The following is a 144,179-nucleotide window of genomic DNA, read 5'->3' on the forward strand; positions in this document are numbered from 1 at the left end:
ATGCTTCTGGCTAGCTTTGTTTTCTTTAAAGGTAAGCACTCCAGGGTTCGCGTTCACATGATTCATCTTTACCAACAGCCCTAATGTCAGCTGCCTCACTTCAAAGCTGGTCTGGGGAGAATTTCAAATGATCTTTGCTGGGCCAGAAGATCCCCTCATGGCATAGTGGAGGTGGTGGAGAGGTGGCAGGATCCTGCTCGGCATGGGGAGGGAGCTGTGGGCCTGTGTGGCTTGGTTGTCTTTGTGACAGCTCCAGAAGCTCTGCTCTGAGCCACAGCTGCCCGTGTGTGGAGCTTGAGCGCGTGTTCGTGGGTTTAACCGTAACTCCTATTGCCCCATGTTCTTCTGATTTTCAGTAAAGGCACTGAGACTCATGCATGACCTAATCTTTTTAATACTTCTTTTTAAAAGTGTGCATGATTCAATGGCCTAATTTACTACATACTCCTTTTTTTCCCCTATCAGAGTCCTTTATATATACATTAATATTTATATATGGAAAAAGCTGGTAATGAATAGGGAAGAACATTTTAAGGAAAAAAGTGGAAACACTGTGCATTTCTGGTGTGGGTTAGATGATGTGCTCTTAAGCCTGATATAACACATCTACAAATTGAGGCTTATGATTAAAGTCAATAGAAATTAAATGCATGCAGTACATGAGTACATAGATTATGTTTACAGAAAGGCCACTTTAGATCACCTGAACAGAAAAGAAGTGGTAGACACAAAGAAAATGCCTAATTATTTCATTACTGGCATCTGAAACACAAAGTGAAACTGGAATCCAATGCATTCTTTTGACCAGGTAAAAAGATTCTTGCCTTACTGTGATACACATTTTAAAGTGTTATGTTTGAAACTTCTGTATTTAACACATGGAGGAATAGGTGAATATTATTATGAGCTATATAAAATTTAATCTATGATGGGATAGAACATGGGATATTCAGTTAAATTCTCCTTCTTTGTATCAGGCAACTGGGAAAAGCCTTTTAAACCAGAGGATACCGAAGAAAGGGAGTTCTTTGTGGATGCTGAAACTACTGTGAAAGTCCCTATGATGTACCAAACGGGCAGATTTGACTTCTATTTTGATGAGGAGCTGTCATGCACTGTGGTACGGCTGCATTTTAATGGCAGTGCTACTGCATTTCTGGTTCTGCCAGCAAAAGGGAAAATGAAGCAGTTAGAGCAAACTCTGGACAAGGAAACCATCCAGAAATGGTCAGATCATCTCTTCCAGAGGTAATCTTCTGCCAGTCAGCTGCAGCAGCACCTATATTTATAGTATTTCACTCTTTTGGGAATGCAAAGACTATGAACTTGGTGATTCTGGGAAGCGAGTGGGTTATTTTTGGCTTGTGTGTCCTACCTGTAAAAATCTTGCAGCTGGTTTGTATTTAACTATTCTTTTGTTGATGCTTGAGTGATTTGCTGCTCTCCTAACCAGACTATCCTGATGGGCTTCCAGGAGTTCCGAATAGCAAGCCTAGATTGGTGTTTCTAAAATACTCCATCAAGTCAGTGGAATAGTGGCAATTTTTAGACAAATCTTCTATACCAAGATTTCAACTAATGTGTTTTACCTCTCATATATCACCGATACACCATGATTCAGGCCCATGTCTAAACCTCAAATGAACCATAACTTTTACAGTTTGTAGTATTGCATCCATACATAGTACATCCTACACAAACATCTTCCTTACAGAAACCCTTGCATCACTCAGCAATTGTTAGAACGGGCAAGTGATTAATTGTGAATGTCCCGATTTTCTGGCATTTTGTTTTGAAACTATAAAAATCTAATGAGGTTCAGTTAGCTTCAACCATTGACACTAACATCAGCTAACATGTTTTACAACCTTGTTTGTCTGGGAGAGATCTTAGCAACAGCAGATGAGTAATATCAGGTTAATACATGCTTAATTTACCAAGCTCTGCCCTGATTCACAACTAATAAGGCTGTGCAGTTCACACCCATGTATCTCAGTGCATCGTCATAGAAATACCAGCACAGTTTGTAAAAACATACTGGGTAGCAAATTGGATATAAGCTAATAATGTGATACCTCAAATATCAAAAATAAAAATGTGTCATTCTCAGCTGTAATATCAGGATAATCCTTCTCTAAATTAATTTGTGGTGCACGTTCATTCGAGACAAACACAGGAATAACTACTTCATGGGAGAAACTGTGAGAACCAAATGGCAATTTCCGTTCTGCTGTTGAGGCCAGTGCTAGAGGTCCCATCCTCTTCTAATGCACAGGGCAGTATCACACAAAGGTTACAGAAATGCAGTTTGGATCCTGTCTGTTTTGCTATTCAACCCAAGCTGCCTCTGGGCAAGAGAGCAAAAGGCTTGAACTACCTAAAGGGTAATCACTGCTGCAGGTGACTTGGATGCTCTGAGCATCCCTGAACAGTGCGTGAAAAGAAATCCAGCAGAAAGCATACTAAGCAGGAGCTGTCTACAAATAGCTCACAGTCAAAGGCAAACTTGATCATGACCAGTCCACAGGAGGACATGGCCATGTCCAATTAGAGGACATGGCATCCAAAAATGCAGACAGCAGGGCCAAGACCTTTCCTGAGCCATACTGAATGCCACAGTTATGCCAGAAATACTTCTTTGCTTTGAAGTGCTGGGGTTTGCCACACTTCTCCCCAAGCAGACTTTGTCAGGACTTAACTTCAGCTCTTCATCTTCTTGAGCGACATGAGCTGTCACCTCAGCCCTCATCTTCTCTGACTGTAAAGCAGGGGCCTTGTTACTGTCCTACTTAGCAGAGTGCTCTCTGATTTCCTAAAGCAAAATACCAGATAAATACTATTATGATTACTATTATTATTATGATTAAGAATGATAGTGCTTCTATCAGCATGAAAAGCATCAGCAATTGAATTAGTGCCCACTGCACATTCAGAGTCCAAATCCCTGGGGTTTGACACTCATGGGAATTGCACAGCTTTCTCACCATCATTTATATTGGTGAAAAATTCTTCTCATCACCCACTATGTTTCTCTTCTACCTAACAGCTTTATGGATCTCTACTTCCCCAAATTTTCTATTTCTGGGAGCTATGAAATAAGTAACACCCTTAGGAAGATGGGAATTGTGGATGTGTTCACCAACCAGGCAGATCTCTCTGGCATCACTGGCACCCCAGAGCTGAAGGTTTCCAAAGTAAGTCTGTGGCTGCTTTTTTCTTTCACAAACACAGAGGAAAACCCCTCAGTGACAGCATCCTGAAACACCAGCTAAATACAGCTCCCAGCTTCCCAATTTGCCTGCAACAGGGCTCACTTAGGCCTCAGCCCGCAAGCTTACAAGAGGAGTTTGGTCCCTGGTGACACTGGAGATCAGACTAGGTCACTGCATGTCTGTTTTTTCAAAGACCGGTATTGGCCAAGATTTTTTGGGCAGTAACTAAAACATGAGAGGAATATCAACCCTTGGCTCCTTGACAGGAACTGCTAATGCTTCCAGGCACACCACAGCCTGTCCTCCCCGCCTTGGAGACTCAGTTTTGGAGGTGCAGACAAACACTCACAGGTGGAGCCTCCATTCTTCATCCAATCTTTTGGACTTCTTTTTTTTTTTTTAGGGGATTTATGTAGCTCCATCCTGGTCCTCATTAAAGCAGCCATGACTACAACAATGCAGCTCTTCTGCCTCTACTCACTCCTCAGTAGATGCCTCAAAGTAGGGCTGCTTTAAAAGGAGGCTGATTCATCCTTCAGGTGGCTGTTGACTGCCCAGAATGACTGTATTTTCTTTTTTCCTAGGTTGTTCATGAGGCTTCTCTGGATGTTGATGAGAGAGGTACTGAGGCAGCAGCAGCAACTGCTGCTGAAATAGTGCCAATGTCTCTTCCTCCTACCATTGAATTCAACCATCCCTTCCTCATGCTGATTTTTGACAGAGATACAAACAGTACACTCTTCATAGGAAAAATAGTTAACCCAACTATCACTAGCTGAAGTGAAATATGACTTTTGTTTGCTATTACCAATTAAAGATGTGAAAATGCATGACATGATTCATTTCCATTTGTACCAGAGTGTATATTGTTCTTTTTCAGCAACAGTTTTGATTTTTATGCCATCGTCAAAAATTATTGGTATTGACCATGACAATTGCTGAAGAGGAAAGAAGGAAAATGTTTTAAATTCAGCTAGTAAAGAATGCCTTTTTTACTTTACTGAAGGTCAAGGAAAGACCCAAGATTTGCCAGCATTCAGAGAGAAACATATATATTTCAATGGAAGACTCCTGCTTAATATGTGATTGTCAGCCAGAATAGCAGACAAAATTATGAACATTTTTGCAAATAAAGCAGAAGTGGCTGTAATTTACCACATGTAAGCAAACAAGAGATAGGAATAGTTGGATCAACATTGCAGGATCACAGGAAAAGGAAGCTTCTAATGGAGACAGCACTGGGAATATGAAAAGCTGCTTTCACCAAAAATTCTGCTTTCTGCCCCAGAACCATTTTATCATTCTTAGTATTAATCTAGTAACAAATCTTCCTGAGTTTCTTGAAGCTCAAAACAGAACTGGAGGATCAAATTCTGCTCTTGAACCTGAAGATTTTCAACCATGTATTGCCAATTTGACAGACTTAGATGGAGTAGCTTGCTTTTCATACATGTATCCATCATTGGTGAGAAGGAGGATGTAGATGAATGGGAAAGTGAGGTATTTGGATGGCAAGTATCCAAGCTGAGATTCGTGGAAAACCTATAATGGGGCTCTAAAAAATGGTAGATGTTTCAAATACTATCCTTTTACAGCCAAAAAAGTAGGTAGGGAGCACTCAATAAGCACATCACCTGACCCACGGAGTGGTGACAGGCACCTAGGTAGATCACAGGGCAGTTTGAAGGCTGACTGGTAACCATTTTCAATGGGCCTGCCTTGGCAACAGGTACCAGAAAGAGTACAATTGCCCCTTCTTTACCTAAAGTTGTGGAGTTTGGAAAGAGATGAAATGGTGTCCTGGCATTGGGAATGATGCTGGGAGCAGTCAAATGGCTTGGGAAGCTAACATAGCCAAAGCCAGGACTTGTGTGCCCTCCATGAAATTAAGAGCAAGTGTGATTTTATTAGTCTGCTGCAAAGCACTGTCTCCCCTATTGCAATCAAAAGGAAAGCCCTCTTTCTGCTCTTGTTCCCAGTAAATACCCCCCGTTAACTCTCATACATAGTACTTGGTGGTGTTTTTTGACTAAACACAGTACATTTCTGGTGCCTTCTTGAACTCTCCTCCATTTGTTTGGGTGGCTTTGTGGCCCAGTGCCCAAAAGTGGCAAATAATAAGGCACCCTACCTGTGGAGGATTCTTGTCTCCCTGACATACAACTGCAGGGTGCAGCCTACATGGGATCAGTCTCAGCTGTTACCACAGCTACTGTTAACTTCTGTTAAGGAATAGGCATTCAGCAAAGCAACAGTGAAACCTCTAGGGAGGAGAGAGCTCAGAGGTGAGATCTTCAGCTATGTATTGAATTCCCTAGAGTTGTCGGACATAATTGATTTTAGTAGAGTGATTCTCAGGTTACATCAAGAAATGATAAAGGAATGAAGGCTGCAAATGCACAGTTACCTGTACAAGACTAAATATTGCTCACTCCCTTGTAAACCACTTCACAGTGGATGAAGACATAAACACAGAAATACAGCATAGTAGGAGGAAAGTTGTCCCCATGTGTTTCTGGGAGAGATGTGAAGACAAAGAGAATCTCTCACATCAGCTAAATCAGCTTTTGCAGGCTGTTAATCCATAACTCTGGAAGGGGATTCCTTCCTTTCCTACTCTTAGTACCTGTGCTCTCACAGACATGTGCCCCCTTCAGAAGCAGGATGAAGGAATTCTGTTTTCCTCACATGTTCCAGGAAAAACAGCCCACAGGGCAGTAGGAGGGAGGTACAGGAGCAGACAGGCTGCTGCGAAGAACCAGCACTCCACAGACTGGGCTTCTCCTCTCACTGCATCTCCTGTATGATTTGTGTTTGTAAAATGTGTTGGGGAGGGTACAGGGACAGCGAGTGGTGTGGTATATGTGTGCCAGCCACAGGAGAACAGAGTGGTGGTGATGAGGGGAGTCTGCCGTTCCCACAGGGGATTTCCTGTCAATGTCAAGATCGGTGTCCAGGAGCCGTCTGCCAGACTTGTTTCATCAGGCAATAGCTCCTGGTGTACTGACATCATGCTGTGATTTTCCACTGTAGGATTTGCCAGAGACAGTGTTAAGAAGAGGCAGGCGCCACACTTAGCACAAAAGAGCAGCAGACAGCTTGCTCCCTGCCTACATCCATGCTGCGCTGCGCTGTTTGTTGTGTGGCCCGTTCTCATCTCTCCCCCCCATCCACCAAGTCCTACTCTCCTAATCCTGCTCTTGTTGCTGCAAGCAACAAAAGAGGTTTTCCCTATTACACTCACTCTTCTCGTTTCCTCTCTGCACCAGCTCTTTTTCACAGCCTCCCACTCTCCCTCCCGCAGACTAACATTTTATCCCTCCCACCTGATGGCACCATTTGTTCACGCAGGAGGTGAACGCTGCCGGCTCAGCTGTGGTGCCTTCTCCAACAGCAAGTCCTCCTCTCTTTCCCTAAAAATGGGAGGCGTGAGGCAATGAGGCTCCCTGCCTTCAACAAACCACCTTGAGCAGAGCCAGAAAGGCTGGGCAGAAAGACAGGGCTTCAGGTCACTGTGCTATTGCTATTTGGTGTGATGGGCAATTGGGGATATAAATGAGCCAGAGATGCATCTTGGGAGCAATTAACAACCAGGTTCATTAGCCATTGACAAAGCTGACACAACTACAGTGTGAGGATGGAACTTACAGCTGTGCTGGTACTGATCCCAGGTTTGGGTAACCTGTTTGTCTCTTGGCCAGATGCCAAGCTCTGTTTCACTGATTGCACCAGGGCAATGCCATTGGCTGTAGCCCAGCAGCCTCCAAGTCCTCCAAGTACCACATCCCAAGACTGCAACAGCCTCCTGGGCTCACACACTGTTTGTGGAAGGAGGCATTTGGGGTTTTGTTCTTTTCTCACCATTATCCAAGACTGTACCTGGAGAAGGAGAACCAAAAGTCACCCCATTTCCCACCCCACATCCTTTAGCCCCCCTACAAAGATGAGTCAATGAAGAAACTCACACTTCAGGCAGGTGTGATCTGAAAGCTCTTGCTTAGCAGAAAGACAGACATGGGTCAGTGTAACCTCTAACTTTGCAAATGCAGCAGTCTTGTTGCTTATAACACAGTGACCTGCTTTGCGTCAAACTAACAGCACAGGCCTTGGGTCTCTGCACTTGTCAGGCTTTGCTTGAACCTGTCCTCACCTGCTTGGAGTTTTGTTTTTGCTTCTTTATTTGTAACAGTAACTATCCAGCAATCAGGTGCTATTATCTAATTTGCTTAAATGTTTCCATACCTTCATATGATTGTATGGTATAACATTTACAAATCAATACACATACAGATGTATCTGTAACCAGGAGATATTAAGAACACGTAGTTGTTCTGCACTGAATGGTGTATGGCCATAGAATGAAAAGTGAAGGAGTACAGACATGGTGGGATGATAGCAGAGGACTGGAGAATACTGAACACCTTAGAGCTAGAGCTATAACATCTTGCCAGTGCTCGGTTACTGGTCATCAAAGGATTGCAGACTTGGGAGCTGAGTGAAACCAGTTTAGGGCATAACTAGGAGAATGGAGATCGAGAACACAGTGTATGTAAAACACAGCACAGGTAGTAAGTTCAGGTGCACTGTCAACCTGTGAACAAATGAGGGAAAAGCAATGGGAAGAGCATGCAAGCAAATGTGTAACAATGATCCTAAACAGATCCCAGAGAACAAAGATTGCATCCACCACCCTTGTACTCCTCCCAGCAAGGATGCAGTAAGTGGCCATCCTGCCACGCCTTTGCTTAGGGCTGAAGCCATCAACCTGAGGAAGGAGTGGGGCAGAGAAAGGGTGAGCATAAAACAAGGGTGAGCACAAAACAAGGGAACGGGGAAAGAACTAAAGAGTTTGTTTGTATAAATTTTAACTATGCATAATCTGAACAGTAAGTCTTAGTATTGTGATCAAGCTATTTATTGATTCTTGGGTGAAACTGTTAAGGTTTTAAATACATTACTGAAAAATTCTCATCTTTGCATACAAGGCATGTTTTTCCGTCATAACATGATTTTCAGTATATGGTGGGTATCCAAGCCACCTACTTGGATGCAAAATAATTGTTATTATCAGTGAGTCCCCCGTACACCTTGATAGAGCCAAAGGACCAAACAGCCCTATGTTTTTCTTGCTTCCTATATGCAACATGAAAATACCTCATAGAGTGCAAGATAACACAGCACTCCGGCTACAGGAGGATGTTCCCAGAGGTTACTGAGAAGGAAAGGGGGGCAGAAGCTCATGAAATATATGAGACTCACATGTAGCCACATGTTGGGTCCAGAAAAGAAATGGTAAAGCTTCCCTGGATGTCAGCTTTTGAGGTATTTGGAGCAGAAATATATCATGGGTATACTCCAAAAGCAGTTTTTTAGCACAAGATCATCTTGACAGGGTGATACCAGTGGTCCCTTCTCCCAGTGCCTGGTTGATGGGGGCACATGAAGAACTGATGTTTTGGAAAGAAAACAACCCCCTCAAAACACCCTTTTGTAGTCAATCAGTGAGCTCTGCCAGCTACCAAGTGGCTAAAACCTTGTGGACCAATGTGGGAGAAAAGGCAAAAGTTGGTGCAATGGGAAGAAGAGGAATTAGAGGCAAGGAGGCAGCCCTAAGTGGCACTCAGATCCCCATCCTCCTCCAAAGACCTCGATGCCCTCTTGTCAAGCCTGCTGGTGTGTGTTGGACCACAGGGCATTCAGCTCTTCCCCACAGCTGGGCAGCAAGACCATGAGGAAGGCTGGTACAGGGCCAGCCACATCCAGGAGGGGCAAGATCTGGAGACTGTGAGCGCAAAGAGACACCCTCAGGCAGGAGGCTGTGATCCACAGCCCAGGGACCATCCGGGTGCCTACTTTGGGGCTAACAGGCTCCCTTCTGCTCTGTTCCCATGGACAGAATTTCACACCACTTTGTTAGTCCAGAAACTGAAAAAGGCAGTACAATGGGCATCAGTATGATTCCTTTTCTGTGCCTCCTTATCTTATCTGATATACTGATACTCTGTTATTCAGTCACTAGATGTTTAGCAACTTGATCAAAAGCACTTTTTTACACACACCACCACCCCACAGCTATAAGAAATAAGATTTCATCATTATTTATTCTGTCTTATCTTCACTAGCTGAGCCAGTCAGCTACTGGTTAGTAGAAGGCATCAGCATGCCTCTACTCACTGACAAAGGACAGCAGCTCACTGAGAGGAGATAAAATCACAGCTAAAAACACTTGTAGGTTGCTTTCTTCATGGTTACATGGAAAGTCTATTTTAAAACAAATCTTCCCAGCTGTAAATGACTGTTTGTCCTGTGACAGTTGCTGTGGCAAAACCACTGTGTGCTCATTCATATGTGTCAGAGCGCCCAGCCTCTGACCAGAATTGCCACTGAAACATACGGTGGTGTTGGTGCTGGGACACCGACAACAGCCAGCATTTTTAAGGACAACTTGTTGCAGGCCAGGTGTGAATGTTGTGTGTGGGTTATTCGTTGCAGGAGACCAGCATGAGAATCTGGTTGTATACGTGATCACTCTCCAGCCAATCGAAGTATAATCTGAAGCACTTGTATTACAGCTTGATCTAGTTCTATCCATTATTTTATATCCCTGGGTTTGCTATGGTTTTTTACACAGAGAAGCTTTTTGCCTGTTAAATGGTGCAGCTGAGAGATTATCAGACTACCTGATGTGTTGAAATAGCTGGCCTCAAAGCACGGGAAATAACTGTTTAACTAATGTAATGTCTCACCACAGGTAAAAGTCTAGTGTGACTTAATACTTGTATAGCATCCAAAACTTTAACGAAAGCTTTAACAATACATACCTAAGGGATTTATTTCTCAATATTCTCAAAATATATCCTGAGTTCCTCATATAATAGTGGGAAAACAACACATTTTTGGACATGCTTTACAGTGTAAATGAGCTCAGCATGCTGGGCAGTGGGAGTGATGCCATCCCATGTAGCCCACTGGCACCAGTCAGGGAAACCCGGCTGACTGAGCAGTCTTCCCAAACAGGCAGATCTTGTATGCATTTTTCTTTGTCAAGGTGGCATCCTTTGGTCACAGAAGAAAAACTTTCTAATGATTCCAGACTTTAGTAAAATATAAAAGCAAGGTTCAAGAACGAAAGGGTGTGTCTAAGCTGTGGCTGCAGAAAAGCTCAGCCTCCATGGTTAGCACAGGAGGTCAGCCCACTCTGCTTCTGCTGACGGCCACCAGGACTGGCAGTGCTGGGGCCGAGCCTGGCCACACGTGAGGCCACTTGGGCTGAGAAAACAGGGATATTCCTGCAGTGAGGGCTGAATATAACGAGAGTTCAGGTGGAAGGAGTCATGGGGTTGCAGCTCTCAGCCTCACTGCCAAGTGGTGAGCCACTGACCGTGATGCAAAAGTTCCATTGTCATCCACTTGGTGTCCCTGAGTGTGCTGTCCTTCTCCGGGTAGCACAAATGGGGACAGCAGGGAAAAGAAGAGACTTCCATGAAGCTGGAAGTCTGAAGTCAGGAGTATAAGTGGGTTTGCTGCCATATTGGTAGGCAAGATCTCCCCTGCAAAAAATATACCAATTTCCAAATGTCCCCTTTAACCTGATATGAGCAAAACACACAATTTTTAGAATATGACAGCTGATATAACCACAGACACTTGAAGACAGCCAGCACATTTTCTTTCAGCTCCGCTCTGCCTACCATGTATATAATTTTGTAACCAATAGAGGTGACATTGACCCACACAGCGTCTATTTTCACAGCTCTTGAAGTGCTTCAAGAGGAGGTGAGTCTCACACCCCATGCACAAAACCATACATCAAGGTAGCACGAAATCATAACATTTTTGAGATTACTGGGAGACTGTGATAATAGGACTTAATAACATACATTTCTCCTTAGCTCAAATGCATCACTGTTGAGACTGCAAAAGGGATTTTAGGACTCCGCTCCCTCCTGTCTGTTTCCCCACACCACTGAGCAGTGCTGGTGCTGCTTGACATGCCAGCAGGGCTCCCTAAGTGGGCTGTATTCCACCAAGGCATGCTGTCTTCTCAGATTCCTTCCCGAAATCTGCTCTCAGGGTGACTGCAATTTGCCACCATTCCTGAGCAAACCTTGGCTAATGGGCAAAGGTGCACAGCCCAGGTCCTTCCAGTTCTGCATCAGTTCACTTAATGTCCTGGCACTTAGCTCAGATTCATTGTATTTCTGTCCTACAGACGCATTCACACACAGATACACTGGCACACACTGACTCATCTTTGTCTTATGGTTTGGGGACACAGAAGTGTTAACCCCTGTTAGTATAATTAAACCAAATTACTCTAAAGGAGATTGTGGACAAGACACTTTCAGTGAACAGAGGAGATTCTATGAGAAAATGCTTTGCTAGCTTATACCTTTGTTTTCCACTCTCTCAGGGCAAATTTAAGATAACGCTCATGTTTGCATTGCAGTGAGCATGCTGACTTTGCATACTTCTTCCACTCTCACTCCCTATCGCTTGATGTTAAACTAGGAGATAAAACTCTGGGCAAAGACTCCATTACACAGCTCATTTTTCTTTTCAGCAGAACTGAAAAAGAGATGAGGCATTTGCATTTCATGCATGCTTATGATCAAACTTCCAGCCTGGCTTCAGCTTCTGTTTTTGCAACCTCATCTGTTAGAGCTCGTTTGCTTGCAGGCTTTCAGTATCATGCTGTGGACTCTCCTCAACACTTGCATCTATCATATCTACTTGAACTAGACATACTGTTACCAACATAAACTGCAGCATGTGCATAATTAATTACTAAAACAGTCCTTGCCTGAGCAAGGACAGTTAAACCTCAGCCTGCTTAGTGAAGTAACACAGTTATGTCATTATACAACTGCTATACAGAGACTGTGCCACTTCCCCTGAGCAGCATGAGCTGTTATGGGCACAGCTGTGCTGATTCAATTGCTCCTATAGGGAATCTCTCACTGGCTCAGCTCTCAGTGAGAACTCAAAACCTATCACACTGTGGCACGTCTGGGTATGCCTAGAGTAAGAGCAGCTCTGTAAGTCAGCTAAGTATGGAAGTCACACAGCCACAGAAGGGCAAAAGACCTATTCTTGTCATGCTAGTTAGCATGACTCACAGTGGAAGCTGTGAGTTTTGCAAGGCTTCACATGTTGAATTTTGGTCAAAAGGCAGAAACAGCTTTATCAATTCCAAAAATTATATTCAATGATGTGCTGAATAATTCCACCTTCCATTACACTATATGCAGAAAAAAACAAGGTTCTGCTATGATCTAAAGGATTGGCTTAAAATAATATAGTTCTAGATTGAAAGTATTCTGTACAGAAACTTTTGTTCTTGCATAAGAAATCCTTTTTTGTCACCTGTTGAAGAGTTTAAGAGTTAGAGCTCAACCAAGAAGTCACTCATGCTGGAATGAAAGTCCGCACAAGGATTTAAGGTAGTAACACTTTCCCATCACTGTTCCACTGCATCATTTCTTCATGCAAATATCCTTATGTAAGTTAAATTTTACTGATATAACAGTAAAACACATCAACACTGAAAAGACTGCTCATTTTCCTCTCTTCATTGTTACAATGGTCTGTATCTTACAGGTTTCTTTCTTCAGATGAAAAACATCAGTTCTCTGTATTTCGTGTTCTCTTTAGCATGCCTGATCTTCTGTGCCCATTGTGTTATACATCACCTGGGATGAGCAATTTGATTTGGTACACAATAGCAGTAGGCTGAGCATCTGAGCACATTGCCACACCTGATCCACATTATGCATATACAAGTCTAAGAAGGAGCTGAAACCCGATATCTGGAGCATGTTAAAAGCAATGGTGTTTGCCAGTCCAACCTATATGGAGTACAGGTAAGGTGGATTATCAGTGGGTCTGACCCTCCACAAGTATCAAAATAGGTCCAATGACTGTGTTCTTCCTATAGAACGGGAACATCTTTGTGTCTGAAGTTAGATCTTCCAATGCATATTACGGATACGTGGTGCCTAAGCTATAAGATAACTATGATCAAGCTGAAGATATGGGTTTGAGTGGAAAGTGTATGATCCATGATGTTAAAGGCTAAAGTCTTTTCTCAAGCAGTCTCTTGATATAGAGTCCTCAATTCTGTGCTATTACTGCACTGTGCATTCACAAGAGCACTTGTTTGCCTGTTGGTCAGAGAGAGCAAAGTCTTGCTAAATATAGCTACCAGCTCAATAAAATGTAGTTGAAATATCATATTCACCCTACGCTTATCTTCTACTAAACAGAAATGTTGCCTGACAAGAAGTCTGACCACAGGAACTGGCTGTCCTTTAGGAGGATAGTGACTGGAACTTGAAGACACCACTGCTCACTGAAGAAGAATGGGTGGTGGCTTTTAATTTCAACCTCCTGTCAATGCAAATGCTTCCATGCTCATTACAATGCCAAAAAGAAAAATGAATACCTCCATCAAAAGCAAATTATATGATGCAGAAATCTCACATTCATTCTATAATCACATGCTGGCCAAGGTTACTATCATTTACTATAGAGTGACTTCAGTGGGATCCAAAAATTGTTTCATTATACAGGGAGCAAAATAGGTGCTTTCAATCAAAAATGACTGAGAAGGAACAAATGAAGATGGTAGATCAGGCCTTCTGGGAGGTAAGAAGGATGTCTTGGATGTGTTCAGTCACTTATTCTGATCTGGCCACAGCCCCAGGAAGTGTCTGAAGTAAGACTGCTCCCACACTGGAGACACCACTCTCCTTAAAGTAATATATAACACAGTGTATTATAGGCTTTTAAATACTTCAGTTTGGCACAAAATCCTGACTGTAGGAGGCTGGGAATCTTTCCAAGAAAAGGCACAGAGAAAAGTACTGATATTGTGCTTCTGGCTGTAGCACAGAAAAGCAAGACTAACCTACAGCTGAATCTCCACAGGGGCTCTCACAGTGAAGGTGCTTTGAGCTGACCCATGGTACATATCCTCTGGGAACACAGCTTTCCACTCCAAGTGATCCAGGGTCCAAAGAGACTGCATTTCCCACATGGGAAAATGCTGTTGCCAGCCAAGGAACAGACCTCAAATAGCCAATTGCATTTCATGGATTGATGGAATCTTGGGCCAGGTTTTGAGTGCCTCCAAGGTTACTTTTTCTGAGCTCTGTTCAGTAAAATCTCAGCTTTCTGCAGCCTTGACTGGCATCCTTCTCTTCTTCCAGCTGTCCTACCACCCTATAGGAATGGATACTTATATAAAAACTGCTCGTCATGAACATACCTCACTACTCTTTGTTATGCAGGAAGTTAATATTAAGGTTTCATTTACCTTCCACATGTTGATGGGCCTAACTTGGAAGCAAAAAGATAAATATTGCTCTTTTTTTGTATATATGAATAGTTATCTGGCCTACAGATACAGTGAAACCTGGTTTCCATAGCTTCTCTGGTGTGCATTACATGATGTCTAGCAAAGACAATCTCATCACCACATCCCACAGTGCAGGCTGTAAAAGTATCTGTCCTGGATCAGATCATTCAGCTTCATGAATTTGGCATGCTTCAGACCTTTATCATTTTGTCCCAACAGACGCAAAACCAGAATACTTTCAAAATATATAAAATGGATTTGAGAGAAGGTAAGAGAGAGAATGAGATAGAGAAAATGCAACCTAAATTTTCTCAAAAAATTCAAGCTGAAAATTCAGTGACTCCAAGTTGCAAAGTTGGATGGCACTTTAACCAGAAAAATCAGGAACTGAGAAAAGCAACCAAGTCCTGTAGTTGTCTAAAGGAAACCTCTCAAAAGAGCTATAAACTTAGCACCTGGTTTCCATCAGGAATGAAAGAGGTTCATGCATTTGCCCTTTTTCCCAAGTAATTTTCCTAATATAAATTATATTCTCACTAGCAATGCAAGTGCATCCTTAAGAAGTCTTATTTCAAAGATGTGTAAGGTTGCTAAGTGGTATTAGCACCTAAATCAAGGAAATGAAAAATTCACACCTCACATCTGGCACTGCCCACATATTAAATGCAATATTCTTATGAAACATAAAGCAAGCCATATTTGAGTCCCTACACAGCTCACAGACAGGGGTTGCTGTCCACTTAACTGTTGCTGTCCACTTAACTGTTTCACTGTCTAAATAATTTTCTTTATGGGAAAGAACCAATGGAAATATTGGCTACAAATTTTCAACTTATAGTGGGTTTTTGGTATGTCTTTTTCTTGAAAATTAATATTATATATACAATCAAGTTACAGACACAAGTATGTCAATGTCTCTGGCCTTACATTTGAGACTGATCGTTATGGATGCCATTTATTATCCTTTGAACTCAAATTCACAAGAACTGTGTTGTTGCCATATAACAGCTTCATATGTTATTTGAAGACAACACGAATGTCATCTTAAAGATTTGTTTATCTGCACTTGCTTCTCCACTTTAGTTTTACTGCTTTCAGGTAAACACAGATATTGTCTTTGAAAACCTCAAGAAGGGCCTGGTAACAAGAAATGGGTAGAAACACACAGACACTGACTTATCTCGTGGAAGAACAAGTAGTGTAAAGTGCTGAAGCAGTTTAAACAAAGACACCAAGTCCTATATGAAAACTAATGCCTGCTTCAATACTCCATGTAAGTGCAGCCAGTAGATAACACACTTTCTTGAGGAAAAAAAGTGGCTTTTGAATACCCACCACATGCAGCCTCGCACAGAAGTGTACGCTCAGTGCCAGACCTGTATGGATACCTCTGTTCAAATGGCAGAACCCCAAAGAAACACAAGTACCCAACCCCACAATGCAGAGCTCTTGGGCAGCCTCTCGGTGGGCAATGTGGGTAGCACTAACTTGCACCCATTTGGTACTTAGTAACCCTCAGCACATTTCCTAAGTGCCCAAAGGCACTTTTTGCTTGTCTGTTACAGAGGCCAAAGTGCAGACATTTCTTCATTACATCGGTAATTGCTTCAGGCCAGACAGCCAGACTGCAAGTCTCAGGAACACAACTTGATTATCACAGCAGTAAGGAGACAAATGTACAGTGCATGTAAACATAGAATTTGGATAAGAAATTGTGGGAAAATAGATCATATTTCAAGTTCAGGTCATCAGAAGTCACTGATTGTCAAATTTTCCGCCATTATGAAGGTGTAATAATAAAGGGGTTTCCCCCTTAGATATACTAACCTCTTAGACACGTTTTAACTCCTGCTTTTCAAGTTGAATTTTTTCCAGGAATTTAAAATAAAAATGCACTTGCCTTTTACATCTACTGGAGAAACTTTGACATGACTTCCCAAGAAAACAGATATATCTTCCAGTGCCATTTTTTTAAGTTTGTGTATCCTGCCTGCTTAAATCCTATCTCATGACACAAACTTAATAAGGCACAGAGAAGGACAGATGTCCAAACACGCAAAATTATCCTTCTTCCCATCTGAGAACTAAAGGTTCTGATGACACCTGCTGGCTCCATGAGGACTCAGCAAACACCAGCCGGTCCCTGCTGCACCACTTCAATTCTTCTGTGTAAAAATGCAGGATAAATAAATTATTGCAAATTAAACTTTTCCATTGCTGCAAGTCAGAAAGTCACAGGAAAACAAGGCTGGGACCTTTAAAAGGTCATTTATTTCCCCTGGAATAAAGCAGGGGTCCATGTTACTTTCATCAAACCTCATGGAGGATTGTTTCACCTCTTACTGAAAATTGCTAGTAGTTCTCTGGGCAAACTGCTACCCTGTTTCATCATTTTTGCACTTCCTATAAAAGATTCCGTAGTAAGATGTCTTATTAAAAGACAATTATAGTTTTATTTGACAGTTAAACAGTGCCTGACTATGAAGTTGAAAATAAAATGGAGATACTTCAGCCCTGTGTTATGAAATACTACAGCTTTACTGCTTTGTCCATATTGTACAGTAATGCACCCATCCCACCTCAGGTGAGATAAAGGAATATATGTACCTTCCAAAGATGCTATAGGAAACCTGTCACATGAACAGTGGCATAGGTCTAGTTCTCTACAGAAGGGCCAAGCTTATAAACAGAGTAGGCCTGGAGCCACAAGGCATTTGCATCCTGATTATTTCAATTATACTGTGTGTTATTTGAGTGGGAGAAGCAGCAACCTTGATGAATCAGATTGTTGACAAACTAAGCATGTTCAGGAGACCATAAAAAGAACTGTTTTATAACTGTTGGAGCATGTTAGTTTATGTGTTATGAGTAATTTCACAGTGAGACTTCAGAAGAAACACAGATCCCTGAAAATCATCCCTGTGTATCTCCTGAACTACTTGTGGTATAATGGTATTTTGTTTAGTCTAAAAAACATGGAAGATGTTAGATCACATTCAGCCAAAATACTTTCCTAAATTGACACTTTTTACCTTTATTCCTCTCATCAGACTCCAGCCTGGACAGTATTTCTGACTGATTTCAACTAGCTCCATCAAGACAGGTGTAAATATCCTGTGTCTGCCCTTGAGAAAGCAAATGGGTAGCCACTAGCTGGGGACAGAAATTTGCAGGGCCTTGAGTGAAATATATCTGTTTGGTTACTACCTTGTTTGAGCAAGGCAAGAAACTCAGTTCCAAAAAATCTCTTACCAGGAACCTGGTACAGACACAATTAATTAAACCACCTGTCTCCTTCCTGGAACCTGCTCTCAGTAGTGCAATAATGCCCATCATATCTCATAGCCCACTTTGAATCTCAGCTGTGGCTGAGTTACAAACTGCTAAAATGGGTCATCGCACGTGGAAGAGAGGCATTACTTAAGCAAGCACTATTGCTGTACCAAGGAGATTGTAACTGGAAGGAATCATGGTTAGCACAGGGAATCTAAGCCAAAAAAACCCCAAATATTAGGATGATTAGTTGCTTCATGGTCAGGGAAGGTTTCCTAAAATAGATTGAGGAAAGTAAGTAAAAGGAGAAGCAGCCACTGAAGCAGAAATGTTGCCAGCTCCACAGGAAAAACTACAAAAGGATGAAAGACTCATAACAAAAACCCTCTGAATATTTGGAACAAGCAGCTCAATCTGCCTCTGCAATATCTACCCCCAGGTACTCAAGAGTCACAGGGCTTTGTCAAACAGATTGGTGAGAACCTGGACTACATAATCACTGCCAAATTTTTCAGAGTTGCATATGCATCCACAAACAGTTGTTTATTAGAGAACAGACGGTCTTTAGCTCAACTGCTGACCTATCAGTTGCCTATTGCCCAGCCTCAGCACTGCTGGCACAAGGTCCCAGCAGAGACACATCGGGGTAGCAGTACACATGTATTGGCCTTGATTGTTCTGATCTCAGAGGTGGTTTTGTCCTAAACTGTGGAAAAGTGCAATTTTGCCAGAGGGACAAACTGGCAAATCCTCTCCCAGCAACTCACTCTGCGAATATGTATAGTTTGGCAAAGTGTTACCCATATGCTGTGTGGCGTTTCACTGCTCAGAAAGCTCTGTAGAAATCAAAGGGCAACTGACAATATAAATAGTAGTTGGTGGGAGGAATACGTTACTCCCGATAGTGTATGGAGAAAAACTAGCATGGGCTTTGTGAGTAACTAGAAAGGAAAATTCCCTCAGTTCTCTGTACACAGCCAATATGTCTTTCCTCCAGGTAAAAGAGGACTGATATGGGTTTTGTGGTCCAGAAAAGATTTAACTGAGGGATTCACAGACTTTAAGATTTCTTCAAACCCTTCTTTTCAGTATCATCTTTTGAATATTAAACATCAATATTGAGCATCTTAACTCATGCAGGGCTTCCAGCAGTGACCACACATGTCAGAGTCCTGGTGTAAGGAGGAAGAGGCTTGGTCGCTATTGTCATTGCAAATAACTGCTAATTTTGCTGAGCACAAAAACTGGCTTCTGTGCGCATCAGGTTTTCCTTGTATTTTCTTCTTGGGCCACAATCACAGTACCACAGTCTGCACATGACACACAGATTTGGAGGCACATCACAGTAATGCAGCTTTGTTCAACCATATCAGATGCAAATTTCTTCCATGCAATGAGGATACAAACCTGGTTAGACCATGGAGGGCCTGCATTCAGGTCTTAAGCCCTTCCTAATCAAATCTTGCACTTCAAAAGCAAAAACTGTTTTCCCCTTTATAGAAGCAATACTCATCAACAACAAACAGAAGCCTTTTTGCTTTGAGTCCTGGATGCCAAAGTCCATGACGGACTTTCTAAAATGTCCAATACTTCCACTTACACTGCACGTCGTATTTTTTTTCAGTTCAGCCAGAAATTAGAGAATAGACCCCTTATCTCACATTTTAGGGCCAAATTCTTTTTCTTTTACAATCCAAATCAAAATGAAGTGTTCTGTTTCATTTGGGAATATTTTCAAAAGTAATTTAGGAGCATGAGGGGAAGATAAGGAGTTCCATGTATATGTTCTATTTGGAATTAGGCCACTGATCAAAATAGTGAAGAGTTTAGATCATGCTCATGTATAAGGGTAGATGACCTTCCGGAAGAATTATGGTGAAGATATCAGAGCTTGTTTCACGTAAGAAAGCTTTCCTGCCTAGGAGAGGTATCTTTCCCCGGAGAGAGTTTCAGATGTTTTCTCCTCCTGCATTCCAGAGAAACACTCCCTGGCATGAGAAAAAGATAAGTCCACAGACACGTCGAAGGTTTCCCGCAGAGGGGGGCACAGAAATTATAAAAGCTCTGAGAAGAACAGGGGCGTGTCTTTCTCATGCCCACTGTTTGAAGTACTGTTAGGATAATCTTCTTTTAAGTCTAGTCTTCTCAACTTTGGAAATAAATTTACCTACAATCCTTCCACTGCCTGGAATTTCAGGGGTAACTGTGTGTTACATTACTTCACACCATGCTACAGAAACTGCTGAATAAACTGCCCTAAAGAATGTGTCTAACCCAAATAATAATGCTGAACAGCCAAAATCAGCCTGTCAAACCTGTCCAAGCAAGACCAACTGCAAATTCAAAAAGTTTATCCATACCTCCCATAGCTCTGTATAACTTTTGTGGGAATACCAGCTTCCCCTACCTTGTATTTTATAAGAGAAACATCCCTCAGCGCTTATCAGCTGGTTAATGTTGGCATACTGATATGTCACCAAATAGCTGGCATGCTCTTGAAAGAGGGAGGGAGTGGAGCCCTGGCCTCTCCTCCAAAAGCATGGCCAAATGGCAGGGCAAGGAAGCTGGTAACACCCCTACAAACGTTCTGTACGTTCTCCCTCCCTCCCAGTCTCCCTCCCTTGTGCTTCCCCTGCCTCAGTGAATTGTGACATAGCCTTTTATGTAAGGAGGTATTTAAAGCAGGATTGGATACTGCTTCCACCACTGAGTAGCTCAGAGCTTGCCTGTAATATAATTCTTATAGACAACTGGATCTGTGGGGCCACATCCTGACAGGGTGACGAAGGGCTAGATGCAAAGACTTTCTTGTTTTCTTGTTTCCTGTGAAAAATATAATATATTTACTGGAATATAACCCTCCCTCATTATGCCATTTATGGGAAACAAAATTCAGTGTTTATAAAGCAGTTAATTTATAACAGACAAAACCAGATTATCACTCTTTGGAAGGGCAAATATTTGTTCAAAAACTTCTACATGGGACAGACAACTTCTTCTCATTTTTAAACACAGCTGATTGAGAAAAGTAACAGAGGAGCTACCTAATAGGTAAGACAAGATTTATATGAAGCATTTAGATTGTAAAGGGAAGGATTATTATATTTTTCATACATATATATGCAATTTTACATATTTACCAGTGAGCCTCTAGGTGTGCAGTTTTAAATGCTCTAATGTCTTCAGAAGAAAAAGGCATTTGCACAAGTAACTTCTTTAATACTGATACTACTAGAAACAAATATTTCTTAAAATGGAAATAATGTTCACTTTGTTCTAACACAGTTTATTAATGAACTGTCTATGCATAAAGTGAGTTACCTAAAATTAGCAATAAGCTTTACTTGGGTCTAAAAATATGAGTCTATAATCTTCAAAAATTCCACCTTATTGTTCCCAGAACTGTTTTTTCCTGCTTCTAGAGGACATGCTTTATTTCTAACTGTTAGTAGAGGTGAATGATACAGCTGCTGTAATGTTAACTTTAAATTTTTGCAATCTCAGATTTGCAGGGAATATTTCGTGCAACTGCAAAGTTCTTATTCCTGTGATGTTCATTACACCCAAATAAGTAGCATTTGTTTATGTTACTGTTTGTGTATGCTGTTATCAATCTTTTGAGTGTTGAATGGTCTGGGATGTGCCTGTAAAGAAGAGCTTCCACATTTCCCCTGTCCTTTCAGTCTGAAACCTATTTGTGTTGGGATGGCAGAGCCCTCTGGAAGGCAGCTCATCACTTTCCCCATTCAGTCCCTTTACATCTCATGGAGGAGCTGGTGGCCCACTTGAACCAAGTACTGTCCCCACCTCTCAGAGAGACGCAACAGTGACATCTGCCAAACACAACACTGCCAGATGTTGCACCGGAATTGCACTATGCCTAGAAAAGATGAGGAAGTGCTGGCATTCTGCAATGCCTAATGAGCAGTTAGGCCTGATGTTCTTTTAGAGGGATGGATTGCAGCAGAAAACCCTTCCTCTGTGACTGAACGTGATCAAAAGCAATATTTTCCAATCCCTGCTTCTGTGCTAGAGCTGACTTGGCAATGTCCAAAGATCCTTCTTTGAAGTAGGGATGACTCCCAGAGGAAAGAACCTCCTTCTTTGCTGCCAGGGCAAGCACAGCATTGCAGCAGGAACAGGAACTCTGTGCCTATGTTACCTCCCACAGAAGTGGGTCACTACATAAGCAGCAGAAATGCCCAGAAGTTACTGCAATAGCTCTGAACTGCACTGCTTGCAGTCCATCAGTGGACAGTGAGTATCCCAACTGTCCAGAAATCACATGCACCATTTGAACAGCAAGGCAGGAGCTGAAGTGAAGTCATTCTCTTCTCTATTCCAGTCCTGCAAAATCCAGACACTGAGAATCAGATTGAAAATAAACCAGGAGTTAATGGGAAAGAAAAATAAAGAAAAAAATATTCACAAAATATTCGCTGCATATTTTACTCTGTTCTCTGTCTGCCATGTTATGCCTCGAGAGGAGGCATAACATTCAGGATTTCACTGCCTCCCGATTAAGTCATGACAGCCCATCTGTGTTGCACCAAGTACAGAACGTGACCTATTATCTCAAAAGAAAATAGCACACCACCTGACTGCCAAAAGCACCCTGTGACTTGGCACCTGAACATCTCAGTACTCACATCAACATACCTTTTCAGGACTAACTCCCACAGCCTAAATTAGCCAACTGTGAAATTCAGCTGAACTCTGAATAAATTGAATAAAAGCAGTTTTCCCATACACCAAATCACAAATTATACAATGACCATAATTTGCTGTACAGATCCTTAACTTAAAAGGAGTAGTTTACAGTGTCATGTGATTCTAGACTATTGAATCACTTACTACTTTAAAGATGGACCATATAATCCATCTTTTCATCTCATTTATCTCTCTGCATGCCACTGCTATAAAAAAGGAATCTGTGCAGGCTTGGTAATCTTGGACATCCTGCTTAATTTACAATGGGAAAATGCATCTCCAAAGACTGCAACCATTCAAAATTTTTCCAAAAGGTGCAATTCCACACTGCTGTATGGGAAAGAATTCATATATTGCTTTAATGGAAAGGTGGATGATAACCATATTTGCATTTCATGCTTGAAAAGTGTTTCATGTGCAAATTTACACCATTAATGTGTGATGCTAAAGTTTGCCTGAGGTCTCCTCTAAGATGTGTTCAGTTTTCTCCAAATGCTTCTTTGGTCAGATGAGAGACCTTGTATTAACTTTTCTCAGAAATCAAAACTTGTGTAAAATGCTGTATTTTTAAGCATAGAACAACTGCTTCATCCTTTTGCTATTTGACATTGAAACATGCTATTTTCAGGGAGGAAACAGCACCAATGGACCTATTTCAGCAGGGAATCCTATGGCATGTGATCAGGAGAACGATCTGAATGGAGTGATAAACAAACTAAAGCAGGAGGAAAAGTGAAATGAAATTATGAAGGCCAAGCATATTGTTTCCACCACATGCTGCCTAGAATTCTTGTGCTTACAGATGACATCAATTTCCCAGGATGAAAGTTGCAACACAGCTTTTCACTTTTCATCTTTCATTTTCCATTTTTCATCTTTGAGCTGCATATTGTGCTTGAAATCTGGGTTTCATTTTGTAAAAAAAATACAAGTGAGCAATGGAAAATCAGTGAACTACTCCTGACATGAATCACCAATACCAGAAAATCATGATATCTTTTCTGGATTAATTTAATTATGTTTGAAACTCCTCTCTTTCACTGATCCAAATTTGACTTATCAGACAGGAATGAGATCTTAGATTTAGAATATATACCCTGAACAGGCAGAAAGACCACTTCATTACATCTATGACCTTTTGCCTTGTGAAGAGAAGAACAAACTAAAAAGTCATTGTGTTGCCTTTCTTTTTTTCTAGAGAAAAAAAAGAGCTCATTACTGGATGTCGACATGAAAAACGGAATTTACCTACTCCTCTTAAGTGAAATATGTGTTGAATTCATCAAGGCTGGCATCAAACCTAACATTTCAAAGGAGGAAAAAGACAATAATTTCTTGGAAAGAAGTAAAAATGTCAGTATTTCTGAAGAGTGGTATCCTCACAAAAATATCTCTAAGCCATCTGAAGATCAAGGTCTTGAAGACTTCACTCTTTACAACTTCACTGAAAAGACTGCAAATTTTGGATTTAACCTCTACAGAAAAATTGCAATGACACATGATAACAATGTGATCATCTCTCCCCTTTCTGTATCAGCTCTCATGACTGTTTATATGCTGGCAGCCAAAGGGGAAACATACAGACAAATAGTAAAAGGTCTAAACCTCCATGCTTTGAAGGACAGCATGGATCACCAACATTTACCAGCTTTGTTTAAAGAACTGACAGATAAACTCACAATGAATCAAGAACTTCTCCTCATGCAAGGTACTCTTTCTTTTATCCAAAAGGACTTCAGACTCAAGGAGTCTTTCCTGAATTTATCTAAGCAGTACTTTGATATGGAATTCCTGAGAGTGGACTTTGAAAACTTTACTCAGGCAAAACTTCTCATAAATCAAAACATTTACAAGAGGACCAAAGGAAAAATCCCAGATCTTTTTGAAGAGCTTGACCGCCATAATAAATTGCTACTTGTGGACTACATTGTCTTTAAAGGTAATAGCTGGTCTTATATTGGAAAATTATTACTTATTAGAAGAATCAAAACTCTAACTTCAGCTACATTAAGAGGAGCTTAAATAAATTCAGATGTCCTGTTTCTCTGTGTCTCTATCTAGATTTACTTCCTTCCTTTAGGTTTATTTAATAGGAAATTGTTTTTTATGATAGGGAACCACAATTCTACGCTTTCTTCCATACAAAAGTCTCAAAGCAAAAAAAAACCCCTTACCTCAGTGCATCCCCAAATGATCTCTATGACTCAAAAGCATGTTTAATTTTCATTCATCCACCAAAATGAAAAAGCCTTGATCACAATACTCTTGAATGCTGGATACCGGGCATAAAATTATGGACGAATTTTACATAGTACACAAAATCATTGAAACAAAAATAATTTTTCTATTTCCATCAAGAATCCCTTTCCCCAGAGGAACCCAGCTACCCCATTATACTACCTATGAGGGGAGGGAAAGAAATAGTTGTGATGGGCACAACCACTCTGTGGAGAGGTCAGTGCATTACTGAATCCCCATTCGAAGGACTGTATAATTAAATTACATACAGGATATTGAAGAGCTGGTAGAGAATTTCAGAGAAGGTTACATGTCAATAAAGGTCAGATGTTCACCAGGCATTTAATAAACAAAGAGAGTATCAATTCTGAACCTGAGTGGAAACTAACCAACCTTAGAAAAATATTTCCCTTCTTTCTGTGTAAATGAAGGAGTTTGTGGATTACTTCCTTTTCCTTTTTCTGATGTAAAAAAATTCTATTAATAATTTCATGTACTGAAATTGTCATCCACTTTTCCCAGATACGACTGACAGACACTTCAACTAGATACAGAAAATATCCTATAGTTTTTTTAAGCTTTTCTGAACATTTTTCTAAACAAATCTAAATGCAAATAATGATTTAATTTCTTTCTTTCTTTCCTCAGGCAAGTGGGTCTACCCATTTAATTCCAAATTCACAGAAATGGAGACTTTCCACATAAATAAATACAGAAGTGTACAGGTACCCATGATGTTCAAGTCAGATAAAATTAATTCAACTTTTGATGAGAACTTAAGATGTACTGTGATAAAGATACCTTACAGAGGGAATGCCCACATGCTGATTGTTATCCCAGAAAAAGGGGGAGACTACATTTCACTTGAAGACCATTTGTCTACAGAGCTTGTGGAATCCTGGCTTGGAAACATGAAAATCAGGTACTGCTTTGACACCCATGGGCCCTAATGTCTTTGATGCCTACTGCAGCAAAGCAATAAAGCTCAACAAAGATTAGCAGGTCTTCCTAAGCCTTTTCACATGTTAGCATCTCTGTGGCATTAGGTATCTACAGAGCAGAGGTTCTTTAATGGCCTGTCCACAGCCCAAGTGTCACATGAAAGTTTCTACTCTGGGAGGACAAATCTTTGACTCCTCTCAGAAGTGTCTGTCTTTCTGAGGGCATAGTCAATGTAGTCTTTCCATATTCTTCCTTGGGTATTCTCTCCCCTTAAATACAGCACTGACAGGCAAAGTCCACAATAAATCTAAACATGAAGTACATTTATTACACATTTCTTACCAGGGCAAATCCAGAGTGACTGGTAAATTTGAATATGAAAATGTAAACCCAAATTATTCCTGTGGAATGTAATTCCTGAAGCGACAATTATTTTCACTAGTCAATAAATAAGTGTGTCATCCTGGTATCAGGGCACTTTTAAGTGCCACTGGAAGTATTTTATACAGAGAAGGAAATGATTTCTTGGATCACTGGGAGTTAACAGGTCAGAGACAATTTTCTGCCAAACTAAATGCCAGCAGAGACTCTTCAGTGTCTGTCCCTTCTTTCTCCGTATAAAGTTTAATTCCTGAGTAGTGTGCATTTCAGCAGCCAAGTGTTCTACTGCATAGTCCAAGTTTGCACTGAATTTTTTTTTTAACAGAACAGTGGATATTTCAGTTCCAAAGTTCAAACTACAGCAAAAATACAAGATGAAAAAACTGCTTCATGGTCTTGGAATTAAAAATCTCTTTACACGTACAGCAGATCTTAGTCATCTCACAGATCAAGAATATGCAGCAGTTTCACAGGTAAGCCTTCCAAAATTCTTGCTATTTGGATTGTAATAGTAGATAAATGGCCCAGCCAAGAGACTGTCATACACATTTATAGGGACACTAATACCAAAGTACCTCATCTGCAATCTAAACACCTTATTCAATATGGATCTCACTTCAAGTATGAGGTGTATAGAAGTAAGGGACAGTTATATGTCACAAATGCTCAACACCTCCCAAAGCTAATCCATCACAGGAGAAGAGCTCTGCCTCAAGAGGAATATGGTTGACAGAGAAGGAGCACAACTGCACAAAAACTGTGAACAAGAAAGACATTGTAAATTACTGTCAAATGGTAAAAGCCAGAGCACAGAAGGAAACCCAGAGGGAACTCATCATACACAGTCCAGAGACAGGTATAATTCTCAAAAAATAAAGAACTTTGGAAAGTTCAAATAATAAAATCTCAAAAAGGTAACAGTGAGAAAGAGAAATCAAAGCAGTCCTGCCTATTCTTCTGCATACCATGGAAAATTAAAACCAGAATCTCACAGCAAAGCACTGGCACAACATAGTTGTACTCCAACCAAACAGATGTTCCACTTCATATGCTGGAACTTTTAAAGATCTTTAAACAGGCAAATGCAAGAACAGTGAATGACCAAAAAGACAGAACACAGCCCCAAGGAAAAAAAGGAGGAGGAGCTACTTAGTACCACTACTTAAGGGAGAAGAAAGATGAATTTCAATAGATTGTTAGAAAACAGAGGCAGAATGAGAAGCAGAAGAAATGGAAGACAGAGGACTTGACAATCACATCAATATCAAGAAAGATCAGGTCTGTGTGACAAGAGATGCCTTATGAAAAAGAAACAGCTAGTCTATAGAAAAGACAACTTGCTGATGATAGAAAATTAAAAGGCATGATCAAAGAAAGGAGATAAAAGACATACTACACAGAGAAACTTGTACCTTTAGAATGGAGGTGGAACAAGATGAAATGCAATTAATGCTAAATACAAATTACATTAGAGTAGAAGTAACAAAATTTCTGAAACAAGATGAATTTATAAACAGTTGAGGAAAACAAGACCCAAATGATACTAATCTGACACAGGATTTGAAAACACAGCTTTATAAACTTATGTAAGGTGAAGACCCTGGTTCCATCTTCTTTGCATCCTTCCTTGAGGTATTTGTATCCTATGAGAAAGAAGTATCCAGATGCTGCTCTTACAAGTCTCCCTACACCAAATCCTTGTAGAAGCCTTTGGGACTGGCCAGTTAATAGGGTGGTATAATAAACACCTCTATATAAGTTTCAAAAACTCTAATGCCCGACCTACAGGTTTTCAAAATTGTGCTGGTTTAACAAAGCAACCTTTCTGGGAAAATGTAACATCCTAAGAATAAATACTTAATGGATGAGAATTGCAGTGATTTTCAGTTTGTTATAAACTATTTCACTGTTGGGAAATACAATGGCAATCTGCAGCACTTTCCCACCCTTCCTTGTGATCATATAGCTTTTGTACTGATTCTCAGCAGTTAACTCTATTGTGTTATGAAAAAAAAACACACTTTAAGAGTAGCTGCTAACTGGTATTAGAAGCAATATGTGCATCAGCTGCAAAGTGCCAAAGGAGCATCCTGTCCCTGTGAATCATGAAAGCCAAATTCATTATTTAAGAATGTTTAGCAGAGAGCTCAACACTGGTGAAGTCCTTTAACTGTCTCATATAAGTAATTCCTAGAATTAGGAGTATTGGAGTTGGAAATCCACTAGCTGACCAGGCAGTTCACCAAACATAGAGGAAGCACTCAAAAGTATATGCAGCCTGAAAGAACAAAATGGAAAAGAATCAGATTCTGCCAGCCTGCGATTTCAGTGGGAAGGTCCTCAAACCAAGCCAGCATTTATCTCATTGCTGCACACATTTAATCTGCGCTACCAAACGAACAAATTAGAAATATACAGGGAAAAAAAGCCAAGATTGATCCATTTCCCTAAGCTCTCACAAAATCAGCTGTGGATGACATACTCAGCCAGTGTTTGTGACTGCTGAAAACACTCCCTATTTTTGAGAAACTCTCCCTTGCACAGTTAGGTGTCAAAGAGGAGCACTATACAAATGCAATGGTTGCTTCATGCTACCAGCTGCAAGAACAAAAACCCCAATCTCTAAGTGAAGTCTATGCTCAGAAGCATGGAAAAGCACAATGACTCCTGAACTAACATCCACAATGTGAGTATTGTGGGCATGGTGGCTGCACTAATATCTTTGCTGCTGAAGTAGACAGCGCGTGGGTCTACCAGTCTAGCAAAGTTAGATTGCACTGACCCACTCACATTTTTAATCCTTAACAGAAGCCTACTTCGACTGAATGCCTCACTTGGAAAAATATTCTTCATGTTAATATTTATTTCTGTCACATATTTTATTTCTACCTTGTACTTCAGGTTGTCCAAAAGGCAGTAATTGAAGTGGATGAAGAAGGAACTGAGGCCGCAGCAGCCAGTGGGTCAGAAATAATTGCACTCACGGTGCCTCCTGTCATCAAAGTGAACCGACCCTTCCTTTTTATGATTTTTGAAGAAACTTTTAAAACATTACTGTTCATTGGCAGGGTGGTTGATCCAACAAAAATGTGAATAAAGGTAACAGTGTCTATTCTTTGGTACATAAGAGGTATTACTTTTATCTTATTAATTTCTATTAGAATAAAAAGACATTGAAATATGAAATGTGAAAACCTGTTTTGTCTCTCCAGCTAGCAGCAGGTCATCCTAGTAATTATTAATGCCAAGTAACAAGCTAAATTCACTAAGGCTCAAAGTGGCAAAAATGTGACTTTTAAAATCTGTCTGAAATTAAAAAAAACCAAAACAAAACCACAGAACTGAACTCTCAAAAATCAGTATTTTAGTGGTCTGAATAAAACCCCAGGTTCATATGCCAAAATATTCCCAAACACTGCAGTTTCCTCCATGTTATCCTCTGTTGCAGAGACTTAAGAGCCTAGTGACTTCAATGTTAGCATACTTTTGCTACTTACAAAAACAGAAGCAGTATCAAGCCCTAATACAGAATTTATAGCCTCTCTCTAGAGATCTTTATAACTGAAGAAATTGCCCTGAGTCTATCATGAAGTCTAATACATTGTCTGTGAGTGTGACCTCTTAAAGTGTTTATGCAGAGTATCAAATCACCTCATTCTCTCAGAGTACATGATGTGCCTGCTTTGAAAATATTCCCTGTATTAAAAACAAAATAATTCAGAAAAATAACAGATATTCTGAATGTGGAAAATCTGGCATGTACTATTTCATAACACCAAGCTGGGCCTCTCCTAAAACCAGAATTTCTGCCTGTAATATCATCTAGATACCAGGGTGAGCTACGTAACAGGACTTTATGACTGAACTATGACCGACTTTGGTAGGAAAAAAAATACCTCCATAAAATTGGAATAAATCTAATCATGGAGTTCATCCCAGAGTCCAAAATATGTTGCCAAAATGCTACAGAAAAATATTTCCATGATCTAGACACAATTTCCTTTATTCAAGTAGAGCAGTGATTTCAACAGAACTGCAAAATCTTAATATTCAGTAAATTTTAATTAGCAGAGTCCTATATATAAAGTACGGAACAACACAAAAATCTCCTTCTAGCTTTATATAGCTAACAGATCTAAGCCTTATTCTGCTTGCTCATACAACCTTCACAAAATAGGTGCCAAAAAGGGAGCAGAAGAGTGTTCAAAATCATTTGGCACGGAGCTTCAAAGACATCTTATCAGTAAACACACAAAGACAGATGCATCCACAAGAGAAGATACAAAAGATAAATTAGAGGATAAAGATGGCAAATCTCAAAAAATCACCTCAGTTACCATTAGATGTCTGCCCACAACAGCCCAGACACTGGGGTAAGACATTCACAAAAGGACTTAAGAGGCAGGCTCTGGTATCTGACTGGACTACGAAGGTACATCTAACCTAACTCCACAAGGCAGTATGAATGTACCCAGAAGGAGAATCACTCCTTCCTGCTGCTGGTGTATATGAGAACCAACCAATTACACTGTAAAGTTGACCTTCAGCTGTTATTCTAGACCCACAGGTGATTAGCAGGTAAAATCAATGCTTTGAAGGGTTCAAAAGCATTGGTGCCCTTTAACAGAACTAACCTAGAAGTGAGAGGCCCCAAAAAGGACTGCTTGGATGAAGGTCTGTATTGTGAAGGACTGATGAAAGTATGCACAAGACACCAAAGGTATTCCACAAGGAAGATGCCTAGTCCAAAAAACGTCTAAATAGAGCATTTAAAGATTACATAGCAAGAATTTATTACATAATAGGGTTATTGAGTGGAGCATGTGTTATCAGTATTAAATATATTAATCAGTTAAAAATTACAAACAAATGACAGCCAATATGAAACAAAAAGACAGACTGTATACAGAACTCATTACATGCTCTTAAGGGGAAAAAGAGCTTAGATAATTTCTGAACTTACTGGTTGTTTTGCATTGCTCTAATAAAGCCATTGAAAGGGCAAACACAGTTTTGTGTCCTGTTCTGCAGCTGGCTGCTGCTGGTCTCAGTTTGGTCCCTAGCAAAAGTCAGACTAAGAACAGATTGAGCAGTCTCCTGTGGCCCACGGGTGAGCAGCTGTAGCTGGCACAATGAGTTAGTTGTCCATGGGGAGCTGGGAGTATCTGTTTTCATCAATGAGACAAAAGCAGAACCCAGGAGAAGCCAGCACAGGTCATCTGTGTATCTATATCCATACTGAATGTTAAACATCATAATACTTGCAGAAGCTTTTAAAGAAATCTGTCATTTACAAGATCCTACACCAGGCTGCAGAACAAACTGAAAATTTGAGTGTTTCCACAGAACCTAGACAATGTCTGTGACTTAAGTCAGAATACAGGTAAATCCAACTGTGGTGTAAGAAGCTTAAGAATTCAGAGACTGAAATACTTCCAAATCCAAAGGCACATTTTCTACTTCACACAAGACAGCATACATCCAGCATTATTACCATTTTAAATAAATACCCTCTATGGGTAAATGCTTTTATTTATTTTAATTATAAAAGATGCCCTGAGAACTTTTTTTCAAGAACATGCATGTACAGCATTGTCCTAGGTTTTATTTTGAGTAAATCATTGTTCATGTTTTTACATTATAAAAAGTAACCACACGCGCATATGCATACACAGATCAGATCATCTTTATCATACACCAATAAATTTTAAAAACCACAGATTTCTGATATCAATATAGTAATGCTGCTTCGATTTTGGAATAGAGAAGCTGACAATAGCTTCATAGGCTCTCTCTCAAGTATTGGCATAAATAGCACTTTTTAAAATAGGATTGCATGTTTTTCCACAGAGAAATTTTGATAGAAACATTAGCATTAGTACAAACAAATGCAGATGACATCACTGAACCATGACAGCTTGCAATTACAGCTGATTAAAAACTGGATTCATTACTATAAATTATTCAAGTGAAAATACAATCTGAAATACTAAAAATCAAAACAAGTATTTATACAACAAAACTTATGAAATAAAACTTTTTTTTTACATCATCTGGAGACATTTGCTTTTAGATTGCTTTGAAATTTATACAGAATTTTTATGAACTGAGTACTTGGAAAAGCATTAACTCCAAATTCACAGCACAATGCTTCTAAGGTTTATGGTTTTTTTAATAGACTGATCAATGGTTCTGGACTTTGGTCTTAAATCAGATTCTTTAAAATGTGGGATTACTTTTTCATATTCATAACAATTCTTTCTATTACTTGCATAAAACATGGGTGCTAAGAGTTGCTAAAATTGTAGATAAGCCAATTAAGTAATGGGTATGTGCATTCTAAATCTAAGAATTTGAACTACAAAGGCATAATAGAAGAAAACAAAACCTTCTCTTTAGCTACAGCAGTAAAGAGTACATAGCTGAAGTTATATTCCATATCATTTCACAATTCTGCAACCATTACATTGTTTATCTGAACATATTTTGCAGCTTGGAATTTTATTTAAAAGATTTATTTAAGAGTTTTAACATCGCAGGATGTATTTTATTCATTCCAGGCATTAGAAAGTCCCATCTGCTGCTCCCAACTTATCTCACCAGAACGTTGCTTCCACCAGTTTCTGGTTCCCTCTTTTTTCTGTCAGATGATCTAGGAGTTTGATTTTCTGTTTTTTCTTCATACAAAAGAAGAAACATACATAATTTGTTGTTGCTATATTATTAAATAACATAACAAACTGTTATTGTGCGCAACATTTTAACATAATTATAAGCTGCTGTGCTTTAAAAATTACTAGTTGCTCTACTGCACCCACTAAAAAAGCCAAATGGACACATCCTGAGGGCATTCTTCACAACAAGGGTGAAGTTCTCCATTAAGTTGTCTGCAGAAGGTCCCACAGAGATCCATCTGAGATGGCTAAGCTATTACAACCAGTCTGCTCATGGCTACAAAAAGTGCCAGAGGTCTCCAGCCCAACCCACGATAAAATCTGGGGAAAGTGAAGATGGGGAGGAGAGAGAAACTTAGAGCTCATTACTGTGTGATTTCTAGGTCATCTGTTGACCACAATGTCCTCTGGGTAGTTTCTGGATTTTTCATGCCTTAATTTTTTAATCTTTAAATGTACTGGTTTTCAGCTTCACAGAGTCGTGGCTATGTCAATTAAAAACTGTTTGTATTGGTCAGAAATATTTCAAACAATGGGGCTTAATTTTTAGAACTCTGTGGAAATGTTAATTTGCATCAATATTTTACAGTATCATTTACATATAACACAATATATTGTTCTGTTTTGCCCTTTTAAAACTGCTGAATATTTAAAAACTGCATATATTGTATGATAATATATCAGTGTCAGGATACCTACCAGTTTCATCATAAAAATGTGATGCAAAACATATGCCATTCCCACTGGACCTCAGAACTCCTAGCATCTTAAGCATCAGCATGAAAACATGATTAGAAGCTGTAAGTAACCAACTCAAAGTGTTAGAGATCAGTGGCAGAACTATTTCGTTTTGTACTCAACTTCCTAAGCAATTATATGACTGGATGAAAGACAGTATATAAAATACTTACACATATAATTGCTATAATATGGCCATGCACCAAATTGGATGTCTAAAGGTTCAGCTGTGGACATCTTATAAAATACTGATATCAATTTATTATTAACAAATTAATTTCTATGCAACAATAAACTACTCCCACTTTTTAGAGGATGGAAAACCTGTACCACTCATTCTTGAAGAAAGTTTTAAATGAAAGGGAAATAATATCAGGCAATATCTGTATGTCTGTAGGCAAGATGCACGATTCTTAAGTGCTGTCTATAAGGTGGATATTTTTATTGATTAATCTATAAAGTTTCTAAATAGTTTTTCAGGCATTGGAATGGGCTGCCCAGAGAGGTGGTGGATTCACCATCCCTGGAGATTTTTAAACACAGATTGCACATGGCACTGAGTGCCATGATCTAGTAAATGGACTGGATTTGGACCAAGGGTTGGACTCGATGATCTCGGAGGTCTTTTCCAACCCAATGGATTCTATGATTCTATGATAAAAAACTGGATATTGAAATCAGTCATATTACAGCAATGTAAACTCAAGCTAAACAGATTATATCTATCCTAAGTTGAAAACATTCAAAAGAATATAATAAAGCTTCACAGCACAATGATACAAGATTGGACTACTTGACAGAACGCAGTGTTCATGAATCATGTCAATGTCTGCACTAGGATGATTCATGATCTAACTGGCAACTCTTCAAGCTAAAGTCAGAAAAGCACGTCTGCTCTGTAAAGTGATTGAAATAAGATCACTTGTGGGACGAAATACTCAACCAGTGCTCCTTGTGATTTTTTCCTATTCCATAAGGTACTTAAAGCAGATATTGATCTCTTTTGTGATTCCACCATTAAGTTACACAGGTGCATCTGAAGCATAATTCTTATATTTTCTATTGCTTTAGGATTACCTAAGGTCTAGCAAATTACAACAATGCTAATCGTCACTTTCTTGTCTTGTGAGCACTGGAACATGATTTACTGATTTTTTTTTCTTGCATCTACATTATTTTCACATATCTGAAATGGAACAAACCACATGTTTGAATTCACAAGTATGGTAAGTGAAGAACTCAGCTCTCCATCAAAGTCACTTTGAGTTTTGAAAAATTCCTGGAGCATCATCATATATAAAATCAGAAATTCTTCTTCCCTGCAAACTGCACTGTATTGTCAAAAGTGAACATTTGCCAATATTCAGTAGAGCAATTTTATGGAAAATATTATGCTTAAGCAATTAGACAATATGTTGTCCAAATATATATCACTTTGAACTAAGAATCATTCATTATATCTGATTATATTTTTATTATTAAACATGTTACAGCCCACATAACACACCTAATTACTTAGAAAAAGCAACATATTAGAAGTTATCATATTCAAATTGTAGAGCCAGCAAACTGAAAGCTAGGACTTGCCAGAATTAAGATGAGATGGCCAGTGCAAAGTTTAATCAGCACATATGTAAATTTACATGACGATATAGTCTAACTATATACTCAATTATTATTTTCTCACAAGTTTTCTGCCTTAGTGAGTCCACTGAAGGTGACACTCATTCATGAGCACCTATGCTATTGTACTTCTCATTGTACAATTTTCAAATTCTCTTCTCAGAATCATTTCTGTCAACTGCTTATATACTTGGATATCAATTTTTTCCATCTTTCAACTTAGAAAATAATGTTTCCTTGAAACCAGCATGTTTGAGTTTATTTATTTTAATATGTGTATATTTGGCACCAGGACTGACTTTCTGAATAAAAGAAAGATAAAAGGTACACTCAAACATATCTGTGATTAATGAGGTTATGTAAATAAATGCATTTACCGCCCAACATTCCTTTATCTGTATCTCTTAATTCCTCCTTATAGAGCTGCTCCACTTTCTTATGAAAATAATTAAGTATTGGGCCAGATTACAAAAGAGAAAATGAATCTACAGCACAGCAGACATTATATCAACTTGAGAGATGTGTTTTCCCTCAAGAACACAGAATATAAAAACTCTTATTCAGAACTAAATGTACGCCATCCTAAGCCTCTTCTTCTTTCTCCAAAAATGTTTTTCTTCCCCTAGTATATCCTATTGGCTTCTGACACCATGCAGTTTAGGGACTTTCTGAACCAGAGAAAGCATCCAGATCATTGTGTTTGATCAGATACAAACTTTTAAATACTCTGCTGTTAAGGTGTTCATGTGGGAACGGTAGGTTGAGACTTGAAGCTGGGTGAGTCTCTTACATTTCACTCTCCTGCCTGAAGACAAAGGTGCAAACTGCTCTGTGTGAGCCTTTTTCTGTCCCTTTCTATTCAAGCAAAAGGTATCAGTTTTATTTTAAGTGACAGATATAAAAACCTTAGAAATATGGAAAAGTTTTATGTTATGTAAAAAATGTCTAAATAACCTTTGCATCTAACTGCTTTGTGAATATTAATCCATTTATTTTCCCCAAATCCTTGTGAGACATGAGTAATTGAAATTCCTACAATGATTGCTAAAAAAAAGATCATATTTGAACTTATTTTCTGGTTTTAAAGCAAGGGAACAGAGGTATATAGTGAAAGAAAATGAGGTTTTGAGCACACCTAATTTTTGAAACTACGTAGCACTCTGACATTTTACATTCTCAAGGTACATGTCCCATTTACTTTATAGATATCTGAAAATGTCAGCATGTCTACTAATCTAATAGTTGAGTTTGAAACGACGTACTTTGAAATAAGTGACCACCTAATGATCACCTATAAAAAGTCTGAAGTACTGCGGGTATTATTAAGGAGAAAGCATTAGACACTGGCAAAGACAGAGACAGAGGGCACCGTGATTTCGCATCATAAGGACAAATTACTGTGAAACCACTTAACACAAACAGTCCATCTTCATTCACTACTTACCTTCCAACCTCTTCTACCAAGAAAATGCAATTTTAAAAACAATAGATCACTACACAAGCTTGACTTCATTCCAGAAAAAAATTATCTTGTACAGTGAAGATGGTAAAACTCCAGCAGAAAAATTCAAGTATACAAGTAGATAAATGAATGCTGTTCAGAGAATTTCTTTTCATGTTTGTTCAACTTTTGAGTGCTTTGTTTTATAATTTACAAATTCTATTAACTTAAAATTGTGAGGAAAGTGGGGGGGACGTTTTTTGGTTTGTTTTTTAAAGGAATCTGAAAATACTGAAATGGAAAAATATATTCATACTGATACTTAACTCACCAGAAAAGACCATTCAAGAGATAACACTATTTTTTCCTCTTTATATCTGGCAAACCAGTGTAAGGTGTTTCCTCTTTCCTACCTTGGCTTCTACTACACAGATCTACTTTTGTAAACAGCCTTGCTTTCTTGCTACAGCTGGTTCATTTCCCTTCTCCATTCTGCTTTGGTTACGAATGAAAATCTCTGCTAGCCAAGAAAAGTCTCAGTTTGAGCACCCAAAATTACAGCTAGTCCAATGGTAGCAATTTAGACCTAAAAGTTATAGTGTAAAAGAAATCTGCAGGGAATTTCCTGCCAGTAAGATAATGGGAGATTTGAGTATGTGTCACAGTGATTTTCTAAGACTTACAGTTTTATCATACGAGCAAACAAATACATTCTTGATTTTGTTCTTGCAAAATGTTGAACAGTTTAGGTTGATGTTTAAAGAGAACCAGCCTAAGGCAGATGCTTAGCACTGAATTTTTGATTTATCTAAATGGCTAAGGCAAGGCAAAGAAGGCATTAATAACAAGTAACAGTACCAGTTCATTGTAAGTCTCAAGATTCATCATTAAATTGTTACATAATGACACATAAACTATATAAGCACATAAAAAGAAGGACGATGAAAAATTAAGTAGTCTAAAAATACTTATATTCTGTTTCTCCATTTACAGGCAGCTAAATCACTGTGACTGTAATTATTATATATCAAAGGCACTAACCTTCACTTTGTCCCATTTTACCCTCCCCAGAATCTAGCAGCTGAATGCAAACATGTGCAAGAGAAAACAATGTGAAAGACTAATTAGAAGGTAATGCCATCTTAGAAACACTTATTATTGCGTACATCACATTTCTACACTGCTATTTTAGTGTTTCAAAATCTGTGTGCAGCAGTATCTTAAATATAGGCTGAATTTTACATGACTCCTTTGAACTCCCTTTGAAAATGTTCCCCGTAAGTTTGGTTTAACCTCTCGTCAACCACTTACATGCTCATCCTTCGGGACTGACTCTCCTTATTTCCACTGTTCTTTTGGTCAGCTGAGTTAAATAAGTTGCGAGAAGAAGAACTAGAAAGGAAGGCAGCATTCCCACTACTGCCAGTAGAATGAGTCCGGAATGAATCATCTGAAATAAAGAGTTGCAGCTTAGACAAAGAATTTTGGCTGAAAAAAAATAAACACAGAGTAAACAGAATGAGTTGTTTTTCCAGTGGCAATAGTGGCATATTTCCTATGGCACTAATCCAAAATTTTAAGGGAATGGCTTCAATTTAACATTTCTTCAAGTATTTTTATGATAAAAACAATAAATAATGAGAATACGTATTTTTAAAAAAAATATTAATACATTTAATGTATGAAAATAGTAGGATTTATTTGGCCAATCTTTAGCTGCTTAAAATGTAGCTATTTAATATAATTTAATTGTCCAGTGGCCATTAGTAGTGAACGGAAAGAAAGGTTCCTCTAGGAAGTCGTTCATTTCAGTCTTATCTTTAATCATCCAAACTCTTCAACATCTAGTGGAAAGAACTGTAAACAGCAATTTCTCTTTCTTAATTCAGTAGAAGTTATACATAATACTCCTTTTCCTTATGTAAAAAAGGTGGGAGAAAACTGCAAATCCAACCTTTTTATGGTATCCAAAATTCCAATTGGGTCATGACAAACTCATTTTATTTTTACTACTTTTAAATGCAACTTCAAGCAAATTTTTAAGAAAAAAAGAAGAGCCTGAAAAACAGACTAACTACACTAGCACTTAAATGTTCAAGTGTACTGCATATCTATATGCTGCTGTCTTTAGTAGAATGATGTTTTACAACATGCCTGTTTAATGGAGCTGACATATTCAACATCCACACAAAAAACTAAAGTAAAACAACATAATAACCTACTTACCACTAAAGGATAACATACAACTCTTTCCCATTCCTGATACTGAAGATGTATATCCTGTAGCAGAACTTTTACTTAAAAAGCAAACAAAACAAAACCAAATTGCTTATTTCAGAAAGTGCTCCTCTCACTTGTATCATACTGCTGTTTAATAATCTTGGAGGTTATTTCCGAGTTTGTATGAAAAAATTAAATGAGAAAGTTATGCTGAAATCTCTTCAGTAATGTACAAAATTAGATTTAGCAGTTCATATCAAAAATTATTTTTAATACATGAGAGAAGGTGACATATATTAACTTAAAAGGAATTCACAAAACTTTTTAGGCTTCAGCATGCCTTAGATGGTATTTCTTCCCTCAGTCAATCAATTAAAGAGAAAAGTGAAAATTTAGATCACAATTCAGTGAGCACATCATTACTTGCATAGATTCATGTGCATATAATTTCATAACAGCTGTCTATTAGTACACAGTTGCCTATGAGGTAAGCAATGAAGATAATAAAGATACTTAGGACACTTGTCTATGTTGCTGTATTTTGGATGAAGTGCTTGAGTACTGAAAGACTGGCTTCGAACCAACTTGGATTTTTTTTCTTCTTTGCCTAAAATTATAAAGAGCAAACATTTTTTAATATCAATATCATTGCATTTCCTCAATAATTAAGAACACTTTTAAATACAGTTTTCTGTCAACCCATGGTAGCTGAAGAAATGGATTTAAATACTTTAATAATGAAAAAAACCCAAACCTTGGGTCACTATTTATGTACTAAAGAATAAAAAAAGAACCTAAAAACCACAGAAAACACATTCACTTCTAGGAGTGGAATGTTTTCCTTTGTATAGTAGATGAAACTTTGGTCCACAGTTGTCAACAGTGGAGAGAGACCAAAGCATTCTAGGAGAGTTTTTAAAACAATTCTTACCTGCTGATGTACCAGAAGAGCTTCCAGAAACAGAGAGATTGATACTTTTTGCCAACACTGATGATGCTTTACTGTCTCTACCTACGAAAAAAGTCCAGTATAATTGCTTCTCTCTTAAAACGTAGATTTATATAAAAGAGAGGACATAACATATCACAGTCCTGGGGCAAACAGTAATAAATATCTAACCCAGGGCTACTAACACTTCAGAAATACCACAGAAGAGTATTTACATTACATGCCAAAATGAAAAATAACAGAGAATTTAAATTGTAATGCATTTTACTAATAAAGCCAAAATAATGTATATATTATTATATTATTATATATATATACTATTATATATAATATATAATGATGCTAGTTTTCATAAATAACTTTAGAAATATATAGAAGCAAATTTTATTGCCACTTTCCTAAACTCTATTTACGGTGTAAAGCGTCTCTTTTCTGTTCTTTTCTCTACTACCTTTGTAGAAGAGTAAGGCATGCACAAACAATATATACGCAAATAAATAAACTTACGCTTCTTTTCAAACATTTTATCATTAATATTTGTAGATCTTCCTTCAGTTTGCTGCTTCTCTTTTTCTAATTGTTCCTAAAAAATGAATAATTTTCTTAAATATTACTCAGGAAAAAGTAAATAAATTGTGTTTCAACAAGGGATTGCTTCCAAATCACTCAGATAATGGTTCATTTTTACTCTCTCCTACTAGTAGTACAACCCCTAGTGAATATCCAGAGAACCAATTAAACAATACAGGAAGAAATCAGGCAAAATAGCTCATAAAAATCACACTCTGAAAAAAGCTCAGAGTTGAAGTTCAAATCTATAACTTATTATTAAAATAATGCCTGGCCTTTGGGGTTTTTTATATTAAAAAAGATACAGAAATTGTCAGCTGGCAATGTAAAAATTTTCTGTTACACAAATACTCTGAAAATAGCACTGGCAATATTTTTAATTAAATGAAATACAATTCAATGAAAATGTTTTTCTCTAATGCTAAGGTGTGTCACATGCTCAAATATTATAAAGGTCTCAAATTAACATCTACAGTTTGTAAATCTTTATGCAAAACAAAATCAGCTATGTAAAATTGTTCATGGTCACGGAACTTTTTTGCCTTTCTGTAACATTAGGTAGCCTTAAAATATCTTCTATTTGGTGAACAGATATCACTCCAACTTCAAAAAATTATATAATATTAGCTTATTTTCTGTACCATCTTCATAAATAAAAACTGTTAAGTGAACCACATTTGTTCTACTCAATTTTTTTTCATGTCACTCTAATTACTACCCAAGTTAAAAAAAAAAGAAGAGGTAATTAATTACAGTCAAGGTTTCTGGAATATAGTTTCTACAAAGTCTACTAAAAGTAAGGAAACTTATTAACATATTCAGTATTAAAGCTTTAGCAGTCAGATACATTTAAGTGGGCTGAATGGCTCTTCATCTGTTCGGGATTGCAACATGTCCCAGTTTCCTGTGTACACCTCAGGTTCCCCAAAAGCATGTCTATCACAAACAATGCCTGAGGCCTTTGTGATACAGAAGGTTTGCCCCTATCAATGGACTATAACACAGGAATTCTAAAGTGTAGCTGTAGAAACAGTGTAAAAATTAATGTTATCATACAATACACAGTAACACAGAGCACACCAGAGGCTATTTTCTTCTGCCCCAAATGCCTTCACTATAAAAGCATTCATTGTATCCATTTGCTTGCTCGTGATAATGGGAGGAGGCAGGAAGGACATAAATCAGGTGTATTTATACTGAGCAAATCAGCTGTCCAAGAGAAGACCTGCAGGACCTACTGAAATCAAAGTGGACCACAAATGTAGGAAACAATTAAATTGTTTGGACAGTCTTGAATCTGTTCTGGTTCTCTATAGAGAAGTTCATATATTACAAGTCAAAGGAATCGTGTTAAGGAAATTCAGGATCTTCTAAATCCTATCAGCTTCTTAGCTTCTCCCACCTCGGGCTGGAGAGGAGGCAGCAGAACGGAAGACACAGAGGACTGCAGTAATCTAATCTTGGCTCTGGGAAAATGTAGTACGTGGTGAAGATGTAAGTTATGTGGTGAAGTGCCTACTGCAGCTTTTGTTTTTCTTCTTTTTCTGGCTAACAACAAAGCTTGTAACAGACTGAGCCTCCTTCAGCCTCCTTGGGACAAAAGAAGTTATGACATTAATTTCCTTGCCTAGGGAAGCTGTATGTGAATTCTGAGGTGTTCCAGTAATCAGTTTATTATGTTATGCGTGGTATTTTTCAAGAAACTCCAGTTTGCCTTTCTAATTGATAAGCAGAATTTAGCCAGTAAATAAAAGGATGTTAGAAAAGGATGTTATTTGTTACTTTGAAGGACTTAACCTTATTGTAAAGTGTAAAATGAAACCATACAGAGATTATGAAACTAACAGGTCTCTCCTTAATATCCCTTTCCCCTACCTTAAAATTATTGCTTCATTAATATTTAGCTACGATCTGTTAAAAAAATGACAGTGTACTGATAAAATATACCATTTCCAAAAGGAGATGCTCTTGTCTCTCTTTTTCTTGATCCAATAAATCATTTTCGTAAAATCTTTTCTGAAACTTCAAAATAAAATCAATAAAAATAAAAAATCACTACATGAAAATGGAAATTTAAAGTAGTCGGTAAGTATTAAAGTTAGTAAATACTTACAGCGTCTACAGAGATCTCCATTCTGTCCAATTCTAACACTGTCTATAAAGAAAATTAAAACAATATTTATTATTACTCAAGAGCATGCCATGCTTTTAAGGAAAAAACTGTCCTTTCTTCTTAAATACTTGAAGCCTATGCTTTTATTGTTGGGCTACAATGCAGTTAAAAACTGTCAGAGAGTATTCTCAGAGTCCTGCTGAGACTCAAAATGAATGAAATCATAGAATATCTACATGGAACTCAAAATACACTCAAGCACTGAAGCAAGAATGGCTAGAGCACAAGCTTAGGAACCTAGACTGAAAAAGAACAACTCAGGAATCTGTGAATAACTCAGAAGGCTCCATGCAGGTGTTCATCCAACCTCTGCTGCAGATTGGCCCTGTAAGGAAGCCACCTACTTTAGCTATTTCACTTCATGGTTTCTAAATTTGAATGTATGGGCATTCCTTAAAGATGCACTTTTTTTGAATATTCACATTACAAAGACATTTGTAACGTTTCAAAATTCTGCAATGCTTTATCTGTATATTGTATAACACAGACTAACAAGATATCACTATCTCAAAGACCCGATCAGTTTTACTAGGATCAACATTTAATCCTGTCTCTAGTCATCTGCTATTTTTTCATAAATGGTCATTGAGCCAAAATACTGAATCTCAGTTACTAGAAAATATAAGTAACCAAGCAATATAAGTAACCAAGGAAACATCAATGCTACTAAATTTCACAGAAGGCACTATACTACATCTTCTTTTTAATTGTTCAAAATTTTAATTGTTCAAAATTTCATCATAGACAGTGAAATTTTTTAATCTCCTGTTCTTACATTAAAAAAATCAACAAAGAGCATAACTTTAGTCATCCTAACTTTTAATGATTACCCTAAAGACAAAACACTGCTGAAAAAGAAAAAATGCTTACTCGTTTCACAATGGTCAAGACATCTTTGTCTTTCTCTTGACACAAAAGTTTCCTTATACATAATTCCAACTGCTGAAGTAAATGTTTATCAGTGGGAATCTTCAGAGTAGATTTAACTTTTGGCAACAAATAGCATAGCTTCATTCTACCAAAAAAAAAAAAAAAGGCAAATATTCTCTTTTTAATGCAGATGTTTAATAAACATTATTGATTTCTCAATGTATTGCATGCTTACACTTGACACAAAATAATTAAGGTAATAGCTCTTATTTTTCAGAAGTGATTGTTGCTTATGTGTTGTTTCCAGACATACTGTAACATTTTCAAAAACTTCGCCATAGACCAGGACTACAGTCCTCTATCTTGAAGTCCATAAACATGTCTTTGTTTTGTTTTTTTTTAATCTGGAAAAATAAGCAGACCTCTGGATTCCCTAAATTTCCTCTGGATTTCTACAGACCTAACTTAATCAGTTATCTAAATATCCTGCAAATCTGGTCCATTGTGACAAAGGAGTTGCAACAAAAATCATGTTACTGCAATTCCATACAACTGCAAGAATGAAGATGTATTGGAAAGATTAAAAGGATTTAACTATTTACTGGGTCCTAAGAAGAGACAGCCCTTCCTTCCACTACCTTATCTTTCTGTTTCTATCTAGAAGTTGCCTCTGCTTGTCCTGGCTCTGCTACTGACTGGACCTTTCATCAGCTCAGTCAGTCCAACACTCAACTGACTAACCTAACAGGAGACTAATTTACTTGAGGGAGAGGGTAGAAAAACTGAAGAGTTTTCTGATGGCTTAGTGAGTTTAATCAGCCTAGAAAAAGGCCCAAAAAGCAGTCCTCAAGGCAATGGAAGGGGTGGACACTGTGGGTAAGAAGCTGTAAGCTGCTCTACTGACTGAGGAAGCAATTTTAAATGCAGTAAATTCAGAGAGAAAAATTATTCATATAAAATAACAAAGAAGAGAAACTTCAAACTTAATATCTTGCTGCTCACAGACACTGTGGATACATTTTTATCACTAGAGTGCCCCTGCGAAGCTCAGCTTTGCCTGCTTTCAATCTGTATGGCATAAAGTACTTAGGTGAATTTAACTATGACTGTCTTGTACTGAGGACTGAAATTGTCCTCGGGGAACTCAACCCCCTAAGCTGGAAGATAGGAATGGGAAGCAGAATGAAATCCCCATAATCCAAAGGGAAATGGCCAGTGACCTGCTACACCACTTAGACACACACAAGTCCATGGGACCATTCGGAATCCACCTGAGAGTACTGAGGGAGCTGGTACAAGAAATATACGTGGCAGTATGCTCTGTTGTTCTTAGAGTCCACTGCCTTCTGATCAGAAACATTCCTGTGCCAGAGATGGTAACTTTGTGATTATAAACATTCAAAAAAAATTTCTCATATGAATTCATATTACCATTTTTATACCCTCCATTTTAACTTTCACCATTTGCCACTACACATTTACACCACACTGTAGAAAGTCAGAATAATATCTCCCTAAGTTTGTTTTAAAACCATCAGCTAACAACTATGTCTAACCTCTAAACTTCACTCCACTGAAGACAGTGCATTCCTTTTGTAAAAGGAGTTAGAGAACAATCCAGAAAATACTTATGAAAAAATGAATTTTAATGCCAGCTAAGGGACTGCAAGTTGGTTCAAGTTTCTATTAAATTTTAATATTGTATCAATAGAGCTTTTAATTAAAATATTTGTTAAAAGCACTAAGCTACTTCAGATTATATACAAATTTAGTTTATTGTTTTAATAACTTAATGACATGAGACATGAATGTTAAGCTATATGCAAAAATGGCTTAGTTTTTGGGATCCTGCTGAGTTGAGATGTGGTAGTTACTAAAAGAGTGTCTATTTAAACAGTTCACTCAGTAGTACACAGTATGCAGTGAAGCTTACTGAACACACACATGTATGTGCAAATTATGCTTATGTAAATCTGTGCATTATTATTAGATGAAGTAGATACACTTTTACATAAGGTAAAACCTGTTATAACTTGTTAAGCTCACACCACTGAAGGAATTCCTTGAGTGTTTCACTTTACATGTAGTGACAGTGAAATGCATGGAAAATAATGGAGACTGAATTATACTCTCCCCTACACCCATGAATCTTTTCATCTATCGCTGGCTCCTCTGCCTCATTGTTCCCTTCACTCCCAAACCCTAAGGCTTTTGATCAGTCCCCAAACACTCAGACTGACCTGCTTCTGTGGTTTTCTAACACCATTCCCATACTCCCCTACACCTTTAATACTGATCATCCTGAAGGCTCTTTACTTTTTTATTCAAGTCCCATTATTTAAAAAAGTCATAAAACCTCTAACAATATTTCTTAATATATTATTTAAAGCTTTTTTTCCTGTACACTGCTACATATTCTTCATACCTCACATTTGCCACTGGATCGTGTGTAAGTTCAAGCACAGGTAGAAAGAAGTATTTACAGAAGAATGATTTTGAAAACAGTTCCATAATGAATTCACAAGTATCTAAAAACCGAAGTCTGTTCCAATAACTTTTTCCTTGGCCCAGTTCTGAAAAATAAAAATCCACAGATATTATCTATCAAGTTTTCAATGTCAGATAGAAAACATTTCACAGGTTGACCTTTGACTTGAAGATAACAAAGATGCACATCAAAAGGCATAACTTCTCAGCCTATCTCAACTCTTCCTTTTAGTGAAAAACTAACATTCTGAATTCAATGACCATTTCTGTCAGTGAGCACTTGAAAAAGCAAAAATAGCAACTGAACTAGCTACTGTGTTGAACAAAGACCTGTATGCCTTTCAAACCATGTCACAGGTATATCAAAATTACTACTAGCATTAAGGAATGCTAATGGTAACTGTTAAAACTTCTAACCTATCTTTAAAACACATAGCATACACCAAAAAGTCAAGGTGACTAATTGATTAATACATTAATTTCTGAGATTTATTCAGCACTTCTTATGCTGAAGCCTCGAGACAATTTTATTTCTACAGAGGAATTCTTCTTTGTATGTTGCTGCACCTACAGCTTAGCAATTCTGGGTACAAGAAGTAGGTTGGAGGGATCTTAGCATATTATCAATTTCCTACACTGCCTCTTTCCCAATCCCTTTACATTAGCTTCAGATACAGTCCTCACACATGCACAGTACATTTTGCCTGGTGATAGTATGAGCAACTGAATGTCTTCCAAGTGTAATCCCTCCAATGATGGAAGAAAATTACACTGAATAAATATAACTCTAAATAGATCTGCAGTCAAAACTAACTTGCATCTCCAAGCAATCAAGGAAAAATTATCTTACGTTCAATCAGTTTCTGAATAACCTCATGTCTCTGTTCTTGTTTGCGATTGTAACGCAAATAAATGCAGAGAGTTCGAGCAGCTGCTTTTTGGACTGGCAGGACATTCTTGAAAGAAATAAAGGGAACACAATTAAACCTATTTGAAAGAATATGACTAAAAACATATAAAAATTCTAGAAGTAAAAGAAAAAAGCTAAAAAGTAGCCTAACTTTATAGATTTTGAAATAATTCTCATAATGTCAGGGGAATAAGGAAGTTTGGCCAATTCATGAGACACTTCTTTATTCCTTCTGCCCAAGTTGTATATTCAACTATTTCATAAGCAACTTAAAGTATTCCATGTTTACATGGCACCTTCTGTATTGCAGGTGTCAGAAAATAAAACAACAGTTTTATTTCTGAATTAACTCAGTAAAATTTCAGACTAGTAGCTCTAAATGACCATTTATTTTAGGAATACAGTGTTCTTTCATAAAGAACAAACTCAATGTAAAGAAATGTGTGGAATCAGGATAAAGAAGGCATATCTCAGAGGAAAAAGTCTGCATTTAACTAGAAAAGAACTGATAATGAACACAATGAAAGGAAAAAAGGCTTGGGTAGGAGGCAAACCATGACAAACTGTCAGTCCAAATTTTGCTCCTCAGATGGCGGGAAGTTTTCAGAGCAAATTCAGACTTTAATTAAAAAAACACAGCTTGATAAACCATACACAACAAAAAATAGTACTTTAAGATCAACATAACATATAAAGTACTACACATAGCAAATATCTGGTGGTCATTGCTCTAACTAGCATAAGCAAAAAACAATGAGAACGTGACAGGTGGGCTCACATTTGTCAAAATGATTGTCAACATTCTGTGAAGAAAACGGTAATAAATCTGATCACTTGATATGATATGAGGGAGACATGCATATTTTTGTAGTAACTTCTCATGTGTTCTCCATTTTAAAGAAGTCGCTGCTCTCTGTTCTGCTGTTGTTAATGCAGGAATCAAGTCAGGAATGGAGAGTAACTAGAAACAGAAATACAAACATTAATTTTACATTGTCTAGCTTTGTGTCATGTTACTATGCTTAAAAAGCACATCACAACAATTTAAGAAGGGAAGAGATTTTAAGGGGTCAATTAATTCTTCTGCTCAGACAGGATCAACTGTGACCATTTCCAGTAGATACTAGTCTAACTTGTTCTTAAAAAAAAGTAATGAAATTTAATGAAGGTTTAAGCAGTAAATTCCACTTTACTAGTCCAAAAGCTATTGCAGTACTTAACACATTTTCATCTCCAACCCCTTCTCCTGACAAAGTAAAACCAAACACTGTTCTCTTTGTAATACCCTTTTACAGATATGAAGACCCTTACACCAACTATCCTCAGTCTTCTCTTTCTCAAACCAAATTAAACCCATTTTTCTTCTATCCTCTTAATCTTTGAAGTTATTGTTTCACTTCCCTAGTTAATTTTAGTAGGAATTATACAGCTTTTCTCAGCAGGAGGCAAATAATTTATAGTAGCAAAGCTAAATTCTCTTTAGCACTAAGAAAAATGCAATAGATTGCCACACTTGACATTGCATTTGCTGTATGTCAGATGTATCTACAGTTGTAAACGTCTGACAAATTCAAATCTTAAACTACACTCCCAACTTCTGTTCATACAGAACAAGAAAATAAATTTATTCAGTTCTTGTACTGTTGCAATATCTGAATTTATCCATATGTTTAGGAAGTATGCTCAAAACAGCATCTTGAAGCAAGAAATTATCTTTTCCATCTAACAGGTGAGGAGCCATGGAATAAACCATCATCCAAAGCCATATGCGATTAAATTAGCAAAGTTGGGAGCTGAATACAGATCTCTTAAATCCTAATTCAATGCCTTTGCTTCAGGAAATAGATTTCCTTCTAGCAGAAGCTGTGTCTGAAAATGGCAACCATGGGCAGTTGACACATCAATATAAAAAGGATTTGAAATTCGGTGTTAGCTATCACTCCTTTAGCATGAAACCAAGTTTTGTTTTCACTGAACTGTTGTTAATCAGAAAAAAGAGCATGGATAAACTCTTCATTTTTATATTGAGTCTAATCTTTCAAAACCCTGGTTTTATTGTACAGTTTATAAAGTCACCAATCAGAAAAAAAAAAAAACCAACCAAAAAACAACAGAAGCTTCTTATTTCTCCAAAGCAGAAACTAATCATGAAAGCCATTTAATATCAAATGTGTCCAAACTTTGCTACTACCTTCATTTAGAAAGGAAATTAAAAAAAAAAACACCATGAGAATACCCACCTTGCTTTCTGATCCATTGTTTTCTCCTCTGTTAGCCATTAGTTCAAGGATTTCAGGAAGGTGACCTACTAGGGCATCTAACACCTATTTAAAGAAAGGCTGCATGAAAGAGGTCTGTAAATTAACCCGAATCCATTTTTAATTCTCACCACCGTATCCCTGCTGACATCTCTTATGTTACTGCTCTCTCATGTTGAGAAAAAAAAAAAAAAAAGGAGAAGCACTGGAGTTGCATTGATGAGGACTGAGATTTAAACCTGGTATTTTAATATAGTAAGTAATATAAGTACTACAGGTCTCAGTTTTGGTTTATGTGATCAGACAATGTTTTCTAAACTATCCACAGCATACAGTATTTTAAAATGAAGATTAATCCTTGACAAAGATCGATATTTCAGCAGCAAAGAGTCACAACAAACAAAAACATGCTTTTTTATGTTTGTCAGCTGCATCTTAAAAGTCATTTTTCCTGTGTTAAGAAAAAATGCAGTTGATAGAAAAAATAGAATACATAGCTTACATTAATAGACTAACCCTCCTTTCAAATGTTGTGAGACTTGAAGCTCGACTAGAAAAGTATGTAACTAAACATTCTTTGCAACAATTCATAACGGATATAAGATAAAGTTCAAAATATTTGATATTATTCATATAATAAACATTCAGGGATCAAAACAAGGAATTTTTCAAAATCACCAGCTGCTTCTAAGTCTCAACTTTCAGGTGTTCAACTTGAGAAATATTCTAATATGGGTCAGAATTTCGTAAATTGTAAGTAGATGTTCTATCAACAATTGTAATTTCCTTGAAAACATCTGACAAAAGATACTGAAAGGAAAAGGAGCACCTGAATACAGAACTCATTTTTCCATGCCATATGCAAAGATCCTCATAGAAAACAAAAAAGATCAAGTACTGGAGTAACTGGTAGAAGAGGAAATGGTGCTTTTTTTCTCAAACATAAATATTTTTCTTTTTTCAATCTAAAAAATCTCACTATGTTGACTGCAATATAGTTAAGTGATTCATTTATGCAGGTTGCCTTGGATCAAAACTCTTTCTGTAAATCTTGATCTTTGAACCACACACAACTTTCTTCATCTCCTTTTCTGCTGGAGAATGAAAATAAAACAAAGCAAAAACCTTGAATGCTATCACCTATTATTATAATATAGTATATTATAATATAGTATAATATAGTATCAAACCCAAAACTTTCCAGCATTTGCAAGGTAATAAATAATACAGCAATTAAAACTATTCAGAATTAATATTTTAAAAGCTAATAAATTCAGTGTGGGTCTACTAAATTCAAACACCTCCCTATTTTCCTCCTTTTTATTCACAGAAGGCTGTCATCTTTATACAGCATCTGTGAAACAAAAGTAAAAGCTGTTGATCATTTCAAATTGTTACTCTACTGTCTTACAGCAGAGTTATTAAACATGAAATAATCTGCCTCAATGTAACAAGGAAAAGGAAGTTCCAACAAAAATGTATTACCTCCAGTGACTCATCCTGTAAAAGCGTAACCAGTTCTTTATGTATTGTATACACATCAGAATTTAAAAGCTTAGCAACCTAAAAAATGACAGTAAGATAGCAAGGTGAAACATTCTTTAGTTTCATGGCAGAACAACACATATTTACTTTGCAGCAAGCATGAAGAAGGGATGCAGAAAAATTTGTTTAATATCAGCCTCCTAAAGTTGTGTGCTTTCCCACTGATCACATTAAAAATACACTTATACAAAGAATATGAGTCAAGAAACAGGTCTATTATCTAACTATGAAACATGCTTTTAGAATTAACTCTATTTCACATTTACCAGAAATGCTTAAGGTTGTACTGCAAGGCTAGAAAAATTCCTTATGGAATATTCAAATGTTGTACGTCATGCACCTCAGGAGAGCTAAAAGTCAACCTGCCATATAATTTACAAAAGATTAAATGTAAAAATTGGCTTAGCCTGGATTTAGGTTTCCTCAACCTTTCCTTCTGAAGTTTTTTTCAAAAACTCCTTACTTCTTTGGAGCTTTTGACTGTGACTCACAAGTCTCATGTAAATTTCTAAAAAACACTAACAGTCCATCTCCACACTGTTAAAAAGGTTTTATAGCAAACATGAGACAAACTTGAGAAATGAGATTTTTTTGCCGTAAGGAATATTTAGACGATGTTTTTTAATTTTGTTTATTTACATAAGCCAAGTGAAAATAAAAGTTTACTTCCAATCAAGATACAGCTTTAAGGAAATGGCTACAGTGACTTTATTTTTTTTAAAAAATAACCCACCTAGCAGTGAATGCCATAAACTACTCATTTTTGGCTGTCACGTGGTTGCCTAGTTATGCTGTTAAAATTAAATCAACGAGAACTAAACGTACATTCAGACCACAGTATAATTTTGCAGGTTTTTTTAAATGAGCTAAAATACTTTGCTTATATTCAGGCAGTACTTTAACAGTGTTATACATCTAACATAAAATATTATGTAGAATTAGATGTTAATTTTACAATTGCAACAATTATGTTGGATTATCATTCATTAAAAGAAGGCATCAACAGGTAACGAGAACTGGAAATCCATCCATTCTTACAGTGGTGGAAATAAAGCCATTTGTGCCTCTACTAGTTTCTTAAATGTTTTCTGCAAACTGCTTGATTTACCAATTTCCCCAGCAACAAAATGGGATAAAAGCCAAGCTCAAGTACTGAAACACAAGGATTCTCAGTACAAGACTTTGAAAACCTTGAAGATCTCCCTGTATGGGTTTCTATATTCAGGCAATAGTATCTTAATTTCTGGAATTCACTCCATATAGCTAATATCACCTATGCATTTGTACATTTTTTAACTTTTATGAAAATAACTGAGTAGAATTTACATAAACTGAATGGAATTATAAGAGCATATATGCTTTTACATCTGCAAAAATTTCCAAGTAGTTTCATATTAAATTGAGCATTTAACTTAAATATCCCTCATAGAAAACCAGCATACACCAGTAAACTGTAAGCTTAAAGAAGAAAACAAAATAAAATAAAAACACCAAAGTAGTAACAAAGAACCACTGTGGACTTACTTCAAAGAAGCTTATGGCCATAGTATATCTGACAGGAACTTCAGGGTCATGACAAAGGCAGAAGAATATAGAATATAGTTCTAAATGGAAGTTCTTTGGATCCACAAAAACAATCATGGCCTGTGGAAAGATAATGTCCTTTATTAACTATACAGCTGAAGGACTACACTACCAGAGATTATCAGATGAACTTGAGAGAAAACAGGTTGTTATTTTAAGTAGTAAGTGTGGAGTTTTTGATGGCCTTGTTAAAACACAGGCATCAGACAAAATCTGGAGTTGAAAACTAAACTGAATTTATATTATCTTCCAGACATGCTGCAGCCTTTTTTCTTACAACATAGACTAAAACCGTGAGATATAAAATCTTAGTTTTATAAATATTGTTAATGTTTCTGTACACTAGTGAAAGCTGCAACTGGTTACTTCAAAAACACAGAACATTTTAGCAAGCAACAAAGCAAGAATGTGAATTGCAACATGATTGTGTGTGTATATACCTTGGTTTTGCTCAAATAAGCACAGACTGCTTGTCTTTAAAAGGTGGAATAAAAATAGCTGTCTACTGGCTCTTGGTGCAAGCATATTTTATTTGAATACAAATGCAGAATGTCAAAACACAAAACAGATTTACAGAAACATGACTGGTATATTTAAAGACCTCACATAAAATTGAAAACACTTCCTGTACTCAGGCAGGAACATGACTAAAACATGAATCTAACCATTCAGATTCAATCTTCAACTCTCTGGAATGACAAGACACACAGTGAACACAAAACTGTAGCTTTGGGTCGTTTGAAACTGGGGACTGTTTCACAGCCATTTTCTTGAAGCCTTTGTGCTCAGAGTTTGGAGAAAATGTGTAGGAAACAACAAGAAAAAGTAACCTCTTAGAACAGCATTTGCTCAGTCAAAACTTGCCAATAACTTTCTGAGGCATTGCAAAGAGTAATCTTTCCAGGTAACTGTTTTGGACAAACTTATTAACTTGAACTGTGTAGGAGAGAGCTAGAGTCTAGATAGCAATGAACAATTCGAGAATAACTTCTCTATCACTCATGCAGTCCTATTTAGTAAACTATATGCATGACACAAGTTATTTACCCTTAACTTAATGTTACTTACTGGGAAATTGTAAGCACAGTTCTTCCTCACTGAAATATACTTCTTTTCCTGTTCCAGAGTTTGAAGTTGTAGTTGATTATCATTGTGTCCATTCTCCTGCTGTAAACCCAGTGTGGAAAGTTTCTTATAAAATTCCAAAAACCGTAAGTGCTGTTCAGGAGTAAAAATGCCTCAAAAAAACAAAACAAAATGAAACAAAACAAAACAAAACAACAAACTTTCCTCATTACAAATGCTATTAATAATGTCCCCAAAACAAATCTCATTTAAAAATCTATCAAATATGTCAATTTTATCCCTTCTCCCACCATCTTGAGCCTAGCAGAGTATGATCAGTACACAAAGTACTCAGAACAAACTGGAATGCAACTATCAAGAAAAATGAAAAAATTACAAGTGCATTAGTAACAAGAGACTAATCAAGGACAGGCTCAATTTTCTGCTCAAGAGAGAGAAGAAAGCTATCAGTGATTGGTACCAAGAAGGCTGAAATGCTTAAAGCTTTTATTTTCTTTCTGAAATTTCACCAGTACCATCAATCTCCGTACAATTAATAACTGTGACAAAGATTCAAGATTTAAGTAGAGAAGGAACAGATCAGTGAATCCTTAAATATGAAAGATTTTCAAAATGTGCAGAGTCAGATGGGCTTCCTTCCAGCATTCACAAGTATTTAAGTACAGGCTGCTGAAAACTTAAATACGTCAAGTAACAGAACAGAAAAGGGCTGAAGTAGTACTGACATTTAATAGCTGGAGAGGGGAAGGACAAGCCATATCATTACAGATAAGCAGGTTACTTTCAATTTTTGAAAAAATTGAAAACACACACAAAAAAATTTGAAAAATCTACTTCTAAATACCAAAAAGAAAACGAAAAACCAGCAGTAGCCAACATGGCAAAAGGCAAATTTGGAAAAAGACAGCAAAGATCATGTTTTTCACAAGCAAAATAAGGGAATGGGAAGAAAAGATTAAGAACTACAAAGGCGCTCCAAAACTGCTTGGAAAAACAACTAAGAGAAAGTTACCCATAGATCACTGACAATATAGGCAACTGTATAAAGGTCTACCTAGTTCTGGTAGGTATTTCTGTTTATTTTTTGGATGTTGGGCTTATTCTGTATCTTGATAACAGTAACCAAGGACCGAGACCGCTTATTCTTCAGAACACAGAGTTTAAAAAGATCTTCAGGAACTGGACATAGGCCCTTATATAATTTCATTAGGACAGCAGTAAGGTACCACGTTTAGCCTGATCTGCATCACCTGCATAGGGCCAGGAAAGAGAAAGACTAACTAGCTGTTAGATTTATTAAAAAAACAAAAAAGGCAGTTTTTCATACTGAAAAATGTAAACAGCAATGCATCTTGCAAGATACATGAAGTAACCCTTTCACTTTGTTCAGCTGTCCCAAGGCATAACACTTCAAGAAAAACACAAACTTGCCAGACAGAGTTCAGAGGTGAAGAGAGATAGCAATTAAAGTCATTTAACCTACAGAAAAGAAGACTGGAAAGACATGATAAATACAGGATGAACTGTCCTAACTCTCTGTTTCTGGAAATAACAGTTTGACACTGTGGAACAGCCATTTCAAGTAATTTGTAGTGAAGCAATGGTCACTTTTGATCATGAATGATTATTTCAAATACTGTAAGAAAGATCAAAGGTTTTAAAGAGTCTAAGGGGAAATTATAATGTAAACCTATGATTATAATGTAAACCTATGATTCTCTGCTGTCCCCCCACATGTAAAATACGGTGGGCAGAATTATCAAGGAAAGATCTGTTGTGCTCAAGTGAAAATTTGAGCGTAAATTATGGGCACAAAAATTATGGGTGCAGATTTAGCCTCAGCTGCAGCTGGGAAATCCATATGCCATTAGGTCTCCTTTCTCCTCTGAAGTTCCTTATGGGCCACAGTCTGTACCGTGTTTTAAAAAGGAGATCAAGTGCACACACAAAATTAACATCATACGGTTTTCAAATGTCTCTATTTTCAAAAATTCAGTCATCCAAATCATAAGCTCCAGAACACCCAAATAAATCAGTCAAACCAGTAAACATAAACCACCATGTTTCCATCTCTGATCGTATGTAAAGAAAACAAAAACAACAACAAACAATAAGCAGATGATCACCCAAAGAGGAAATTTCCGAAATCTGGTATTTATGCAACATATGATGTCAAACTTTTACTTCCACATTTCCTTTACTAACTGCCATTTCACTGGATACACTCAAATCTGTATATTTTTCAAGGGGTTTAAATTCTCCAATATTCCCCCATTTTCAAGGTTTTTTAAAAAGAAATTAAATCATACCATATAATCCATTACACAGTTTCCCTAAATGGAAAGATAAAGAAACTAGGATAGATTCATCTGCTTTGAAGGATTTTTCACAGAATGATTTCACTAATGGGAGAACAGTTTGACTCCTGTCATCTGAAAAATAAAAGAAATTTTCAAAGTTATCCATTTGTCAACACTTATAAGTTCAGAGATGAACTTATGTAATTAGTTAAGAAATTTATGCATTTTCACTTATTTAAATAAAATAATTGCATTAAAATGTTCAAGTTTTAAAGGGATTAGGATTTTCTAATGCTATATCAATAACAAAATTCATCAAATAATTATGGCTGAACAAAGTAGAAGAAATATTTTGATATTGTGGGAAAGAAACCCTTGGACATAATTTTGGGTCATCTACTTTCAAAAATGTTCATTTTCTAGTTCAGCCACGAAAACAAAAACCACACAACCCAAATTTCTAGAAACACATTCCTTAAAAACCTGTAAATAACCCCTGATTGCTTTCTCTAAGCTTTTTACAATAGCTTAGAGCAGTAGTTAGAGTAATCAGGGGTGGGCGAGGAGGAGAGAAGACTGAGAAGTGTGAAGAGAAGCACAAACTTGACAGCATCAACCCAGAGGCTCAATTATTTGAAAATAAGCCTACTATTATACTTACTGATATAAACACTAACTGCAAAAAGTCCATTTATGGTATTCTCCCCAAAACTATCTTATTTTTTCTTTATCTACTACTTCATATGGCTTAAAATGCAACAACGTATTGTAGTAATTCATACCAACTTCCCACACAGTAAATATTTTTTGAGCTAACATTTTGTATTGTGTATTGATAGTATTAAATTAATTAAATTAATTAAATACAAGGAACCTAATATTCCTGTAATTTATGCAGTAATTTTACTCATTCCATTTAGCCACATTACATTAGAAACTTAGAATACAATAACTGATTTTATTAACAACTAGTTCACCTCCCTTAAAATTTTCTATGTATAAAGCACGGCAAGACATGAAATATAAGGAAATATAAAGGATAAAACAATAAAAAAATCGAATTAGAAATGTCTGAAAAACACAGACAGAACAATACAATTATAAGATGCACTAAGCACTAAGAACTTGGCTAGTGAGCCTAAATTAAATTCTTACCTGCATCAAACATATCAAGTAGATTCACTAATGTCTCAAAAGCTGCGAGGCGCACACTGCTGCCCTCATCTCTTGCCAGTTCTACTAATTCAGGAAGCACCACAGTTTTTGTTAGTTCTGTCCTGCAACGTGAGGCAAGGAGTCAAAAGAAAACTTACAGTAAAATAATATTCTACAGCAAAACAGAATTCTTTCTTGAAATACTCATTTAGCTATTTTTTGGAGAGTCAAGAAGAAAAAATTGACAAAGCTCTAAGGAAAAGAAAATTATACAAAAACCTCCAGTCAATCTCAGGACTTTTTTCTTTGCCAGCCAAAGAAACCTGTAAATTTAACATGCAAAACTTTATCACTAAAAAAGCATTCAAATTAGCTCAAAATAAATGAGAGAAAATGTAGTCTGAAAAAAAAATCAAAGGAGCACAGGTACTTCACTAAGAAAACTCTCCTGACCAAATATGCTCAATATGATGGTCTAAAGCCAAAAATTACTAAGTATAAGCCATGTTGGACTGAAGTGTCTGGAAATCTTATACTTCAAAGATGAGAAAGAGTTCTGCTTGCCTTTTTTTACCTTGGTAATTACTGGTATTGCCTCTGTGTGTGATAGTCCTGTGAACTGGAATCAGTGAAGTGGCAGCAGATTGTTGTATTAGGGACTGTCTTAGAAATCAAAATTTAATCAGAGAGGTCAGGGAGGAGAAGTGAAATATTCTTGACACAGAAAAATTTGTTCTTGGCATTAAGAAGATGAAAAGAGATTTGCTTCTTGGAGCAAAAGTATAGCTTCTGTAAAAGCTACTAAGCAGCATAATTTTCCATGTCCCAGCGTATAACTGATTCTTGGTTGCTCTAAGAGACTAGAAAAATTTTTTCTAGTATAGCCCTACTACCAAGAACTAGGAAGACATATCCACTGTTTTCACTGGGCTTTTTTCTGTCATGCTCATTTTTTTATTTATGGTAGTCAAGTTCCAGTGTTTGTCTGCATTTGAGTTAAGAAGGCCACCTTGTCCTGCTCTCACAGACAAGCTCTTGGTCTGCTTGTCAATTAGTGAAAGGACTTGAAGCACGACACCTCAAGAATGGGACCTCAGCAACTTTTAATAGCAAGGGATCTGGCTCTCAACATTTGTACTGCCCAAGACATAAAACTACAGGGAAACACTCTGATAAAGTTACGCTGCACGAGCATTAACCAAGATGACAAAAATGAAACTACATACGACACTTTGAGCAACCGAGTACATAGAGTTTAGACCATCATTTCGATCTTTCAATCACAGTTTTCAATACTGAACTGATTACAACTCCAGGATGCTGAAATAAAAATGCCCAAAACATCCCTTCCAATCCGACTAAAGAAGTAACAGCTGTCCCTTTTGTAAATCAATAGGAACAATAACACTTTCAAATGTTTATAATCATCACCGAAGTGATTTGCACCTTACAGAGTTTATTACTATTACAAGCAAATCAAGCGGTAGCTTAACAGTATTCTTCGAAACAAATGATTAAAACGTTCAAATAAAATTACAATAAAATGATGTATCATTTAGTGGTAATATCACTAACTAGTAAAAATAATTGGGACTGTTGTCACATTATACCTTCAACATTTACCTAAACAATACTAATTTCTGTTTAGTTAATTGTCTTTATTTACCTACTACTTATTCAGCCTCCACATGAAACACTGAAATAGCTTTCATACTGAAAATACTGAATGTTCACAATTTCTTCTGAGACTAAAGCATCTAAAGCACTGGGACGGGATCAGACAAAAACCTCAGAGAGAGAACAGTCTATACATCCATGGTAAAAATAAAAGCTGGTGAAGAAAGAATCAAATTAAAATACACAGGACCAACCACTAATTGATAACAAAGTATTTGCCCCTATCAAACCCACCACTTTAAGACTGGCTAAAACAGAGGTTAACTGAGAAAGTTAGAGGAACCTGTGGAAACGGAGACAGTATCTCAAAAAAGACACCAAAAAAATCTCATGGGATTGAGGAAGAACAAATGAGAAAAGAGGAACAAAGGTGACTGACAGAGACAAAAATATACAGCCTAAGAATGGTCATGGCAGAAAAGGGTATGACAACATCCTAAATCAAAACCCAGAAATAGGGGGGAGAAGAGGAAGAAATTTTTTAAAAATTGCAAATATGTTTCTGTGGATTTCCATTTTGGTGGTATCAAAAATCCTCAAACTAATATGACAGGTAGAACCATCTTGCCCTTCGAAACTCAGTAGTTATGGAATAAAAACACCAGGCTACTCCCAGAAAATAAACAGAACCCTCTCTTTCTCCGATCTTTAATCTCTCATTAAACAGAATTTTGTGATATATAAAGATACATGAGACCCATGAATACGGTAAAAAGAAATGCAAGTTCAAATTATTCAGTAATTCAGTTTAGTAAAATGCATGTTAAATTTCTTGTTTTACAAATATCAACAATATTGACAAATATTATCTTTCTTTTCTGTAATCACGAGTTCTTTTATATTCAAAGCCATTCAACATGGCAAATGTTAGAATGATTTAACATGCTAACCTACATTTTGATACAAAAGAGAATACATACAAAAACAAATGAGCAGCTTTACTGAGATGAGTCATAACATCCTCTGAACTTCTGCAGGACAAGGACCTTGCAGAAGAGGTGCCTAATGCATATATATAAGATTATTTTGTATACAATAAAACCAAGTTTTTCTAGGAATCTAGAAATTACTAACCTGCATGACCTTACTAAAACAAAGTCAAATTAAGCACATGACAGCAAAGCTTAGTTCTTGCCGTGAATTCCCTATAACTGAGTAAGCTAAAACAGTCCGAATAGACACTTTTCCAGTAGTCCATGGCTGAAAAGTAAATCATATTGCTTCAGGAATTTCTGGTGTTTTGTTTTGTTTTTTTTTTTCTGGTGGGTTTTTTTTAATAACTCAGAATCTAAGTCACAATGTAGTTCTCCATCAAAAAAAAATCATTCCACAGCCACAGAAAGGCATCCTTTTCGCAAACACCTGTACTAACAGACCGAAGTACATACATACCATATCTTTCAAATTACAGTTCAGTTTCATCCTCATCCTTGAACTTTCTCATGTATTTACAATTTTAATAAACAGAGGGACAACTAAAGGTCTAATCTAGGCCTGCTGTCTAACACAGGGTAGGGAACCTTCTTGATAACTTCTTCAAGTCTGTGCAAGAAGTTACTGCTTTTTTTACTCCCTGACACAGTAACAGGTGTACAGACCTCTAATTTTTAAATATTTTTTCACTCAGAGACCAATTCCGTGTGGGTAGTTAACATGTTCATTATTACCATAACATGTTCTTTATTAAAATAAAAGTTCCAGACTTTTTCCATTCCTATATGTGAATATTGAAGGTCTTTAAGCTTAGAGTAAAAGTTGATACTGAACTGAAATTTGCTTACAAAACCAATTTAGCATCTTTTCTCAAAAAACTGCACAGTAATTATTAGAAACTGCTAATACTTGCCATAATCCTCTTCCATTTTTAAATAAGCCCAATACCATCAATGGATAACTGAGATGATTTCAAGAAGCTATAGATGAAGTCATTATTTACAAAAAACTGTCAGTTCTATGGTTCAGCAGTTTTACTATAAAAGAGGAAGTAAAATCTAAAAGTGGAAAACAGCCAACTGCCAACAGCCAATTCCTAAGAACACATCTGTACACTTCAAATTCATTACTGAGGATGCATGAATTCAGCAATTTTAAAAGGAGATTTAGGTTACCATTAAACATTTTAGAGAAAGATTTTGCATTTAGTCTCAGTTTGGCAAATTGTACTCACCCTATTCCTCGAGCTATATGTTCCAGTTGCCGACACATGCAAGTTCTAACTTCATATTCCACATCCTGGCACAGTGATTTCACCAATGGAAGAACCTCTCTTTTAATACTAAAAATGTGAACATCTTTTATTAATATAGAACAAGAATGGGTAAAATCCACTCAGCAGTACTCAGATTTTATACATTACTTGTAATGGTAATTTTTAAAAAACTAATTTATCACACATGGTAAATTGTTTTTCTGAGAATTTGCAATTATAAAAGAATACTGTACATTGGACACTAATATATGCTATAAAGAAACAGGAAAAGGACTATTTACTGTCATTATCATTTTCTCATATTTCATCTACTACTTTTTTCTAAACTACAAAAACAGTCAATAGGCTTAGAGATGCCGTCCTCATTTAATAACCATCTTCAGTATAATTTTGAACAGCCACTGAAAGAATATAAGGAATTACATCAACAAAGTGCAAATCCCAATTAAGTGCCTGTAATACCTCATCTTTGGTATGCAGGTATCACCAAAGAGGTAATTGAGAAGAAAGGAGAAAAAGAATTTAAGATTAAAAGCTCGAGTACTGCAATACCTTCATGCAAGCAGATCAATTATTCATGTTAAATCAGTGGCAGATATAAAATAACAATTTTGATTTCTATTTAAGTAAAAACACATACTACAACTTGGCAGTACCAGTCATTGTGTTTCCTCTCATTGCCCAAGATGCTGTCATGAGTATTTTTAAAATATCTCTGTATAAATTCTTATGTTGTTGCGAAACTCAAGAGAAATAATAGTCACAGACAAGCAAATTTTCAAGCCAGCCTGCACATCCTCCACTCATTCCAGTCAAAATTAATTTACTTCTTACAAAAAAATTTGGCCTCAAATTTCAAAAACTGTACAAATTCTTCCAAGTTTGGCATTTTAGAATACTCTGAAGTAAGGGCTACTTACAAAAAAATAAAAAAATTGTAATTAGCTGTTGAAACTCTGGAACAGAGGGTAGAAAAACTAATGTTATATGATAAGGTCAGGACTTTCTCAATACTCTATGAAATAACCTGGGATTAACATGAAATACAAATAAAAAGTTTTTAATTACAGTATAAATTTTACAAGGAAAAATTGTGCTATTCTGAAGAAGAATGTGAAAATATGCTTATATATTGTCTACTCCTGAGGACAGGTATGTCTCCTGGGCCTGTACCAAGAGCCCTCCTGCAAGGGGAACAAGAGTGTGTCATGAATCTTAGTCTGCCACACTGTAAACCTGGGGACTGACGTCTCTTTTCAGCCCTCTGAACTGCACTCAGAGCTCTCTACCAGATGAACAATATGTCCCAGAAAATTTTCAGCCATCTTCTTAACATGTAGCTGAAGTGCAGAAAAGGAGTTATTATCTATTCACTGAAATGAGGGGTTTCCTACTTCTGAATAGCAAGGAATCATATTAAAGAAACACAACAAAAGACAGTGTGACTATTACAGCTACTACTTAATACTCCTATATTCTCACATAAGATTCCAAGTTATCTGCAAAGTTACTTATTTTCATGAGAATGTAACTTCAAATAAATAAATGTGACTGCTATTCTGACAGAATTCTATAAATTTGGAATAAAAAGATTTTGAAGACTTTGGTAACATTGTCAAAAAACGCTACTCTAGCATGCTCATTAACATTTGCATGTCCAACAAATGTAGTGTAAATAGCAAATGAAAATGTAGATAGTTTCCTTTCGGCTGCTTCTAGTTCTTTTTTATTGAACAAAAAAAACATAATCTAAAGAAATTTAGTCCTAAATGTCTTATCATCCTGCTGTTCTTCTTTTCTGCTAGGCTGAATTCTTACATTTTGGGGCAGATCACAATCATTATTAGAGTGGACTTCCTCAGCTAGACACAGTTTCTGTGCATTTAGTAGCCCTCAGTGGATTTATTCTGTAATTCGAAATCACATGTGGCCAACTGCCTGGATGGGAAACACATTTGGGGAAATGGCCCTACTACCATAAGCCTGGATAAACTGTCCAAGGAATGTACCATATCAACTACCATACCATACCAACTCCTTTGGGCAGGTAAGTTATTCAGATTTACTTTCATCATTACTTCCCTCTTCACCACCACAGACACTGAATCTGAGGGTTGGACAATATCTGGGAACAACAGCAGTTCCTGAATATATCTCCATATAAGTGGGATAAGAAAAAAAACCCTACATGTTAAATTTGGATTGATAATAAAAAAGTGAGGAATGGAATTCTTTTGTTTATGACAAGAAACTCTAAGGTAATGAAGTTGTGTTTTGTCCCTGTAAATTGCAGAGAAATCCACTCTTAGGTTTATTTTTAGCAAGAAGAATTATATGAAAAAATGGCATGAAAAGCATATCCATTCAAACGTGTGGGAGAACATACAAACTGAAGTTATGAACTGATGAACATAAGCATAGCTGAATATGCTAGTTACATAATGAACATTTTTAATATCCAGATAAAGGGATCTATAAAAAGAAAGCATTTAATTTTTGCAACAAGTCTACTTTTCTTGTAGTAATTTTTGTCCATTAACAAAGAAATACTGGTTTATACTATGGAATGAAAATATATTTTCAGTTTACTTACATATGGGCTTCAAATTTGTTAGCTACTTTTCCCATGATTTTACAACTAACTAAACGGGACTGAAGTGTTTGAGCAAGTTGTGCTTTGGAAACAAGTGGATTCAGGATCTATATGAAAAAAAAAGAGAAACATGAACAAAAGAACTGTGAGCATTAAATAAAGTATTCCTCTCCTTAAAAAAAAAACCAGGAAAACATATCCCAGATGTCATTAACCTTTTAATGGAATTAATACTAACAGCAAGGATGCCCATGTACGTTAATAGTCTATTGGAAACCTGTATTCAATATTCAGTGCTAGTATAGAATATTAAACTCCTCTACTGGCACAAATAGCATTTTATGGTTCAAATCACAGCCACAGATCCTCTATAACAGCACATTCCTCTCTTACAGTATGTTCCACAACCATTACCATTTTGCCAGGTACAGAACTGCCACAAATCTTACAGAAGTGAATAAAACTTGTAGGGAAATACAATCTTGCAATCTTATTTTTGTTAGCATAAGTGACAGATTATTATTACCTCATGTCTGACAGTTTCTTTTGGTAAAGCTTCTATTACAGCAAGAAGAGTTTCTAACCATGCATTGCTGACACCTGTTCCAAAGAAATGGTTATAAGTTATATAATCCATGTTATATTGTACATACAACAAAACAGACATCAGTTTTACAAAATTTGTTCTAACTTCTCACACACATCTCTTCAAGGAGCTATGTGTCTAAGAGCCACCAAATTAACACCCAAGACTTCAAACTAAGAAGTGGGATAGGTGAGAAGCAAATTCGGTCCCCATTTCTTGTACCTTTTCAATTCCTGTATAAAATTAATAATGCTCCTGTTTGTTTTGTAAAGCTAATTCCCCTCATTTAGAAGCATATTCTTTCCTTACGTCCACTAAAACTTTCTAGTGTTACAAAAGGCCTTTTTTTTCTTTGTATTCTAAAACTAGCGTCAAAGAAATTAAGAAAAACAGATCAACACAGAAGAAATGTCAAGCATCCTCCCTCCAATTTTTCAGCCACAAAATTTTGGTACTTCAAGAGAAGCTCCAACCCAGTAACAACTTCCGGATTTAGTCCTTCAGTCAAAGTGGGGGTTTTTTTGCTTCAATCAGAATTACATTTAAATATTATTATGTAAGTGGTCATCTTTTCATTCATGCAAGTCTAGATACAAAGTCACAGTTATTGCACTCACTGCTTTACCCAGTACTGTATGGTCACTAAGGAAACAAAACATATAGAAGTCATCGGTCACCAGAGTAGCTGTACAGCTCTGACCTGCATCTCTGTGTTCCAGGTTCTGGAGAATGATGTGTAGGAAGGAGTGGGAGTATGTATGAATGGACACCGACTCCTCTTGCAGAACAGTCAAAAATGAAACAGCCGCTGTTAACTGCATTTCCACTCCTGCAACATGCAGAACCTCCTGTATAATCACAAATTATATCAATGTAAAGCATGAGGCAGAAATGTACTGAAAGAACACCCAAATTCTTGTATTTACTTTTAGAATTAAAATGCAACAAGTTGGGTAAACTACAAAATTCTCTGTAAAATTATTTTTTCTGTTAACAGCAATTTCTTGCAGATATTAGATTGTTTTATATTATAGTATGGATATTTTAAGGAAAAAAGTTAATTATTTTTTGCGACTTCCAGTTTCATCAATGTGTATGTGTGGATTTTTCTACTTTACAGAATGAGGGGTGAATACAGATCAACCAACAATTGCACTTCTGTTGTTTATGCACATGAATTAAAAAGAAGTAATTCATTCATTCAGTGAGAGATACTAAAGTAGCAGGAGGTAACCTAAATTTCATCCCTTGACAACTAACATGAAATGCAAATTAAAAAGCACATATATATATAGTCCTAAGAATAAGGCAAAATGGACTAGAATATTTATCTAGCTAACTCAGCATTTAGTACTTATGAGCTTTAACATACAAGAATATAATTAATTAGGCTGTCTTTAAAACCATCAATTCAAAAGCTAAACAAAGATAATAAGGGGATGAAATATTAATAATTTTTTTTAATTCAATGAAAAGACAATTTGTATTTTAAATTTCAGATTTATGCACAGAACTTCCATGATGAAATCTATGACACAACATTCATTTTTAGTAGTAATTGTAAATATCTATCAACTACGTGAACATTCCATTTGTTTACTTCTCTAAATGTATCTATTTCATGAGAAAATAAAAAGTTCATTGTTCTACCACTAAAGTATTACACTCATTTTACAAGTCACTCCAAACTCTGTAAGAGTTTAAAACCCATACTTCTTACATAACATATTATATATGTGGTTTTGTTTCTTTTTTAAAGTGCTTGAGATGAACAGTGCTTTCTCAGATCACTTGCCAAAAATCAAAAATAATCTGGTCTTTTAATTTAAAATAAAAATAAGCCTAGATCAGATTAAGAAAATATTCATTATGCACCTAAGTGTATGGCTGCTTATGGATTGGAGAGGTACATTGTTTGCTGGGTTAAAAATTGGCTGGATGGCTGGGTCCCAAGAGTGGTGGTGAATGGAGTTAGATCCAGCTTGCAGAAAGTCAGAAGTGGTGTTCCTCAGTCAGTTTGCAGATGACACCGAGTTGGGTGGGAGTGTTGATCTGCTGGAGGGTAGGAAGGCTCTGCAGAGGGATCTGGACAGGACAGACTGATGGGCCAAGGCCAATTGTATGAGTTTCAACAAGGTAGTGCTGGGTCCTGCACTTGGGTCACAACGACCACACACAGCAGAAAAGGTTGGGGCAGAGTGGCTGGGAAGTGGCTTCCTTCACTGAAAGGGTGGTTAGACATTGGAACAGGCCACCAGGGAAGTGGTGGAGTCACCATTCCTGGAAGTATTCAGAAGGCATGTGGATATGGAACTTGGGGACATGGTTCAACGGTGAACATGGTGGTACTGGGTAAACAGCTGGACTCGATGATCTTAGGACTTTTCCAACTTTAATGATTCTATGATTCTAGGTATTACATAGCAGAGGAAATTTTCCAAGAAAAGGGTTTGTAAAGAACATCTGAGAAATTTTTAGTAGATTTGGTAAAAAACAAGAAGTTTTCATTCCACAAACATCAACCAGTTTGTATGTGCAAATGTGCAATTATTAGTCTATCTGATTTCAAGGAGAACCATTACTTATCTCTCAAGATCTGTCTCAGTTTACGGCCATGTTTATTTCTGAAAGGATTCCCTGTGTCCTTACTCCCCCAAATGAAAAAAAGAAACAGCATTGAGCTGCTTACCGAAGTGTGATAAAATATTTGCATTCAATAGCCATGGAGACTGCCCTCTTATTTCCACAACCTATCTCTGTCCTTGTTCCTCCATTGGTATTACATCCACAGGCAAGAAAGAATAAGGACACCTACCAATTTTGTATTTTGAATATTTTTAGGATCAGAATATCTGTCCATACTGTTCTGGGATTCTGGCTTACACTTGTTCAAAAAAACATCCCCAAGATAATCAAAAGCACTATCTACACACAGTAGATGTTAGCAGAGATCAGAAAATAATGGAGCAGTGCCAGGTTAAGAGTCGGACTTGATGAACTTACAGGTTGTTTCCAACCCAAATGATTCCATGACTCTTCGATTTCAGTTTTACGTACATATTTGCTTTGTACGCAATACAAACAGGGTTACTTACCAACAAACAAAGTTTCCAAATAGTCTCCTCCACAGATCCACACAACTCTGGATAGTCATGTGTGAGAACACATTCTCTGGATGTGCCTCCTCATGGACCTCGGGAGACATTGAAATGTAAATTTCTAGATTGCTTACATACCTGTCTGCATTGATGTTCGCACTCAGAACTGCATTGGAAAATGTATGGGTCTCCTCTTTCCATTTTCACTTAACTCAAGCTGGATAACTTAAATTTAATTAATATAAATGTATTTATTTAGAAGGTAATGTATTTTTCTACACATGGATACTCCACAGATTTTCACTGCAGGAAAAAAGCTTTTCCTATCTTATTCAGACAGTGTATTTAATGGAATTTAAGACTATTAGCATGTCCTAATTCTAATGTCCACAAGTTAAACTCAGGCATCAAAACTTGCAAAACTTAGAAAGCCTGGTTTATTCCTTTAATTGTAAAAAAAGAAAATTCACCTCTAGTTTAAATGCACATTTTGTCCTGCAACAACAGAATTCTCTTGAAAGAATGCTGCAAGCAGGAACATAGTCAAACCATTTTAGTAATTGTGTTGATACGACAGAAATTTTCCTTTAAGACTAAAAGACACAGAAATAATGGAAATTACAGAAACTCAAGGATACAATGAGAATGGACCTTAAGACCAATGTTAGGTATAAAGAAGGATGAAAATCACCCCACCTCTTCCTAAACTATAAAATCTATTATGAAAAAAGAAAAACTTTCAAGAGGAGACTGACAGATTAGGAAAATAAGTAACTGTGAAAATAAGTTTGAAATTAATCAGACAACACTAAATGAAGCTTGATGTATACACTACAACAAGAACAGCCATAGCTTGCTGCATTTGGAAAAATCTCTTTTAGTCAGATTAGTCAGATATACCTGCAATCTCCCTCTACCACTTTTGGTTGCAGAGTCCAAGGATGGAAAACAGGGAAAATACTATTAACATCATTTGAAAAGAGCCATCTGGTGTAGGAAGAGAAATGTTGATAAGAATGTCTAAGCTTTCCCTAAATCTGCATTTCAATGACTTCCAAAGTTCATGAGGAGGTGCATGCAGAAATCCAGAGTGGGGTCCTCTATACAAAAGAACCCATACAAGGATGCCACTTCATTTTAAGTGCAGAACTTAAGAAAAATATTTCATAATCTCATTCCTACATTAATATCTAAATTATATACAGCGTATTTGTTTTATTAGCATACCCAAAATACTGACACCTAATTCAATCATCACTTATGTCATATTTATTGACATACTGATTTTGCTCATCTCAGATCTAAAACAATTATGTTAAATATATAAAGTGCCTTTGACATAAATAATTTTAATTAGATTTTACATATACACATTTCTATATTTATAGAAGTAACCATATTTATCAATTTCTCATGAATGAAATACAAATTTGTAATGTATCCAGCCAGAACATTCCTTGCATTTATTTCTTCCTTTCTCTGCATTACTCTCAGCTCTAATAAAAACAGCATTTATTTTTGCTTTGAGTTTCTGCAAGTATCCTGAATAAGTACATTGGTTTCCCTATGCAATTATATGCTGACAATACTTTCAAATAAATAGCCCTCTGAAACTACTACACAATTCATTTTTCATGTGCCAATACGAATTCACAAATGATTTTTCCCTGTCTTAAGAAGTGGAACCAAGTGCAGTAATTTAAATCAGCTTATTCCCTGCAATGCCAGATTACATTTGCAAGACTCTAATCGCAGTTGAGTTCAATTATGCCTTTACAGACTATTAAAGTTTCCATTTAATAGTCAGGAAAATTCCTCCAATAAAAATAAGGATAAGAAAAAAAAAACATCAAGTTAATGATGCCAAATACTGGTTTGCAGTTAAAAGTGCAATGCACATGGCTGCAGAACTGTACTTCTATTGCAGATTAAATAAATATTAGATAACAGAACACCATTGAAAAACTGGCTTTATAAAAGCCACAGAAAGAAACTTATATCAGAAAGTTTCAATTTATAAAGCTTAAATCTGAAAGGAGAGCTCAGATTTAGACTGACCTCATTACATTTTACTCTTTTACCCCTGCCTGGAGCCCATTAACTTAGGTTTCATTTAATTCATCATCTAGGAAGGCATCCAGTTTGGGTTTAAATGACACTGTAAGATGAAAACCACACTACTTTTCTCAGTAATTTGCTCAAAGATTGATTGTATTTATTATTAAAGTTGTCTGCTTCATTTCTAATATTCTTAATACTTCTTTCTTCACATACTATTTTCAGTTGAATGTTCTTTAATGTTATACAGGAAGATACTTTACCAAGTCATTAAGTACTACCTGATCTAAGATCACACTGAGATCCAACTCCCACTATACAAATATTTTCCAGGCCCTAGGTCCTGTTCATGCTAATGATCACACTTTTAAATTTTTCCTTCATCCCTATTTAAAAAAAAAAAAAAGACTAGAATCAAAAACCGTATTCCCATATTAGACTTTTTATTGAAGACAGGCCAAAACCAGCACTTCTCTATGCCCTGAAAAATAAGGGTAAAAAATCCCTAGTGTTTCTTATTTCTCCTTCATTTCAAGATGAATTCTGCTCTTAAAGTAGAAACACTGGAGGCAAAAAATGGATTCAATATGTTAAATGTAAAAAAACCAAATCAACTTTTCTTGAAGCCAGTTAGGTTGCTTTAGGAAAGATTGCATTACCTATGTCAGAATAACGTGGCAGTAACTGCACATACTTCATGTAAGTTGAAGGGTTTCCAATTACTTTGCAACTTCAAGTCATTCTTCTTAAAGCATTTTTAAAAACATATATATTTAAACAAAATGCATATTAATCTGCCTCTTATAGCACAGAACATAACTAGAAAGTACTTCAATGTTTTCTAAACAATCTGTTAGTCTATACTAATCCTTAGTTCTGAGGAGAGCTATTTCTTGACCATTTACTGAATTTAAATAATCAGACAAAAAATGGACTAGTTCCCCTTAAGAAATAAGAGTCTCCCTGGGATCACAGAAGTTTCAGGAGATAATATGAAGTTTAGAGATGATGTCTGGTATTCACAGAATGGCTGAGGCTGGAAGGGCTCTCTGTAGGTCATTTTGTCTGATCCCCCTGCTTGAGGAGGGCCACCTAGAGCTAGGACATGCCCAGACTGCTTTTGAATATCTCCAAGGAGGGAGACAGTAACATCTCTGGGCAACTTGTGCCAGTGCTCGGTCACCCTTATAGTGAAAGAGTGTTTCCTGATGTTCAGAAGGAACCTCCTGTGTTTCTGTTTGTGCCCATTGCCTCTGGTCCTGTCACTGGGTAGCACTGCAAGGAGTCTGGCTTTTTCATTTATTTGCATATGTTGATAAGATCCTCTTCAAGCCTTTCTTCTGCAGGGGTCTTCTGAACAGTCTGAGCCCTCTCTTGTTATGAGGAGCCCAGAAGTGGATAAGTGCTGTAGATGGAGTAGAGTAGGACGTGGAGTAGAGGGGAGGGATCACCTTTGAACTCTTCACAGTGTCCTGACTAACACAGCCCAGGATGCTCTGCGGGGAGCCCTGCTCTGCAGGGGAGCACTGCTGGCTCATGTTCAACTTGGTGACCACCACGTGCTCTTCTGCAAAGCAGCCTTCCAGCTCGGTGATCCCCAGCACATACTGGCACACAGAACTTTACAGAGAACATCTACCACATAGAACCTAAGTCCTCCCTGCATCGGGGCTTGCATTTAAATACCCTACAGAAGAATATTTGCTAAGTAATCGTGGTAAGGACTACAAAAATATTTGTTCCTCATCTTTCAGTCTATCAGTTCATAACAACGTGCAGGATATGACTCATTATATTAGTTTTTCACAAATACTGATTTGTCCCTGGAGCAGCCTTTTCCTTAACATTAGGAGACAGAGGGAGGATTCAGTTTAAGACCAATTCCACAGACAGTAAGAAATATACCAAGTAATTTTTCATAATATGACTCTTTTTAATTCTTTTATTAATATAATGTTATGATATCTGCCTTTAAAAAAAAAAAAAAAAAAGCTGAGAGATACACATCCACACAGGTTTTCAACAAAAGCAGTGATTTTTTGAAAACTTCAGCAAAGAAAACAATGAAACAAAATGACAATTTAGTGAAACAAACAAATATAATTTTTGCATGGGCCCACTCTGTAATTTAATAAACATCTCCTCAGTATATAGAAAACTGTATAACATAAGCATGTGAGTCAGTCATCTCACTTTTCTTACTAATATATGCTTTCTTATACCTGGCAATGAGAATTTGATACAGATACAGCAAGAAAACTCACATCAGCTACTACAGAAAATTTCTTCTCAACTCTAATATTCTTGAGATAGAAAGGACAACATAGCAAGGAGACTCTTAAAATAACTCTACATTTCATTTCAATGTATTTTAGATTATCAAACTATTATTTAGCTTCAGTCAGTAACTAGTTAAATTCTTCTCATCTCAAGTGATCTAAATATTATTGTTAAGCATTAATTGCTTCCAAGAAGAAAATAACACTCCTATTGGCAAATTGTGTTAAAAAGGGAGAGATTTAAAATTATATGGGAAAAAAACCGACTGAATTCGAAAAGTGTCCTGGTAAAATCATGACTGAATCACCCTACTGAAAGTGTCAAATGTATCTCTGAAAATACACGGGGAACAAGGAAATTGAATCTGTCCATAAAATTACTAACATAACTCAATGCTTTGAAAATCTTGAAATAACTGCTAATAAACACAATGCTCCTTCAGCTGACAATTTGTATAAATTAGGACTGTGTTTATATCAAAGTGATCAATTGCATGAGATCAGGTTAAGAGACTGTTCTAAATCAAAACTTTTATTTAATCACATAAAAACTGACAGTGGTACTGGTAGAAGACCAATCCAATAATAAAAAAAAAAAACAACTCAGATATTTGCTGTGTACCAAAATAAACTTTGAGATATTTTGACAGCCAAAACAAATGTATTTTTCCACCCAGCTGGTAGCCTTTAAAATCACCGAAAACCACTCTGACAGGCAGGCTAACATTATCAAAGTCATAATTCCTACTGCAGCCTCATATAGAGTTATTAAGCTTTGCATTTGTATTTGTGATGCAGTTTGTTCTTATTTGGCTGAAGCTGCTCCTTAAACCACACCTTAAATGAACTTCTACATTTCTTCTAGCCAAGGGTTCATATCTGAGGCAGAGCAGAAATACATGAGAGATATGCATGTTCCTTAAAATCACAGAATCATAGAATGGTTTGGGTCAGAAGGTCATCTAGTCCACCCCTGCAGCAACAACCAGGGACACCTTCCACCAGACCGGGTTGCTCAGAGTCCCATCCAGTCTGACCTTGAACACTTCCAGGGATGGGGCATCCACAACTTCTCTGGGCAACCTGTTCCAGTGTTTCACCATTCTCATGGCAAAAAATTTCGTCCTTATATCTAGTCTGAATCTACCCTTTAGTTATACCCATTACCCTCAACAGGCTAAACAGTTGGTTCTCATCTTTCCTATAAGCCTATTTTAAGTATTGAAAGGTCACAATAAGGTCTACCCAGAGCCTTCTCTTCTCCAGACTTAACAATCCAAGTATCCTTTATACAAACATATCTGTATATAAAATTACTGTATAACATTACATGGTCAGCATGCTTCTACCACAACTAACTAAAAAAGTGGGGAGGGTAGCATGTGACATTTCATAGACAGCTAAAAGCAAACTATACTCTTCTGGACAGCAGCATGAAAATCTTAATGTTTGGATGGAAGGAGATCGAGAAGGTCAAAATGAACCATTATGACCAGATGGTACTCAAAAAGAATTCTCAAAAAACTGTCAAAATATTGTTAAACCTTTAGAACACATAAATAGTATTAATTCTGGGGTTTTTCCCAGTTGTAACATTTTTTTAAAAAATATAATACCTGTTAATACTTCATAAATTCAGTGAATTAATGTGGAAGACCTACTGGACATACCACTCCTGAAGAGTGAGTTGTAATAAAAGTGGGATTTTTTTTTTGGCTTTGTTAAAATACTTATACTTGCAGAAAAAGACACATTCAAACCTCATTTCACAAAACTTACTCTGATTTTTGGCAAAACCCGACGAAGTGTTTCAGCAGGATTCTGTCGCATCAGGACTGGAAGATTTGCCACCACACTTGTTCCTTGGATATCCTGACCAGAACTTACAAAAACAAACACACAAATATATTACTCTGTATCGTGATTACAAACTCACAGCTTTCATTTAAAAAAAAAAACAAACAAACAAAAAAAACCAAAAAACCAACAAGAACAAACCTACCCTACCCTGGTTTTTCATGTAAGTAAAGAGAGGAATTTTTTTTTACAGAATACATTGCAGAAGACAGCATTAAAACACAGCAACCATAAAAGCTGTTATATATAGTTCCTTACATGGAATGTTTTAATTTTAGTATAGCTTTGAAGAAAAACATAAAACTTTCAAAAGATCTTTTCAAACTGGATGATCAAGGTGGTGGTTTCGTGGAAGTTTTTGTATTATAACAATAAAAGGGATAAACCATAGGTAGGGGACAAATAGAAGATATACATGAAAGCTACACATGATGTACAACATTTTAACAGAAATCTATCATTTTTTTCCTTTTTGTAGGGAAAACAGTCAGAGATATAATCAGATGCATACTGACAATCGTGATTAAAGGATGTAAAAACTTGGTTACAGATCTTCCACCTTTCTCCCCATCCTGTCTCTCTCAATGGTATCCCACAATTGAAAAAGGAAAAGAAAAAAAAGTAGGATAGGAAGGAAATGATAGGCAACAATGGAGAAAAAGTATGAGATGAAAATAAAGATCACTCAAGTGGATAAACTTCTAGAATAGAATCAGAAACAGAAAGGGTCTGGACGCCAAAATTAAAAATAAAACTAAACATCAACACATCCTTTTTTTTCCCTTAGTGAAACATATGACCTCTGGAAGGGACTAGATACATAAATAGTCACAGGATAGGAGATTTGCACAATCATCTTCCAGTTTTGTTCTGTCTCTGAAGTATATTAGAGAATTCACAGTTAAGGTGTAAAGTCTTTCTGCAGCATTTAAAGCTGAAAAGATCTTTACACATTCCATTAATGCTCTACATCATCCTCAACATTCATGTCTTTCAGAAGCTCAAATGAAATTACAGGTACAGTCAAGCAGGCCAATTTAGACCTATTTTGTTAAATATATATAAATATGCTTTTAAAAATAAGGATATATTTGTATAATAAGCCAGAAACAAAAGTAAAATCTTTGGTTAAAATCTACAGAGACTAAAATACTCCAACCAAAATACTGTAATATCTTACTGAAAGATTTTTTTTCTTTGTACTCTGTAATTTCAAACTGCAATTAGGTATCATCAATATTAACTTAATTGTATCTAGCAAACTTCAATTTCAATGTAAAAATTTTTGAAAGAAAGTATTCTTTACTATCCTTGCAAAGATAATTTTCCACATTAGAAGGTAGTACATTCTAGAAGATTAAGTAGAGGCTTGATGGCAGGAATTCAAATCCTCTTTGCAAGGTGGAGAGTCACACCTCCCCCCAGTTCACTTATGTTTTAGGTTTCCGTTCTGCACACAGGTGTAATTACCCAACTCACCAATTACAAACTATCACTCTGTATATTGGCACTAACATAGGAAAACCTCTGCCCCAACAAAACCTTTACCCTCCAGAAAGGGCAGATATGTCTCTCTTTTTTTTCCTTTCTATTTTTGTACAGAATAACACAAAGTGTCTGTAATCTCACAGTATGTGACTAAAGCATATATGATGGAATTAATTTCATCTTAGATTGTGCATGTCTGCCTCTAAGATAAACTTCCTTTATAATCAATCAATGGAGAAAAATAAGACTTAATAAAAAGCAATTTATCTCAGCCTAAATAGATGAGATGGACAGTGCCCCTGCAGTGCCTGTTTCCCTTTATCACTTGACACAAAGACTAGCACTCGTGTGTATAGCAGCACTGTAAGTAAATGTTGGCTCCTACCCACAGACACACATTACAAGCCTTAGTCCTACAGGTGCTCAGGTTTATGCTCAGATTCACCATTGCAAGTAGTTCCACTGATTTCTCACATAGTAATGTATTAGAATCATACAGTATCTCACATTGGAAAAGACTCATAAGGATCAATTCCAACTCCTGCACCTCACAGGACTACCTAAAAGTAAATAATATGACCAAACGTACCGTCAAGACTCTTGAACTCTGACAGGCTTGGTGCTGTGACCACCTGTGTGAGTGCTGTGACCACTCCTTCACCCTGAGGAGCCTGTTCCAGTGACTGACTACCCTCTCAGCAAAGAACCTTTTCCTGTGTCTAAACTGAACTCGAAGTAACATCTTTACAAATGCTCGTGTATTACATCAGCTAACATAATTAATTTGGGACAAAATAAAACATTCCTACTTCCCAGAGCAATCAAGAATCACATAATATTCTGAGATGAAAGGGATCCACAAGGATCATCATGTCCAACTCTTAAGTGAATGGCCCACACATGGACCAAACCTGGAACCTTGATATTATTAACATCATGTTCTAACCAACTGAACTAATCTAGGGTCAAATCCACTAAAAACTTAGTAATGGTAATAACTGTTCTATAAAAATGCTACACACCATGAATGCGAGGAACTAGTATTTTTGCCTTTTCTTTCTTTTGGATCACTTACACCTTAAGTATTAGTTAAATAAGAATGCAAATAGAAGGCTTATTCTAAATCTAAGATGGGTAACAAGTGAGTAGAAAGTTGTGAGCACTGTACTGAGGTTATCACATATTGCTGTCACCAAGGCTGCGACATTCTGACCCGCTGAGCAAAATCTGGAAATCATTCCAAGAGCAGACACTTCACCTTTATTGTGCCTATACATTTACAACAATAAAGAGCAAACAAAAATTATAGCTGGGGATGGAGCTCAACACAGATGGAAAAAAAATTACACTGAAATTCACAATATCAGAGTGTAGTAACAAAAATATTAATTAAAAAACCTGGCTGAAAACAAGACAAATTTCAGATATATCATTTCAAGAGGAAGAGAAAAAGGCTTGACAAAGCATAAAAACAATCACCATTTCCTGTATTTTTGAATATGGGTTATCTTTTCTCTCAGTATTTATCTTACTTTAGGAATACACAAAATGGCTAATCCAACACTGTAGTTTTTTAATACGGTGTGTATTCCAAGAGAGAATACATCAGTATTTTTTCCGTGGTTTAATCCTCTGTTAAGACTACCTACTTACGTAAAATTAAGCTGATGTGATTTTCTTAAAAAGCATTAGGAACCAATTTTCTGGTTAGTAACTATATACACCCCACTATATGTTTAACTGTTGTTTGTAAATGTTGACAAGTTTTGATAGGGCAAAGCTACACCAAAGCCCTTTCTAATGCCATTCAAAACCAGCAAGAATGGATGAGAGTTTAGATTTTTCAGACTGATTTTAATATTAGCATCCCCCTAATCTTTATTGGTAAACATGTATGAGCGCTCTCAATAAAAAACTTCTCCCAGTAATGTCTAAACTCAGTGAAAGGGCAGTATTCTGTCAACTACTGAAAATGAACTTAAGTTAATGATTAATAACTGATATACTTACAACTTGAAATATTTTTGCATTATTCAAAGTCATTTTATTAACTAATTTAAAGCCATGAATTCTGAAGTCTTTCATGTTCATGGAAAATTTCTCTTGAGTATCACATGCTAATTCCAATGAAGCTTTAAAGCAGAACTGAGAAATCCAGAGCACCCAGAGTGGAAAAGGGTCACAGAGGGGATGAGGCCCACAACTTCTTATGATAAAACTTGAAAGGAATACATACCTTTGTGCAATCATGCTCAAGTTCAAGGTAACTTGACAGAGCTATTTAACTGAAAATTTTGTTCATTTTGTATCAAGATGGAAGAAATCCTAACTGCTAAAAAATGCAACCAAAATGCTGCCTTTATTCATTGAAATGTAAAGAAAAGGGAAGTATTTCCCTTTAAACCAGAAATTCTTAGTACCTGGCTTGCTGCCAATTAAGAATATGAAGCAGGAGGCATTTCAACACCTACACAGTCTGTAACTTTCCAACTGCAGAAGATTTTTCTTCTATTTCTACCAGAAGAGTTGCACCATAGATTTGCTTTAAACACTGAAGACTTTAGAATGATAGTGAATTATTGCTAAATGCTCAGATGTAGACATTTTGTATTAATAAACAAGTTAAAATAAATGCTAAATCTTTTCTTCAGTCACAGTAAGCTCAATATAATGAAGTGCTAACTATAGAAGAACACAGCAGAGCCCTATACTTAGAAGCAATTTAGCTCAACCTCTTTTGTGCTAGCAAAATCCACATACATAATATCATTTAAATATAAAACCCGAAGACTCATCTTCTGAGTTCATCCTACAGGAGAGCTCAGTGACTTTCCAGTGCTGGGAATCCTCAAGCAGGGAGGAAAGTTCTCGTGCCTGAACACTTCTGTCCTCATACTTACTGCCTCTGCAACACCAGCTGCTCGCTGCTGGGCAGGGGTACCAGAGTTGGTCTAACTGCAAGACCCATTGAAGAGCACTCCTTGAACACTTCTTGAGCACAAACACAGCACTAACCCTCTCCCACTAGCCCCTGCGTTTGCTTTTACCTGTTTCTTCTACCTTCATAAAATGAAGTCCACATGATATTTGGGACTGCCTTGAGACTGAAGCAAATCCTCCTAGAAACCATGGACAAACATACAAAGGACAAAAAAAACCCTGGGAATAGTCAGCCTGCATTTGAGAAGGGGAAATCATGCCTGACCAGCTAACTTTACAGTCTTCTACAACATGTTGACTGGCTGAGATGATGGAATTTAACTTATTTTAGCAAGGCTTTTGACATTGTCTCCCATTTTATCCCCATAAACAAACTGATAAAGTACAACCTAGAGAAATGGAAAGTGATGTGGACTGAAAACTGAATGAACTATTGAGCCTAATGGGTTGTGGTGAGTGCAAGGAAGCCAGCCACAGGTGGTTTACCTCATGGGTCTACTGGGGGTAATAGCTTAATGTTTTCATTAATGACCTGGATGACGGGACAGAGTGCACCCTCAGTTAATATGCAGATGACACAAAACCAGAAGGAGCAGTTGACAGACCGCATGACTGTGCTGATTCAACAAGCTGGAGAAACAAAACAGGGATATCACACAGTTCAACAGCAGAAAATGCAAGTTCTGTAGGAGGAATACCCCTGTGCACCAGTAGAGGCTGGAGGCCAGCCAACTGGAAAGTAGCTTGGCAGGAAAGGACTTGGAGGTCCCAGTGGGCACAAAGTTGACCAGCAGCCAACAATGTGTTTTTGCAGCTGACAGCATCCTGAGCTACACGTAAAAGAGCATCACCAGCAGTTCAAGGGAGGCAATTCTTCTTCTCTATTCAACACAAGAATCTTGTAGACAGGCGCCAGTGAGTCCACTGAAGGGCCACTAAAATTAAGGGATTACAGTATCTAATATCTGAGCAGAAACTCAGACAACAGGGATTTTTAATCTTGAGAAGAGAAAGCTCAGGGGCCTTATTTAATATGCATAAAATCTGATGTCAGACAGTAAAGAAGACAGAGGTGGATTCTTCCCATTGGTGCCCAGTGACAGGACAAGAAGCAGTGGGAAAAAATTCAATACATAGGAAGTTCCACTTAAACCTTAAAAAACAGAAGTTCTTCTATGTCTGTGTTCAAATATTGGAATAAGTTGCCCACACAGGTGGTACAGTCTCCATTCATAGGATTCAAAATCCTGAGTTCAGGACAAGACTGAATATATTGCTCTAATTGACACTACTTTGAGTAGGGAGGTGGACTACATGATCTCCAGAGGTCCCTTCCCACAACAACCATACTATGATTACATTCAAGATAGGTGTTTCCAATTTTGCAAACTTTCATCAAGCTCAAGGAAGACAATAAGATTTCTTAGACTAATTTTTAAAGCATTTTTCAAAACAGATTCTATGAAATAACAACAAAGAAAATTTAAAAAGTCCCTGGGTACTCAATTAGAAACATTTGTCTTTGGAAATGGATGGAGGGACTACAGCTCCTTCTACAGCATGAAGAAAGATTAGTCACTGAATGTTCCCCAAGACAATATTACCACAAAGGAGTTTGAAAAAAAGGAAGCTAGATTTCCATCTCTCACTCCTTTTTCACACTAGCCTGAAAAATTCAATGACAGGTGCAGAATACAGTATTGTGAAGAAGACTGAGGTACAATGTTTACCCAAGCTCTAACTAAAGCCCCGTTTGTGAACAGAATTTTCTTTAACGCTGTGGCTATCTACACCACTTCAGCAAAAATGACTTGTTAAATAGCCATTGGTGAATCAACAACTCAAGTCCATGCTTTGTGTAACTTAGTTTTATAAACCTAGAAGTTCTGATGGACGGCTGCAGGAGATTACAGTGTTAGTACTCCATAAATGTCATTACTTTCAGTGCAAGATTCTAAAATGTTCTCTGTTTGTCTAAATCTGCATTTGTTGAAAACAGAAGTAAAAATTTACCAACTTCAATGAATGAGGTCTTAGAGTAGTAAGATTAAAAAAATGAATAAAGTATTCAGTAACTAACTGGGTATTAGGAAAACAAAATTCACGAAGAACACTGAAACTTGAAAAAGGGTGACTGGAGGTTGTGGGAATCCTTGGAGACATTCATAACTCACATGGACAATGTCTTGAGCAACCTGATCTAACACCAAATTACATCAGACTTGGAAGTCAGTCCTGCTTTAAGCAGGGCTTTGGACCAAATGCCTTCCAGGGGTCCTCTGACACTTAAACTATCCTGTGACTGGGATTCATAAATCCTAGACTTAATTTCCTATGTGCATAAAAGCTCAGTATCTAACAGGATTTACCCTATTCAGAATTATTCCACTTCAATTTTTCTTACAGGATTTCTGTTCTCATGTACAGTCCACTGTTGCCAAGGCAAACTAGAAATCCAGATAAGTATTTCTGTCAATAGCATAAAAGTGCGTGGCCCATAAGACTTCCTTTGAGAATCTCCTTTAGTTTATTGTGAAGATTTTTACATTGCAATCTTTCCTATGCAGGTGGGTAGACACAGAATTAAAATTTATTACACTGCTTTCTAAGTACTGCTCTTGCTAAGTAAAAGTTAACACTTTTACAAGGGTGCTTTTTCTTAATTTTTGTCTTTGATTGGATAGTATAAGGCTTTTAGTAAGAAAAAGGGGGAAATCTAGAAAGTAGAAAAATGTCTTGAAATCACAAATATTGATGTGTCATTTTAAGACCAGTTTTCATTTTATTTTAAGGTTAATACTCCTTTGATAAAATACAATCTGGTATTTTCTGTAGAAGTACAATCCTTTCTTTACACTGGTGTAAAGTAGTAACTTTCCTTTTATTTCATGTCATGTATGCTTAGTTTTCAATTATACTTCTTTAAACATAAACTATGTAACAGGAGTGTCTGAACATCTATTTGACATTTATTGTAGTAAGGATATCATAAACAGAGCCAGTCCCATGGAAAGATCTGTCATTTTGTTAAAATAACTTCCTTTAAGAGTCTCAGTTGGACAAAGAGAATTGTGAGCTGTACAATTATTAACATAGTCTTGAATCTATATATTACAAACAAGATTTTACAGACCATAAGTGCTATACAAAATTGTTTGTACAGTATGATTATCCTCCACCATGTTGCTAATTCAAACAAAAAGTATCCAGAATCAAAATGATCTTTTATCTGAAAACTTGCCCTAGCACTTGAAACTGGAAACACACAATATTTGGGACATATTTTTAAAATCAGGTATCTCATGTAGCAAATTGCTTATAGTTCTGGCATTGTACAGCAAATGCTAAAAAAAAAAAAAACTAGTGCAAGAATTTAAAAAACATTATTCATTTACACACACACACACACACACAGATCTATGTATCATATTAACTGTTTTATATAACTAATGTTATGTATTAAAATACAATAGTGGGGCTCCTAAACTGTAAATGCTGCACTTTCTTGTTTGTCAGAAAACCTTTTGAAGATCACAGTTAGCTGGGCACCACTGGTATCAACCTAAAAACTAATTTAAATTTTCCTAGAAGCCAGTGGCCTTTTTCTGTACGTACTAATACACTATAACATTTATGTATACAAGACTTTACATGTATGAAATTTACGGAAATTCTAGATTAGGGATATAAACCCGCCTAAGACCAAGACTGTGATGGGGCCAAAGAAGCATCAGGCAGTCATCTTTTAACTCTTCCCTCCTTCCCTCTCTTTCTTTGTTACCTGTCTAGACAGAGTAAATAAAGAGAAGAAACTTTATTTTTAGGCTTCTGTAACTCTGCTGAAAACAAGATAGAATAAAATTAATTTGAAAATGTAACACCACAGTAAAAGCCTGAAATAATCATAACCTTCTAAGAATTAAAGTACAAGTAGAATTTTTTACCTGTCTTTCAAAAAATTCAAACTTTAAAAATAGGGTTATAAATTCCATAACAAAAAAATCTAACTTGCTGCATCAAACAGTAAAACACAGACAAATGGTAAATAAAACATACTTCATAAATGAGCTGACCAGCCCTTTTCAAAATCACACACTCTGGATCAAAAGAAAATGCAAATGTAAAAGACCCATACAGACATAACTCTGAGTACAGAATGAAAGTACAGTGTATGAGTACAGTGAATAAATGAAAAGTCACATGGAAAATAAATATAAAAAGGGTAAAGAGACTGAACCCAAGGGTTTAAAGCTCTTGATTCATATTTTCAAGCAGTATTGTACATCTACTTCAGACTGATGCAGTTACATGCATTAGCATTACAATGTCAAAAAGGTAACTCTAGTGCTGCTTTCTCATCCATTAGAAGTAACCATCAATCAAAGGTAGCTTTCTGAGGTAAACATGTAAGTAACTAAAAAATTGCTTCAATTTCAAGCTGTTGCTGATTCATGTTCTGTCAAACAAAAAAGTGCTTTATTTGATTCACGTTCACTTTGGGAATCAAGATGAAACTCAGCTACTTAATTAAAATGAAAAGAAAGAGTCAGAGTCATGTTTCTCAAAAATACATAAGTTGTTCCATATAGCTTGGAGTGGACAGACAATCAAAACAGATAATACAATTAACATAATAAACAAATTGAAATGATGATACAAGTCTTTCAAATTTCCATCTCTCTGGTAGAATAATTTCAAACAGTAGATAAAAATGAGCGTTACATATACAGATAACTAATCTGTATTTGCATTCCTGTTAAAATCATTCTGAGCATACCATCAGAATCCTCCTGACTACCTGTGCTCATTTTGACTGGTTAGAATTAATTTTCTTCAGTGACTAGTATGGGAGTGTGCCTTGGATTTGTGCTGAACAGAGTGTTGATAATACAGATATGTTTTTGTTTATTGCTGAGCAGGGCTTGCACAGAGCCAAGGCTTTTTCTGCTTTTTGTACTGCCACACGGGCGAGGTAGTTGGGGTTGCATGGGAGGTTGGGAGGAGACACAGCCAGGACAGCTGACCAAAACTGACCAAAGGGACATTCCATACCATATAATATCATGTTCACTGGGAGCAAAAAGAAGGAAGGAGGGCACATTTGGAGTGATGGCGTTTGTCTTGCCAAGCACCTGTTACGCATGATGGGGTCCTGTTCTGGAAATGTCTGAATACCTGCCTGCCCATGAGAAGCAGTGAATGAATTCCCTGTTTTTCTTTGCTTGTGTCTGCGGTTTTTGCTTTCCCTATTAAACTGTCTTTATCTCAGCCCACAAGTTTTCTGCCTTTATCCTTCCTATTCTCTCCCAGATCCCACTGGTAGGGGAATGAAGAAGCTGCCACGTAGGGTTTAGTTGCTTGTTGAGGTTAAACCATGACACTACTCAATTATGTTTAAGTAATTATAATCCTAATAACATTCCCTACCTTCAAAATCACTACAATAATCTTAAATAGCCTTTTGTTAGACTATTTTTTCCTCGCATACTCATATTTTAACTTACTTGTAATGGTACAATTATACTAAAAAGAGTTTGACGTTCTGCAGTGGAAAGAATAAATAAAAGCATTTACCAGTAATTCCACCCACGTTTACTAAAATTAGTACAGAATCATCTCTGGAAGAAAAGAATATCTCTTTCCTTTGAATGCATGTCAAATGTGCTCATGCATAGATCCTTCATAGTATATACTCAGTGTTAACCACCAGAATATCTGGATTATCTATTTACTATGTTAGTATCAATATCATTCTGGGGAAGAAAAAGTTACATGGAAAAAGGCAACAATTGATGCAATACCATTTGCACACCATTTTCCCCTCCTCCTCCCTATGGTTTGTAACTGAAGAAGAATATCATTAACTGAAAGGTGTGAGACAATAAATTTTTAGTATAAACCCACGGCGGAATATTAACACAACATATTATTTTCACGAACAATACTTTTATTAGGTATCGGATGAGGCATTCATGCAAATGGATATCTACTGGCAGAATTCACCTTAAACACAGCATGCAGGGCTCAAGATACCAATGTTATCCTAGTGCATAAAGAACTCCAAAGTTCTATACAAGTACCATAGGCCAACACAGTCTTCACAGATGTCATACAAACCATCTCAACTGGTATCCAGTGTGTAGTGCCCTGAAGATGATGAACTTAAGGCAAACCCTCAGTCATAGGGATGAGGGCAAAGAAAAGGAAAATAAGATGGAAGGGAAGAAATTACATTTGGGGAAAAGATCAGTTTTTGTATGGTGGACTTAAAAACTGGGAGCAAAAGAATCAAAAAAATAAACCCTAATACTTGCATCCTTCACCAAAAAGCAGGTAAAGTGAGTCATGAACATCTCAAATGACCTAGTAAGGTACTAAAATCTACTTCGAATCTTTTTCAACTCATGGGTCTTAGAGGTGTGGGGCATTACACACAATAGATCCAAAAGCCGACACGTTCTAATTGTTCATTTAAACAGACCAAAAACACTTTCTTCATTTAATCAGGAAGTAAGATGAGGCACTTGAAAAGTATTTATGAATACCTTCGTAATTGGCACTAATTATGTAAGATAGAAAGATCTGGATATTAATTTTATTGGTCTATATACTCCCTAGCAAATAATTTTCAATAGGTGGGATGTTTAAGTGATTAAAGCACAAGTGTATTTATCTGTCCTTAGAGTTGATTTTTCCATGTAAGTAGGCACCTAATAATTACAAACTCATGGCGCAAGTATTTTCTTTGTGTATAATACAAGAAGCATGCAAGGTTCAAAAGAAGTTACAAGTAACCACATGGTGATAAAAATAAAAGGAAATAGACATACTCTTGGGTTAAAACCTGTAGTAAAGAAGCATGTTCATTTTAAATGGCCATTCTTTTCTCCATTGATTTAATGGGTAGCACTTGATGCAGCTGCGAAAACCAAAAATAAATTTGAATCTCACCCTGGAGACTATAATCTAACTTCTAGCTCCCAAAATGGCAGAGAAATAGGTATCCTAATTCTGAGCTTTGAAATGAAATTACATAAAAGAGATTAACTGTTTATAACAGAAGAATTTTGGTGCAAGCAGCAATGAGGCAGTGACTCATGTTTTGCTATTTAATATGGACATAAATCCTCCCCCTCAAAAAGCTCAGTTACAATTTCAGCAGTGAAAATGGCATCTTTTCTGTTTCTCCCTTTAAAGACAGCATTTTTATCTCCAAGCCTGCCCAACAATGTAAATAATATTACTGTGTAAATAAGCATATTAAAGCAGACACCTTTCACATTTCTCTTTTACATATGTTTATTCTGTCAGAGACAATACAATCAATTTCCATTTACAACACAAACACAGTTATCATGTTTAAAGCATTTTCTTCCGGTCCCTAGTCCAGCCTTTTCAATATACTCTTGGTAACAGGAGTTACTAAGCAATTTCACTAGGGAGGAGAAAAGAAAAGAAGAATATATACTACTTTGGAAAGTCAGACCACAAGCTGGTCAGCTGCACTTCTCATGTAGCACAGACGAACAGTAAACTATCCCATTTTGTAAACATAAACCACAGCAAGCAAAATGGAATGGTATTATTGAGTGCAACATTGCTGTTGCTGTGCAGCTCTGTTAATATCAGTTGTATCATCAAATGCTTTGATCCACCTTGAATCCAACTTTCCTGCTCCCCCTGTTAAAGAGAAATGTTTTGGAGTTACACAAGCAGCTTTGAATAACTTTTATTTAATCATAGCATAAACTGGTGGCTCCACTGCTTAATGTTCTTTGTTGTTCAACAATAGTTACAGGGGTGGAGGTGGGGGAGAGGGGGAGAAGCTAATTGATAGCTACCCAAATTAATTCACTGTTTTTACTTCAAGAAATGCAGACTTCTTACTAGAACCATAATTGACAATTTGGACACAAAGCTACTCCCATAAGCCAAAAAAACAAGGCCTTCAAGATCTTCCATTTATACCATTCCTCACGCTCCCGGACTGTCACAGAAAACCCTGTGAGAACTCCTGTAATTTTATTCAAAGTTACAGGGCATTGCCATTTAAAAGAAATAAAAACAAATTATCATTCTGATTTAAGATACACTGGGGAAAGAAAAAAAATCAAATAGAAGATTTAATTTTAAAAACCTATGAGAAAAATGCCTTAGGAAAAACTATCTGTATTGATCTATTTGCAAAGCCAGAAGTATTCTCTTAAACTGGATGATTATTGAAAAACAGATAAGGACAAGAAAAATGCATAAATTAAGTTTTGTGCCCATTAGAAAGCATGGAAGACTATGCTCTTTGAGGCTTCAGACTTTCTTCATCACTATACATTTTTCTGACTTATTCTGGTCATCTCTATTTATATAATCTTACAAAAAATGTAAGTTTAAAAAAAAATGTTTGAAGTCCTACAAACACCTTCCTGGCTGTTTGAAGTAGATTAAGTCAATAAAACAAACTCCTAGTTCCTATACTCGACTTGGATTCATACACACTCAAAATGATGCAATTCCATTCATGCCAGTTCATCTACCCCTGCTTACGCACTGCCTGAATCTTTCTTATGCTATAGTAAATTTAAGAACAGTGGAAGAACACAAAAGTAGGCATTACAGAGAAACACTGGGGCTAAAATCACACTGTGGCACGTTTCTGTAAACAAAGTGATTGTAATTTTGGAATTAAGCAATGACTAAGAAGTACTGTCTATCCACAGTCTGTTAGAAAAGGGTAGTTACCTAAATCCCATTAGTATGTAAGGGGTAGATGGGCAAGACATTTCCAACCATAGTTAATGAGTTCAGTAAAGTATAGCAATTCCCCTTGGTCCTGCTCTGAATTGATACGACCGACAAGGAATGACTCAGCTAATCTGTACATGAGAGTTGTACCAATTCTCAGAACCCACAGTCACGTAACATGGACTAAAGAAAACTGCTGCTAAAACAACTGCTACCAAGATATGGAGACATATATCCAGAGCCTGGTATTTTTATTCCTTAACATTAACCCCTTGTAGGGTAATGTTTTGCAAAGAGAAACATTTATTTGAATGTAAAAGAAGCTAAATTGAAGAATTTAAATAAGAATACCTGCATCATCAAGAGTCCATTCGAATAATCACATGTGTATAAAACATATGGTACGTTTTCCTACTTCTGTAAAAGTATCAGGCAGAGGCAATAAACCATGTCTCAGACAGATGCATCCAGGAAATCTAGCAGAATTTTCCAACTGGGTCTTTGTCTCTTACCTCATTCTGTTTAATTACTACTTATAAAGCAGAAAGACATTTTTCTTCCATATATAGGGGTGTTCATCTGATAGGCTATAGGGAATTAGCATTCAATGGGAAAGATTCCATTATGTCAAAAAGCATCTCCATGAGAGCAGCAAGGCTATTCACACAGAGAGGAGTAACTTCAAAAACTGCAGTGAATGTGATAGCCATGTAAAATAATTTTAAGAGACTGAGGCACAAGAGTTAGAGAACCCTTTTTTTCAAAGTCTACAAAGGATACTGTTACTCTTCAGACTGGAAAGGCCCATATACATCTGGGGAAGGAGGAGAATCAAGATGTAAGAAGGCCAGTGACATGTTCATTCTCAAAGGGTGGGTTTCAAGAGCAACTCAATTACATACAATTCCTGTCACTGCACTTATGTTTCACTGGTCTACCTTTAAAAATCTTTCCCTGAGGACATAACTGCCTTTGACTTCTGGTCTGTTTTGGAATCTGAAGCGACCTTCTTTTTCAAGTACAGAGTCCTATAATTGTGCAGAATTTAAACAGTTGGTTCTTAGCTGTAATACAGGTTTTGCCAGATTATATCAATAGAAATCCTTACTACAGAAACTTCAATTTCCTTTTCAGTTTGTCTTCAAGAGCCAAAGAGAACCTCTCTTATAGAAAAACTGCCCCTAAAAGACTAAATAAGGTGCCCCTAACAAAGTTGGAGAATTTATCAATGAATAATGAAGACCTCCTTGAGTTGCTCAGTCTCCAGAACTGTCTACATTTCCAATCTCTTTCCCCAGCATAAAAATTTCTGTTTAAGTGATTAAATAATCCTATTTTTTTTCCTGTGACAATAAGCTTTGGGTTCCAAGGCTTGACAAATTCCAGGGTAACTCAGTGTTGGCATTTAGAGTACCAGCTGGTAAAAAAAGGACCGAAATACTAATATTACTAAAGTCAACTCTAAAAATAGCTAAATGAACAGTTCTACAAGTTTACCCCAGAGAACAGGATTAATTTTAATCTCAACAAAGCTATTTCTTGTCTCATTCCAAATTATTTTGTCTTCTGAGGCAGATACAAGCCTGCAGTCCTAAATTCTGAAGTCCTTAAATCACAACCAGAATTTCACCTCAGTAAAGCATCTTCACATAAAGTTTACAAAGTGCTGCAATATGATCCAATACAGTACAGGGCTGGATAAACACATCATATGGTGGGTGAGCAATTGGTTCACGGGTCAAGCACAGAGGGTAACAGTGAATGGGGAAACATCAGACTGGTGACCTGTCACTAGTGGCGTTCTGCAGGGCTCCATCTTAAGCCCCGTGCTCTTCAACATCTTCATAAATTACTTCACTGCAGGACTGGAAGGGACACTAAGCAAGTTTGCAGATGACACAAAACTCGGAGGAGCTGTTGACCCCCTTGAAAGCAGGGAGGCCCTGCAGAGAGACCTCGACAAATTACAGGACTGGGCAATCATCAAGCATTTGAAGTTCAACAAGGGGAACTGCCAGATTCTGCACCTGAGATGGGGCAACCCTGGATGTTCATACAGATTGGGGAATGAGATATCGGAAAGCAGTGCCACAGAAAGGGACCTGGGGGTCCAGCTTGATGGCAAGCTGAATGTGAGTCAGCAGTGCCTTGACAGCCAGGAGGGCCAACCATGTCCTGGGGGGCAACCATGCCCTGTCCAAAGCATCGCCAGCCAGTCAAGGGAGGGAATTGTCCCACTCTGCTCTACACTGGGGCAGCCTCACCTTGAATATTGTGTGCAGTTTTGGGCACCACAATGTAAGAGAGATATTAAGACATCAGAAAGCGTCCAAAGGAGGGCGAAGTTGTATATTAGAAAAACGTTCTTCACCCAGAGGGCGGTTGGGCACTGGAACAGGCTCCCCAGGGAAAGTGGTCACAACACCAAGCCTGACAGAGTTAAAGAAGCATTTGGATGACACTCTCGGGCATATGGTGTAGCTCCTGGGAATGGGTGCAGAGTTAGGAGTTGGACTCAATGATCCTTGTGGGTCCCTTCAAACTCAGCATATTCTATGATTCTGTGAAAATGGAGTATTATCTGCTCTGCTTTGTGGAGATTCAGAAGAGCATTTAAATAGATCTGAATGCAAAAGTATGTGGTTTATCAGCACTCAGAATCATTCTTCTGAAGAGTCTCAGAGTATTCAGATTTTTGGGACATGATACTGTACTGCTTTTAGGGAAAGAATAGCCAGACCAGTACTAACTGCAGCTTCTCCTTTTTGTCAGCAACAAATGGAGTCAGAGCACAAGGCCATGGAAACATCGCACCATGACATGTGAAGGACTTCTCATGCCTACAACATGATTCTCAAAACACCAGAATGAATTTGCAAGAAAAACATATTTGGTGCATAAAGAATTGTTTGGATAGTTGAATCCAGAGGTGGTTGGTTCAGGTGATAAGTGGTGTCCCCCAGAGGTCTGGGACCGGTACGGGTACCAGGGTTTTTTAGTATCTGTATTAATGACACAGGCAAAGGGATCCAGGGCACCCTGAGCAAATCTGCTGACAACACCAAGCTGAGTGTTGCTGGAGCCTCACAGGATTTAACAAGACCAAGTGCAAAGCGCTGCACCTGGGTCAGGGCAACTCCTGGTGTCAATCCAGGCTGGGGGATGAATAGATCGAGAGCAGCCCTGCTGAGAAGGACTTGGGGGTGCTGCTGGATGAGAGGCTGGACAACAATGTGCACTCACAGCCCAGAAAGTCAATCATAACCTGGGCTGATTCAAAAGCAGCGTGGCCAGCAGGTCGAGGTGACTCTGCTCCTCTACTCCACTCTAGTAAGACTTCACCTGGAGTACTGCGTCCAGCTCTGGGTTCCTCCACAGAGAAAGGACATTTAACCTGCTGGAGTAAGAACAGACGAGGGCCACAAAGACAGTTTGAAGAATGGAACACCTCTCCTATGACGAAAGGCTGAGAGAAGCAGGATTGTTCAGCCTGGAGAAGAGAAGGCTCCAGGGATAGCTTATAGCAGCCTTCCAGTACCTAACAGGGTCCTACAGGAAAGCTGAAGAGGTACTTTTTTACAAGGGCACATAGCGATAGGAAAAGGGGAAATGACTTCAAAATGAAAGAGAGTAGGTTTAGATTGGATATTAAGAAGAAATTCTTTACTGTGAGGGTGCTCAGGCACTGGAACAGGGTGCCCAGAGAAGTTGTGGATGCCTCATCCCTGGAAGTGTTCACGGCCAGGCTGGTGAGGCCTTGAGCAAACTGGTCTAGTGGAAGGTGACCCTGCCCATGGCAGAGGGTCTGGAATAAGATGATCTTTTATCCCTTCTAACCCAAACCATTCTGTGATTCTATGAAAATAGGCTAGACTGTTTCAAGCACTTGCATACAACAGTCATTATTTTACAGGGCATCATAGTGTGAAAGCGTATTCAGACTTGCCATAAATGGACAGCTTGACCTACTGTTTGAGGAGTCTGTACCTTTGATGTATTCTAACACAAAATACTACATTTTCCCAGCTACACCTTCATGGAGTTTCCACTGGATGCATTTCCAGGTCCTGACATAAACTAGTGCAATACTATCATCTCTTGCCAAATCAGGCAAAGGATAAAAGCATAAATTAGTAATACTGAGCAAGCATGACGATAAAAGCTCATTATAAGTACAAAATGTTCTTACAGACACTTGTAACTTTCTAAGGAAGGTGATATAAAGGAGAATTATTATACTTATACATTAATTATATGCCATCTCAAAATGAACCATACAGCTGTTATTTATTAAATGCCAGTGCTCATCTAAACAAAACCAGAAGAAAGTCAGTCTTCTGCTAAGCAACATGCTATTTCTGTATGGGATCAGTCATGTAGAAAGAAAGAAACATGGGAAATATTTAGCTGGATATTCCTGTGTAGAACATTTCTAGGAGAGGATGATAAGATTTTCCCAGGGCAACAGTACAATTTTTAGAAGTTAAGAAAACCCACAGATTTTCCAACTGTGTTTAATATCAAAAAACACATCCTCACAGCTACCTAGTTTCTCCTAATTATGTCATGCATAAAGATGCTCTGAAACACAACTGACATCTCCAGAGAAGAATTTGACATTGCATAAGGAAGAGCTACTGAACTCACATATCAAAGCTATCACACAGACTTCCAGAACCTAATCTTCTTTTACAACAAGCTGAACCACTTAGTGGTGTTGTAGGCTATGGGTGTTGTCTACCTGGACTTCAACAAAGCCTTTGACACTGTTTCTCACATCATTCTCCAAGAGAAGCTGACAGCTCATGGCTTGGACAGGTGCACTCTTCGCCGGGTTAAAACTGGTTGGATGGCCAGGCCCAGAAAGTGGTGGTCAGTGGTGCTACATTCAGTCACAAGTGGGGCTCCCCAGGCTCAAGAGACAGTCCTGTTTAATATCTTTATCAATGATCTAGATCATGGGATCAAGTGCACCCTCAGTCAGTTTGCAGACACCATCAGGTTGGTTGAGAGTGTTGATCTGCTGGAGAGTAGGAAGGTTCTGCAGAGGCATCTAAACAGACTGGATTGATGGGCTGAGGCCAATTGTATTAGGTTCAAAAAAGTGAAGTGCCAGGTCCTGCACTGGGGTCACAACAGCCCCGGGCAGCACTACAGGCTTGGGGCCAAGTGGGTGGAAAGCTGCTTGGTGGAGAAGGACCTGGGGGTGCTCATGGACAGCAGTTGAACATGAGTCAGCAGTATGCCCAAGTGGCCAAGAAGGTCAATGGCATCCTGGTCTGTATCAGCAAAGTGTAGCTAGCAGGACCAGGGCAGTGATCATCCCCATGTACTCAGCACTGGTGAGGCCACACTTCAAATCCTGTGTCCAGTTCTGGGCCCCTCACTATAAGAAAGACATTGAGGTGCTGGAGCATGTCCATAGAAGGGCAACAGAGCTGGTGAAGGGACTCAAGCACAAGTCTTGTGAGAAGCAGCTGAAGGAACTGGGGGTGCTTAGCCTGGAGAAAAGGGTGCTCAGGGGGAACCTCATCACTCTCTACAACTACTTGAAAGGAGGTTGTAGCCAGGTGGGGGTTGGCCTCTTCTCCAAGGTAACTAGCAAAAAGACAAGAGGCAAAGGCCTCAAGCTGTGCAAGGGGAAGTTCAGGTTGGACATCACAAAGAATTTCTTCACTGAAAGGATGGTTAAGGCTACTCAGGGAAGTGGTGGAGTTGCCAGCCCTGGAAGCATTTAAAAAACAACTGGACATGGCACTTAGTGCTATGGTTTAGTTGACATGGTAGTGTTCAGTTAAAGGTTGGACTCAATGATCTTGGAGGTCTCGTCCAACTTTAATGATTCTTAAAGTCCATTTAATGTCAAAGAGCTCATTAAATACACTACAGCTGATACTCTGGTCATTTCAACCAGCACTTGACTTCACAAATTCAAAGTATACATTCAAAATTAGAGTAATCAGAACTAAATCTGGTTTGCTATTGATGAGAGAGCCATCTATCAGCTTGACTTCTCTGCTCATGTTCCCCTTTATGGCAGCGTGAGCAGCTGCTTGTATTTTGTTTCACATTTTGTTGGAAGCAAGCATCTGAAAAATGCTAGAATTAGCATCAAATCCCTAATCTGACCGAGACCGTGGCTGCAACAACACTAGTGCCGGTACACAAAACTTCTCAGGAACATGCAGTCACAGAAGGAAAGGAGAAGGGAGTTCCTGTCCAATAGAGGAAGAGCGTCATTAAGTTTGACTGTGAAACTAGACACCAGGAAACTGTAGCTTCATAAATACCATAAGCCAGCCAAATTAAGTGCTAAGTCTCAAAGACATTTCACCCACTCATGAGCATTGTTCCTATGATGCTATCCAATTCCTTTGTGCTGGCACTGGTCTTTTTTGAAGTGCACAAAGTCCTGGATCACACAATCAATCTGTTTTAAAACTAACCATCACTTTCAGGGTTTGCCTCAGATAAATTCCCCAATGTGCTGTGCAGGCACAAGTGCAAACATAGCACAATCACTAGAAAAGGGAGAGGAGTGGCATTGCCATCTTCCTGCACTGATTGGGGCCTGAGAAAGAAAACTGAAATGTAGATTTTTCTCTCTCCTCTCTTCTTTTTTTTTTTTTTGAGGCTTCTCAAAGCACTATTTTAACTCTGCTCTGTATATTCACAGCTGGTTCCTCAGCTGCAGTTTCAACTCAGCAAATATGATTAACAGAAGTTTTTGCACAAATCTAAATTTAAATACAAGTATGTGACTTTACAACACTTTAGGAGTCTATGGGTACACCTTTCACTTTAGGGTGAAAGAATCAATTTCATATACATTAACTTACTTGTATAACACTGTCAACGTCAAGCAAATAGTTTATTTGTCCAACTAAGTGAATCAGAATTAAACTTTCATAAAATTTAGGTTGCAATTTACAAAATAAAAGATGAAGAGAAGAAGACTGAGGAAATACTTTTTACATTAATATTTACAGCTTGGCAGTATAGATGGAAGAATTATTTTCCAATATGCTTAGCATTATAGCTGGATCTTCCAGTACACTATGTATGCATCAGGACCAGAAGCTGTATAATCAGAATGGAATAGCCATTTTTCATGATTATATAATACAAAAAACCCTACACAGTGTATGACAATCAGCTTCTAAAGTTACATTTAAATGAAAGCTTTCATTTAAAATCAAAGGGTAGTTGCCTTCACCTTCAGAGAAATTTTCCAAAACTAACATGATGACTAAAAACTAGACAAAAAAATAAAAATCTGAAACTTTTAAATAGTAGTGGTTTTGACATTCACAATTAACTACATATAATGTATTAAATGATGTTTGGAATTTGAGAATACTCTAGCTAATCAAGCATGGCTACAATAAAGTACAACTTTTTTATTGTTGTTGGGGTTTTTTTTAAGTTGTGCTAAGTTTAGAGGTATAGAACACTTTCCAATCTAGATAGAGTATCTATTGTATCTTCAAAAACCATTTTGTAGAGGCACTGTGTTGTTTTCTACACCAACAGATAGGATCTCTCCAAACCCAAAGTACACTATGTTCCCAAAAGGCTGAATAATTCAATCTTCCACCTTGATAACTCATTATCACCCTGTTATTTTGAGTATGACAGACATGTCAAGGTCTAGAAGCTTTAACACTAAGCAGGCACAAATAAAAAAAAAAAAGTAGCTGACTACAAAATAATACAACACAACAATGTAAAAGCCCAAGGGAAATCTATCAGGAAAGCCCTCAGAAAACAAGCCACACTGCAGTGCACATGCCAGTAAGCACCCTTGTATCCAAAACCAGATTCGCATCAGGCAAAGAATACATAACTTTGGTCGTATACCCCAAAACAATGAGCTACAGTTAGACAAATTAATATAAGTAATAACATGAATCAAACATCAGAAAACATGGAAATTAAGACTACAGCCAAAAGTTCACAGCAGGAATAAAAATTACTGTCCCTGAGTTGCTTATTGCCACTGTCCTGATAGAGGTCATGATGCCTTGAGGTGGAATGCAAACTATTCAATTGTTTCAGTGTAGTCTGGTATCCTGTCTTAATCTGCCGATGGTTTTATGATAAGCCATTGATCTTGACGCTGACATGGCTGAGGTGCACAGTTATTCTGCTGTCCTTCTTGTTCTGTTGGGCCAGCGGTGTACAAAACACCGGCACAATACAACCCTTTGGTGATTCCTGTTAGACCCTCCAGAAACCACCAAACACACAGGCTGAAGCTCTAAAACATCGATATTAGATACTACAATGCCTCTCCCTCTTTAGGTACCTAAATCCATTTGATTTCAATGGGAAGTTCATAAACACCCCTGACAATAGGGTCTAAGGAAGCCTAGTTCCTCAACAAGAATTAAGGTTAATTGAGATTAAAACAGATGACAGTCCAATTTGTTACCACATTTTTATTTAATTAGGATTTGCTCAGTCTAACTGCAGAATGTCACCTAATTAAAACTGAGTTCTCCGGGCATCAGTGATCTAAAGCAGAAGTTCACTCTGTCACAATGAAGTGACTTTAGCCACCAGGAGAGCTACTACGTCCTCTCCTTTCACTTGTTTCTACATCCCCATGATGCAGCAAATCAAGGAGTTGATTTAGCTGAAAATTAACGTCACTAAAAACGATCAGCCTTAGCTAGATCATCTTATCAATCTACTTCATTGCACAGTGATCTGAAAAACAGTACTAGCAGAAAAGGGAAGACTGAAAGCAAAGTCATCCGCTACAAATAATTATTAAAGAGAGAGAGAGAAACTTGTTAGGATTATCAAAATTACTATTATCACTTTAGAATGTGAAACCAAACTGTGATAGGTAACAATAAAAAACAATTAAAATGAAATCATGTCCTATGAAAGTGAGATCTTAAACAGGATTATTGTGTCCAGGTACTTACCATGAGCTAAAAACATTCAGAGGTATATAATTATGTCATATTTAAGAGAAGACAATGAACAGAAATTTACAAAATCTGTGACCACACATCATGTCTAGACACAGACAAGACACTGTGGAAATACAAAATAATCATTAGGTGGTTACAAATAAATACCAGGTGAGTAAAACAATTAACTCTGCAATATCAAGAAGCAAAAGACCATGCCCCAAACTCCACAGTATTACTGGCAAATGAGAAGTGAAGAACACAAGAAGCCAAAAAAGAAGAATGAACTGATGAAACAGTGACAGCTGGGAAATCTCTGCCTTCCCGTATACACAGCAAAGCAAGAATCAGTCACTAGGGAAAAAAAGAAAACTATTCTAACTCAGATGTCGACCCATTTTTTAGACTTAAATAGTAAAAGACTGCAGGAGCAGAACTCTAGAAAACACAAGTACCTAGTAAACACAGAACAACTCTGCATATAAGGAAACCAGAGTATTCAATTTCAGGGGTGGGGAGGAGAAGCTGGGGGTAGCTTTTGAAGTGAAATGACGGGAAAAGTGAAGAAAGTGGTTGAGGTTTTTCGTTCAGAATGAAAGCCATTAAAGTGTGTGGATTCTTCCTGAACTTCAACAGAAAAACATTAGTAAACACTAGGTTTGCTGTAGCATACAAAGGTTTCATTCAGTTTAGTTAGCTCTAATGCACTGTACAAGCAACACTAAAGATATTCTCAGTAAATTTAACATCTTCAACTCGGTTAGAGCACGCTGCTAATAACAACAAGGTTGTGGGTTTGATCTCTGTATGGGCCATTCACATCAGAGCTCAACTGGATGATTCTTGTGGGTCGCTTCCAACTCAGAATATTCTGTGATTCTGACTCAACTTGCAGATTAGGCTTCCATAAGTGACAATATAAATGACACTGTGACGGAAGTAGTATTTTGATATTATTTGTAGATATTTAAAGGTAAGAGATTTACTTTCTAATATTGTTCTTGAATATTTTTATTGTATATGGAGATAACATTATCCTTTTCAAATGTGCTATAACACAGCCATCATTAACAATTCCTTTCGATCTCATCAAGGCCATTTTTATAGCTGGATTTTCAGAAAAGGCACTGGCTTTTTGGATAATATCAAGGAGCATCCCACATAAGGGACAACCTGAAGGCCAGCAAATAATGCATCTGCTGGAGAAAATAAGGCACAAAAAGACTAGACTGACATTACTGTCAAACAGCAACAGGCTATTACAATAGATTAAAAAATTCCTGACAAACCAAAAGTACATACCTTTGTACATTATGTAAAAGATACTGTGTTACAGGCAGCTTTTCAACTGTTTGTTTTTACTCCACTAAGTACCAGGAAGGCAATATACTACTAAACAGCAAAAGATTCCACTCAATTATTGTATTAACATACCTGGAAAACAACTGATTGCCTTACAAAATGCCTATCAAGCACAGTTGAAGCTACCTTTCAGCAATGAGAACAATGCAGAGGCAAAAATGAAAGCTTCATCAAAAGAAAAAGAATGTTATGTCCCCAGAACAGCTGCTCAAGTAGAGAGAAAGCAAATAAAGATGTCAGGAGAAGGTCAAGGCCAGATTGAATAGCAACTGGTAAGAGGAAAGATATGAAGTGGAACATTCATCATTTAACAAGGCAATGAGCTAGTTAACACAGAATGCTGGAAACAGGATCTTTAATTGGGAAAAGAGTAAAGAAATTTGCTGCCACACGGGGAAAGAAAAAGAAGTCAGCTATGCTGATTGTTGTGAGGTAAAAACCAAAATTGATATGCATACTTTCAATGATATGCACAACATACAAACTGTTTTCTCTGAATTTCCCCAGAGTCAACAGACTGCTCTGATTACAGAAACGCACAGCAAGTTTTAAAATCCTCTATTTAGTAAATTCCAGCATTAAAAAAATATATATATATAAACAAAGCACAATATCAAAAGTAGTATCAGTGGACAAAAATGCTTACCTAAAAATAAGGCCATGCACCCCAAAACTCTAAACACTGAGCACAGGCACAGATCAGAAAAGCACTTAACATAGCAGAATAAGCAAACTGAGAGGTAGCTGCAGCTGGTTCTCCAATTACTAGGTATTGTTTAAAAATGCATATTCAACTCAAAATCCCTCAGAACATTTGTACTTTCAAAGATGACTTACACAGTAATTGAAAGATCTGTATTTTAAACTACCAAAATTTAAGTTATTCGAGTAGTTGCAAATCAATACCTTCAACAAGAAGAAGGAGGCAAAATGAAAAACCAGAACAGTGAGAAGTATTAACACAGTGTTTTCTACAGTAATTCCTAAGGACTATAAAACTAATCTCTCAAGTTTTCTCTTCTGAAAGTCCAAACATATACAGGATGCTAGAACAGCTCTGCTTTCAGCCTGTGGTAACTGCCCACGAGTGAATATTCACTTTGAGGGAATATGAACTTCCTGAATGATTGCTGTTTTTAACGTTAATATTCACGGAATCTTGCAAAATCATTAAGTACAACTCTGTGCTGGTGAAGGTCATATTAAAAAGTCAGCAATGTTTATACGCGTACACAGGCACCCTATTCCAGGGTGGCTTCTTTTAAATTACAGTACCTATTTTTATCTTACCTATATGTTTAACATAGTGGAAGGTAAAAAAAAACTACTGAAAGACAAAAAAAAAAAAAAGTTGTATACAAACATGATGGTCAGCAATGTTTCAGAGCAATATTTTAGGAAATACCTGAGTAGATAAACAGCCCTTTCAATATCACTGAGTTCTTCATCAACTGTCAATCTTTCTATTTCTTCTGGTGTCTGTCAAGTGTGAAATAGAGATTATTATTTCACTATTTTGATCTTCTTAAAACAAGTCCTTCCTCCCCACATATCCAGGGACAGTTTCATGAGTTACTTGAATTTATCCATGAAATCTCTAGCCAACATTTCAAATTCAATCAAATAAATCTTTCACCAGGAAAAGATGCAATGTTGGAGCAGTACAGTTCCATGCCAGGTATTATCACTGTTAAAGTAAAAGTAAATCATATATAAATTAATCTAAAGACCTAAGTTAGTCAATTTTTTTCCCAGTTTAATATTCTTATACTGGAAATATTAAGTCCCTGTTTTGTAGTATTCAAGTCTGTTTAATGTTTAAGTATCCTGCTGTCGTAAAAAAAAAAAAAATAGACTGTCTACTCACTTAGCTGTGCATAAATAAAAGAGACACAATTTAAAACGGATTTTAAAGCATCCTTCTTTTTTGAGGTATATACCTTCAGGCTCCTGCGTACTGGCCTCTCTATAATAGTTAGTTCCTGCAGGTCTTCTATGTATCCGAACAGATTGCTCTGACTAAAATCCATTTTGGAGAAGGTTAGCGGACGCATGTAACACCTAAAGCCTTCGGCAGCCGACGCTGCCCCCGAGCCTCACATCGCCCTGCGGGCGGCGGGACCGAACGCTCCCGGCGCTCCCGCCGCCGGCACAGCCCGGGCTCGGCGCACTCACTGCGGCAGCGCCCGCCGCGCCGCCCGCCTCCGCCCAGCCTCCTGCAGGGAAACTTTCTCCGCTCGGCCCGGGTGGGCAGCGAGCGCGGCCGGCACCCGCAGCCCCGGGAGCGCCGGTGCAGCGCTGCTGGTGCCTCGGCGGGCGGGAGTTTCGAGCCAAGTTTCCCCTGGTCGCGGGCCGCGCCTGCCCGCTGCGGGGGCCAGGGAGCGCGCTGCCCCCGGCCGGCAGACGGGCACGGCGGAGCCCCTGGCGCAGCACCCGGGACTGCGGGGCTCGCTCCGCACCGGCAGAGCACGGCACGGCAGGGCACGGCACGGCAGGGCACGGCAGGACGCGGTAGCGGAGCAGCCCCGCCGCGGCGCCCGGGTGCCGCCTCTCCCCCCCGCCCCGGGAGGAGGGACGGTTGCTGTGGTGCAGTGACGCTCCCCGCCCCCGTCCCGCGGCGCGGCCCCCTGGGCTCCCTCCCCGGCGTGGCGGGGGTGAGCGCCACAGACCCCGGCCGGGGCAGCCCAGCACCGCCTCGCCGGTCGCCGGGGCAACGCGGCGCTGCCGCGGCCTCCGCGGGGCAGAACAGCGCCCGAGCGCGGCACCGTCGGAACACGCGGGGGGCGCCGCCCCCTCAGAGCCGGTACCGCGCCTGGGGTGCCCCAGCAGCCGCAGCCCAGCCTGCCCCGCCGGGCTCTCCCGTCTGCTGCGGGGCTTCTTGCCCACAGCTGTGGCTTCTGTTGGCTTCCCCTCCCACAGCTGCAGCCTCCCTGAAGCTCCTCGTCCGCTGCTGCGGCCTCCCCGGTGGGGCGCGGCATCCCCTCAGCAGGGCGGTGTCCCCCGCCAGTGGTGCTGGGACCCCGCACCAGTGTCCTGCCCTGCTCTCGTAGAACTACACAGGACAAACCTCTACATGAGCTGATTTTAAAGAAAAGTCCAAAGCAGGTTCCTCCTCCAATGAATGCTTTTATATTAATCTTAAAAAAAAAAAAAAAAAAAAAAGAAAAAATCTTTTACATCCGTAGCAGTAAATTATGAATCTACACTGAAGACATCACTTGCACTCTTCATAAATTCTTCACCTTTTACATTCCAGACTCAGGTTATACACCACTCACACTTACCGCAGTGCAGATTTCCATATGGATAGTCTTCCTGATACATGCAGTTAGGCCTTGGATGCTGTAGGATTTACCATACTCATTCACAAACTTGGAGTACACTGGGGGTACAAGGGAGAGTATTTTTTTCGAAATAAAGGTACACCATTTTTACCCCTGATTCACAGACAAATAAGTATGGAAAATGTAATCTTTTTAAAAAACTTAGTAGGACAGTTCCTGTTGGAGTGGGTCAGTGATGCAAAATTCATGCAGGACAAGAATCATTACACACAGTTGGACTCAGCATTTACTGAGCTAAGTTATTCACCAGGCCTCTAGACAGTGGCATTTGCAATAATTATATGGAACACAACTAAGCAAATCACACTCACAGAGTTAAAATCCCTGTAAATATTTCACAAAGGCTTGAGTGGCTACAATGTTTTACAATGTTTTATTATTGTGAAATGCCCACATGACCCAGTAAGTTTTGTTAATAAAGTATAAAAGTAATTCCAGAAATTGTAAGGATTAGATAATACTATGTAGTATATTGCCCAGAATGTTAGTAACTTTTATTCCGTGATTGGTAAGTACCTCAGCTTTTATCTAGCAAAAAATAAACATGGTCCCCTGTCTGTTATTTCTCTGTCTACCGATTAGGCCAAATCCTGTGCTCAGTTAAACAAGTAAAACAGTGAAAAATTAGAGCATCTCCATTAATTGCAAATGTACAACAAAAAATCTGATCCAAAATATATATAAATAATCAAAGTGTTATGTAATAGAAAACCAAAACCATTTGGAGTTTTCAAGGCATAACAATAAATTAAAATGAGAACAGTATTTTGAACATCTCCTCTGCATTATCTTTTTAACTAGGGAACATCATCAGACAGCAAATACAATAGTTATGACTGAACTTAAGTTCTCTCAGAGTAGTTAAGTAACTATCTCCATGAGGGGAAATAAAAAAAAGAATTCTATACAATGTTCTTTTCTCAAACTCAGAATCCTGATGTGCAGGCTTCTGCCAATGATAAGTATTAGGAAAACGTACTGAAATCCCTATGGCAATTACTTAGGAAAATCCTTTTGCAAGTTCTTTCACAGCCAATCTGTGGTTATTTCACCTTGTGAAATAGTGAGAAGTAGTTCTCATGAATCTGAAGAGATCTTATGCGACCTTATGTGTGCCTTGAATTAGGAACTCAATGCAGTTTTCAAAACAGGAATTTCATAACTCAGTTTTAAAAACTGAAGAACATGGAGTTTAGATATACAACTAGGCTGATTTATGATGTTATATTTTACATAAATTTTGTAAGCCACTAAGGAAGAGAGTTTCTTATAAATATTTAAACAGCTCTTTTAAAAAGCTGTCCTGTTCTTCTAACTCAGTCCAGGAAACACTGTGTGGCCATGACTCCCATTAGTTTTAAAATCAGTAGATATATCAAAGAGACCTACAAATATCCTGGAAACATTAAAAGCAGAATAAAAATAAGAATTTTTTTCTGTAAATTGAATACCGGACTAAAGATCACAGGAGGAATTAGATTAAATATAAACAAATCTCCTTTTGACCCACACATTTGACAGGAAAAAAAATTCTTGCATATTTTGTTCCAAACCCACATATATAAAAATTAATCCCCTCTGACAGTAAATCTGCAGGCAAGTAGTCTCTCACTATCATCTATGGTTAAAGTTACGTATGACCCCCCTTCTAACTGCTGCTGCTTCCAGCTTCTCCCCTTTTCACTTCTCTCTTCTCTCAAATAAACTCTACTCTCAGCTTCATTCTAACCTTGTCATAGCTAATGTAGTAGAATGAAGAGCTATTTCATGCTGCTTTTGTGAAATCCAGAGTGAATTGGAACCTTCACTTTAACACAGGAGCTGTGTAAGGTTGCAAAGCTAATACCGGGCTGATTTCAAATAATCCTTCCTTAATGGAGACAACTGCAGAGAACCCAGAAAAATAGCACCCATTCTGAGTGGGAGAAGAGAGAGGGTGTTATTCAGGTCTTCTGAAGCAATGAACTCTAAATGCAATACAGGTGAAGACCAGAAAAAAAAAAAGACAAAATAGGTGGAAGGACTTTGTACCTAAAGAATTCTTCAGGTACACTGGCTCAACCTAAGTATTCTTGGGGGAAGAGATTTGTCAGTCAGACACGGCCGTTTTCCTTTGCTACCCAGCAGTTAGGTGTCTGCCTTCTGGAAACTGCTCTGAAATCAGCTGAAATAGGAAGTAACTGGTTTGGGGGATACAGAAGAACATGACAAGAAATGCTTTCAGGCAAAATGTGTGCATTCCCAATTAAAAGCCAGAATTTCTTATGCAATGGTGAAACTAAAATGGAGGAAAAAATCAGCAAAATATTTTTTTATTATGTTGGGGGGAAAAAGGCAATATGTTTTGGGTCAACTTGAAAGTAATGCTTTCTCTTGGGGTTTTGTTCTGTTCGTTTTAATTTAGACAACTGAAGAATTACCATAAACATCAAAATTAAATGAAACATTTCATTCTTCATTTCCCATTTTCTTTCATTTAATACTCCACAGAAAAATAAATACTATTTCATAATGTACACTGTGAAGATTATGCACTGTGTAATCACAGTTCTGCTCAGGACTCAGCACCTGAACTGTGCAGAAGTTCAGTTCAGTGTGTTCACCACTACTGAGAGACAGCCAGAGCTGTAACAACTGTTGCTCACCATTTCCAAATGAGCAGCCTCTGACTGGAACTGGTTTTTACAGTTAACCAAACCCTTAAAATAATGCAGTTTTAATGTTCCATCTAATGCTTTAGCCTTACCAAACAAGATTTTTTTTATTCCCTCTGTACTTCAGGTGAGAATGTCTCCATGAACAGTGGTTCTTCAGAAAAACTCCATGTTAAGGCAAACCTGTAAGAAGATTAATATAAAAGAAACATGCACAAAAATATTAGTCTACTTTGGAACAATGCCTGGAGTGTAGCATACACAAACCTCAGCAGCAAAAAATATTATTTAGCATATTTTCTAAATTGTTGCTAAGAAACTGTTGCTTCATTTTACTGCTGTCATTTGCAGAAAAGTTTTGATTGTTCTTTTGCCGCTTGGGTCATCTCATTGTAATAGCTATGTAATTAAATGGGTTATAAAGGAAAAAGCAATGGATTGTATTCAATGTGCTTTCATCATCTGCAGCCTGGTCTCCCATATTCTCTCCTGTAACTTAGTTCCCTCCAATAAGCTCTAAAAACCCAAAAAGATCATATGATAACACAGAAAAGATCCTTAAATTTGTTTTTATGTAATATATAAAATCTCTAAGACTGCAATCACTTTGTTCTCTCTGTCTTTCTGTAAGAACTAGTAATGTTCTCCTACAGTGTCTGATCTACTACCCTCTATACAAAAGTAGTTAATAGCACATGCACAAAGAGAGAATAACAACAGAGCAAATAGAAAGTGCCATTTTTCTTCATATCTTCCAGCTATTTGTAGGATTTTTCACCCTGTAGTAGGATCTAATAGAAAACTACAAAGTTTAAGTGAATGATTTTCTTTTGTAGAAACAGAAAACTTTTTTCCCCACATTTATTAGTTTTTCCAAATATCCAGATAAAGCAGAATTTATTTGCATTTTAGAAATAAGAACAATAATGGCAAAAATCTCAGTGCCATCAGTCTTCCAGTAGGGATGTCTATACCACATTCTACCAGCACCCTGACCCAGAAGACAAAGAGAGTGTACTAAGACATACCAGCCTGCTGCAAAAGCAAAGACTGGCACTGCTATATTCATAACAAAGAGGAAGCCAATGAGTCCAGTTCCTTGCTATGACAACCATGAACAATCTGTCATACTCATGTCAAACATATTAAAACTAACAACTTTTTGCCTTCAAGTATTCTTTACTCACTGGTTGCCGTAGAAACTTAAGATTTCTTACCTAAAATTACTGTTGGCCAGTTTACCGAGTTTCTTCTTGTGCTAGTGTTGTCCTTTCCTTTAAATTATTCTCCCTTTCCTGGTATTTAAGGTCTGCAGTCATATCTGCTGTAATCACGGGTTTTAAAAGCTAAGCTCAGCATTTAGTCTTCATTCCTAAAACAGGCTCTTCATTCCCCTGGTCACCCTAGCAGTCCCCCTGGTATCTGCTGCAGTTTGACTTCACCTCTTGAATTAAAGTGGTCAGAATACAGCGTTGAAAATGAAAGTTTCAAGGAAGTAATGCCTCTTGTGAAGAATGAATGTTTGTACAGGAATTAGTTTACCAAATCTACTACAGCTGTTATCTTGTGGTCAATAATTCTGTCATCCACAGTGATCTGAAACTAATTAACTCCCATCTTAATGGTATAAATTCTATTCGCTTTAGCCGAATGGTGCTGTACTTTGCATAAGTATATTCATCCGATTATTCTGGTCTTCAAGGTCCTTTCAATCTGCCTTGATATCATAATTCCCCTCTGTATTAATAACTGTGTCATCAGCAAATTTAATATTGTATCACAGTTATTTGTTAAATAAGATTAGTCCACAAGACTTTAAGAAACTCCTTGAGTAAACTTGATATAACTGATAATCTATCAATGTACACACCAATGTGTTCCCCCAAAATGAAACATGTATTGCTCTTCCTCTTTAGCAAACTCCTTTCACCTCAAAGTTCTCTACTATTCCTTGTTATTAATCATTTCCCATATTAAAAATATTTGGAGGTTGTCCAGATAGATTAGATGACCTTTATTTTTCTGCCCAGAAAAGCAGTTACCTTATTAAGTGACATGGCCTGATTTACCATTCGCCCCTGGGTTAATCAGTATTGATGCTTATTTAATTTCCTGCTATCTTCTTAACTTTCTTTATAATTCTTCCCTTGAAAATATATTCTGAAGTATCTACTGCATCTGACTGCATTTGCAACCATTCCAAATATTTCCCTCACATTAAATGGAGGTGTCTTTGCCATTCCTCAATCATACCTTCTTCTTCTGTTCTTGAAACAGTCTTTGCTATTGTAACTAGAGTTAAACATGCCAGTACTCTTAAATCTCATGCATGGAGATTATCTTTTTCTCCTGGCTTTGAGAACACATTAGCTCTAGGAGCAGCATGATGTCTTTGACAAAATGCTTCACAGAGCTAAGAAAGAAACACATCTGTGAAGTTAGAAGACGGAGTAAAGAGAGAAAAAGAAAAAATAGGCAGCACAGGCAAAGGGACATATATTTTCAAAATAGGTTTAACAATAGAGAACTAATAAATTGGAGAAATATAGAAAAATATTGCAGAATGCTGCAGAAGACAGAAAGAAGAATCCGTTCTAAAACTCTCCTCCAGTTAACAACCCATTTCCCATAGTTATTATTTTTATGGCACTATGTCTTAAGATATTATCAGTCATAGAATGATATTACAGAACTTCTGAATATGAAAACACAGGCCTTGATCCCAAGAACCAAGACTTTACCTTGGCACTTCAGGACAGGACGACAAGCCTCATCTGGCCTCATGCCAGAAAAGACAGAAGAGCAAATTCTACAGCCTTCAAAATACAGGAGGCATCAAGTCCCCCACTGGCCAGCAGCTGCATGTTTTTCATGCACACAGTGTACCATGAGTATTAATATAAATCACAGTATGGTGATATTTTTTCATTAGCAGTAATGGCTATTAAAATCAGTAATTAACCAGATACTGACATTCCTGCAAGAGGCCAAAAAAACAAAAGAAAGGGAAAAAAAGAGAGAAGCCAAAGAATTTGATTAGTATGTGAAAGCCTACATCAGTTGCTCACATGCAGATTCAACTGTTCCTGGTGCTGAATTCAGCTACACAAATTAAAGGTATTCATCAAAGCAATCTCTTACTCGACCTACCTTAGAAGAAGTCTTTTATATTTTATAAAAACCCAAAATATTAATTGACAAAACATATAATATCTAATATTGCACACTAGAGACCAAACCACAATCTCTGGATTACTGATCTGCAGGACCATAGTTTACAGCTGGGAAGAACAGGATCTGCTGTCGAGTAAAGTTCTGTAATGAAGACATCAAACCCTTCAAGTTCTCTTTGGCTCTCAGACATACTGGCTTAAATAACTTCGAAATTATTGATAAAATAATAAAATATGTATGTACTGACGTGAGTTATGCAAGACAAATGACATGACTCGTTAACTTATTAATACAGGTTATTCTCTTCAATTCACGATTTCCTGGTATTTAAGTAACTGTTGATCTAAAAAAGTCCTGGGGGGGTAAAGCAGGCCTCTGTTTCATTTGTCACCGGTATTTTTACTAAGAAGTCATTTGGCACTGTAGATAATGGAACTGTATTTACCAGGAGTCTATCAGCTGACTCTCTGTTAGGACACAAAGGTGCACTTCTTATTGACAGAACCTTGTCACAACATAACAAAGCTGCGTCTCTTTCAGCTGACAAAGGCTCAGAGAGATTAATGTCACTCTAATACTAAGCAAATGTTTAGTTCCCTTGGTTATCCCATTTCAAAGCAACTCAAATAATCAATGCCTCTTGTACAACCAGTTCACACCATGGCAATCAGAAAAGGTACCATGTCTATTTAGGTAAGATCATTCTGAATCTCCAGGTTCATTACAAATAGGCATGTCTCTGCTTTCAAATTAAGATTTAGGGCCTCTAATTTCAATCCCTTAGTCTATAAATAGTACATAGAGCTCAATACTGATCAAGCAGAAAAGACAGCTGCATATACAACTGAATTCTTACTGAAAAAAAAAATCAGAATAACTCCTATGTCCTGTGAAAATATGTCCACAATTACGTTAAAAAGTATAATTCAGCAAGTCATTTCCATGTTATATCTTTCTTTTAGGAAAAAACTGGGAACTCTGGAACCACATAAGGACATATGATTAACACAACATACAGCATAAGGACATAAGATTAACAGCTAAAAACTCTCCCGTCCACAATTTTTTTCTTATTCTTTATTCAGGAACAACATTCAGTCAGCCACACCAGAATTTCAGCGTAATTTGTTTCTTTTGCTTCTGCAAATTTGCTTTTGCTAATATCCAGTAAAATAAAAAGAGGGAAAATGGAAAAATTGTAAACAAGCAGAATTGTCACTCGCAAATTTGAATCTAATAACCTGGAAGGAAAGATACTTTTAACGAAGGAACGCATAAAGACTGCTGAGACCCCTCATTAAAGCTGTTGATGAAGACACAGCACCAGCTCAGGGGGTGCTGTCAGTGAGACAGCACCATTGGGCATCACTGTCTTCAGTTCAGTACTACATAAATAGGGTTTGCTGGTCCTGGAGTTAAAGGTACTGTATAAAACTTTGCTCCCTGAATCGACTTCCTGACAGTCACTGATTTAAACTCATTTTGTACAGAACAGGAGGACTAAGCATCAAATGCTCTTTAGCCTTCCTCACAGGAGGATATGAATTGGAAGCAACTGCTCACGTTGTGCATTGCCAGAACATTAATGATAATTATCGGGAAGTGAAACTGTCCTTGAAAACATTTGATATGCTTATTTCTTCCCTTGGCCTTAAAATAGTAATAAAGAAAAAAAACAAAGAAACAAACAACTCTTTTTGTTTTCCCATTTTTTTCACAGGACTTGGAAGCACCTGCAAATAACAAAGAGAAGAAATAATTGTAGTTGTAATTGCACTTTAATCTAGTGTCCTGGTCCCTTATCACCTTGAAACCTCCCGGTTTTAACCCTCTCCTCCCCCATGTCTCACAGCAAAAGAGGCTGTTCTGAGCACCAGCCACCCTTTTAGCAGAAACAAAAATCTGCCATTATCATAGTGTATAATTCATGACACCGTCTTCCTACAGCACGATCAAGCTGCAGAGAGTATGTGAGAGGAAAAACAAATCCTGCTGTGACCTCGGTGCCGTGCTTGCTCCTCCTGCCGCCACTTCAGCTTTTCCCCAAGTCGCACCGCTTTACCCGCAGCACTCTTAAACAGGAGCACACTGGCACGCAAGCAAGCACGAATAGCAAGGGTTTTACTGGATGACTAATTCGATATGATGTCCAGCGAACGAGCTGCAATTTAAGAGACCCTTCGTGCGCGCGCAGGGACCCCCTCCCCCCGCCCACCGCCACCTCCCACGGGCACGCGCCGGCGGGCGCTGCGCAGTGACGTCAGGCGGCACCGGTGGAGTGACGTCACGCAGCAATGGCGGCGCCCCGGGCACACGCGGCGGGCGGCGGCCGTGGCGGCGGCACAGCCCGCAGAGCTCGCGGCCGCGCTCTCTCCGTCCCTCTCTGCCCTGGGCCTCCTGAGCTCGGTAAGCACAGGTGCCGGGAGCTCCCGCGTGCGCCGGCGGAGGCCGTGCCGGGCCCTGCCGCCGCTCCGGCGGGTAGTACCCGGGGTGGGCAGCGGCGGAAGCGCTTCGGGCCTGCGGGGATTTATCCGGCGGTTCTCTCTTTATCCCCAGAGGTGTGCCAGGCAGTAGGCCTGGCCTGCGGCTCTGTTTGGTTATATATGGTTAAATAAATTAACCTGCGGTTATGTTATAGGTAAATATAGTATATAAATATGATATATATAAAAACATACGTATATGTGTAGCTATATAACCACAGACTAGTATATATATATAGAGAGAGAGAGAATCGCAGAATCAACTGGGTTGGAAAAGACCTCTGAGATCATCAAGTCCAACCCTTGATCCAACCCCACCATGGTTACCAGACCACAGCACTAAGTGCCACATCCAGTCTCATCTTAAAAACCTCCAGGGATGGTGAATCCACCATCTTCCTGGGCAGCCCATTCCAAGGGCTGATTATTCTCTTTGTAAAAAATTTCTCCCTAATATCCAACCTAAACCTCCCCTGGCACAGTTTAAGACCATGCCCTCTTGTTCTATCGCTGGTTGCCTGGGAGAAGAGACCAACCCCCACCTGGCTACAACGTCCTTTCAGGGAGTTGTAGAGAGTGATGAGATCTCCCCTGAGCCTCCTCTTCTCCAGGCTAAACAACCCCAGCTCCTTCAGACTCCTCACAGGACTTGTGCTCGAGTCCCTTCACCAGCCTCGTTGCCCTTCTCTGGACCTGCTCCAGCATCTCAATATCCTTCCTGAACTGAGGGGCCCAGAATTGGACACAGTACTTCAGGTGTGGCCTAATATAGGATAGTATAGGCTATATAGGGTAATATATATATATATATATATATATATATATATATATATAATAGTTGTATATATTAGCCTATATAGAGAGAGATATATACAGGCTAATATATATATAATAGTTACATATATTAGCCTGTGTATATATATCTATACAGGCTAATATATATATGTTATAGTGATATATATTAGCCTGTAGTTATATTGACATTATTAATATTTGAGTTACTAATGTCAGAGTTATATTTTTAATATTTTAAAGAAGAAAGTAAAATAATTATGCCATGGATTTCTTGTTTGTTTGCATATCATTTAGTCTTCATTCCTTTTTTTTTCTCTCCCTCTCTTTTTCAGGTAAAAAAAAGAAGGCTAGAAAAGGATGGAGATTTAGATCTTCCTTTAAAGGGAAGCAAAAAGGCATTGAAGTAATAGGAAAATGGAAAACTGTGGAAATTGACCCCAATCTATTTGCTGAGGAGGAGTTTCGAGATATAGTATGCTTGGAGGAACTTACAGAGTACAGGCTGGTAAGTTCTTCCAAAGTAGGGAAAGTAAAAGAGAGGAAGAGACAGGCTGAGAGTGCATCAGAAGAAGGCGGCAATGAGGAGGTGGAAGAACCTGTTGTCCCTCCCAAAAAGAAAAAGAAAAACAAAGATTCGAGAAGCCAAACAGATAAAGGCAATGCTCCTGATGCAGCAGAAGTTGATGTGCTGGTTGATAAAGAGGAAGAGTGTAGTGAGATAATCAAAGAAGCAAATTGTGAAGACTATGGACATGCGACTGAGAGCACATCAAGCAGAAAAGACACTCCAAAGAAAAAGAAAAAGAAGGCAGCTAAAAACAAGGCTTCTCAAGCACAGGAAGCTCTTCCACCAATAACAACTTCTAAAAAAGGGAAAAACTGGACAACAGAAGTTCTGTCTGCCTCAGCTGATCAAAAAGCTGATGTGTCTGCATGGAAGGACCTGTTTGTACCTGAACCAGTGTTGCAGGCCTTGAGCTACCTGGGGTTTAGTGCTCCAACTCCTATTCAAGCCTTAGCCTTGCCTTCTGCCATCCGGGATAATATGGATGTTCTAGGTGCTGCAGAAACAGGTACAAATCTGTTACACTGCTTGTGTGTTGCGAGCGTCCCATCTCTTCTTTAAAAGCAACCCATGGTTACAAGTTTTTACATGTAGAAGCAGCAGCATTTATACATGAGAGAAAAGCTTCTGTCTTCTGCAATTCCAACATATTAGTAAAGTTTTAAATGTATGAGTAAATTTTTAAAACTTTGTAACTTACAAACCTGCGGATGTTCCATCTATTCAAAGTACAGCCTATGCAGCTTTGAAATCTCAATCAATTTTTGTGCTTTTGACAGAAGTCTTTTTTCTCTCAAATTGTTTCTTGCTTTGGGAACAGTAGGGTGATACTCTGCAAAAGGCAGAATTAATGAAACAAGCAGGGTCATTTTTCCAGCAGCCAAACTTGTGCCCCTGGCAAGGCAAAGTGGAGAACTGGATTCCTCTGGAGATGATTCAGTGCTAGCATGGAGCAGTAAATAAACACTGGGTACAACATTAAGCGTGAATATGGCCCAGGCCATATTTGTTACAGCCTCTTTTTACTTATTGCTGTGAAGTCTCAGAGCATTATGTTCCTTCAAACTTTTTTTGCTGCTTATACCTTTGAAGTTTTGTCTTCTTTAGCACTGCAACTTTTTTTCCCCTAAAAAACTTAAAGATAGGAAGCACAATTGGAAGCTGCCTTGGTTTAAAGGCTTCCTTTGCACTCTTTTCATCTGTTCCAGTTGCCTTATCTCAGTGCTTGTCTGTAAAGTCATTTACTGCTCTCCAGCAAGAAGGTGTACTAACTAATAAGATATGCAGTCATTTGCATTTTTATTTTAATTAGAAGCTAGGTTGGTGCTATTAGCTTTAATAAGATTAGAAATCCCTGCAGGGAGTGTTTTTGAAAATGGAACTGAAAATTTAAGTGGTGTTTATGTGCTGGAAAAAAGTGCCATTTTGCAGTGCTGGTAAGCAAATCCCTCTCTAGCTGCGGAATGGAAAGCATGGTTGCTGGCAGGCTGTGTTGTTGCTTTATAATTTTGCATAACCCTGAGGTAGGAGGACTGTGTTTTGCTCATTTATTCTTTCATGAGAGAAATCCAGGTTCTCTCCAGAGGGCCCAGTGGATCACTGGTGTTCCTGTAGCAACTTGAGATATATGGACAACTGTCTCTTAGGAGGTGCTTCAACTGGGAGAGGTTGAAACTCTCCAGCTGTTTTTTCTACATCCTACAGCATCACTTAGCATTGAACCTGAGGGATGAATGTGATAAGTTAAAGAACTATTAATCTTCCTTTTTTGGTAGCAACATTGGGAAGAACATCAAGATTTTGACATGGCAGTAGATCTGTGTGGAGATCAGGTGGAGGGAATGGCAAGGCTTCTTGTTTTTGCAGTGGGTCCAACCCTTTCTGTTCATTGATATGTAGAACTACTGAAGTTTTTGGTTAGGGAACCAACTTTTATCTCTGTACAATTATACAATCTAAAACCATTTTAAAAAGTGTGAATTGGCTTGAGCTGTGGTACCAAGATATACTTTTCTCCTGGTTTTGCAGGCCTGTCTGGTATGTGGTCTGTGTGTTACGAAGGTAACGTGTCCTGTGAGGTGATAATTTGTTAAATGTGTGGATGAATCTTGCCTGCAGAATAGTGCTGATTATCACAGCAATAATCTGTCTGGGTGCAGTACTGACATTTGCACCAGCCAAATTGCATTACATTTAATTCAAGATCATCAGTGTTCTTCACCTTAAAAACAGATGTTCTGGTAATACAGAATCTTACTGTGTAAGTGTAAGTATATAAGTATGTAAATACAGATTATAAACAATTTCTGCTTCAAGTGCAGACAGAAGTCATAAAAGACCTCCCAGACATGCAGAAAGGTGGGGAAGTGCATACGAGGAGACTTTGCAGCAGCATTGATCAGGATAATGACACTGGGCTTATCTGTTTATTAACTAATATTAAGGTTCTCCCCTAAATAGGAAAAAATCTGTATTGCTGAATTTGGCAAACCTTTATGGCTTGTGACATGAATTTAGATTTCCAGAGGACTGCTTCCCAGCAGTGGCCTATTTCAGGAATGGTGTAATAGTGTCTTGTACTCTGGATGATCAATGAACTGATACATCTGAGAACCTTAACTGGGGTCGATGTGCTACCAGGCTCTTCCTGACATCTTTAATACTGACAGATTTTTCAGAGGGGAATACGTGGCAGGGATGTAACTGGCAGTTTGGTGCCAAGAACCCCTGAAATTAAAGCTGGGAGCATTTTTGACAACCACCTTCTCTCCAAAGTGGATTATCTGTTTTAAATCAGATTTCTGTGTTCTGATTGTAAAAATGGTACTAGATCAGGAAGTTAGGCAGTGGAGTATTTCAAAATACAGTTTCTTAGAAAGTTGTAAATACAGAACTGTAAATTGAAGCAAATCCTTCAAGTACCTTTCAGCTTGTCCTTGGCCTCATTTGCTATTCCTTTATTTGGAGAGTGTTGATCAGAACTTTCAATTAGGACATGGTATTCTCCTTACGGGCATACAGTTCTTTAAAAATATCTTGACTGCAACTGCAGCTTTTAAAAAACACTTTCAGAACAAATAAGTCTACCTGACCTGCTAGAGATTGGAAAAATACCTGTTCCCCAGGAAATATGATATTGGTGACCTCAAGGAGATGTATAAGGGGAACAGGAGAAAAGATGTGATTTCTGCAAGTTTCTGGTGTTCTAAAGATCATGAATTTGTGTCTGTGAAAGTGGTATGTTTTAAGAACAGTGTGCAATTGGCTGTTGCTTTTCTCATCTTTTCAAATAAATGACTTGTTGGTCTGTGTTATTATTCTTGTTTGTTTTTTTAGGAAGCGGCAAAACGCTTGCATTTGCAATTCCAATGATTCACTCTGTGCTGCAGTGGCAAAAATCAAATAGCTCAACAACCACAAATGACAGTGTTTCTAAAGAGTCCCATCAGCATCATGATGAAACAAGTTTGGAAAATGAGGATGAAGCAGAAAAAGTAACCCATCAGCAGGCTGAAGATAGCGGAGATGAAGATGATGCATCTTCCACAACAGGCTGTGTGAAGGTTCTGGAAAACGTTGAATTTGATTCAGGTGACAAGACACAAACTGTTGACTCCCATAAAAAGAGACCTCTTTTAGGACTGGTCCTCACTCCTACAAGAGAATTAGCTGTACAAGTAAAGCACCACATTGATGCAGTTGCAAAGTTTACAGGTATGTAGGTCCTGCAGGCCATGTCCCGGATTACACTGTGTTTGGATCTTGGCGTTGGTGTTGAGCCAGAACATGTGCCACACTTTCTTCCATAAAATCATGAAATTGCTGTGGCTTTTGAAGGGTTGGGGTTTGTAGTCACTGATGTGTGAGAAATACGTGAAGATTCTTCGGTGAGATGCATGTGGAAGTAAACAGTTAATGTGAGATATTTTGCTTTAAAATGAATCTTCCTTCAAATAGCTATTGACTTGTGCTCTCACAACACAGAATGGGTACTAGATACCCAGCCACAGCTAACTTTGTCCTAGTTGTGGATAATGTAGGCTATATATAAAAAATAATTCCATTATATATTAAATTTTAAATATATATAATAATTTCAATTTTTGACAGGTCTATTAATCTTTTTATATAGCATATATAATTGTGTGTGTGTGTGTGTGTATAAATATATAATTTTGATGGATCAAAAAAAGAAAAGTAAGGCCATAAATTTTTAGGGTAGATCACATTGCTGGATTGTCTGACTTGCCTCCTGCAGCAGTCAAGCCATAGAGTATTACTGAGTAATATTCCTGATGAAAGCAATTCCATCCTGTTCCTTTCTCTTCCAAACCAGAAGTCAGTACATCTATTGCGTGAATGAGTGAGGACATGAAACTGTTAAGGAGGGAGAGAATTGGAAAAGAACTCACCACTTCTTCAACACCAGTAATTATTTATTGAAGAGGATATGTAGTGCATTGCACTACTTTTAAGCACATCTTCTTTAGTGTCTGTAGATCCTGCTGTGTTCATCAGTCTGCAGCTGATTACAAGGCTTATTATAACTGCTAGCCTGAAACAATCGATTTATGTCATACAGTTCTGACAGGAGCAGAGCTATTTATGTGTAAAAATCTGCTGCCCAAGTGATACATAGTTGCAGCAGCAGGAGAGAAAATGTTTTAATGTGGGCTTGCTTTATTGCCTCAAACACACTTTGAAAAAAAATCCATACCTGGAAGCATGGTGTTCCACAAGTAGTAGGGAAGAGAGATCAGTGGTAGCTTGGATACTGGAAGGGTCTTGCACAGTAGCATTGAGTTTGTCATGGGCCAGTGTATTCTTTGAAGAAGGAGGGTGAAATAAGCCATGTGTAGTCAGCTTCCAAAACTAAACTCCTTTCACTACCTCAGCAAAGTACTTAAAGCTAACTCAAGGTCTGTGCTACTATGCAAGAATCATTAATTGGGCAGGAGCTTTCTTGGTAGGATTACTCCATAGCAAACGAGCAGTCATTTAGCAAGACAAGCATTTCTCAGTCTTATTCTACGAAGTGACCTCCTGGTTATTCATAGCAGGAATATGCTTGTTCATGCAGATGTAATTGACAAAACATGACTCTGAAGTATGGGTAAACAAAGCTAACAGCTATGGATGTGTTTCTTTGTGCTATTAGAAGACAGGTGCCCTAAGAGAAAGACTACTTTATTTTTGACATCTAACTATAATGAGGATTTTTCTGTAAAATTGAGCACATTGCTGTATGTTCGATGTTACATAAACCCCCTGAAGTTTCCTGACCAAAATGCTTATTGAAAGTTGCAGTATAAACTGTTTAAAATCATTTAGTGGATCTGCATAAAAACATTGACTGATAAATTAGTGAAATAAAACCTATTATATGTTCTAGGCATTAAGACTGCAATTCTAGTTGGAGGCATGGCTGCACAGAAGCAAGAACGTGTACTGAATCGAAAGCCAGAAATTGTAATTGCAACCCCAGGCCGTCTGTGGGACTTAGTTAAAGAGAGACACCCACATCTTTCAAATCTTCGTCAGCTCAGGTAAATATGCCTTTTAGAATAACTGCTGGATACTGAACTAGTCATCCTTGCACCCTGATTGTGTTTACTAACTGATTAATTTAGACTACATAAGATCACTTTTTTTTTTTTTTGTCTCATAGTGTTTTATTGAAATGCACAGTGGTTATTTTGATGGAGGAAAATGTCAATTAAAGACAATAGTAAAAGCCTGTTTTTTCAAAAACAAGTGCAGAAGGCTACTGTAGCTGCCCCAGCATACCCAGTGCTCCTTTTGGTTTTATATGCAGAACATCCCTTATGTGTTTAGCAGGAAAAGTTCTTTTTAAGTGTATCAGGTTTGTATTTATCTGCACAAGTATATTTTTACTGTGTGTTTTCTGCTTGACAGGTGCCTTGTGATTGATGAAGCAGACCGAATGGTTGAGAAAGGTCACTTCTTAGAGCTGTCTCAGTTGCTGGAAGTCTTAAATGATTCACAGTATAACCCTCATCGACAGACTTTTGTTTTTTCTGCCACGTTGACTTTAGTCCATCAGACTCCTACAAGAGTTTTACAAAAAAAGAATGCTAAAAAGATGGACAAGAAGACCAAACTAGAATTGTTAATGGAAAAAATAGGAATAAAGGGCAAACCCAAAGTAATAGACTTAACAAGGAAGGAGGCTACTGTTGAGACTCTGACAGAAACCAGAATCCACTGTAATACAAACGAGAAGGACTATTATCTATATTACTTTCTTCTCCAGTATCCAGGAAGAACCATGGTCTTTGCAAACAGCATAGACTGTATAAAACGCCTCAGTTCTCTCCTCACAATCTTAAATTGTGATCCTCTTCCGTTACACGCCAACATGCACCAAAAGCAAAGGCTGAAAAACCTGGAGAGGTTTGCTGAGCGAGAGAGGTAGGTTGATTTTCAACTTCCTAGTAGAGAAAAAAAATCATGTAAAAGGTAGTGGGAAGGGGAAGCAGCTCTGTTAGAGTTGGAGCAAGCTGAGGAGGCTAGCTGGGGATGTGAGTACCCATAAGTTCATCAGCCCAAGTTATTAACAATGAAGGATGAGGTTTCACAGGATAGTTGAGGTGATGAACTGGAGCAAGTTCAATGGAAGGCCACCAAGGTGTTCAAGAAGCACTGGCTCTGCAAGAGGAGAAGCTGAAAGCACAGAGTTTGTATCGCCTGGGAGAAATACTTTGTAGGGGCCTAGTTGCAACCCTCTGATATCTTAAAAGAAGGTTGTCAAGAAGATGGAGCCAGGCTCTTCAGAGTGGTGCATGGTAGGAGGATGAGGGGTAATGGGTGTAAGTTAAAACAAGAGGTTCGGTCTACCTGTGAAAAAGGGCTTTTTCTCTGTGCAGACACTTGAACCTTGGAACAGGCTGCTTGTTCTTGGAGTTTTTTGAGGCTCAGTTGGATAAAGCCCTGAGCAACCTGGTCCGACCTTACAGCTCGTCCTGCTTTGAGGAGGAGGTTGGACTAGAGATGTCCTGAGGTCCTCTGGAGCCTGAATTATCCTGTGGTCTGGCAGCTCACTGCTGCTGACAGAGCTGTCACTTGCCCTGTTTTCAGACATAGGCTTTCATGACCATCCTGCACACCTCTCTGCCTATGTCCTGGCTCTGCAGCTCATTTGATCCTCTGTAAGTCATTGAATCTCACTAAGCCATTAGAAAACTAACCATTTTTTGCTGTGTTACGATTTTGTGGGTTTAGTTAGATGAATTAGCTTTCAGGGGGTCAAGGTATCCTGGAGCAATGTAAAAGAAGGGGCAGTTGTACCTTTCAGCAGTGGTGGGCAGCCAGGGTTTACCCAGGCAGACCAGTCCTGCCATTTTAAGAAACATTGTTTCCTGCTGGTTTTGGAACAGCCTTTGGCAGGAGGGTGATGGTCTCAGTACTTCCATAATCCGGAGGCCTCACAGTTTAGTCCTGCTGTAAACTGCTGCATGATGTCTTGGAATTTGTACCTTGTTAATAGATTCAAGCAGGGAGAACACAGGTTGAATTGCTGTGATGGATCTGCAGTATCCCTTGGCAAATGTTGTATTGATAGCATTGGCCAAGGTGGGATGGATCCCTTACAGAAACTGCAGATTTTCAAGGCAAGAAAGAAATCTATGAGACCATCTCTCATGGTGTTCTGCAGATTGCAAGCCATGGAATTTTCTCTTGTTATTTTTATTTTGAACCTTGTAGCAATAGAATATGCAGTCAGATGCCATAAAATCATAATAAATTTTCGTTACCTAAAAGTAACTTGTTTCAAGTGCTGGGAGATGTTTTTAAAACAAATTGTTCCATATCCTAAGGAGAATTTTGTCCCTGTAGTAGACTATTTATATAAAAGAACAACATCTTTGAGTAGTTCATTGTATCTAGGGGTAAGGAGAAATACTAATTGTCAGAACAGAATCCTCTCCTTATTTGAATGCAAGTTGGTAGAAGATATTTTAGCCCCAAAAATTTGTTATTTAAATATATAATGTTATTAATGTAATTTTTCTCAACTGGTAAAACTTTTAATAACATGTCTGTACTACTGAAGGATCAGCTGTGTTGTTAATGGTATGGTCATATCAACTAAAGATATTTTTAAACCCAACCTGGGCAGTGCACTGAAAAGGGCATCAAGGGGAACATATCCCCCTTCTTCTTTAGATAGCAATTAGTTCTAATGTTCTTGTGAACTGAGAGAGAAGAAGAGCATAGGAAAACAGGATCCAAGCAAGGTAGTGAATTTCTATATTGGAAATATAGACCTGCTGAGGGTAACATTTGCATTTTTTAGTTTTATTTGAAGAATTGTTTCAAGACTGCCTCTGATGTAATAGTGAGTATCGTTTCTGTAAGGAAAAGCAGAATGTGTAGTTCCAGCAGATGATATAGTATAAATCCGTTTCTTAAACTGCTGTGGTAGGATTCTGTATTGCTGTATTTTATGTTCCTCAGCAGATGATTTACTCTTCAATTTTATGTTCATTAAATTTTGTCACTTTCTCAGCTGTGTCCTCCTGACAACAGACGTTGCAGCTCGTGGTCTTGATATTCCCAATGTGCAGCATGTCATCCACTACCAGGTTAAGTATTTTTAATGGTTTTACTTTTACTGGTTTAGTTTTGAAATAAGATCTTCATGATCCAAATCCTGAAGACTATAAAGCTATAATTCTTGATTCCATGTATAGTATAGTCCCAAGTATAGATATTTAATCATTTAACTGTCTTAGTGCTTTGTACTTAAAGATCTCATTGCTGCAGTGACTGACTGCAGTAGCTAGCACTTCATCAATGTGCGATTATATCAGAAATGGCATAACAGATATTATCCTCCTTGCTTTTTGCTTCACTTTGATATCCAGAGGTGTCAAATGACTCAGCCATATAACTCATCTCTGAGGACACATAAAATGTTTTGCTGCTTTGCAAGTGAGATGACAGAGGGTCAGAAGTTAGGAGAAATTCACAAAAGATTATGCAAGGAAGAATGCTGGATCAGAGAACAAAAAGTGTGTCAAGACATCATCTTTTTGCATTACTTTTTTCTGTTACCTGCAATGTACTATGTGTGTATAAAATGCAATATTCTTTGGCAACCTCTTGTCCAAAGCATGACAGGCTGCTGCTAGCTTTCCCTGGCAGCTTCATGGCTTCTCTGAACACTTGCAGGTCCCTCGTACTTCTGAGCTGTACGTGCACAGAAGCGGTCGAACAGCCCGAGCTGCCAATGAAGGCCTCAGCCTATTGCTGATTGGCCCGGACGACTTGATCAATTTTCGGAAAATTTATAAAACTTTGGGGAAGAGTGAAGAGCTGCCATTTTTCCCTGTTGATACCAAGTGCATGACTTCTATCAAGGTAAAGAAACAACAGTCTTTTTGGAGCCTGAGTAGTTGCTTGCTTATATTACTTACATTACTGATATGATACTACCTATCGCGTTCTTTCCAGATTTCAGGTGAAATTTACTTTTGAGGACCTGGATTTGAAAATGAAATTAGTCACATTTTATATTTTTTTAAGCAGTATTTATGATTTCTCCATTATAACTGGCCCAAGAAATGTGTTTGAACATAAACATCACTTATGTTTTTCTTGTATGGTGTTATGTAGAGTTTCTCCTGACTAGATTTCCAAAAACAGTATAGGGAAGCGAGTATGTTTTGTGACTGGGGAGCTGGGATGGCTTTGCTAAGTACATTGTTTAAAGCCTCTTTTGTTAGGAACAGATTGGAGAACAGTAGCAGGTCCAGGGGTGTTCAGTGGTCTTCACCTGCCTCTACTCAGTTGAAGTAGTGAGTTGTCTGCTTTTCATAGAGTTCCTATACTGTGAGACCACAGCTGCCACTGAACCCTGTCATACTAGGTATGTTCTCTTTTCTGGGTTATTGGCCATTTTAAGGAGATAGACAATGGTTAGGGTTTACAAAACAATGTGTTTTAGAAAGCATCTAGTCACTGCAGATTTTCTACTTCTTGAATAAGAGACCATTTCATGTCTCAGCATTCTCTTAATGTTTTGAGTGATATCAGCTATGTAGGAATGGGACATACTTAAATACTGGATTTGAAAGGAATTCAGGGTTGGAATGTCTGAATGTTGCACACTCATTGAGAACAAGGGAGAATGCAAGCAGTCAGATAATGCGGCAGCTATCTTCCTTATAGTATTCTGGTTCAGGCTTATCCAATTGGCTTGGACAGAGCCCAGGGTTTACCCCAGTGGCAACAGCACTATCCTCACCTTGGGAATAATGTCAGCAAGTTTCAAAGCCCAGACTTGCTGCAGGTAGGGTATTTAGCATGAATCTTTCAGGAGATGCAGCTTTCTGAAAGAGAAAGAAAATCAATAAATGCTTCTACAGACTTCTTTTTATCCTCTTGGTAGTAATGAAGAGAATCTGATTTCCTTCCCCCCCATCTCCTCTGCTGCCCCCTTACACCCACTAAATATTTCTGGCTACTGAAAGAAATCTGTTGTTTTTTAAGAGTGTTTCTTCAGAGGTTCTTTCTGTGTTTCTTGCTGAGTATTCTTGGCTCTTATCATGCTCTGTCAATTAATGAGCAAATAAATATTGTTTCCACACTTCAATTTTCCTGCTACCATCTCACGATCTTCTCTCCTATCTGTAATAGTACTCCTCTTCCCAGAAGAGATGTCTTTGTAATTGTAGTTGCAGGACTTCAGCCTCAGAGTCCCTTTGAACAGTCAGGTCTCCTTTACACTTACTGGGCTTAATCACAAAGTCACTGTAGTTAGGACTAATAGTGCTGCTGGTTCTGTATGTCTGTCCCTTTTGCACACTCCTTCCCTGTTTCTGTATGCCTTCATCCAAGCTCAGAAAAAGTCTGAAGGGGTTTCACACTTGGAAGGAATAGACTGGTTGAACCAGGATAGAGGATAGACCTAAAGAGAACTTAAATTTTGCAAAGATGGAAAAACTGTTTAAAATTTCTTGTAGTGATCTTAGAACTGACTGATTTAGTAGTTTATGGCACATTTAATTTCTTCTCTCTCTGCATCTTTACTATTGTGGCAGTTCTGGCTAGTGCTGTTACTGTGTAGCACCAGACTATTCAGTTTCCTGCACAGGGTTTGTTTTGTACAGTTGCAGGCACATTCCAAACAGCAGAACTTGCTACTGGTTGATTATTATTTATTGTTAGTGTAGAGTTTCTTTCCACAGTGAATTAGTTATTTTTTTTGGCCCAGCTGGAAGGCTGCAGGTCAGGTTAGATTTGCTGGACATCTTTGTTCCACCTGTGTGCAGCTGGGAAGGACAGGACATTCTGTCCTGTGCCTAAACAAGATCCAGGTGCATTCCTTAAAACACGAGTTGTTCCTTCCATATGGCCTGCAGGAGTTAGTGAAGGTAGTGGCTGCCCCTTACTGCTGAGTCTAGTAACTCTGAGATCTGTACTATGTAAATATGTAAGTTGGAAATTATGGGTATTTGAATCATGATTTGTTCTTGATGTCTCTCAAGTGTTTGTAATGATTTGTTTATAGAATGTTAACATTCAGGTATGTTTAGTAGTTGAGATGTTTTAGAAGCCAGATTCTATCGTGGATCTGAAGAAGTAAAACACTAGCAAATTATGACGTCTTTGTTATGCAAGGCATCTCCTGGAACATGGGTAGGGAACCAGAGTGTCTCTGTACCCCAGTTGCGTTGTAATGCATGCTCTCAAACACTGATTCTGCTAAAGTACCACACATTGAAACCTGATCATAATGTCTAAATGTATTTTTGTTGCAGGAGCGGATGAATTTGGCAAGGCAGATTGAGAAGGCAGAATTTTTCAACAGTCGGGCAAAGCAACACAACTCCTGGCTCCATCAAGCTGCAGAGGCTCTTGAGATGGATCTTGATGATAACATGTTGATGGGCAAGTAGAAATGTTTGTCTGTGGGTGTGCTCAGTTGTTCCCACAGTGCTGGTGTCTGGAAGAAGCCTCACCATGGCAGAGAAACTTCAAATTGTGCAGAGCAGAAGGGGAAGGAAAGGAGTGTCGTTAGTATGTGGTGTTACTGGTGTTTTCAGGATGATTGTGCAGCAGTAGTGCTGAAGCTGAGGGAGTGAGGTGTGACAGTTATGGCAAGTCACAGACAAGTCTACATGTCATAGGACAAGAACTGTTTAGCTTCTGGCAAGTATTTCAGAGTATTTCAGTATGTCCTGATTGAGTCTTGTCCCCCCTGTGTCAAAGAAAAAGCTGTTTCCTCGCTTCTGCTTGTCTCTCCCCGTAGTCAGGCATCAGGACAGGAGCCTGACAGCTCTGTGTGGGAACAGCTAGGAAGTGCTAGGAAACACCAAATATTATGTGAGCCTCATGTAGGTTGAGTTGTGTGGGCAAAATGGCCAATACATATATTCAAGTTGCTGAGGTTTTTGGTGGTGTGTTAGAAGTAAATAATTTCTTATATTTTATAAATTAAATGTTTTGCAGGCTGTGCCTGAACGTGTAGGGCTGTTGCAATTGTGGGTGCCTATTAGCTCAGTGCCATGAAGTTTTGCAATATTTAGATGCACTGTAAAGTGCCACATTGTGTTTATATTTTAGGAGCTGAAGGTGTCATTTCCTACCAATTCTTTGAAGGCAGGCTGAATTAGAGGTGCTGCAGAGGTCACTTCAGATGAATCTGTCTCTAACCTGTTAGCTGCTAAATATGAAGATGCCTTAATTTCGAAATATGTTTAGATTTATTTATTTATTTATTTTATTCATGGCTGGACTAGCTGATTCTCAACCACTTTGCAAGCAAATGCTAATCGTCTCTGTCTAAATTGTTCAGGAGTGCTTTCAGATAATTAGCACTCTGCTGTCTTGTTTTGACATAATCTGAGTATGCTGTGCTTTGTAATGAGTTTCAAAACAGCACATCCAGTCCAAGTAAGTTGGGGCTCTCAAGTGAAACATTTTGTAATTGCCATCCAGAAACTTGCCAGCTTCATGCTGTACTCAGTCTCTGATTCTTCTGTAGCTTGTTGGAGACCAATTAAAATCTCAGTCATACCTCCCATAAATGAAATGCCTCTTACACAGTTACAAAGGCTTTAGTAGTGCCCTTTCAATTTTACCTTACAACAACTTTGATTTTGTTTTTCTCTCCATTTCAGACCTCTGACCCTATTAACTGTCTCAAATCTTTTCTATGCCCTTCTTTATTCTGTGTTATTAAATCTGAGAACCTCATTGCTTTTTATGTATAAAGAGGAAAGGACTTCCTGGTTTACAGGTGCTGAAATGAGGCATGTGTAAAGTAACAAAATACAAAGAAGAAGCTCCTGCCTGAGCTAGAAGCCCTGGATGAATGCATACCTTATCTTCTGGGGCCCCCTTCCCTTTGTTCCTCAGTCTGTTCAGGGTTGAGAGCCAGCTGAATGATTTAGTAGAATGATACCTGGGCTATGGTTACTCAGTAGTCGAGATTCTTCTTGATCTCATTATCCTGTGGACAACCTGGGTGATCTGAAAGTGACACAGATGACTGGAAGACTGTGTGGGAGTGACCTTGTTAGAGAGAGAAAGCTGAGATTAACATCTGCACTTCTCACTACAAAGGTCTGCAATGCAAGTTGTTCTCTTGTTGTAATGTTCTGTATCTTTGATTTCTGCCCCAAGGAAGAAAAGCTAATGAGCAAGAAGAAAGCCAGAAGCAAAAGATGCTGAAGGGAATGAAAAAACAACTGAAACATATGTTGTCCCAACCACTCTTTAAAGTCCTTATGAAAACCAAGTACCCAACACAGTCTGGAAGACTGCTCCTGCCTCAGACATCAGTGGGCATTTCAGCTCTGAGTACTGTGTCCAAAAAGCAAGCCAAGAAGAAGAAATCAATAAAATTAGATAACTGAGCAAGATCACTCAGTGTGACAGAAGCAAGAACTATCCTCCTCAAGGCTGTCAGTACTTATGGAGGAACTCAACTAGAAAACAGATAGTATAAGAATGTTGCCTGTGTATTGGTTGTGCAGGTACAAACCAAAATGTTGGTTTAAAGGGCTCAGTTAACACCGGGTTAGTTACTGTTGAATCTTGTCTTGGATCTTGTTTTTCTATGTTCTTATTTTTTCTTAACTCTCTATATTAATAGAAGTTAATTATTTTTCACATAGTTCTGATAATTACTCCGTTTTGTGAGATGGGTAAAAGTTAGTGGGTAGAATTCACTGTGGGCATAGTCTAATGATAAAACTTGATTTGAATTGTAATGTCTTTAAAGGACAGGGGAAGGTCAGCTGTATATAGTGCGAGTACAATCTGAGCTGGTGGTGATGGGAGGTTTGGCTTTTTCTGCAGCCAGCTCAGTGAGAAAGGCAGCAAATAGAGTTAGTGTTACCAGCAAGTCTACAATTCTGCTTATGGAAATGTCTCCCAATTTTCTTTCTCCTCTGATAATACTCTGTTCTGTTCTCCACTGGGTTTAATTATCTTAATTCTATATTAATTTATGTGTTCAAATGTGCAAAAAAAAGTAAAGAGGGCAACAGACCAGGACAGACTTTGGAAGATGTGTAGATTTTTGAGGAATAAGCATTGCTACTCAGTGTTTTTTTAATATTGGAGTTAAGCCTGTATTTGAAAACATGTTAGAACCACGATCTTTGCTTTAATAGAAAAGATTATGTTATGAAATGTCACTTTTGAAGATTGCTTCCTGATAATTATGCTTTTAAATCATTTTAACCTGACCCAGGCAAGTATTTTTTAAAATTATTTTTAAAAATATGTCAGAAGAATATATTGTGAATTTTTGTTAAATTGTATCTGCTATAAAACCCTAAGTCTGTGTCTGTTTTCAGTCACTTGAGATTTCTAAATCCCTCATAGCTGATCCTGTCTGCACTTAGCAGGCAAGGAAAGGGGAAAAGCACCCAAAAGGTAAGACAGTGGAATCTGTATTGGTGAGAGGACAGGTAACCCTCACCTGCCAGCTGTGGATAAGGCTCAGTTTTCGTGTCTTAGGCAGTATGGAACCAGTGTTACTGTCATGATAGGAAGCACCAATTTACTCAACTACTTAAAGAAATTTGTCTGTGGAGTTGAGTGCCCCCTCCAACCACTTGCAGGTTACGTGAGAATAACAAAGTCTTCACTCTTTCATCTATGTAAGTAATTGTAGGCCCCCCCCATCCCCATCTTTGGAGGGCTTTTCTCTTGCTCTCATGCATTACTGAGGAAGAACCGTGACAATTTAATCATAAGCATACAGAGCTTATCAGTTATGTCTGAGACACGCAATGCACTATTTGTCGCACGCCCTTGGGAGCAGAGGGGGATGTTTTGAGGGAGAAGAGATGGTAAGATTCTGTTTCCTCACTCATGTGAAGAGGCACATCTTTGGAGTAATGTGACATCTGAAAAATAAAAGCAATTTAAAGACAGTTCCTTGTAAGGAAGCTGAAAAAAAGAACTGAAAAGACAAGCAAGCCCTTATTTCTGTGCCATTTTAATCACATTTTTACATTATGAAAAGGCAACTTGCATTGGTTTTGCATCCCTGATGGGTTTGAAGACCAGGTGGACCTTTTCTGTGTCTTATGATATATTTCTGTTTACAATTCATCAACAAAATCGAGTCTGGATCCTGACGATACAGCTCAGCATCTCCTGCCTGCCTGAAAATCTGCATGAGGTAGGAATTTTGGCAGGTTTTGATTCCATGAGATTGTGAGGTGAACTGAGTTGGGGGACAGTGAGAGTATTGTTATTTCCTCTCTATTATTGCCATGAAGTTTCTCAGCTGGTTCTATTTCCCCGTGTTTAACAATCTAGTTCTCACACTCACAGTCTTCCCCAAGACAGAGCATGGCACTTATGCCCTCCTTACAGCCTTCATGAATCATGAATGTTGGAAAAGACCTCCAAGATCATCAAGTCCAATCTTTGACCTAATGCCACCACGCCCACTAAACCATATCACGAAGTGCCATGTCCACTCATTTTTTGAACACTCCAGGGATGGTGAATCCACCACTTCCCTGGGGAGCCTGTTCCAGTGCTTGATGGTTCATGTTTGCTTGTGGGACATGCTGTTGTGCCAGTTTTATTCTGCAGCCTCTGAGTTCAGTGCTCTGCATGAACTCTGGATGCTTAAATCTACTGATGCTGCCCCCCACAGGAGCTCAAGCAGAGTTTGGAACCTAAAAATATCTCGGTGTCTTAAAAAGAATACTTGTCTCGAACTCTGAAAGCTGTCTTGCAACTGCCTGTTTTACCTTGTTTTCTTACACCCTGCGTCCTCTACCTAGATCAAAAACCTCATATTTGCGTTAGTGAATTTGAAGAAGTTATTAAACAATAAATTGGAAAATATTACCCCGTAGCTGTCCCGTGCCCATGTGAACTAGGTTATTGCAGGAAGAGAGGAAGGCAAGGCAGAATGTTTTACCCAGCTCTGATTTGCACATGTACCACTGGTGCAAATTAGACATGAAGAATTTTACATCAAGTCCATATGGGCAGCTTAATCTTAGTATTTAATGAAACATGTAGTATCAAATGGTTTCTGTAATGCTCTGCTGGCACAGCAGTTACACTGAAGCTTCAAACAAGTAATCTTGGGGTTTTGTGGCCGCTTATGTCTGCTAAAACACCCATTAATTAAAGGACTTACTAAGTCTATTTAAGCTGTCACAGCAACTTTCAAGCAGATTAATAAAAACATGAGCTCAGCGGAGTAGTGGTAGGGTACAAGCTGATACAGAGCAAGAGTAACCAGTACTACCTAACAGAAAACTGAAACCCTAATAGCTTCTGAACATTTATTTTTATTTTCCAACTGCATGGGGCTGGTTGACCTCATCCCTGTCACAGAGTTCCTGGTCTGTCATACTTCTATCAAGAGAAGGAAGAGTCCCTGCAGTTTAAGGCATCTGCTGAGGAGATAGTTTGGACAGGATCTCGCATATTAGACAGGAGAGTTTCCTGACATCCCCCATGCCTTTTCTTTCTCTCCTCCCCTGTGTTAATAAAACAGCAAGTTAGCAAAGCAGAAGCTGGAGTGCTGCCTTGCCATATGCCAGGAGCCCAGGCACACACTGGCCATGTGGCACAGGGGAGGTAATTTGCACCTTCCTCAGAAAGGGTCAGGTATCATGTGCTTAATGCAATCAGTCCCTGTGTCCAGGTCCCTAAGGGAGAGAGTAGACAGGAAATGGACACTTTTTTACCATCTCACTTCATACTGCCTTACACAAGGAGGAAAATCTGGTAAGAAATCCTGTGCTTTCTTGGGTGTTAAAACACCCACTGCTTGTCCTGTGCTAGCAAGATGTGGTTTTTTGGGTGCCTGAGCTATTCCAGGTTTTTTGATGAATGACTTGGTAAAGGAGGGAGCTCAGAAGATCATGATTTGAATGACTAGTAACAGACTGATAATGTGGCAAGCAACAATATGTAAGTAATACCCAATAGTCATTTCAGAAAAGTAGGATGATGTCAGTGGTCATAGGATCGGGGAGTGGGAGGGTTCTGTAACCCTCTAGATCCCTTACATGCCCCCTTTTGATACTTCGGCAGATGTTGTCTGATTCTGGCCTGTGAGAGATTTTCTATTTCACCTTTTTGTGAAAGATATTTCAAGGCTTCAGTTTTTTCGCGAGTCAGTCATAAGCTCCTCCTGGGGTTGGCCTCATAGAGTGAGTAAAAAAGAGAAAAATAATCTGTCGCTCCTGCGGCAAGTTCATTGGCCTGGGGAAGCAAGTGAACAGAGCTGCTATGCTTGTTTGCCTTGGAGCTCAGCATCTCTTGCTGTGAAACTGGAAGAAATTGTAGCCAGTTTCCAGAGCAACCAACTTAAGATGGTACAAATTGCCAAATTTCTGTAGGTGAGAGCTGCAGTTAGAGAACACAGACCCAAAACCTGAGTTGGAAAAGCAGAACGGGCACTACAAATTACTTATGGGCTTTGGTACCATTGGGCTAATTAGAGGTCTGATGTTCTTTTAATATTGATATAATTATATCAGTCTAATTAGTAGTGTGGATGATTTTTTTAGGAGTAAAGTTTGTTTTCCTTTCCTCATGACAATACCTTGAGCAGTATAAGCTGACAGGTGTTATGGATTTACACACACAGGCCACCATAACAGGATGTATGACTCTAGGATCCACTGATTAACATAAAGTCCAAGTGATGGTTTCCAATTCCTCTTCTGTTAGTTCTCAGGTTACAGCTTGAGTTTGGTGTCTACCCCAAATCATGCCCCTCAGTTATACCCATACCACCCATCATTCAATCCACAAATCTAGTCACTTAATTCTGGTTAGTGGTCTCCTGATTTCTTATTGTTTTTCACTGTTGCTGGGCTGGCCTTCTGAAGCTACTTCATTCTCTTGGAATTTTTTCCTTGGTCCTTGTGTTCTAGAAAACAAAGGGAACCAAAACATATATACAAGAAAGGGTTTAATATCTGAACTGGAGTAACCATTCTAGTATCTTAAGGTATACAAGACAATCCAATAATAAAAAAGGTTGAAATCATCTGGCCCTCTTCTTGCAGGTGTTTTTTTATCCCCAGTACAAATTTGGTAACTTGTTCATCTAAGTCTGGTTGTAACAGGGACAAAGGTTGCAGATACAGTCAAGTGCCTGCCAAAACATTTCTGCTGGTGACAACCCCAGAGGGTGGAAAGAAGTATTTCTAATACCCCATAGCACTATTCCTAGAGGCCATCATCTCTCCATGTGTTTTATCATGAAACCACATAGCCAAAGTCATTAAATACTTTCTCAGTAAAATGGACTGTCTCCCAGTAGTCCAAATTCCAGTTTCATCTTTCACAGCCTCACAACTTTTCCATTGAGCCCATTCTTCCAGGGTATCTTCTGCCTATATTTGGGCTGGATTATTGATTTCTGGTCAACCATAAGCAGAGGGAGTTATTGTGGTGGCACACTCATTATAGGTTGGTGGGCAGCAGCTTTAGTGGCTTTAGCTGCCAATTCATTATTTGTTCCCCTTTTGCTGTATCCTTTTGTATGAGCTGGACAGTGTAGTACAGCAATTTCCCTTGGAAGCTGAATAGCTCTCAACAGCATTCAGATTTCAGTTCCATTAGGAATACTCTTTCTTGCTGAGGTAAGAAAACTTCATTCTTTCCGTAGCATACCCATTGCATGACACACTCCAAAAACTTATTTGCAATAATAATAAATGCGGCTGATGTCCCCACCAGGCTGCTCTTGCTAATGCAGTTAATTCAGACCCTTGGGTACTCATCAAGGCTTGTAGAGGTTCTGCTTCAAGTACCTCTAGGTTTCTTCCTACTACATAGCTCATGTATCATTTTCCCTTCACATAGTATAAAAAAGATCTGTCAGTGAAAAGGGTTAGATCTGAGTTCTCTAGAGGCTGATCCTGCAGATCTTCCTGTATGCAGTTGGAGTGAAACACTACCTTAGCACAGTCCCAGTGGGGCTCATCTTTGTCAGGAACAGACAGTAAAATTGCTGGATTCAGAATATTACATCTTTTTAAAGTAATATTATCCTAATTTAAAACCATTAATACATAGTGATGTGCCCTTTGTGGCATGTTATGCTTGCATAACATGTTGCTTAAAAATCAGTTTTACTTCATGCTGGACATACAGGGTTGTTGGGTGACCCGGGGTTAGTGGTCTGCTTCTTTCTGTGATAGTCACTGTTCCTGCTGTTGCTTTCACGCAAGTTATTCCCGCCCCTACAGGATCCAGTTGAGCTGAGTGCTAAGCCACAGGGCGGCAGTGTGACCCCGTGCACTCACTACTCCTTTGTTCTCACTCACCCATAGTGCAAAAGATTTGGATTAATCCAGCAATCCCAGTGCCAGAGCAGAAGCTAAAGATCCTTTTATACTTCGGAAATCCTTTTCTCTCTTGGGACTCCACTGTATAGGCTCCACTCCCTCTGCCTTGGCAGCTTCTGCCCCAGGACCCAGAGTCTGCAGTATCCTACTGTGCCTGAAAATCCTTACAATATCTTTCAAGTCATCTTTAAGCAAATAGGATAACATTATAGGAGACCCAGTGAACCCTTGGGCAAGAGAGTCCATGTTAGTTGTTGACCTTTCCACATAAAAGCAAACAGATACTGGCTGTCTTCTACTGCAGGAATACCAAAACCTGGAGGTACCCCTACCCAGATCATGCCCCTCAGTTACACCTGTACCACCCATCGCTCAATCCACAAGTCCAGTCACTTAATTCTGGTTGGTGGTCTCTTGATTTCTTACTGGTTTTTTTTGTTGCTGGCCTGGTCTTCTTTTGAAGTTACCTCATTCTCTTGAAATTGTCTCCTTCATCCTTATCTTCTTCATTTCACTCACAGCTGCTGGATTCAGCTAGTTCTGTTAGCAGCCTTAGTTTTCTCAAAAAGTTTACTCTCAGTTGCCTCTTGCAGCCCAGAGCTTCATGTGCTTTAGTTACTAGTGCTAAGCAACTAATGCTAAATGAGTCTATTTAGAGAGAATAGTTAAATCTCTTCTATAACACAGGAATAAGGTACAAGGTGTAATATATTACTGCTTCTTACAGTGCTACTTCTAAGCTGGCTCAAGTGACGTCATTGCCATTGTCTCAGTTCTGAGAGGACCTCACAGTGTTGTTTTCTTGGCAAGTTAAAAAAAACTTGTGAGAATTAAATTTGCTGAAATATTTCTCACTAATTTTCTTTCTTTTCTTAGGTTTTCAAAATCTCATAAGTTCCAACTGGGAAAAAAGTTTATTCTTACACATATATACATGTATAAACACAACTTAAAAGCAAAGTATGTCACTTTCATCACAGAAGCTTTCAAAACTCTATTTTCTAGTGGTTCAGTTATATGTGTGTATACACATAGACACAATGTGACCTTTTAGCCAGTTAAACTACATATATAAGAACAAGTACTGTCATTAGCTCCCTTGACTCAGGAGTTCTTTGTCTCATTAAAGAAATGAAGTATTTGTTTACCAAATGATAAACAAAAGGGAGCTGGAAAAATTGTTGCCATCACAGATTTCAAAAGAAATAAAATCTCAGTGTTCTGTCTCCACTATATCTCAGCCAAAAAAAATGCACCTTCCGTTAAGCCTTTAAACAAGATTCCTGATATGGTCTTACCTTTTTTTTCCCTATTGCCCACCCAAGGACAACAAAAATTAAATTGATTCATTGGCAAAAAAGAAAAAAAAGAAGAGAATCAAGACCTGATATATCAAGTTAAAATTCCCTGTTGTTTTCTTCTATTTCAAATATGATCAATGAGAGAACAAAGGTGAACATTGAGTAACATGTATCAGGGATTGTTTAATTAGAAAAGGGTACCACCATTTATCCCAAAATTTCTCTCTACACAAAAATCTGGGTGTTACAATAGCCAGGGACAACTTTCTGCTTGGAATAAAGCAAAAGTTTGCAGTTTCCATTATACTGCATTCACATTATACTGCAATTGCCTTATCAAAACAAAAACCAAATAATGAACCAAAAACCTGGACTGGGAAAGCTGCCTCTTGTAAGGCATCATTCTGACTGAGAAAGGTTTATCTACTGTATATCAATGGAAACTCTCTTTGTTACTCCTGCGTTTTAAGTAAACTATTCCTTATACACAGATGGTGAAACCAAAACTCAGTTCTCAATGAATGATGCCTCCCAGAGCTGGGTTATGGTGCAAGAACAAACAGCCATGAGACACTGGTTCCACTGTTGGGCAATTGATGCAATAAATAAACATTCCTGCTCTTTAGCATACTTATATTTATGACCATTTCATATGCTCTGAAAAGCAAGTCAGGCAATTGAATATATGGAATTGTTTCCCCAACAGAGGACTAATGGGCTGGACACAGGTACACGCAGGGCTGGTAAATGTGCTTTGCTCTACCAAATGGCCAAAGCAGAGGAAATAGGGAGGAGGGAGTTCAAGAAAAAAATTTTTGTGACCTTGCAATTGCTAGAACTGCATGTTCTCCCTCTCTGTTTTGTTTTTAAGCTATCAACATAATTTTTCAGATGAGTTAATGTGAAAAGTAAACACTCATTTAGAAAAATTGATTAAATACCTTTGAGTGTGTGGGGGGGGAACTGGATTCAAGTGACAGCCTTATAAGCAGTGCTTGCTAATTCCTGACAGCTCTCATTAGTTACTGATCCAATACTATTAGTACAGCCAGAACTGCCAGGTGCAGACCAAGCTCCTGTGTGCCATTGCTTAACAAGCATTGAGCAAAAGATTGTTCAAGTCCCCTAAGTCTGAGCCTGTTTGGGTGCCAAATCGTTCGTCATTTTAAAACCCTGTTTGTTCAGCAGGCTGCGTGGTGTCTAGGGGATAGACAGGCATCTTCCTCAGTTACTATCTGGTGAATGGTGAATATCAGGCATTGTGTTTGTGTGCCCTTTGCACAAAAATTCCATGATCCTTCAAAAACTTTTCTCAAGTTTTGGGAGGAAACCATCAAATTCAAAAGGCTGCAGCTGTTGTGAGTAGTAAACAGATCTCTGCATTAGCCACTGGCTTTATCCATCCTAGCAAGTCTGATAGTACATTTTTGCTTAGCAAGCACTTAATTTTAAGAAAAAAATTGACTTTGCTGTTGGATTATAAAGTGCACAGCACATTGTAGCAGTGGATGCATTGGGGGGTAAATCTAGTACAGTGATTTAACTCCCTTACTACTTTCACACAGAGATCTCTTATGAAGATACTGTTTTGTCCCATATACAAAACTTGACCAGAGTGACACTGCTGCACAAGCCATGGTTATCCTTCTTGTGGAGTCCTGCCTTCTCCTTGCAAGAAGGAAATGAAATCCCTTAAGATGAAAGGAAGAACCTTGCTCTCCTCTTCAGCATCTTGTGTCTCGAAGTCCCTCGCCGCTGCATGTAGTTACCACCCAACTTTGTGCCCTGCTTCCCTAGGCATTATCACAATAACAATCACTCTCTCTTCTTTTCATTTGCAGCTTTCCTCATATTTATTTATTCAACTATTGCACTAAAAGCAAGTCTTGACAGGTGTTGCACTGCAGTGATTGAGGAGACAATGAGAGGTCCTGAAAGATGATAAATACTCATAACATCTACATTACTGATAGTTCGCTTCATGGAAGCAATAATGGAGTAACATCTAAGATGCTCTTTCTTGTTAACATGATTTTAAAAAAAAAGTCACAATAGGACAGTGCTGTTTGAATTTTAGCCACTAATGCTACGAGATTCCTACTCTGGGTGATGTATTTTCCTTCAGTGTCTTCCTCTTTCAAGCAAAATGCTCTGTACCTACCTATCAGCTCATCTCTGGAAAGAGTTTCTTTATTAGCCCTTTTCCCAGCATGCAGGAGCATGTTAAGAGAGGGATTAAGCTTGGCCTTTCTCCTGTTAATCCAGTGCTAACGCAATAGCTATTTATATTGCCGAAACCTCCCACATTTATCTCCTGGGCAGCTGGAATACCTTGCTGCTGAGCAGAGCGAAACGCTGTCTGCTCTTCCCGTCTCCTTCCCACCGGCAAGGGCTGTGTCTGGCCTGCGTAGGCCACTATCCTGTCTCCTGCAGGAGGCAGCAGTCTCCATGTTTCAGAGTGTACTGATCCTCTGCAAACATCAGAGAGGACCTGTTCTGTAATCCTTAAGCCTTTTTTTTGTCTTCTGAAGTTGTGCAGATATGATGTCAAATAAAATGCTCTATTGCTTTTATTGGATTGGAAAAAGGATTCAAAATTCTGGTGTCTTGCTTAAACAGTTAATAGTAAAATTCAGACTAAATGAAATTTATGGATTTGGGGAGGGCTTATTTAAGGTTGTTTTTTGGGTTTAGTTTATTTCTTTCCTCTGTGCTGTGGAGTATGATGACTTTTTAGATGAAAACATAGAACCACAGAATTGCTTGGGTTGGCAGGGACCTTAAATATCATCAAGTTCCAGCCCCACTTCCATGGGCAGGAAGACCTTCCAAAGACCAGTATCTAAAGGGGCCTACAAGAAAGCTGAAGAGGAACTTTTTACAACGGCATGTAGGGATAGGACAAGGGATAATGGCTTTACACTGAAAAAGCATAGATTTAGATTAGATATTAGCAAGAAATTCTTTACTGTGAGAGTGGTGAAGCACTGGAACAAGTTGCCCAGAGAAGCTGTGGATGCCCCATCCCTGGAAGTGATCAAGGCAGGGTTGGACGGGGCTTTGAACAACCTGCCCATGGCAGGAGGGGCTGGAGCGAGATGATCTGTAAGGTCTCTTCCAACCCAAGCCACTTAATGATTCTATGAAATAACTGACCAGCATTCATCTCTCCCCGGTGTATAATGCCGCAAAGACCACATGCCTATGGATGCAATAGAGTTTGTGCGTCTTCTGTGTCACATATATCTTCACCCAGCTAAACTCATGTGCAATTAGCGAATTCATCACTTTCCAGACTGTTTTTGCCGCAGCCCTGGGCTGCTCCAATGGGACATGTCGGCAGTGAGGCGGAGCAGACGCTGGGTGGCACCGATGCGCTGGGAAAGCAGGAGACAGCCTGGGCTGGTCTGAGCCTCTTGCATCCTCCCCTCTCCCACGAGCCAGACTTGGGCCTCTGCAGCCAAAGAAACATAAAGGACTGTGACCAGAGTAATTGTGAACCACCAGTGTAATTTCCTGTATTCCATTAGCCTCCGGGAGAGGTGTCCCAAGTCAAGTTTACATATCTGTAAATCTTGCGTTGCCTCTTTTACTTGGCCCGAACTTGCACTTTTTTGGTAACTCATTTATCTCAGCAACAAAGATGATGAAGCAGACTAGGCTTTAACCTCACTTAAATCCTCAGAATCTGTCAGTCCCAGGGATGACAATGATCGAGGTTGTCCTTTAAGTCCACTCCAGTGAAGCAGGCTGAAAGAAACTGGAAAACTTCTGGACAAAACCATGGTGTGAAGGAAGCAGATGTGGGTCTTGACAGCAAGGATGGGCATTTTGTGCTCAGATGGACAAATCCTGTTACTGTCCCAAAGCTGTTCAGACACAGCTGTTCTGGATTGTTTTCCTTATTTGCCTCCTGCCTGAAACAAGGATTGTTTAAGTCTCCGCGCTTTTGTCGGTAAATGGTCTCAGCAAATGCTTTTTCTGGGTTTTTCCTTTGGGAAGCTCACTCAGATGCTTCAATCATTGGTACTTACACTCTGTAGATTCCTAATTGTGATGCTTACGCAGGCTGAGACCAACTCTCCATTTATACTGGTTATCTGTTTGTAGATCTTCATGGCCCAGCAGCTGGGCCATGAGAATCTGGGTGTGTGCAATGGGGCTGCAATGGGGCAATCCACAGGCACGACCCATGGGTGACATTGCTACCCTCTTTTGGGCTGCCCTGAAGAAGCTGGAGCAGCTGAATCCCAGTTTGCTCAAGAGGGTAATGACCTGGGCTGGCATTAAAAGCATGTCCCTGCAGTGGGCAATAATGAGCAGCTGAAGGCAGGAATCTCCATGGTAGCTGGAAGAAGGTGGTGGGGAACTGTAGGTGAGGAATAGAAGCACCTGGTTGCCACTGTCCTGCACCCAGAGCTGCTTGAGGCCAATGCAATTTGGTTGCATTTTACACAATGCACAGGCAGGTGCAAAGAGGTGAAATGAAACATTTCTGAGTTTTGTCCTTCCAGGGCTTCTGATTTCCATGAGAGGAACCAAGTTCAGCATGGGCACCATTCTGCCCTTGTAAGCCTGTCACAGAAAGAAAGACTACAGCAACTCCAAACATTTGATTTTTCTTACAGAAAAGGGGCTTTAGGTGGCCTAAAGAAGAAAAAATTAGAAAATAAAAATTGTATGTGGCAGTTTACAGTTTTAGTTGAAATTATTTCAAGCATTTTGGTAGGAGAGGGGAAGCGAGGGAAATTGTTGCTGAAATGGAAATGTTTCATTCAGTGGAAAATTCTGACTTAATTTCCGAAAACATGAAAGACTGCAGTCAAAACAGGAGCTGTCATGCCTCTGAAAAGTCACATTTTACATTTGCAGCTGTCATTCTCATCTTAGAGCTGAGATCCTGAGGTGACCCCTCAGCCTCCTCGCCCTGGGAGGTGCTGGCCTTGCTCCTTGGGGGAGAGCGGGTGATCCTGGCCTCTAGGAAAGCTGAAGAATACAGGGAGCAAAGTTCAACTGTAGTCTAAAGACCCTGTGACTTCCATTTTCCAGGTATTTACATATCTGTTATAGTCTCTCAGAGGTCAGTTTCATTTTCTATCAAACCCCACAATTTTGGAAAGTCTTGTTTATATTCAGAAGCAGTTTCAGCATTAGCAGTGCCTATTAACAGTTACCAAGTTGAAAAGATTCACTCTGGGACTGGAGCATGACAGCGTTTTCCATGTGCCTGACGCTTTGTGCTCTCTTCTGCACAATGATAAACATGGGAGGAGAGACCCAGGTAGCAGTCTTGGGTGAGGACACTTGGAGTAAAGAGAGGGGCAGAGGCATCCAGAAAGTGTAGGATGCATCCAGTCACTTCTAAATCCTGCTTTTTAAGTCCCAGTGAAGCTGATCAGACAAGATACTCATGGTGCTATCCATAGTAAATGAAATCTTGCAGAGCTCTGTGGTGCTGCCTGTCCCTTCCATTGGCAAAGGATGCTGTCCCTCAGCTGACTGAACTGGACAGTTACCAGGGTCATGCTTCACATGCATAAACTATTCTGCAATCATTTCTCTTAACACATCAGCAACAAGAACACTTGCCTTCCTCAGGTCTTTAGGCACGTTCTTATTTTCTTATTTATTTTACTGTACAACTTAGTTTGCTGTTGATTGTTCTTCTGACTTGGTCCTGGTTGGTTGTAGGGTCGTTTGTTATAAAGGGGATGTTTTTAAAGGTTTCAAAGCTGTGAAATGAGCTTTGATAATTCCTACTTATCAAACAGCATCAGCTTCCAAACACTATTGATTTGAGCCTTCAACACCAAAGGAAAATCTATGTCCTTCTCCAACTAAGCACAGGTGATATGGTTTTGGTGATTTTGTTCGGGTTTTTACTTATATCTGTACAAACCACAGAGGTACTGGTTTATTCTGGGTCTTTAACTATACAGCAGCACTATATATAGTAACTATGGTATCACAAAATCATCCAAAAATTTGAAATGTGGAACTTAGCAGAATCTGGGGTGACTGAGTCAGGCCAAGGGAGGTGATGCTCCCTCTGTACTCCATTCTCTTGAGACCCTACCTGGAGTACTGCATCCAGCTCTGGGGCTCCAACATAAGAAGGACATAGACCTGTTGGAGCAAATCCAAAGGAGGGACACAAGGATGATCAAGAGGACTGGAGCATGCCTCCTATGAACACAGGTTGAGAGTGTTGGAGTTGTTCAGGCAGAGAAGAGAAGGCTCCAGAGGGACCTTATAGCACCTTTCAGTACCTAAAGGGGGCTACAGGAGAGCTGAAGAGGAACTTTTTACAATTGCTTCTTTTCTGAAAGAAGCAATTATTATTCGTTTACTAGTGGACTCACTGCACATGGGGCTGTGATACAACTGGAGAAAAGGTGTTACTTCCATCCTCTGTGTGATCAGAAGAAATTTTCATTCAAAACATTATTCAGTGCAGTCCGCTGAGCAGCCCAGTGCTTTCCAGCCCACTGGCTCATGCTTTGGATGAAGAGCCATCATTACTACACCCTCATTGGAGAGCAAGGTGAGAGGGAAGCAGGATCTGCAGCACTGTGGTGGGATGTTTTGGAGAGCATTTGTGAATCTAGCTCTGCGCTCTGGACACAGCTCCACACCTGCCAGAGACACCAGTGCAAGCTCTTACCACTCCTTGCCTACCTGTCCTAAAGGTTAGCATCCTTGGCACCAGTACCACTCCTTGTTGACTTTGGCAATAAACTTGGGGCACGACCAGTACTCAGCTACTGTCACACAGGGCTTTTACTAGCTGGATAATTCTTTGTGACTCAAGGAGGGCTGATCTTGAGGAGTGGTTTGAGCTATTAAAACTGATGCTACCTTTGGACTGAGACAAAAGACAAGAAGTTTGATGCTAGATCTGAAAGAACTTCATGCTGCCTGCAATTAGTGCCTCCAGCTTCATCTGCTGGTGAGTCACTTAGGAGTGCCTAATGATATGACTCTTAGGAAACAAAACTTTAGCAACCTGCTCTTCTGTTTAGATGAGTGTGAGGAAGAAGTCAGGGGTCTAGTTCACTGCAGCCTGGTGCAAAGCAATGTCAGATGCTTCCTTTCTAATTAGGTAGTGCTTTCTAGCAAGCTTGCCCTAGTGTAGAGCTTTGGCAACTTGCAGAAAAACTGAATGGAACATGCTGTTATTCCAGTGGAAATCCTGGGTAAGATATTCACCATGCATAAGTCAGTGGAGCCCCTGTGTTTCATAGGTAATGAATAACTTCTCATTAAATTCTCATCCATCACAAAGTGGTGGATGCTGTGATAACACAGCACAGTGTGTGTGTTACTGGCCAGTACCAAAGTACTGTCATGGTATCATGAGCTCTGTGATGCTGGGTTTGCATCTTACCCTTTCTTATTCCCCCATTCCTGCTCACATCATCTGTCCCTGGAGAGCTCTGCTCTTCCACCCACACGGTGTTCTGGTAGGTAATAATTTGTCCATTTTGTAACACCTTCTTTTTCCCAAAGAAGAAGGAACTAACATGAGGGGTTCTGCACTGATTTCAAAGTGGATGCTCTGAATCAGAGTGCACCAAAGTGTGCACTGGTCCCACTGATTCCTAGCACAACCAGTGAAATGTCAATATTTTCTATTACCAGTGTGTTTCTATTATGCAGCAATTACATCTATTTTTACGAAGTTGGATATGCATGGAAAAGCAATAAAAGGAGCATTAGAAGAAGAACTGGTTACAAAAAACAGCTATCCTAATGCTGAGGTTTGCAGTTTTAATGGGTTGAAGCAGCAGTACATTCATCTAAAATAGTGCCATGTGGATGCTTTCCACTTTTTTATCACCACATTGTATTATTCCACCACTACCCACCATCGGCTTGTTTTGTGCCTTCCTTGAAGCATCTTGCACTGAGTCTGGTCTCCAGTCTGGTCTCCAGCTCCAAATGGCAATGTTCCAGATTCATCAGTCTGTGTCACTAAGTGTATTATATGAATTTTTTCAAAAATGAATTCTGGTGAGGAAAAAGAGGGAATTCCTCTGCAGGAAACCATTAATTGCCTCAAGTAACCTCCTAATCTACAGGATTTGTGTTTAGAGCTCTGCTGCCCTCAGCCTGTGCCCAACACCATAGTATTGTCATGGGGCTATGCTGTCCATTGCAGGCACATGCTGTAGCCAGGAATGCAGGCAGGGTGGATCAGAATAAGTGAAGGAGTGTGTTTCTGTACATCATTAACTAGTCCTGGCCAGTACTGGGATTATATATTGTTATTAGCATGTACTACCATTAGGATTTCTTGTCCTTGCTAAGAAATGCACATAGATACAGACTAGGTCCACAATCTGAGATTTGAGACCATGAAGCTCAACTGATTTCCTCTTCCCTTTTTATTTTTGCAAGGTAAAGTAATTTGTCTTGTCTCAGTAGGGCCAGGATTTCAACTGAAGATTGAGAGATCTGAGGCAATGTTCAGAGTTAAACCCAAAGCAGTAACAGCTTGGGAACTGTCTGGATGCTATTATTGGCCCTTTCACTGGCTCCTCCTCTGACCAAGCACTTCTCCATGTCTCTGTTATCACTCTGTTAAGACAGGATTATTCTGCTAAACCACTTTAATACAGGGCTTTGGAAAAGGCTGGAGAAAACCCTTGAAATGTTAATGGTAAAACGATGGCAGTTCCCACTTTCTAGAAATGTCCATATATAGCTAAGCTTAGGCAGTCTCCAAGTGGATTTATTTATCCTAGGAGACTGCATGCTCTATGGCTTTCTCCAATGATACTCTGCTCCTCACGTTTACATTCCCAGGGGCTGAATCCTGAAAGATCAGCTTTGAAGAACATGTTGTGACATATCTCGGCCAAGAAGTACAAGTCTCCCTGTCCTGGCTTTATAGCCTGGCTTTATAGTCTGTTGTCAGATCACCTAAAAGGAGCTGAATCCATTAATGCTGTTAATGTTGCAGACTGGCAGCAAGTGGGACTATGCTTTGTGTAATGTGCATACCACACATGCATAGGTGCATGTGCTGCTGATCATATGTAGCCCTTTTAAAAACCTTTCCCCCAGTATTTCAATTCTTTAATATATCTACTTACTTTCAGAAAAAAAAGCGAGAGGTAGAGAAATATTGCTCTTTGTGGGGAAATTGAAACATGGTGTTATGTGACCTTTTCCCAGTCTCTTTGTAGCTTGCTTGTAGAGCTGAGAGACAGTTTGGAGCTTCTTGTTCCTGGCTGTTTGTACTCCTGCTGCCATTGGCATAACTGCTGGCCTGGATGGTACTGCATTTGCCAGAGTGCCTGGTGAGCAGGGCAACTCGCTGGGGTTCAGCCCAGTACAAATCCCTTTGGGAGATCATCTTTTTCTTCTGGCAGCTGCCCAATGACACTAATGCTTTTGTCCCTGTCCCCATTTCCTCCCTGTGACTCTGTCTGGCCTCATGCAACCTGCTCACCTGCTGTCTGAAGTGACCTTTCTCCTGGCTGATGTGTAGCTCCACCTCTGTTTTTTTCCACAAGATGCTGCCCTTCATCTGGAGTGGGAAAGCTCACTCATCAGCATCTGAAGAGTGCAGAAAGTTGACCCACTGTTGTGTCTCTCGCTTGCAGAACGATTGTTGGCTGCAATGGCTTCCAGTTACCAAGTAGCTTTCTTAGTGACTAGAAGAGTCTTTGAATTTACCAAGCCTGCTTCTGGGGCTGGGCAGGGACGAGTGTAGGCTGGGCTGGTCCCCAAGCACCAAGGCTCTGCAAGGGGCTGTGCAGCTTTGCCTTTGCTGGTAGGATCATTCCGTTCTCTCACCATCAACGCTGAGGTAACCATTGAGCAGCTCTGGCATCACCACTCAGCCATTGCTGAGCAGAAAGGTTAGTGCCAGGAGTAGTGCCACCTGGACACAGCCCACACCCAATGGGCACCACTGGAGCCTCCCTCGGACCTGGCCTGGAGTATCGATCAGATCCAGGGCAATGATATTAGGAGACAGGCTTTTTGGGTCTGCCTTCTCTCCCAGCAAGGGCATGGTTTCTCAATTTATACCAATTAAATAATGAATAAGGGTGATTAGTTTACCAAAAATATTGTGAGTATTCTTTTAACCATAGAAATCAGCCTCAGTAGCAATATTTTGTAAACATGGCTCAAAAATAGGCTTCAGTCACCATGTTTGTGTATCATTGTGGCCTGAATTGCACTTGGCCTCCCTCCAGGAACCCACTTGATATCCATGACAGATTCCAACAGGGAGGGTATCCAGGCTGTGCAGTTGCCACTGACACCACTATTTGACAAAGGGGATTTTTTTCCTACCCTGTTCAAATGAGGGGGATATATTTTATATTTATGGTCAGCAATAACTGGAGAAACATTCTCCTCCTCAGCTGTTATATGTGAGTCTGAGCCCTAAAGAATTCTTGCAAGAAGATGGAATTCACTAGCAAGTATTTGATTTTTAAGTGGTGTGACTTGACCTACATACCACCCTATAAACCATAAATAACATGCTTAGTAACATCATGATTTTTGTGCTATCATGTTCCCATAGCATGGCTTCAAGGTCATACTGGCTTCTTTTTGTGGTCATCTGACAGGATGACTAAATTCTTCATCAAGTTCTGGTTTGTAGCTGAGTCTTGTGTTTCCCAATAAGTACCAAATAATCGGTCGAAGGACAGAAGGCAAATGGACCACAAAGTGGATAGAGGTGCCAGCTACCATCTGTCACATATACCTAATGGTCCTTTCTTGTCATGGTAGGAGCTAAATCCTGCTGATGTGCAGATTTCTTCCTGTGGGATATATTATTCTCATGGACCTCTGAGGAAGTGACTACACCTTACAAAATCCAGAAAGAATCAGGACTTCTGCATAACAACCTAATCTCACTTCTGGGGAGTGTGTCTAGTAGCAGGAATTGATTCAAGATGACTAATTAGGAGCACTCGTATCTCAGCTCTCAGCTTGCTCCCCTCTACCACATCTGGAGGTCATCTCAACGGTGAAGAATTCCAAAAATAAAAATTGGGATTCCTTTGTAATTGCCAGTTTTCAAATGTGGGAGTTTCACATTTTCAGATGCACCTGCAGGTTTTCCTGCAACTTTGAAGAAGGCTTGAAATAGACTTCTGTGGCAAAACCACACTGTGTCTTCTTTCTCACCCCTACCTGAACAGGAGGGACTGCTACTTAATCTGCTGAGTCCAAAGCATGGACTAGATTGAGGTGTGAGAAAATTATGTGAAGTGCCTGTGCTGGTGAAAGCCTGACAAAAGGAAACAACCCTGTTCTTCTCAGAGAATGTGAAAGGTAAGAAAACAAGACAGCACAGACGAAGTGATTTCATGTCAAAGGGCTTTAAAATTCTAATCCCAGGGAATCTAATTTCTGGAAAACATGGTGATAAAGACAGAAAGGAGGAAAACATTTCACCAAGTAAGGTGTTGCTCCATCAGCAGAGAATGAATACAGTGGGACTCTGTATTCCCACAAGGAAATCAATCCAGCGTGAGATTTCACAACAATGAGTGAAATGGTTTTTAAAAAAAGCTCTTTGGTTTGGGTTTTGGCTTGGGTTTTGTAGGGTTTTTTATGTTTTGTATTTTTTTTTTAAGTCTGCAGGGGGGCTTCTGTATCCTTTAAACAGGCTACTCCTTAAAGAGACTTGACCTCACAGTGAAAACAAGCCAGTGACTTTTCATGGCTCAAGGTCTAAATCTTGCCAAGAGATAAACTATTTATAGGCTTAACACCTGACTAGGTGTTAAATAGCTCTGTCCGGTAAATGTTTTGGTGCAAAATTATCACTCCAGTTGAGACTGGACTGAAAACCCAAAGACCTGGAATGCTAGAAAGTATTTGGACAGGATTTAAGACGCATTTATGAAAATGCATTTAATGTGTCATCTCTAAGGTATGTGTAACTCAGCAGGATTAGAGATTTTAGTAATGATAAACAGGTCCTTCACCCGTATGTAAACAACCCAACAGTGATTTATTTAAAAGAAAATCACCTAAGTGTTTAAATACAGCATTAAAACACAAATGGGTTTATCTGCACCCAGTTAGCCTTCTGCAAACTGGATCTATGTTTAACAGCCTCCACTGGATGGTAGCCCCCCTCATTCTAACACAAATATTCCCTTGACTCCAGTATATTTTTTATAAAAGCAGGAGAAAAAAGTATCAAAGCTTGTTGGACTGATTTGCTTGTTTGGAGAAGCTGACAGAGCATAGTTGACCTTAGATATGAGGAGCGGGCAGGTCAGGGAGCAGGACTGTATTCATTTTATAGTGTAATAAAAGTTTAAACATATTGCAGCCCTCTTGGTTGTCTTGCATGGGACTACAGGGGTCACAACCAGTTTGCTAAAAAATATTGAGCTATAAAACAGTCTGGAGTCTCTTCTACTGCAACTCTAATCCTCTAATAAAGAAATGGAGAAATACAGACTGTGTCACTCACAAAAGGGTGGAAGCAGTTCAGAAATGTGTCTTATCCCCATTTCTCCCATGCAAGCATGTGCTGTAGAGCCATTTCAGGGCAAGACCCACAGTCATTGGGAGGGGGGTAATCTAACCATAGTCAAAACCCAAACTCTGAGGCCTGAGAATGTGCCTATGTGGTCTGAGAAAAGTGCTAAGCAAGGCCAGTAGGCTGCAATTTGTCCAGGCAGGTTTCTTCAAGTTGGCTCCACCTTAGTGTTGTACGGTTGTGTGGAGCCAGGAGCAAAACAGAGCTAACAGCCAATGATAGAAATGGGAAATGGGAAATGGAAATGGCTCAGGAGGCTCAGAATACTTACAGTCACTTTCAGTCCAGTCTGTGCTTGCAGGGGTAATGTAGTGGAGCCATCCAAGTATCACAACCCTCTTCTGCGGGCTCAGCAGACCTGCTATCTGTGGTACGTGGTTGGTGTTTGCAGGTCTCAGAGCTTCCTGTGCAAGAGGCATGCTTTAGACCCCATCTTCAATAGCAAGCTGAGCAAGGCAGAAATTAACCATTTACTTTGTGAATCCTTTCAGCAACTTCATGTCATCTTGGCCTAACCTAACTCCCAAGCAGACAACCCTATCAATCAATTGTGGTGATGCTGCTAAGCTGCACTATGCAGTCCTGATTTACTTTCTTCACAAGCAGAATTGTGTTGGTAAGTTGAAGAATTTTGTCCCTTGATATCACCTGGAGGAGTTTGTGCTCCTAGTTCCCAGCTGTAAGGCTATGTAGATCCCAGGGTCAAACTGGGATGCTGCTATTATAGAAGAGATCTGGCTCCCTCATCCTCTGCCTACCACTTGACAGTGCTAACCAGGCATGCAGGCTCAGTCCCAGTCAGTGTGACTACCTGCAGTTACCTGCTGCTCCTGCCATCAGGTGCCAGCTGCAGCCCAGCACACCTCTGCTGAGTGCTGGTGACTGGCTGCAAGTACTGGACCCAGCTCAGGAGCAAAGGGAGGCAGTGTCAGTTGCTGTTATTACAGTAAAGGAAACAGCAGGTGCCTTAGAGTAACACCATTAGGCAATTTGTCACTGG

General features: G+C 38.5%; 4 protein-coding genes across 11 annotated transcripts in view; 3 read left to right on the forward strand and 1 right to left on the reverse strand.

Moving 5' to 3' along the window:
- The window catches only part of LOC127479554 (alpha-1-antiproteinase 2-like), a 9,565-nt gene extending 5,523 nt beyond the window's left edge, over positions 1–4,042 (forward strand). For both annotated transcript variants that reach the window (XM_051806692.1, XM_051806691.1), the window contains 4 exons: positions 1–31; positions 978–1,248; positions 3,047–3,194; positions 3,797–4,042. The exon at positions 1–31 is cut by the window's left edge and continues 635 nt beyond it. In XM_051806692.1, coding sequence (XP_051662652.1) covers positions 1–31; positions 978–1,248; positions 3,047–3,194; positions 3,797–3,991 — 645 coding nt within the window. In that variant the 3' untranslated portion in view covers positions 3,992–4,042. The remainder of the gene's footprint in view (positions 32–977; positions 1,249–3,046; positions 3,195–3,796) is intronic.
- A 16,687-nt stretch (positions 4,043–20,729) lies between these two features.
- SERPINA10 (serpin family A member 10) lies at positions 20,730–29,446 on the forward strand. The gene is made up of 5 exons (XM_051806681.1): positions 20,730–20,895; positions 23,753–24,493; positions 25,441–25,714; positions 26,441–26,588; positions 29,017–29,446. The coding sequence occupies exons 2-5, from the start codon at positions 23,785–23,787 to the stop codon at positions 29,206–29,208; spliced, it is 1,323 nt and encodes a 440-aa protein (XP_051662641.1). The 5' UTR covers positions 20,730–20,895; positions 23,753–23,784; the 3' UTR covers positions 29,209–29,446.
- Positions 29,447–31,639: 2,193 nt separating this feature from the next.
- Positions 31,640–98,746, reverse strand: PPP4R4 (protein phosphatase 4 regulatory subunit 4). 7 transcript variants are annotated; one of them, XM_051806606.1, is made up of 25 exons: positions 98,449–98,707; positions 97,914–97,987; positions 72,978–73,080; positions 64,464–64,611; positions 63,704–63,777; positions 63,178–63,284; positions 60,543–60,650; positions 56,699–56,820; positions 55,553–55,675; positions 53,226–53,395; positions 52,098–52,217; positions 50,514–50,591; positions 49,011–49,094; positions 47,549–47,731; positions 46,711–46,816; positions 45,799–45,946; positions 43,374–43,518; positions 42,444–42,485; positions 42,278–42,352; positions 40,268–40,343; positions 39,743–39,823; positions 39,325–39,418; positions 38,818–38,888; positions 37,903–38,041; positions 31,640–32,792 (listed from the first exon to the last, which is right to left on the reverse strand). In XM_051806606.1, exons 1-25 carry the CDS (start codon positions 98,560–98,562, stop codon positions 32,768–32,770), a joined length of 2,610 nt encoding a protein of 869 aa, XP_051662566.1. In that variant the 5' UTR covers positions 98,563–98,707; the 3' UTR covers positions 31,640–32,767. The 7 variants fall into 7 exon arrangements, 6 of the variants coding, with proteins under 6 accessions (XP_051662566.1, XP_051662568.1, XP_051662565.1 ...); XM_051806608.1 differs by lacking the exon at positions 42,278–42,352 and having other exon boundaries at positions 98,449–98,705; XM_051806605.1 differs by lacking the exon at positions 31,640–32,792 and having other exon boundaries at positions 37,903–38,079; positions 98,449–98,714.
- A 9,218-nt stretch (positions 98,747–107,964) lies between these two features.
- On the forward strand, positions 107,965–124,356 carry DDX24 (DEAD-box helicase 24). The gene is made up of 9 exons (XM_051806611.1): positions 107,965–108,086; positions 109,291–110,031; positions 112,860–113,237; positions 114,916–115,069; positions 115,440–115,955; positions 118,054–118,129; positions 118,719–118,907; positions 121,310–121,443; positions 123,181–124,356. The coding sequence occupies exons 1-9, from the start codon at positions 107,975–107,977 to the stop codon at positions 123,407–123,409; spliced, it is 2,529 nt and encodes an 842-aa protein (XP_051662571.1). The 5' UTR covers positions 107,965–107,974; the 3' UTR covers positions 123,410–124,356.
- The last annotated feature ends 19,823 nt before the right edge of the window (positions 124,357–144,179 follow it).

This window comes from Manacus candei, unplaced genomic scaffold (genome assembly GCF_025592945.1).
Source record: "Manacus candei isolate 608988 ecotype Guabito, Panama unplaced genomic scaffold, ASM2559294v1 h1tg000067l, whole genome shotgun sequence".
NCBI lineage: Eukaryota > Metazoa > Chordata > Aves > Passeriformes > Pipridae > Manacus > Manacus candei.

Excerpts from the sequence above, each read along its gene's own strand:
- PPP4R4 (XM_051806605.1), bottom strand. The coding sequence starts at position 98,562 with ATGCGTCCGCTAACCTTCTCCAAAATGGATTTTAGTCAGAGCAATCTG. Across the intron at positions 97,988-98,448 it reads CAGTACGCAGGAGCCTGAAG|ACACCAGAAGAAATAGAAAG; the intron begins GTATATACCTCA and ends CACACTTGACAG. Across the intron at positions 46,817-47,548 it reads TGACAATCATTTTGACAAAT|AATGTCCTGCCAGTCCAAAA; the intron begins GTGAGCCCACCT and ends ATTTCTTTCAAG.
- DDX24 (XM_051806611.1), top strand. The coding sequence starts at position 107,975 with ATGGCGGCGCCCCGGGCACACGCGGCGGGCGGCGGCCGTGGCGGCGGC. Across the intron at positions 108,087-109,290 it reads CCCTGGGCCTCCTGAGCTCG|GTAAAAAAAAGAAGGCTAGA; the intron begins GTAAGCACAGGT and ends TCTCTTTTTCAG. Across the intron at positions 115,070-115,439 it reads TCAAATCTTCGTCAGCTCAG|GTGCCTTGTGATTGATGAAG; the intron begins GTAAATATGCCT and ends TCTGCTTGACAG.
- SERPINA10 (XM_051806681.1), top strand. The coding sequence starts at position 23,785 with ATGAAAAACGGAATTTACCTACTCCTCTTAAGTGAAATATGTGTTGAA. Across the intron at positions 25,715-26,440 it reads CTTGGAAACATGAAAATCAG|AACAGTGGATATTTCAGTTC; the intron begins GTACTGCTTTGA and ends TTTTTTTAACAG. Across the intron at positions 26,589-29,016 it reads AATATGCAGCAGTTTCACAG|GTTGTCCAAAAGGCAGTAAT; the intron begins GTAAGCCTTCCA and ends CTTGTACTTCAG.